Genomic DNA, 144,179 nt, shown 5'->3' with positions numbered 1-144,179 from the left:
CGTTATGTGATATGTTGTCCATGTGAATCCTCATGTTCTTGTGTTTGCTGCTTTTTGCGCATGTGGAATTAATCCCCGGGAAACCAATGTTAATTAATTAATCGTTCATTTAAACGTTTAAATTAATTTAAAGTTTAATTAATGAGCGTCGGTTGTCAGTTAGGAAAAATAACTGAAATGAACATCCCTGTTGGCCACTTCATGATAGAAATATTACAATCACATTTCTTGAACAAGGATATATAGACTTCAAAACATGCAAAGTCAGAGCAATGGTTGAAACTTTTATTTTGAAGTCACAATGAGCATATAATGATGACGCATTCTCCTGTGTTGGTGTGGGTTTATAAATTATTTACTTTGTATATCTAATAGAATGATGCACATTGTTCCCAGATGAATGCTATAAGCAACTCAGAATTTGCAAAGTTGCGACTATGCAAACAGCATATGCAAAGTTGGAGTTTGAGACGGTCCGTGCATGTAAATGATAACTGTTTGTGTGGAGCAGCATTTACTGTGAATGAAGCCACTCTGAGAAGTATGTAACCTGCACGAATATAAAAAAGTGCATATAAGCCAATTTATTTAATTGAATCACAGCATCACAGCCTTTATGTATTTCACAATAGCACTATGTTTTATTAATGTCTTTTGTGGAATCTTGTCTGTGGAACATGCCACTTTATTGGCCGGTTAATTGACATGGACAAAATGCAGTAGAGGATTTTAAAAATAATTGATTACTCAAATTTAATTGAGGAATCGTGACAGTCCTATTATTATTGTGAATGAATTATCCATGCATATGTTTTTTATTTATTTGTTTGCATTAATTATTTTTAATAACTAAGCTTTTGATTATTTATAACATTTTATTAAAGAAGATTTTCACAGAATGATTTTGGCAAAATGGCATCCCTCTATGTGTGGCACCCCTATGCACTGAATATACTGCATACCCCGTTTTTGTACCACTGCTTAGAACTGGTGTTTTTTAAATAGTACTATGCACTTTGTTTGACAGAAATAACAAGAAAAAGCTGTAGGACAGACCAGAGTCATGACTTATAACGAAAAACCTTCTATGGGATTGCTTGAAAGATAAAATGAAAAAATAATTTTCAGTCAGGAAGTTTGTGCGGGGAGCTTTGTCTCCGGTGCTGTAATAATTCTGTTTGAGAATGTGTATGATAAGGAATGAGAAGGGTGTTTTGCAGGTTTGTAATACATGGCTGTAATACTGTAGGCTACTATCAAAAGGACATTTCTATCAGCAGGACGTCTCATTGATGGGGAGATAAGTGAATGTGTCCCCTCACCCCTACTCTCTCTCCTTGTGCAGATGTCTGCCCTTTTTCAGCGGTAGGCATGTGCTGCCTGCCTTCATCTGTCTACAGGAGATTAGATATTGTCTTTCTTCTTTCTTTCATCTGTGTTTAACCTGATTTTCCATCAGAAAATTAAATATAATTGTATGTCAAAACAAATATTGTATATTTCATAATTTAATATTTTCAAAAGTTTAGTATATATATATATATATATATATATATATATATATGTATATATATATATATATATATATATATATATATATGTGTGTGTGTGTGTGTGTGTGTGTGTGTGTGCATGTTTGTAAGGGGTGTGAATTTTTGAATATGCAGAAAAGTTTTTCTATTTGTAGTAGAGTATGTAGAATAGTCCAAGGCATAATTGCATATTCATTCTCATAATCAGAAATTGTTACATGTGTCTAACAGTAAAAAGAGATCATTTAACATTGTGACTTTAGTGATGTGTCACATTTTCCTTAAAGCACCTGAAGGGAATCATGTTTTGAGTTTATTTAACCCCACTATACACACATTGCTTATGTGTTTATTGAAGGTGTGTAATTAGCCTCAGATTGTACAAAGATGAATCAGAATTTATTACCACCAGTGTGAAACCATGTTCACTTATGTGATTGTAATTTGCACGTCATCAGACGGGGCTTGTATTGATTTCAGTGATATTGTCACCCAAGCCCTTGTTTTCCCATCCGGTGAGATGCATCGTTTGGGCCGGATGAGTGCATGTGAGTGTGTCTGTGTGAGTGATTGACCTTCAGGACTGCTGATAGGGCATCCAGACAGGCTGAGACTGCAGCTGCTGGTGTTCTGTGGTCGTGATTAAGAACGGAAGCTGAAACTAGCTTTTGTGGTGCTAATGGCCACCATGCGATTTGCTCAAGTGAGTCGGGGAGAAGACCAAAAGCAAGATAATGGAAGTTAAAGACATCTTGAGAAAAGGCTTGCTAAATGATCACTCTTACCGTAGCTATTGAGACTGGTGTATCATGGAAATAAATCAAGTTTTAGACCCTGTTTTTGTGTGTTGTATGGAAATTTTGAATAACGACAGCTGATACCAGAGCTTTCTTGCTTGTCTGCTTAGATATATGCTGATGATTATTAAGGGACATTATGTTCATTAAAGCATTATAGGAATTAAGAGAAAATGATGCCTTTTGAGCCTTTAGCAGAGAGACCAAAGTGAAGCCTCATTAAAAATATCTCCGTGACATGACATCACTGTTTACCTTCCAATTCAAAGTAAAGGTTTGTCCAATATTTTTATCAAAATGTAATCACCTTTCCTTTTCTGCTGATGAACTTACTGTTTCTGATGGATAAAGTTAAAATACATTTTTCTAAATGATACAATGAATCCATCCATCCAGTTATGTCTGTATCTGTCCATCCAGTTACATCTGTCTGTCAGTCCATCTCACATGTTCTGGTAATACTTCCCACGCTCTTTTCCTCCATTCCTTTCTTTGTTATGAGCATGATGATGCAAATGCAGCTGAGAGCAAAATCAATCACTTTATGTTCAACCTACCACACATAAACTCATGCAGAGAACACCCAGACACTTTTTGTGTTGCACGTTCATGGCAGATGTGCCCATGTGTGTGCGCACAACCATGATTGCAAATCATTTCTCAAATTCCTGCATAAAATTGTGCCATCCGCAGAGGTCTTGGAGATAGACAGGAAGCTTTACAATTCCTCTAAAGGCCCTCTCTCAGTTTAATTTGCCATGTCTAAATGTGCCATCTAATTCTCAGATCACATGTCATCTGATGCTATTATCGCTTTTTCCTGTGCTGCGCACTTCATAATGAGAATTTGAGAGTCTGACACACATCTGAAAGACATCACAGGAAAATGAATGGCAGGGTCTCAAATTTCTACTCCCGAAACATTCTGCCCAATATCATGAAGGAAATCATTTGCTGTCTACAGACTAGTTGCCGACTGAGATTTGCTATTATTAAACATGCTGATTGTGGTTGTGCTTTTTGCTCTGGTTGAAATTAGACATTCATCCTTCCATTCCCAATCATTTAGGACATGTTTCTGGCTTTAACCCCTGCTAATCCAAACAGGCCATTTCATCTGTTCAGAAAGAGGTGAAGGTGACCTGTAATGTTGAATATCTATGCAAATCCCCCACGCAAACAATGGGTGGTTTACAGTATTCAGCGGTTTTACCTTTCTCACCAGAGAAAATCAGATCTCTTGCAAAGTGGACCAACCTGTTCTGTCTCATGTTGAGAAATAAAAAAAACTGGGTTGTTCAGGCTGACAGAATCTGAAATCAAAGGCGTGTCTTCCTCATAGAATATATATATTATATAATATATATAAGTTTTACTGATTTAATCTGAAAAAAAAAAAAATTTCACAGGTGGAACAAGGCACGTTCTATTCAAAAGAAACTATTCAAAAATAAAGTCTCAGCAGTCTTTAGTCTCACATGATCCAGAAATCATTTGCATGTGCTGATTCGTGGCTCAGGATTTTTTTTTTTTACGAATTATCAATAATATTTTACTTTTTATTTTTGGTGGTATTTTTTGTGGAAGCCATGCTACCATTTTCAGGGTTCTTGAATAGAATATAAAATAACAGCATTTACTTGGAACAGAAAACTTTTGTAACATTAAACATGTCTTTACTGTTAATTTTTATTGTTTTTTTTATTGTCTATTTTTATCAGTTTACCATAATGCGTCCTTCATGAATAAACAGTAATTTCTTTAAAAAAATAAAAATAAATTACTGGCCCCAAATTTTACCAACACAAAACTTTTGAACAGTAGAGTAGTTGAAGAAACACTATAAAGACATTTTTTCTTCTTTGGAATAACATGCGCTGATAAAACATTCACAGTAACACCAGGAACATGCGTCAAGTAAGTAGATGGTGGTTGGTTGTGATTTGTTGACACTTGATTTAAAGCATCCAGACAGTCATTTTAAGTCAAGTAGGTACTGTATACCTCAATTTCAAACTAAGGAAAGAAACAACTGGAATGAGATCCTCTAAAAAGCTCAGACGTCTCACTTCCTCAATATAATGCAGGAGAAATCCCGCTAACGCCCTGACTGATGAAGGAGAGATGAGTGAGTGTGATCACAGTCTTCAAAACCACCTCAATCTCATCTACATCAGAGACAGAGATGACACTGTTTGAACCAACGCTGTGCTGTCAGGAGGAAGATGGATGACTTCTTTTTTCCGTCTCCTCAGTTTATGACTGAGGTTGAAATCGCACACAGAAGCAGACTCTGAATCCATCGAGTAGAATGAATGAGTTTTGTGCCTGACTGAAATGGATTTTCAGGGCACAGAAAGAGAAAATGAATATCTTTTGAGCAGTGTGGGCATGTTTTCTCAATTCTGTGTGGATGTTTTATTTATCCTTTGTTCTGACTGATTATGTCATGCTTAAAGCATTTTTTGAAGATCTCTCAAGATTATAGCTTTTGTTTAGAGAGCCCTTTTCGGAATGTCATGTTATTTATATGATTAGTTAGTTTGTCTGAGTGATGCTTTGGATAAACTGAAGTATTTTTATCAGTCACATTAGCAGGCTTTGACAATAAGGACGTTCTGACATTGTGGATTAATTCACATGTGTTTTAGACTTGCAAACACAAACACTGGCTTGCATTGAATGCTGTTGCAGATTCTACAGTAGCTGGTTAATATAGGTGAGGTTAACCAAAATTTATGAAAGAATGTTTTCTAAAAAAGTATTAAGAATTTATATAATGAAGTAACATTACAGCTGGACAATTTCTTTCAGTTTAATAACTTGCACCTTAGAAATAAATTATTTTCCATATCCTTTTGTAAAATGTTTTTAAGTTTAATAAAAAAAATTGAATAATTGTTATGAAATAACATTAAACTAGTTTTAACAACAATTCTATGCTTATTTATATTCTAGCTGATTTGTCAAATGTACTATCAGAATACTGTACAGATTTTTGTCAGAAATAAATGCTAATTTTACAGTATAATGAGGCCATAATGATATTTTAAGCCAGCATGGAACTTCAGTTGTATATTTGCTAATGAACAGAACTATAATATTATTCCTGGGGTATGGGTTTTCCTTCTAGAGTCTTCTTTGTCGCGTCTAAACCTTTGTCTTTTATCTTTTTCCTATTGTTGTGGCTTCTCCCCATCCATCATTATTCTTGATAATAAGTGGATGGCACTAACCGCAGCTATAAATAACATGTTGATCCTGGAAGAATTTTGTAGTGTGAACTAAAGTAAGTCCTTATTTTGTTGATAAGACTGAACCTCATGTTGAACTTGAAATCAAGTTTGCGTTAGACTAGCTCTCAGTCCCTGGTGGCTTTCCTGGGAATAAGACATATCTCAGGTGACTTTTGTTGGTTTTGAACGTTGTATCATTGTTCTTTAACCAGTTTACACAGACATAGCCAATCTCACCATATAACTCACTAATTTCCACTCCGTCCAAAACGGACAAATCCCCGCTGGAGGGATCGTATGTAATTTTGTTTTCATTGATGTGCGGTTGCATAAGTGGTCTGAGTGTGTGTGTCTGTTCCCTATTGCGTAAATGTCATTCCCAGAACAATCTGGCAGACCTCTATGTTTGAGATAGACAAAGGCAAAGCCGGTCGACGCATCACATCCACTGTGGTCAGCATTTGTTGTGGCTTTTAGTTCACTTTTAGTTCAGAAGTCCTGTCTGATAGACTCAGCATTGCTCTCTCTCTCTCTCTCTCTCTCTCTCTTTCTCTCACTCTCACTCTCTCTATGTCTCTTGGCAGAATCACTGGGTTGTTTATCCTTCTCAAGCAGAGAATCTCCTGCTCAACTTGTGAGCAAAACTGCAAACACCAGAAAAATCGCTAGTATTTCATGCTCTGTTTTTAACTGTAGCTAACCTGAAGCACCTGCTCTGGGTGACATATCTGTTTTCAAACAGTCAGCTATGGAAAGGACTACTGCGGGTGTTATTTAGCATCGACAAGCAGCTTGCAGCACGGGATCACAATACAGGTGTCACAATGCAATATTATCCATCGCAATTTTGCAGTGACCTTTTATTATCTATAAAAGTGCATAAAGTCCATGAGCGTAATATCAACATACTGAAAGAACAATAAATCTGCAATATTTTGCCTTTATTTTAAGATTATCACCATTGGCCAACACCTACCCTAGAAATATCCTGTTTCTTTTTTATATCTTATTTGTGAATTTCGTTGACTATTGCAACATTGTATAAAATGAATATATGTATATAAAATATATAATAAATGTATGTATGTCTTTTTTTTTCATGTATTTTTTGTGTATATGTATCATGCATATATATAACAATACTATCTTGTAAAGCTTTATATTTATTTGGTCAGAAATTTCTTGTGCAACCTATGTAAAATCTTTTTTTTTTTTTATTACTATGTAAAGTCATGGCATTTCAGTTCAGTTAAATAATGTAACTTTTTTTTCTTAATCGTGTTAAAAACAAAAAATAATGCTGAAATATGAATATGATATCTTAATGACTTTGTTGTGCTTTATGTGTTTCTCTGGTATGAATCCTGTTTCCACATCTCCACATCAAGCAAATCTTTCCATAACACAGGAGATCCCATCGCTCTCCTGTGGCCTCATGAGTGAGGTGCGTGTTGTTCATGCTCCTAGGAAAGTGTGTTTGTGTGTGATTACATCAAACATTCCCCCTGAAGGGTTGGTTTCAGGGGTCCGGGGTTGCTGGGCTGGGATTGGTGAAAATATTTTGTAGGGATGCAGTAGTAGAATTGCTATTGAGTAGTGTAATAATGTTTGGCATAGCAACTGCTGTCTTCACAGAGAGGGAACCACCTGCCAGGGGGTATAACCAGTGCCAGCGTCATCCTTGCCTGTGAAATCATTCCTCAGCGGATGTTTTCTGCTGGGATTGTTGTTGTTGAAGTTCCTCAGAGGCATCGCTGCATGTCGTATTACATCATATAGTGAAATTCTGTCTGCTCACCAAGGAGATTCGAGCAGACGTATCCCAGCATAACACATATTTCTGCTATTAGAGCTTTTCCTCCTTTCTGCGTATATCTGGAAACATCGAATAAATCAACGTCTGCTTGGCATTCAGCAGGTGAAGATGATATGTCATCGTTATACAAAGATGTGGGAAAGATGGAGTGACTTAATGAAAGATGAGCTGCGGCGAGAGAGGAGGAGACCGATGAAGAAAGACTCTGCCTGCAGGTGATTCAGGTCAGCGCTCTCACAGATGAGCCGCTGCCACGGTTACCATCTCTATGGAAACTAGGAGGTGTTCCATTGCGATAGAACTGCCACCCTGATGTTTCTGATGAACCACTAGCTGCTGAATGCCAGCTCACTGACTGAGTCCATGCAGGAGAAGGACATGCCTTTTCAGTTGCGTCTTCATAAATGGAAAAATATGAAACGACATTTATTTTTACTTCCTAATGTGATGTATTTTAAGTTAACAAGATATTCACAAAAGAAAAAATGCAGGGTTTTATTAGATTTTGCCCATTTGAGAATTGTTTGGTAAAGGCTTGATGATGTCATCTGAAAACGGCAGTTGATTCAAAGGTGGTTTTTTTTTTTAATGAATAAAAATACAATGTCAGACTTTTTTTTTTTTTGTCACAATGTTGTTTAATTTTTATTTTAATCACCAATGTCGATGCAGTGACGTGTAAGGAAAAGGATGAGCTATTGGTAGTGATATAATATAATTAAATAAAATATAATGTATTTCATATAATTAAATTGCTGCCATTAGATGACCACTTATTTAATACAGTATTTCATTAGAAATATATCAAAAAATATTTAAAAATAGAAAATATTCATTGATTATTTGCCAATGTATATCTGTTGAACTTTGCAATAATTTCCTGTTTTCTGACGTATATAAGTCTGCATACGTCCGTTTAAAACTAGAGTGAATTGCCAAAAATGTGTACAGAAATACTGATAACTCGATTACCTCTGGTATTTCCTTCATTTATGGTGCCTTCATAAAATAGCCACATACGGATCCGAGCCTAAATTAGATTTGCAAGTGTATGTCTGCGTGTTCATCCAACCATTACTTGTGCAATTGCATGCATGTGTGTGGGTGTTTGTTGACTTATACTGTTTGCTTAGATAGAGACTTAAGATTGTGTGTGTGTGTTGTGATCTCTGAATGAGTGGTTGGAAGAGCAGGCTTGCTTCTGGCTCTAATCTCATTCTATAAAGTGCTTAGGAGGATCTTTGTTTCCATCTGGCGGTTTTCACTCTGTTACATCACTGCAGCTGGCAGTTTGTGTGTGTGTGTGTGTGTGTATAGTGGGAGGAGCTTAATACTGGATCATCTGATGTCAGAGACTAGTAGCACACGTGCATTGGACATGCACTGCCCCGAGCCCTGTCTCTCTGTTTCATGCCTCCTGCTCTTTAGTTTTTAAATGGGTGACACTCTGGGAAGTAAATGAATATGATAAAGGATGTTTTGTCATTTGTTTTGCTTAAGTACTTGAACAAACAGCATAATTGTGCTGAATGAAATACTGGTGGTTTGCAATCAAAGAAAGGACACAATGAAGGACATGTGAAAAATTCATGACGGAATTTCTCAACCGTCCAATAAATCACCCCATACTGAAACTTTATATAAAGCTATGCCAACTATGCCAAGATTCAGAGAAAACAGAGTGATATTGACATCAAATCAATCAAAATTCCATCAACAAAACTTGGACCAGACAAAACCTTTTTTGTTTTAGACTGTTAACATATACAATAATATACCATGGTAAGAGGGTAGATTATTTCTGATTTTTCCGGCCTGTTTTTTTCACATTAAGTTTATTTTAACCAAAATACTTTATTATTATCATTAGCATTTTTTATTATATAACATTATGTATTTATTTATTTATTTTACAAAAATAGAGATTTTAAATAACATATGGTTTTAATTTAAAAATAACTGCTGGAAGTTCTACAGTTAAGTTATTAGGCTAAATATTATTTAATTATAGAATTATGTTATGGGTGAAAATTCGATTTAAAACTTGCCATTGTAATGTCAGTATGTCCAAAAAAATCACAGTTGTGATGCTCAAAAAAATCTTTCTTGTCATGTTTGTGCGGATACATAATTTAGTATTCTTCTCTTCTAGAGATTTTTTTCAACTGGATATTCAAGCAAATATTAAATTAAAGTTAACCCCTACTTCCTTTTATTTTGCAACGTTTCACATTATTTATGTTTATTTTTTATTATTTTTAACATTTTAATTTTATTTAATCTCATTCTTAATTTCCACTCAATGTAAACAACTCATTTCTTGCGCATTTATTTTGATTTCCAGAATATATTAAAACATGGTAAGTGGAGCTGAGAACTCGTATTGGTGGTTCTTGCTCTATTCTGGGATGAAACTCGGGAATACGTCACCCTAGAGTTAAAATGGGCTGTGAATGCCGTTTCGTGTTGATGTTGAAGTAGTGTGTTGTGGACTGTGACCAAGCTTTTAATGGCTCTATTGTTTGTGTGTGTTTCAGATCAACTTGAGACTCATCTTGGTGAGTGGAAAGACAAAAGAGTTCCTGTTCTCACCAAACGACTCCGCGGCCGACATCGCCAAGCATGTGTACGACAACTGGCCAATGGGTTCGTGATCATTCACATCTGAAAACACACATTTTCTTTTTTAATGTGTCTTATCAGTAGACTGAGACGGTTGACTCATGTGAAGGATTTTCAGGCTATTGTTTCCCAGCATTGAGTAGATTCCTCTTTACATCCTTTTTCTGTGACAAATCTGAGTCTGATTGAGTGGTAATCCTGCGCAGAGCTAGATTCCACTCACTGTATGCTGATCTAAAGTCCAGTGACAGTATTTAAGAGTAAAAACAGAGTGTCTGAGTTTGTGTTTATACATCTGTCTGGCCGTCACGACACATGTGTCTGAGGTCTGTGAAATGGGGTTTCATGAAAATATTCCACAGATACTGTTCTAGCTGAATTTGTAGGTTATTATACACACATACTGCTTTTTAGGGAAGAGCAGATGGTATCCAGACTCCTCTTTCATCTGTTTCTGCACTGTGCCTTGGCAGCCCATCAGAAATGACAAGTGCTTTCAGGGATGTGGCCATAAGCTCAAGTTTAGCATTTTTCCATCTGATTCATCTCTAAAAAATACTGTGGTGGTACAATGGTGCTGAGACAGTATGATACCATAGTATTTTGATATTTACACTATTGGTTAAAAGTTTGGGGCTAGTAGGATTATTTAAATGTTTTGGAAAGTCTCTTTTGCTCACCAGAGCTGCTTTTATTTAATCAAAAACTGTAAAACTGTAAATTACAGTAAATTAAAGTTTTCTATTATGAAGTATTTAGTAGTATTTATAAAATGCAGCATATTACTTTAGTCTTTAGTGTCTCATGATCCCTCAGAAATCATTCTAATATTCTGATTTGGGGCTCAAGAATGATCAATGTTGGAAAACTTGACGTAATATTTCTGTGGAAAATGTAATGCATGTTTTCAGGGTTATTTGATGAATTGAAATTTAAAAAAACAGCATTTATTAGATTTTATATATATATTATATAAATTACCATTGTTTCCTTGTTAAAAAAACATGGTAATATCATCATCGGTGGACTCCCCAAGCCTAGTCAAACTGGTTAGGTGAATCTGTTTTGCAAGCATTAGAAGGGTTTTCTGTGACTTGACCACCTTAACCATCTTAAACCAGTCTTGTTTCTGCAGGAAAGAGTTTTTTTTATTACTGTTTCTTGCTCCATAATTTTTCCTCTTAAGCAATTCAAGGTTATATTTAATAAATAAAGATTTTAATTTTATTTAAATGTTTTGCTTTGAATAGCTAAGCCTTTTTCTTTTCATAAGCCTTTAATTATGTCAAAAAGAATATTGATGAAAAAGCGAGGGAAAAGAAAAGCCGCCTTTGTTTTATAGTTGGGGGTGGTCCGGGATTAAATCAGAGTTTTATTCATAGCTTACAAGCACAGCGGAGCCTTATGAGGACACAGAATGACCCTCACTCGAGTCTTATGACTGATTGAGTCAAGAGTGAGAAAGGGATGGGTGGGTCGTATGAATAAATGAATGAAGAGAAAGAATAGGGCTGGCCGATATATCTAACATTATGTTCATGGGCATCTAGTCAGTAAATCTAGCAGCTGACAAGCTACGCAATATCGCGTTCATTATCGAAGGTGATTCATCTGGGATAATGAACGCGATATTGCGTAGCTTGTCACAGAACCAGATTTACTGACTAGATGCACATGATTATATCGTTAGATATATCGCCCAGCCCTAAGAAAGAATTGAGTGAAAAACTAAGGATCAGTATCATGGAGGTGTGCAGACTAGCGTGTTTTTAGGGGACAGTTCACCCAAAAAGTACAATTCTGTCTTCATTTCCTCACCCTCATATTATTATTATTATTACAAACTGTGTATGACTGAAATACATCCTTTTTACATTCTTTTACATCTTTACATCTCATTCTTTACATCCTTTTACACTCTTTACATCCTTTTTCTGTGACAAATCTGAGTCTGATTGAGTGGTAATCCTGCGCAGAGCTAGATTCCACTCACTGTATGCTGATCTAAAGTCAGTGACAGTATTTAAGAGTAAAAACAGAGTGTCTGAGTTTGTGTTTATACATCTGTCTGGCCGTCACGACACATGTGTCTGAGGTCTGTGAAATGGGGTTTCATGAAAATATTCCACAGATACTGTTCTAGCTGAATTTGTAGGTTATTATACACACATACTGCTTTTTAGGGAAGAGCAGATGGTATCCAGACTCCTCTTTCATCTGTTTCTGCACTGTGCCTTGGCAGCCCATCAGAAATGACAAGTGCTTTCAGGGATGTGGCCATAAGCTCAAGTTTAGCATTTTTCCATCTGATTCATCTCTAAAAAATACTGTGGTGGTACAATGGTGCTGAGACAGTATGATACCATAGTATTTTGATATTTACACTATTGGTTAAAAGTTTGGGGCTAGTAGGATTATTTAAATGTTTTGGAAAGTCTCTTTTGCTCACCAGAGCTGCTTTTATTTAATCAAAAACTGTAAAACTGTAAATTACAGTAAATTAAAGTTTTCTATTATGAAGTATTTAGTAGTATTTATAAAATGCAGCATATTACTTTAGTCTTTAGTGTCTCATGATCCCTCAGAAATCATTCTAATATTCTGATTTGGGGCTCAAGAATGATCAATGTTGGAAAACTTGACGTAATATTTCTGTGGAAAATGTAATGCATGTTTTCAGGGTTATTTGATGAATTGAAATTTAAAAAAACAGCATTTATTAGATTTTATATATATATTATATAAATTACCATTGTTCCTTGTTAAAAAAACATGGTAATATCATCATCGGTGGACTCCCCAAGCCTAGTCAAACTGGTTAGGTGAATCTGTTTTGCAAGCATTAGAAGGGTTTTCTGTGACTTGACCACCTTAACCATCTTAAACCAGTCTTGTTTCTGCAGGAAAGAGTTTTTTTTATTACTGTTTCTTGCTCCATAATTTTTCCTCTTAAGCAATTCAAGGTTATATTTAATAAATAAAGATTTTAATTTTATTTAAATGTTTTGCTTTGAATAGCTAAGCCTTTTTCTTTTCATAAGCCTTTAATTATGTCAAAAAGAATATTGATGAAAAAGCGAGGGAAAAGAAAAGCCGCCTTTGTTTTATAGTTGGGGGTGGTCCGGGATTAAATCAGAGTTTTATTCATAGCTTACAAGCACAGCGGAGCCTTATGAGGACACAGAATGACCCTCACTCGAGTCTTATGACTGATTGAGTCAAGAGTGAGAAAGGGATGGGTGGGTCGTATGAATAAATGAATGAAGAGAAAGAATAGGGCTGGCCGATATATCTAACATTATGTTCATGGGCATCTAGTCAGTAAATCTAGCAGCTGACAAGCTACGCAATATCGCGTTCATTATCGAAGGTGATTCATCTGGGATAATGAACGCGATATTGCGTAGCTTGTCACAGAACCAGATTTACTGACTAGATGCACATGATTATATCGTTAGATATATCGCCCAGCCCTAAGAAAGAATTGAGTGAAAAACTAAGGATCAGTATCATGGAGGTGTGCAGACTAGCGTGTTTTTAGGGGACAGTTCACCCAAAAAGTACAATTCTGTCTTCATTTCCTCACCCTCATATTATTATTATTATTACAAACTGTGTATGACTGAAATTTGGGTCTTTTTCTTGTGCTTTTTATGGAATTTCTCCTTTTATGTTTTTCATGAATTGCACTGCTGAAAATGACACTGTAACCAATCACAGTTTGTATATTTTGTGTACAATTCCTCTAAGTTGTTCTGTCTTTAACAGACTGGGAAGAGGAGCAAGTGAGCAGTCCTAACATCCTGCGCCTCATCTACCAGGGCCGATTCCTACATGGAAATGTGACGCTAGGAGGTGAGCCGCCCTCCCACTCTCCTCATTACCATTCACAAATATCACAACACACATGCTCTGTTTCTGTTGATGATTTATTGAAGGGGACATCGGATGAAATATTCACTTTTTTATTTTTTTTGTTTGCATTTAGTTAGGTTTCTTAAGCATGTTACAGACATTCCATGAAGACCCTAAAGAATCATACCAACTTGTAGTAAATGGACATCTGATGTCGAATGACAATTTTCGAAGACATTTTTTGATACTCGATGGTATGGAGGTAGTTCGGTTGGTTCCTAAATAGAATTGAATTTGATACCCAGCCCTGTTCCTCACAGTCCAGAATCCTGAATAGAGTTTACTGACTTATATTACTGAAATATTCCCAGAATGCGGAAGCAAGGTTTTCATGAAGCTTGGAAGGATAGGAGCAGATTATGAATGTAGGAAAACACTGGCCAGCAGACCTGTCATCAGGAAGAGAAAACAGGGAGGAGAGGAAATTCTTTGGGTGTGAACAGGAAGCACTTTTTTATTTGTTTGGACATTCCTCAAGCAACAATAAAAGATTGAGTGGGCTTGTCAATGTCTGTATAATAAAGTATATGAATATCTGTTTGTCCGTCCGTCTGTTTGTTTTTGGCTAGGACAGACATGCAATATACCCTAAATTGTGATTAGTTAAAACTGTAGAAATATTTTATTGCTTATTTATTTGCCTTATTGTTTTTAACCACTTATAAAATCATGCATGTACACGAAAATGAGGAATGCACCCAAATGTGTGCAACAGATATTCCCGAAGCTGCCTCCTTCTTGATTCAAGAGATCCAAGGCATGGAGACTGAGTGTGTCTGTGGGGCAGAAGGCAGCAGCACTGCTCTCAGAGTCCGTGGCAAAGGCTTAAATACTGCACTCTCATCCAGGGGTTTACATGTCATCCTGGTCCTCAGTCCTATGACTTCATCCCCTTGAAAAGTGACTTTGGTGTCTTAGATGTACAGCTGCATTTGTCTCTAGTGTCCTTTCAGTCCAACACACTTTTTTTTTCTTATGTCTTGCAGCTTTAAAACTGCCTTTCGGAAAAAACCACAGTGATGCATTTAGTTGCCAGAGAGACGCTGCCTGAGCCAAATTCCCAAGGTAACCATTCTGCCCTCTGTCTTTTCTGTCCACTCCTTCACTTTTTCACACGCTCGCTGCCTCGCCGCAGCCTTCACTTTGTTCAAAAATGACCAGTTTACATGAGGAACAGTTCTCACCCTCCAGCAATATTTCAGTTTTGTTTAACCAAAATATAAAAGACCCAGTCACATGACAGTTCGGAGTGAAAATAGGAAGATAAATGTAATGCTTGTTGAGCTTATTCTGCAATATTAGCAGAAATTAAAGGTGTTAACGTTTTGTAAGTTTAAAATGTTTTTATGCAAATTCTGCACTGAAGGCACATTTTCATGAAAATTGAGACAGATGATGCACAATTGATTTATGGTTTCAGTATAGAAAAAAAATGATGTATGTAGACTATGTATTTGTAGTTATTCATTTGATTATGAGGGACACACTGACAGAGAGTAATTAAATAGGAATAGAAATAGAGATTTTATTTAAGGGTTACCCTATATAAACCTTACATTTACACAGTCCCTAGTTAAAATAATAATACAATTTCAGTGTAAAATAAAATATACTAAAATAAAATGAAAGAAACCACACATAAAATAATATTAAAATAATTACAATGGGTTGTTAAGGTTTAATAAGGTAAGGTAAGGTTTAATTCTGAGTAGAGAATATATGCAGAATGACATATGCATCTTAGAAAGAAACATAATTTAGAACTTTAAGAACAGAATTTCTGTGATGCTTTAAAATGCTGTCTAGATAGGCAGTTGGTTTCGGAACAGAACCATTTTTTTGCGCAAAGGTATTAAGCTTCTGTGTTTTTGTTTCAGGTCAGAGGAACCGGGAAAAGACTGGAGAGAGCAACTGTTGTGTGATCCTGTAAATACATCCCTTCATCCCTCTGAACGAGTGTGTCCTGTCACCCTTCGCCCATGCTGCTTAAATACATCTAATCACACCAGACATCCACGAGCAAGAGATTCACTTCACCTGGAAAGGAAAGAATCACCTGAGAGAGAGGGCGAGACACGGATCAGAGAACATTTCGGCTTTGCATAGACTATATTTGAGGCAAAATAAAATACATCACACACACACACACACACACACACACACACATTTCCACCTTTTCTAACACCTTCACACACATCCATCAACTCAGCAGACCTGTAACTCATTCTCACACACACACACACGTTTGTTTTTGTGAAAAGTGGGTTCATCCCATAGGCGTAATGTTTTTTTTACTGCACAAACTGTATATTCTATAGCCCTTCACCAGCCCTACACCTAACCCTAACCCTCAAAGGAAACTTTGTGCATTTTTACTTTCTCAGAAAAACTGTATGATTCTGTATGATTTATAAGTGTTTTGAAAAATGGGGACATGGGTTATGTCCTCATAAGTCACCATCTCCTTGTAATACCTGTTTCATACCCATGTCATTTTACAAAGTTATGTCCTGATATGTCACAAAAACGAGCACACACACACATACCCTGCTACCAGTTTGCACACAGAGGAGGCCCTCGTTTCCCTGTTTTTTTTTATTGCACATAGTAACATGAATGATTCAGAGAGGAAATAAAGACTTGTTCGCCTCAGCCGAGGCGCTTGATTATCCCTCTCAGGAGGGAGATGTGTGAGGGAGGAAATTAATTTACATAGGGTCTGACAAACTTCTCACATTTATGGACTCGCCACACACTCACCTGGCTTGGATCGAATCTGGTGTGGAGGTGAAAAGGCATGCCATTCCCTGATGGATTAACCTCCGCTACAGTCGCACTCCTGGACTGTTTTCATTAAATGCTAATTGCCACACATAATCTGTTGATTTCAGTGCAGGACAACAAGTATTGATGTGCCTGATTAATGTTTATTATATATTTCCGTGCATTTTAAATGCCCCAAAATCTGCTTGGAGATCTAGTGACCTACTTTAACAAGTTCCTGTACCCCAGAAATGCTCAATTTCAGCCTGTTCAGTGGTGTTTGAGTACAGTCGGGACTTTGCAGGTAGATCTCAATAGTTGGTTTGATTCACTCGTGGAAAGTCTATAATTTGCGTAATGAGTAATGGTAACACTTGCGACTGTGTTTTGACAGTCAATCAGTGTTGCTTCTGCCCTCTTTAGATCGATCTAAGCTGTTCTCTTTCAGGAAGGGTAATGAGATTTAGCCCTTTATTTTCTTTGTAGTGGTGTAAATTAATGCTTGCTTTTGGAACCAGAAGATAACTATGAAATGAAGTTTGGCTCGGTTTCTATTTCCCCTTCCTTATTAGATTTAAAAATGTTTGCACAACACAGAAACATGAGCTGTTTCATTTCTAAATCTGTGTAATATTTCTTTCCCCTCCTCCCTTTTAATATTTTTCCAAATGGGAATTGTATTCAAAGGTTACATATGTGTAGAGTATATTTAATATGAATCTTATAGAGAACATAACTATAGATTGTTGATATATATATTGGTGTTTAGTGTATGATAGTCTCAAAACAGTTAGGACATTAGCATTTGGAGCAGTGAGGCGCTGACAGTTTAATATACTTTAACAGCAGCAAATCCATCTCTAATGGCTGAAGAAATTACTGTTCTTTTTTTTTTTTTTTTTTTAAATGTTCATAATTTTTTTTCTTCCTTTTTCTTTTCATGTGGTCTTTGCTTTTTAACACCGCACTAGGTCTGAAAAATATTGGTCCTTATCAGGGTTCAAATACATACTGTACAGAGCTGAAGTTTTTAAAAAGATAATTGTAAATAAACTAATGCTTCGCATTCTCTAAACTACAAGTGGAAATACATCTACAAACTGAATAAAGAATCCAGAATATTGAAGTGAAATACTTGTAGCATCCTGTGTTCACCTTCAGATTGTTTATAGTGAGTTTGAGTCTTGTAATCCAATATAAAAAAGATTTTTTTTAGCATTGTTCTATATTTATATTCTTTATACAACACTTTATAAAACACACTTAAGTAATGTCTATTATTTATATTTCATATATTTCACAGTATAAATGTATAAACTGTTTTACAGAAATTCAGCTAAGATGAACATAAGAGACTTATTTAAAAAGTGATTTAACAGTGAATTTATTACTAAAAGTTGTTTATCAAAAGCTATTTTACTAGTAGTCACCAATGTTGGATTCTTTTCAACAAGGCCTTTCCAAAAACTTGTCATGAGTGTTAAATATATCTTATTGTGATATCTTTGCGCCACCTTGTGGCTAAAATCATATTTACACACAACTTCTAGTCACTAAAAAAGTTTTATGGTTTTACATGTATTTATTCGTTTTTATTATTGCTGATATTGTTCATTTTAATTTTGAGCATACAATTATATATGATAGGAAATATAATGAAGATTTGTCGAAAACAAGTTTTGGTCACATTCGAAACACTTTTAAAGGATTTTATTTTAATTTAACCCCACGAAGAATACAAAACGCACGATTTATAATCATATAAAACGTATGTAATGATGTTTTTAAATGTCTAACGAATAACCATGGGAACCTCAAGAAAGGCTAGGGGATTAATAACGGCCTTCCACACAAAACAACTTCCTGCACGTGCTTCTCAAACTGCACGCGGTGAGGGTGAGAATCAGTTTTTTTTTCTTGTGCATCAGTTAATATTAATATTACATTATTTAAATTGAATTTTTTTTAATTAACCAGTTTGAGAAGATTTTGATAATTTGAATTGCTTTCAGCGAAACAAAACACAATATGTATTTTTAATTTATTAGAAACACACATGAAAACCGGTAAAAACAAACCTAAACCAAATTAACAATATCAATCATAACAGTTTGAACAACACACACACACACACACAATTCATAATAATAATAATATAAAAATCCTGGTGTTCTAGTGCATACTGGAAAATTTACACTCGCTGCCCATGTCACCAAAATAATAACAATATTGATTAATTCCTTTCATTTGAAAACTTTCCTTTATATCAATCAATGGTGGACATGAGGGGATTTATGATTTATTTCTAATTCAAATGTATAATATGCTGCAAATTATACATTTTGCTGGAGGTGTGACAAATTATCTTTTAAAATCAGAAATATTTCATGTAGTCATTTCATTACTGAGGTAAAAAGAAAACCTTTATGCAAAATAAGTATTTAAAATCTAGTTTTACTGTACAAGTAGTATAACTTTTCATAACTTACATATATATTTTTTATTCTTCTGAGCATTTTTTTTTTTGTTGGTTACCATCGAAGGCTTATCACCCACTGTAATTTAGTTTATATGTTGCCTATTGATCCATTTAGTGAGTAATAAATGGCCTTCCATATTTTTTATAATACATATTATTATAATGCAAATTAGAAAAATGACTATTATATTAACAAATATTGTAAATGCACAACAACAGCACATAACTGCATAACAATAACATGCCAGTTTAATGTGATAAGAACATCTAAAAGTCAGATCACCTCATTTAGAAATAGTTAACGACTTACTGATGATCCTGTTTCTGTGGACACAAAATTTGATAAAGAACTGTCTGATTTCTTTGATCCTGATGAAGTAGATGAAGGGGTTCACTACAGGTGGAAGCAGACTGTAGAACATGACCAGGGCGATCTTCTGACTGCTGTTCATCTGAGCGTTTGGGATGTTAGAAGTGGTGTAAACCACAAAACGGGGCACATAATAGATGACAATGATAGTCAGCTGTGTTGCACAGGTAGAAAAGGCTTTCATTCGGCCCTGTGTGTTTGCAATTCGAAGTACAGACACCAGGATACTTAAATAAGAAAAGATGATGAAAGACAATGGCACGAGAAGCACAAACATTGCCACAGCATATGAAATGAGATTTGTGAGGGTGGCATCAGCACAGGCCAGTTGGTTCATAGATAGAGAATCACAGAAACAATGGGTGATCATGTTTGGCCCACAGAATGGGAGCTTCACTGTCTGCAATAAGCTAATGGTTGGAGCAATCATTGCAGTAACCCAGGAAAACCCTATTAGAAGTCTCATAGTGCGGTTCGTCATTAAAGCAAGGTATCTTAGTGGGAAACAGATCGCCAAGTACCGATCAATTGCCATGATCATCATAATAAGAGAGTTCAGGGTACCAAAATAGTGAATCAGCTGCCTTTGAAACAGACAAACGTAGAAGCCAATATAACCGTCATTAAACCAATAGCGAGATATAACTTTTGGCAGAGCAACTGTGCAAAAACCAATATCAGACAAAGACAAGCTCAGCATGATAATATACATGGGCTTTTGGAGGCTGCGCTCAATCACAAACAGGAACACAATGAGGGAGTTTCCAGTGATCACAGCGATGTAGATGCAGAGCAAGAACGCTGCCATCAGGCTGTAGTATTTGGGCTGGAGTCCAGGGAAACCCACGATGAAAAACTCTGTTACAACAGAAGCTGTGGTTTCATTTGCCTGTAACATACTAAAGCATACAGAGAACATCTGTTTACAAAAGTACAAATGGATCTGTATGTTACACTAACATTAAATACTACTCACACTGGTAAAAACGGCTTTGACAGATTTGAATTGCCCAAAGATATTGAAATACATACTTGAATTGAAAATTAAATTATACTTAAAAAAGCTGTATATAAATCATATCAATAATAAAATAAAAATATTAAAACTATACATTTCATGAAATATTAACATGAAGAAATTATACAACAATCACCCAATGAAATAAAGTGTGTTTTTTAATGAAATTTTGACTTGTATTTCGGCGAATACCTTAATTATTCCTCTGTTAAGTTATATGACATCTGCTTAGAATATTTTTCCGGCTCACTGTGTCACGGCTCTCAGTGATCAGTGCTGATGTCAATGTTTGATTATTTTATAGCTGTGGAGTCACTGGTAATGCCTGTATGGCTCGACACGTCATAAGGGGTCATGTTTTGAATCATTTGCTGTTGTAAAACTGGGCTGACCTTTGGGGTTTGGGAAATGTGTTTCGCCAGAGGATCTATAGAATGAAGTTTGGCTTGGTTCCTCTTCAGTGTTAGGTATAAAATGTATTTGCAGAACACAGAAACATATGAGCTAGGCTATTTAATTTTTTAATCTATGTTTTTTTTCCCCTCCAGCATAATTCTAAATCAAATCATCTTGTGTAATTTTAGATCTTATATATATATATATATATATATATATATATATATGTAAAAGTCACTGCATGTCAGAAGCTTTTCTATGAATCATCAATGGTTGGTCTTCTCTTTTTGTTTAATGCATGAATGTGCCGTATTGTGATCTTTTTGCGCCATCTCGTGGGTAAAAAGACACATCGTAAATGCTGTCAAATCTCTTTTTATATATATATATATATATATATATATATATATATATATATATATATATATATATATATATATATTCTATTCAATAGACTGCTGTTATTATTATGTATTGTATTTGTTGAAATATGTCTGAAAAAAAAAGATAAACGTTCACAAAAATGTATAGAACATTTTGAGCCGCCAAGCGTCCCGTAGTGAGAAACTGTTTTGGCGGAAACCATGGAAACCTGACGAACAAGGCCTTCAGACAACGCAGCTGCCGCCAAATGTTTCTATGGGAAGCCAAACACGCCTTAAGTATGGTGGCTGAGAGAGCTCAGTGCGCTGCAACTTAAGAAATTACATGCAAATTGAAAAAACACTAGCAAATGGAGAAAACATCTTCATCAGATTCCTCACAACACATGCAAATTAAAGCGCTGCAAATAGCACTCACTGACCACAATGGAAATGTTTCAAGGGCACCCAAAAAAGTATCAGACCCGGCTGGGATTTGATTATTATGCAGTGGCTACTGGTCAGTGGAGTTGTTGGTGAACTGAAAGGTGAGTTGTTGTTTTTTCTTACACTGATTGCATAATTATTTTGTCTTTTGGATATTATTAGCCTAAATAAGCTAATTAATTACACAATTACCGTATTTTCTGGACTATAAGTCACACTTTTTTTTCATAGTTTGACTGGTCCTGCGACTTATAGTCAGGTGCGACTTATTTATCAAAATTAATTTGACATGAACCGAGAGAAATGAACTAACAGAAAACATTACAGTCTACAGCCGCCAGAGGGCACTCTATGCTGCTCAGTGCTCTTGAAGCAAAGATAGCTTCTATACTCTTTGCTTGTAGTCTACACTGAAAACATAGAGCGCCCTCTCGCGGCTGTAGACGGTAATGTTTTCTTTTGGTTCTTGGTTCTAAATAAATGTGACTTATAGTCCGGTGCGACTTATATATGTTTTTTTCCTCGTCATGGCGTATTTTACTTAATTAAAAGGGTTAACTTAATTTAATATCCTCCACTAAATATAACTTAAGGTTAATGAAAATAAATTTGCAATGCTTCATTGTTTCTTAATTTTGAATGTGTTGTGAGGATTTGCAGCGCGTTTCTTAATTTGCGTGTGTTGTGAAGATTTGCAGAAGTTTCTTAATTTGCATATGTTGTGAGGATTTGCAACACTTGTGTTGTCAAACTAATGATGTTTTTTTTTTTTTTTTTTGCATGTGTTTTCTTAAGTTGCAGCATGTTGAGCTCTCTCAGCCACCATAAAAGTAGGATGAAACAGTGCGGTATTAAAGTGTTTGCGCAGCACTTACCCATCATTGGCACAGCTCAATGAACCGAGCTCGACAGTGCAGAAAGGACGTGTTAACACATAGATTGTATCAAAACATTGATGTAGTGTCCGTGACGTCACCAGTAGACTCTTGAAGAGCATTTTGAAGCTCAAAGTGTGCAGAGCGGGGTGTCACCATCTTGGCAGTGTGTCACAGCGCGACTCTCCTGGACAATCGAAAATGAGCAAAAAGGAGCTGTTTGCTGAAGCCATGCCCACCTAGCTCGACGGCAGTGTCAGCAACGGCAATCCACCTGTCACTCAAGTGGCCACGGCCTTAATTATGCAGAACTTTAAGGCTTAAAGGGTTAGTTCACAGAAAAATTAAAATTATGTCATTAATAACTCACCATCATGTTGTTCCAAACACTTAAGACCTCCGTTCATCTTTGGGACACAGTTTAAGATATTTTAGATTTAGTCTGAGAGCTCTCAGTCCCTCCATTGAAACTGTGTGTACGGTATACTGTCCATATCCTGAAAGGTAGGAAAAACATCATCAAAGTAATCCATGTGACATCAGAGGGTCAGTTAGAATATTTTGAAGCATCGAAAATACATTTTGGTCCAAAAATAGCAAAAAATATGACTTTATTCATCATTGTCTTCTCTTCAGTGTCTGTTGTGAGAGAGTTCAAAACACAACAGTGTAGTGATATCCGGTTCGCGAACGAATCATTCGATGTAACCAGATCTTCTTGAACCAGTTCACCAAATCGAACTGAATCGTTTTAAACGGTTCACGTCTCCAAAAAGCATTAATCCGCAAATGACTTAAGCTGTTAACTTTTTTGTTTTGCTGACACTCCCTCTGAGTTCATTTACTCAAACAGTACACTGACTGAACTGCTGTGAAGAGAGAACTGAAGATGAACACAGAGCCTAGCCAGATAATGAACAAAACATTGACTCGTGATCAGTGGTGATGCCAATGTTCTGCTTGTAGTTTCATTAAATGTATAGCTGTAGGATCAGTGTTAAATCCTGTATTGCCGCGTTTCCACCGAAATTACCCTGAACATTTGTACCAGGAACTTTTTTCCCCCCAGACCTGTTGCTTTCTGCGTGTCCACCGTGGTGTAAAGTACCGGGAAGATTAGGCAAATAGACTGGTGACGTAGGTTTTTGGACGTGCACCCTCGGTAGTTCAGATTTTGCTTATTCGACTCGGGAGTGTGATGTCCTCGACGACGCGAATCCGGTAATACTGCAAACAGCAGCGTACATCATAACTTGTCAGCTCGTCTTGATTACTGCAATTTTCCTCTCTGTATATTTACAATAAAACTAAATAGGATATCAAAAACCACTGCCTCCTTTTGTTTTCATTTTAACATAAGAACAGCTGCAGAAATGTACTTAGTTTAGGGATATGTGTGTATATATATATATATATATATATATATATATACAGCCATTACAATGAAACGAAATATTATATAAATTATATAAATATTATTTTTTATTTTCATTTTAACATATAGATAAATTGAATACAGAATTTAAATAATATTTTATGTTTAATAGGACTGGGACAACGCGTCGAGGTCATCGATGACGTTGACGCAAAAAATACGTCGACGCAAAATATGCACATCGATTCGTCGTTTTTATTTCTCTAAAAAACCTATGCAAAACGTTTACCTTATGTGCGCTGAATATACGGATGACCGGATCAATATTCTGTCCAACGTTATATAACCAATCCAGGGGTTTTTCTCTATTGATCTTTTTTTTTGGCGGCTGTCAAAGCCTTATTTGATCGGTGAGTGATGTAGAATAGAATGACTGCTGCGCCTGACAGGGCGCGTATGAGAGAGAGCCCTGGCTGTCTTCACTCACAGTCTTCAAACAACACGAGCGCTTCTTGCTCTCTCTCTCCCTTGTGCATTTTAATCAAAATCATTAAACACGATCGAAAAAGGCGAAACACCAAAGTTTCACGCGCGCTCGCGCACTCACAGTCTTCAAACTACACGAGCGCTGTCTTGCGCTCTCTCTCTCTCTCTCTCTCGTGCATATTAACCAAAATCATTAGACACTATAGTAAAAGGGCGGAACACCAAGGTTTCACGTGGAGCATTCAGAGATTTTTTTTTCTCCATGACAGGTTGCTGGCTCCCACTGTTAATTTTTTTTTTTTTTTGGAAAAGCACTCTCTGTATTAGCTTAAAGCCCTCAAGTTTACATTGGTTACTGTATTCTTTCAGTTGCTCTAAACAATTATTTTGGGTGACCTTTTTTATTGAATGCTAGACATCAAGTAATTATTCTGTTATTTTCATCTGAAAGAATAACTTTTTTTCAGTAAGCTAGGTCCTATGTGTTCAGTAAGCTTGTTTCAGTAAGCTATGTGTTTTCAAGGCTTCAAGGTTTTATTGAATGCTATCTCTATACAAGTGCAAAGTAATGCATTCTTAGTCAGTCTTTTATTTTGTAATTTTAAGAGCAATAAACATATATTGCAATGTTAAGGAATTCATGTTTTTTTTCATTCAGATATGTAAATCAACATGTATAAATTGTTAGTAGTCAATTAATGGGGAGATCAGCACCAGCCACCAGAAAGAGGATCAGCTCACTTCACCAGGCACCCTACACTTATAAATAAATCCACCCTCCGGGGCATTTAATTCACGCACCCCTTGTCGAGTGATTCTTCACCCCGTGACAAGTGGTGGAGAATGCGGGCAGAACAGTGAAGAATCACAGACAAGATCACCGCCCCAACTCCTAATTTTTTTCCCTCTTTCCCTGTTTGTGTCACCAGCACCACGGAAGGCAGCGTGCGTTTCCCCGCGATGTAGGACGTCTTACAATGCCTTGCTGAAGTAAGCATCCACCAGCAGCAAATAGCGGTACACCTCGCCACTCGCCTGGGCAGGACGGAGGAGGAACACACCTGCCGTCCGGGCTGCCGCAGCCCAGCGCGTTCCGCTACCTGAGCCTCGGGCGCAAGCCACCCGCCTGTTACCAAAAATGACAGCCGATGACGATGTGGAGGCCTTCCTTCAAGTCTTCGAGAACACTGCCCACCGTGAGAGATGGCCCGAGGAGGAATGGGCACGTGCGCTGGCACCCCTCCTCACCGGTGAAGCACAGAGGGCTTTACTTCTTGCTCCCCTTGACGACGGCCGACAACTATGCCGAAGTCAAGCGAGAAATCCTGGCGAGGCTCGGCCTCTCCCCTGTGTGCGCTTCCCAGTAGTTTCACGAATGGGAATACAAAGCCCTGGGTGCCAGCCCGGGCCCAGGCAGCCAAACTCAGTCGCATCGCCCAGCATTGGTTGCTGGAGGAAGACCCCACCCCAACACAGGTAGCGGAACGAGTGGCTCCCACCGACAAGCCGTCGGGATGAGGAACCCAAGTAACGTCCGGGAGCTGGTGGAGGTGATCAAGCTGGCGGATGCTGTCCATCCCAGCGGGGCAGGGGAGACACTCGCCAAGTAACTGCCCTGCTCGTCTCCGACAGTGGGAGAGAAGGTGAGGCCCCCTCCCAATCTACTAATCTTTTCTATGATTTGTACCAACAGGCCGTTAGAGGGGGCTCTTTCGCCAAGGAACAGCGGGATGACGACCGACTCAAGCACTGTTGGAGTTAGGTGCGAGTCGTGGATGGAGAGACGTCCTCCCCCGGCCCCACCCTCTCCCACATTTTGTCATAGAGAATGGCCTGCTGTATTGTGTCACCGAGACCATCCTGGAACTGGCCCATTCCCACCCCATGGCAGGACACTTCACAGCAGCCAACACCACCCAACGCATCCGCGACCGCTTCCACCGGCCGGGCCTGGAGGCTGAAGTAAAGTGGTTCTGCCAAGCCTGCCCGACCTGTTAAGCCACGTCGCCCAGGACTCCTCCCCCTTAGCCCGCTGATCCCGCTGCCTATCATCGAGGTGCCCTTCGAGCAGATTGGAATGGATATAGTGGGGCCATTGCCGAAGTCTGCCCGAGGGCATGAGCACATCCTGGTCATCGTCGACTATGCCACCCGGTACTCAGAAGCAGTCCCCCTGCGGAAGGCCACCGCAAAGTCCATCGCCCAGGATCTGTTTCTGCTGGCCAGCTGAGTCGGCCTCCCCTCGGAGATCTTGACTGACCAGGGAACCCCTTCATGTCCCGGCTAATGGCGGACCTCTGCAGGCTGCTGCGGGTGAAGCAGTTGAGGAGCACCATCTTTCACCCCCAGACCTATGGGCTCGTAGAGAGATTTAACCAAACCCTCAAGCAAATGCTTAGCAGCGTAGCGGCGGAGGACAAGAAGAGGGAACTGATCGACCGAGTGACCGAGTCCGGGAATACCTCACCATGACCCACCAAGCGCAGCAACGTCACTACGACCGGGCAGCTCAACCATGGGCGTTCCAACCGGGAGACCGCGTCATGGTCCTGGTCCCCAGCTCCGCATGCAAATTCCTGGCCTCCTGGAAAGGACCCTACTCGGTGGTGGAGAGGATTGGGCCGGTCACATACCGCCTGAGACAGCCGGGATGACAGCAGGTGGAGCAACTCTATCACATCAACCTCCTGAAGAAATGGGTGGGGACCCGGAACCAAGTAGCTGCCCTGAGCCTCACCGAGCCCGTGGTTGTGGATGTCAACCCCCACCCCCACCTCTCGGCTGCCCAGAAGACAGAGCTGCATCACCTGGTCAGTCAGTTCCAGGATGTGTTCTCCACCCAGCCCGGGCAGACCAACGTGCTTCAGCACCACATCAGGACGCCCCGAGGAGTTGTCATCAGGCAATGGCCCTACCGGGTCCCGGAAGCTCATCGGCAGGCTATTGAGGAAGAGGTCCAACAAATGCTGAAGTTGGGGGTAATAGAACCATCCTGGAGTCCGTGGTCCAGCCCCATTGTGATGGTCCCAAAGCCGGATGGCACCCTCCGCTTTTGTAATGACTTTCGCCACCTGAACGAAGTCTCTGAGTTTGACGGGTACCCCATGCCTCGGGTCGACGAGCTGCTGGACCAGTGTAGGAAGGGCCCGGTACATCAGTACCCTGGACCTCACCAAGGGCTATTGGCAGGTACCGCTCTCCGAGACCGCCAAGTCGAAGACTGCCTTCTCCACCCCCAGTGGCCATTGGCAGTACCTGACCCTTCCCTTCTGCCTACATGGGGCCCCCACGACTTTCCAGCGAATGATGGACATCATCCTGTGGCCCCACCAGGCGTACGCGGTGGCCTACCTGGATGATGTCGTGATCCATTCCAAGGCATGGGTAGAACATCTGGATTGTCTGCTGAGCTCTCAGAGCTCAACGCCAACCCCTCGAAAATGCCACCTAGCCCTCTCTGAGGCCAAGTACCTGGGCTTCCAAGTCGGCCGAGGTCTCATCCGGCCACAGGACAAGAAAGTCGAAGCCATCCACGCCGCCCCAAGACCCTGGACAAAGACCCAGGTATGAGCCTTCTTGGGGTTGGCAGGTTATTACCGATGTTTTATCCTCAACTTCTCCTCTTTAGCCGCCCCCCTGACAGACCTGACCAGGAAGGGGCAGCCGGAGAAAGTATGTTGGACTCCATCGGCGGAAGAGGCCTTCGCCCAGGTCAAAGCGCCTCTCACGTCCTCACCTGTACTCCGCGCCCCGGACTTTAGCTGCCCCTTCCTGCTGCAGGAAGATTATTTACATCAGCAGGAAGCTGTCCCCAGCTGAGAGGAAGTACGTCGCCGTGGAGAGGGAAGCCCTGGCCATCAGGTGGGCAGTCCTGGAGCTCTGGTACTACCTCCTGGGCTGCAAGTTCACCCTGGTAACCGACCACGCGCCCCTACAATGGATGGCCCGCGCCAAGGACACCAACACCAGGGTGACTCGCTGGTTCCTAGCGCTCCAGGACTTCCACTTTGAAGTTCGCCATCGAGCCCGGGCCGCCAACGCGAACACCGATGGCCTCTGCCGAATCTGGAAAGCTTATGCAGGTCTGTCAGGGGTCATTCCCCAGCCTCCCCTAACTTCACCCCTACTGTCTACATATGTTCACAGGACCAGAACGACGCTTGGGTGGGGGGTGGGGGTGTGACGAGCGTTCCCGGAGGAATCAGCGTCGCCCTGGCAACCAACAAAACACCTGAACGTCCTCATCACCGGCTGATCGGTCACAGCTGCTCCCCGTCAGCCTGCACCCTCTTAAGCAGCACACGCGGCACTCAGAAGACGTTCTCGAACCGAATGCAACGCTGGTCTAATCCCTCTCTCATTTCTTCGCAGAAAGCAGCGAGTGACCGACAGCCCACCCACTTTGGAGCACGTCAGGACACCCACTTTCACCTTGATTGGCACCAGAAAGCGGATCAGCTCACTTCAACAGGTACCCTACACTTATAAATAAATCCACCCTCCAGGGCATTTAATTCACGCACCCCTTGTCGAGTGATTCTTCACCCTGTGACAATATATATATATATATATATTCCTCATGTCCCGCATGTCTTCCCTGTTAAAAAGTTACAGGGCAATCAAGAGAGTCATAGGTTTATTAATTTAGTTTAATTGTCATTCATTTTAAGTCTCAGACAAGTATCCACAGACAGCAGCTGTTTTCATTGTAATGCAATATATTATGGCACTTCTGCACCCAAAAACATTTAGGCCTAAATTTAATTATGTATTTGAATGGCACATGAAATTTCTATCCATATGGATTACACAGTCTTAATTTAAATTAATAAAATTATTAAAATGCATATGACTATACACAGAAACCAGGTTTATACATTTATCATGAATAAATCCAGTTTGTTCCTGTCATTTAATCTATGTTTCACAGCTACAGTAGCCATATTTTAACCATGTTCATAGATTTTAATAGTATAAATTCAATTGTTTTCAAAGTTAATGAATTTCTGATGATTTTAAAGGGATTTGTGCAATAAATGCATTTTCAAAATAGTTTTGTTTAAATAAAATAGATTCAAATAATTCATAATACATTATGCCAAGATTTATTATTATTATTATTTTTTTTTGAGGGTCTTACCTGATTCTCACCCGTTTCATTTATGTATGACTGAAAAATATACATCACGTTAATTCTATTAGATTTTGTTAAAAACCTGTAATTCAAATGGGTGGACATACTTCAGATACATACATTTTTAATTTAGGCCTATATATATATATATATATATATATATATATTTTTTTTTTTTTAACATGCTGTACAAACAAAAGGATCTAATATTATAGATGCTGTTGTTCATAACAAAACAGATGTTTTGGTAATCTTTTCTTGGAAAAAAGACTATAGAATAAAGGACTTTGATTGGAACCACCAGATTTCACTGGAATACTTCACAATACAACATTAAAAAACAGTTATAAATCACAAGAATTTATTCAGTTGCTTCACGTACAGTAAATCATTGTAAGGTTGATCCTATTAAAACTCCACAGAAAAATTCTGTTTATAGAGTGATCACATTAATTCTGGACATCTCTCTAAAGGTCTTTTGCCTGCTCACCCACTGGCTCACAATTATCCTGATCTCCTGAGTACGTAAACAATAGATGAAGGGGTTTATCAGTGGTGGAATGAGGCTGTAAAGCAATATAAGAAGTATCCTGAAATCTCTGCTGATTTGGATTTGCAGGAAACTGGCTATATACACGGCACAGCGAGGCACATAAAACAGAGCGATGATGCACAACTGTGTGCTGCAGGTGGCGAAACTTTTCCAGCGACTCTGAGAGCTCGACAGCCTCATTACAGACCCTATGATGTGACAGTAAGAGTAAATGATAAAGGCCAGAGGGAGAAGGAGCACAAGCAGGGCTACGCACAAGGCCACCAATATCTGCTTGCTGTTTTCAGCACAGGCCAGGCTGATAATAGAGATGTGGTCGCAGTAGCATTGAACAATCAGTTTAGGGCCACAGTAAGGAAGCTGTTGAGAGTGCAGGGTGGTTATTGTGGGAGCGATGAAGGCAGTCACCCACACTGTTGCATTTAGGATGTACGTGATGCGGTTAGTCATAACAGTCTGGTATCTCAGAGAATAACAAATAGCCACATAGCGATCGAGAGCCATGATCATCATTATCAGAGAGTTTAATGTCCCAAAATAGTGAATTAGCTCCATTTGGAAGAAGCAAGCATGGAAAGGGGTTGCTCCAGCATTAAACCAGTACCTGGCTATGATTTTAGGTAAGGCAACATTGGAAAAACACATGTCAGACATTGCCAGGTTTGCAAGGATGATGTACATAGGCTTACTGAGTCTTTCCGAAGTGATAAACAGGACCAGGAAAACAGTGTTACCGGCCACTGTGGTCATGTAGACGACAAAAAAAATGGCAGAGACCAGGCCGTAATAGTCTGGATGGAGTCCAGGGAATCCCACAATGATAAACTCAGTGATAGTTGTCCAGTTCTTCGGTAACATTTTGCCAGATCTGCAGAGAGGACACAAGTGATTGAAATGGTCTAATTTTAAAATGTATATAATCTGAAAAGATGTTACAAATACATGAATATTACAACATCATAATATTACACTTAAAATGTCAAATTTAATATTAAATGACATTTTAAAATTCATTGTAAAAATGTGGTATTATAAAAAACAGATAACTCCGTATTTTCTAAAGACATGGAGAGCTTTAAAGACTCTTTCAAGAAAGTAAAACGCCATAAAATGAACTGTACAGTATGTCAATAAATTCATTATTATTAAACAGCAAGACATTCAACATTAAGACAGGGAATTTGCACCTGTTATGTTGACTGTGCTCTAAATTAAGAAAAATACATTATTACTTATCACTTATATAGCATTTGCTGTTATGTACAGTGTGGTTGGGACTTTCTTTTTTTTTTTTTGAGATGATGACAAGGTCAGGGCGGCTTTAGGGACTGGATGTCAATCATAGCTCATGAAGTCACCTTAATCATACAGGTGGAAAAAACAGGCCTCATATCAGGCCTCATCTGCTGCCATAAGCATAATAATGACATGCCTAATGGTAAAAATGACAAGATATTACTATTACAGAAATAAAAAGAGAAGAATTTTCAGTTCTTGTCTCAGACATTAGGACTGTAAATAGGCTGGCCAGAATTTAATTTAATTTGTATTTTAGATTATTTTAATCACCGTAGCTTTGCAGTGCAGTTAAACAGTGCTGAGAGTGCTGAATTATCAATAGACACCAAACCAACTAAAATGTCATTGCTTTATCACAAGTTTTATAAAGCTGCTTATGAAATAAGAAGTATATGGTTAATGATTAAATGTCAGTAAATCTTTTCTCTTACAGTTGGTGTCATTGCAAGTTTTTTTCTGCCTGTCATCGGATCTCATGGGTTTTTGTTGTTTATAAGTGTCAGTATATACATTAACTGGACTCTTATCTACTGGATTCCTTAGTGTAAATAATCTCAGTTCTTTTTTTCCCATCAGTCCACAATCTTCAGGGTCTGTCTAGTGTCTCTTGAAAGCAAATTAAGGGCATGTTGCAAATTTAATAAAAAACAAACAAACAAACGAACATAATTATTTGTTTTTCCATAAAATTTATAATAATAATAATAATAATAATAATAATAATAATAATAATAATAAAAATATTTTATTTGTTAAATTTTTTTTTTTTTTTTAAGTAATTTCATCAGCATATGCAAAGGTCACCATCAGGGGGTGCAAAAAGCGAGGGAAAATCAGATTAATTAAAATTTTTAATACAAATATTAAAAAAATATTATAATATTATAAATATATATATATACATATATCCCTCATGTCTTCCCTGTTAAAAAGTTACAGGGCAATCAAGAGAGTCATAGGTTTATTAATTTAGTTTAATTGTCATTCATTTTAAGTCTCAGACAAGTATCCACAGACAGCAGCAGTTTTCATTGTAATGCAGTATATTATGGCACTTCTGCACTCAAAAACATTTAGGCCTAAATTTAATTATGTATTTGAATGACATGTGAAATTTCTATCCATATGGATTACACAGTCTTAATTTAAACTAAAAAAATTATTAAAATGCATGTGACTTTATACACAGAAACCAGGTTTATACATTTATCATGAATAAATCCAGTTTGTTCCTGTCATTTAATCTATGTTTCACAGCTACAGTAGCCATATTTTAACCATGTTCATACATTTTAATAGTATAAATTCAATTGTTTTCCCAATTAATGAATTTCTGATGATTTTAAAGGATTTGTGCAATAAATGCATTTTGAAAATAGTTTTGTTTAAATAAAATAGATTCAAATAATTAATAATACACTATGCCATGTGTTTTTTTTTTGTTTTTTTTGCGAATCTTACCTGATTCTCACCCGTTTCATTTATGTATGACTGAAAAATATACATCACGTCAAGTCTATTAGATTGTTAAAAACCTGTAATTCAAATGGGTGGACATATTTATATGTACTGATCTGTTTTACATGCTGTACTTACAAAAGGAGCTAATATTATGGATGCTGTTGTTCATAACAAAACAGATGTTTTGGTCATCTTTTCTTGGAACAAAGACTATAGAATAAAGGACTTTGATTGGAACCACCAGATTTAACTGGAATACTTCACAATACATATTTAAATAAAACATTAAAAAACAGTTACAAATCACAAGAATTTATTCAGTTGCTTCACGTACAGTAAATCATTGTAAGGTTGATCCTATTAAAACTCCACAGAAAAATTTTGTTTATAGAGTGATCACATTAATTCTGGACATCTCTCTAAAGGTCTTTTGCCTGCTCACCCACTGGCTCACAATTATCCTGATCTCCTGAGTACGTAAACAATAGATGAAGGGGTTTATCAGTGGTGGAATGAGGCTGTAAAGCAATATAAGAAGTATCCTGAAATCTCTGCTGATTTGGATTTGCAGGAAACTGGCTATATACACGGCGCAGCGAGGCACATAAAACAGAGCGATAATGCACAACTGTGTGCTGCAGGTAGCGAAACTTTTCCAGCGACTCTGAGAGCTCGACAGCCTCATTACAGACCCTATGATGTGACAGTAAGAGTAAATGATAAAGGCCAGAGGGAGAAGGAGCACAAGCAGGGCTACGCACAAGGCCACCAATATCTGCTTGCTGTTTTCAGCACAGGCCAGGCTGGTAATAGAGATGTGGTCACAGTAGCATTGAACAATCAGTTTAGGGCCACAGTAAGGAAGCTGTTGAGAGTGCAGGGTGGCTATTGTGGGAGCGATGAAGGCAGTCACCCACACTGTTGCATTTAGGATGTACGTGATGCGGTTAGTCATAACAGTCTGGTATCTCAGAGAATAACAAATAGCCACATAGCGATCGAGAGCCATGATCATCATTATCAGAGAGTTTAATGTCCCAAAATAGTGAATTAGCTCCATTTGGAAGAAGCAAGCATGGAAAGGGGTTGCTCCAGCATTAAACCAGTACCTGGCTATGATTTTAGGTAAGGCAACAGTGGAAAAACACATGTCAGACATTGCCAGGTTTGCAAGGATGATGTACATAGGCTTCCTGAGTCTTTCCGACGTGATAAACAGGACCAGGAAAACAGTGTTACCGGCCACTGTGGTCATGTAGACGACAAAAAAAATGGCAGAGACCAGGCCGTAATAGTCTGGATGGAGTCCAGGGAATCCCACAATGATAAACTCAGTGATAGTTGTCCAGTTCTTCGGTAACATTTTGCCAGATCTGCAGAGAGGACACAAGTGATTGAAATGGTCTAATATTAATATTTATATAATCTGAATAAATGTTACAAATGCATTAATATTACAATATCATAATATTAATATTCATAATATTACATTTAATATTAAATGACATTTTAAAATTCATCACAAAATGTGGTATTATAAAAAACAGATAACTCCGTATTTTCTAAAGACATGGAGAGCTTTAAAGACTCTTCAAAGAAAGTAAAACGGCATAAAATAAAAAGAAATGTACAGTACGTCAATAAATTCATTATTATTTAATGGCAAGACATTCAACATTAAGACAGGGAATTTGCACCTGTTATGTTGACTGTGCTCTAAATTAAGAAAAATACATTATTACTTATCACTTATATAGCATTTGCTGTTATGTACAGTGTGGTTGGGACTTTCTTTTTTTTTTGAGATGATGACAAGGTCAGGGCGGCTTTAGGGACTGGATGTCAATCATAGCTCATGAAGTCACCTTAATCATACAGGTGGAAAAAACAGGCCTCATATCAGGCCTCATCTGCTGCCATAAGCATAATAATGACATGCTTAATGGTAAAAATGACAAGATATTACTATTACAGAAATAAAAAGAGAAGAATTTTCAATTCTTGTCTCAGACATTAGGACTGTATATAGGCTGGCCAGAATTTTTTTATCTTTATTTTAGATTGTTTTAATCACCGTAGCTTTGCAGTGCAGTTAAGAGAGTGCTGAATTATCAATTGACAGTAAACCAACTAAAATGTCATTGCTTTATCACAAGTTTTATAAAGCTGCTTATGAAATAAGAAGTATATGGTTTATTATCAAATGTCAGTAAATCTTTTCTCTTACAGTTGGTGTCATTGCAAGTTTTTTTCTGCCTGTCATCGGATCTCATGGGTTTTTGTTGTTTATAAGTGTCAGTATATACATTAATTGGACTCTTATCTACTGGATTCCTTAGTGTAAATAATCTCAGTTCTTTTTTTCCCATCAGTCCACAATCTTCAGGGTCTGTCTAGTGTCTCTTGACAGCAAATTAAGGGCATGTTGCAAATATGTTGACTCTTCTGACAAGCAACAGTGTCAGAGTTTACGGCACGTTACATGGAAACCCTAGACATCACATCTGATGTCTCCCTCAGTGAGCAACCCTTCTCTCAAAAACATACAAACATCAAACTGTATCAAATAAGAAAATAATTGATAGAGATACCTGTGAACTATTTTATAGTTCACTATAATCTGCTGTCTCCACTAACATTTATGCACATCAAGCATTTAATAGTATTATATTTTGTAAACAGTAAAACTAAAGTGGGCCTTAATATATTAGCTCATGGTTATGGGATAAATTAGCCTTACATTTAAGAAACTATATAGACAAATCATTGGTAATTATAAGATTTCAAGCTGTTGAAATCATATTCTTTCAGATGAGTGAATTTTTCACATTCACTGAGATATCTCCACTTCAGCAACACTTACATATGCCAGACTTCACAGTTTTATACATGCAGGTTATATTCTGAAGGTTTTTAGAGAGGGATTTTTTCATATATCATTCACCTAATTCATATAATTTTATTCCAAAAATATATCTTGAAAACATTTTCTGATTCATGGAGTGATGAAAAAATATACAAAATGTCAACCAAAATGTCAACCAGGAACCTGGCTTTATCTTGCGCAGATTTCTGGAAATGAATGTATAATGACTGCATATTTAATAAGACAATACCCGATTTGCATATTTAAAAAAAACATAAAAAAAAACTAAATTAACAATTATCTTAATGTACTATTATCAATCTACTAGGATGGTTTACAATATTTACCCTATTTACCAGTGCGTGTTCTGTTAAGCTAAACTCATATACGTAGTTTATTATTGAATCATAATCCTCCTTCAGCCTCAGATGCTTAGTGGTGCCAAGCCTCTAATACATGATATAATTGAATAATATATTACTGACTCTGTTGGGAAAACAGAAAAAATATTTATGTCCTGTTTATTAACACTCCTATATTAATCAATCAATCACCTTTATTTATATAGTGCTTTAAACAAAATACATTGCGTCAAAGCACTGAACAACATTCATTTGGAAAACAGTGTCTCAATAATGCAAAATGATAATTAAGGCAGTTCATCATTGAATTCAGTTATGTCATCTCTGTTCAGTTAAATAGTGTCTGTGCATTTATTTGCAATCAAGTCAATGATATCGCTGTAGATGAAGTGACCCCAACTAAGCAAGCCAGAAATGACAGCGGCAAGGAACCGAAACTCCATCGGTGACAGAATGGAGAAAAAAACCTTGACAGAATGGAGAAAAAAACCTTGGGAGAAACCAGGCTCAGTTGGGGGGCCAGTTCTCCTCTGACCAGATGAAACCAGTAGTTCAATTCCAGGCTGCAACAAAGTCAGATTGTGCAGAAGAATCATCTGTTTCCTGTGGTCTTGTCCCGGTGGTCCTCTGAGACAAGGTCTTTACAGGGGATCTGTATCTGGGGCTCTAGTTGTCCTGGTCTTCGCTGTCTTTCTGGGAAGTAGCGGTCCTTTCTAAGTGCTGATCCACCATCTGCTGGATACGTACTGGATCCGGGCGACTGCAGTGACCCTCTGATCTGGATACAGACTGGATCTGGTGGCCACGGTGACCTCGGAACAAGAGAGAAACAGACAAATATTAGCGTAGATGCCATTCTTCTAATGATGTAGAAAGTACGGTGTTATGTGAAGTGTTTCCGGTTCCGGTTTACCTAATTAATGCAGCATAAAAATCCTTTAACGTCCTATATCCTTTAAAAACTATATTCTAACGAGTCACGCATCAAATTGATGTTATTTCTACAGCATCAGTTCTTATTGTTTTGCTCTGCTATATGCTACATACATGAGGCCCATTTTTAATTTTAATTCATTTGTGAGACTGATACTTTAGTATTAAACTGTCTTAAAGGGGGGTGAAATGCTATTTCATTCATACTGAGTTTTTTACACTGTTAAAGAGTTGGATTCCCATGCTAAACATGGACAAAGTTTAAAAAATTAAGTTGTACGTTTGAAGGAGTATTTTTGTTCCCAAAATATTACTTCCGGTTTGTCACAAGTTTCAGAAAGTTTTTTTCGAGTATGGCTCTGTGTGACGTTAGATGGAGCGGAATTTCCTTATATGTGTCCTGAGAGCACTTTTGCCGGAATAGCGCGCGCTCCCGTAGGGCGAGGCTGAGCAGCACAGACATTTCACTGATCAGAGCGATTGATCAGATCGAGAGAAGTCACAAAAGAAGTGTGTTTTTGGTTGCCAGGGCAAGACAACCCTGCACAGATTACCAAAAAAAACAGCATTAAGGGACCAGTGGATGGAGTTTATTTTTACAGAGCATCAACGGAGTTGTGCAAGTGTTTTTGTTTGTTCCCTGCATTTCGAAGATGCTTGTTTTACAAACAAGGTCCAGTTTGACGACGTATCGTTTATTTCTTAAGGATGATGCAATCCCAACGAAAAAGGGTCACGATCGTGTGTTGGAACCGCAGGCGGTGAGTAAAACTGCTTCAAATATCTCTGCCTCCTTGTTAGTGCGTCCCCTCCCATGCCGGAGACCCGGGTTCGAGCCCCGCTCGGAGCGAGTCGTTGGTGCTGCTGCTCTCGTTCAGTTTCAGCCTCGGGATCTGATTCTGGATCATAAATAAACGGCTGAATCTGACTGTTAGCCATGGTTTGTTTTGGATGATGGTTTTTCCCTCACGGTAATGTCACAGTTTCCACATGCTCTCAACACAAAAGCCTACTGGCGCTCGTGATTCTTTAGCTCCGCCCACACGTCACGCCTCCAGCGGCTCGTGTTTTTCCGGGAAAAATCGGTACAGACTATCTTTCTCTTATGAATATAATAAAACTAAAGACTTTTTGGAGTTATGAAGGATGTAGTACTACATTATAGGTACTCAAGATTAACAGGATATTGAGTGAAAACGAGCATTTCACCCCCCCCCCCTTTAAGTAAAAAAATTGCACCTGCAATTTCCACTGTGAATAAAGGTATGCATGACCTGTGGCAAAGACATACATATAAAAAAATAGAGTCTTATTTATTTATTTCTTAATAATTATAACAATAATGATAGTTATAATAATAATGTTTATTAAGTAGAAAATTAAAAGCCAGAAGTTAATTAATTGTTATACATGTACCTATATTTAAGCAATGTCTATAGTTATTTATCTAGTTTATAGTTTTTAGAGCTTGTCACTGTAAAATGTAAATCTACTTTTTAATTTGAAAATACTTATATTGTATAACAAGTCTGATTGCATTTTAAAAACATGTATAACATGTTACTATGTATATGTTTTTTTTTGTGACTGCAGTTTTCCTGTGAAATGCCCTCTGGGTGGTGCAAAACCATTTTATTTTCAACCAAAAAGTTCCATTCTCTGTACCATATTCGTCCTATTCTTTTTACCATAAATCTACTTCAGTGTTAAATTACATTTTAATTCCAGACTCAGGCCATTATTATGTTTTGACTTTTGTTTTTCTTGAGTGTCATCATCTACATAAATGGGTGTTGTCACTTATTTACTACATCACTCAGTGGTAATTCTCTCAGGTTTAGTTTCCCATCTGTACAATGTTCAGGGTGTCTAGTGTCTCCAGAGAGCAAATTAAGGGCATGTAGCAAGTATGTTGACACTCTTCAGACAAACAACAGTGACAGGGATTTTTGTGCATTGTTACGAGAAAACCCATGACATCAAACCTTTAATGAGTTTCTCCGTAAGCACCCCTTCTGTCAAAACGCAAACCTCAATGTCTGTCAAGTAAGAAAATAACATGTAGACAGTGTAAATAATGTTAGACTATAAGCTGCAGTTTTCATAAACCTAATCAGGAATTTAGAAATATTCTCAAAAACATCCCTTCTTGCTTATGTTTTAGTGATAGCTTTTGGTCCTACATGATATTAACTTTTTAAACAAGGTTTCTAGGCCAAACTAGGTCACAACATTGCTACCTTTTTGTTAGAAATGAGTTTTCAAATGGTTTCTCATATGGAGACCGCACTAAATGATAGATATAGATAGATAGAGATAAGTTTTATCACTATTATATTGTTAAAAGGAGTCTTTAAATCCCCTTTGGGTGACATTGTATGCTCAGGGTCACAGTGGTGCCAAGGGTATAATGCACTGATGATCTAAGTGAATAATAGATTGTCATTAATGTCTCTGTTGGGAAATGACTGAAGGAAAATAGTTAATTTATTGTTTATTAATACAGCAATCATCTTTTCTTCCCTAGTGTATAATCAAGTGAAACGTCTTCTCAAAAACAAAGAAACAACACATTTCAATATCGAGAATTAAAAACCTTGTTAATTTCCTTCATAGGGGAATTAATTCTTATAATTATCATTGGCCTGGCAGTTTTTTTTCTGTGGAAGGTACAGAGAGCTCTAGAAAGTCTGTTGTACATTAGCATCATTAATAAATACTGTCCATTACACAACACAATAAAAGAACATCCATGCATTAGTTTAATTTCTTACATGAGCAAGAGTGTCACAAATTACATTAATAAATGCAACTAATAAATGCAACAACAACATCATTAAAATCAGCTAAATTGACACAATAAACTGTTATGATAAAACCTTTAAATTAATTGGTGCAACGTTTATGTGCAACATGCTTCTGCTAATAATTTTCTGATCTCTTTAGTTCTGGTGCAGTAAAATGTGGGGTTTATTAAGGGAGGTATAAGAGAAGCAACACTTAAAAATGCATTTCTCTCTGTTAAAGTCAGCACAACTCCTATTTGAGTAAACAATCTGGAGACCATTTTTGGTGCATAATAACTAAATAATACAATGAGGTGACTCAAACAAGTGTTGATCATTTTAGTCGCACTATAGGCCAGGACAGTATGTGTGCACTTAATAAAGGGGAACTGCCCACAGAACCACCACTGATTAATCATTGCAGGCAAGAAAAAATAGGTTTCAGGATTAACACAAGCAGCTCTGATCATAGAACAGGCTGACAGTATGGGACGTTGTCTACCACAGATGTCAAAACACCCATTAAAGCGATAGCAATGAGCCAAGTCAGAAAAATGAACAGAAATGTTCTTGAATTTGTTGCAATGCTGTAGTATGTCAATGGAAGCCTGATCGCAATAAGCAGGTATATTGCCATTAATGTCAGAGCCATGCATACTGTGAAATCACCAAGATGATAGAAGAACATCCTTGAGATACAAGAGTAGTATGAAATGGTTTTAATATCAGCCAGCAGCTGAGATCATGGTTATGCTGCAGGTAGAGGAGAACATTGTCAACAACAGATAGATAACAGATTAATATATACATTGGTTTGTGTAAATGCCCATTAGTTGAGATGATACACAGATTAATCCCGTTCCCAAGCAATATGAGCAGTGAGCATTTCACCAAGTACAACATGTTTCTGGATCAACATCCTTATTGATCCTGGTACAACATTCCAATCAACCAATCAGAATTGAGATAACTTTTCACGAAATATCTGTTTTAGGCTTAAAATCAGGGTTAGGAGCTTCTACACCCTTGTATATCAGCTATCATTTCCCACTGATTTTAGGAATAAATTACCAGTAAGATTAGTTTTAGGGGTAGGAATTGGGCTTAGTCTATATTTTTGGACAATAATGTTGATCCAGGATCATCAAAAGATGTTGACCAAGAAAAGATGTTGACCAACATGTCTTATGTGTCTTTATGACCCAATTTGAGCATGTAGGTTAATAAGATGAGGAATGATCTGAGGAGCTTTTGATTCCGCAGGTGATCAAATCCAGTGATTATAAAGCTAAATTGTTCACAGTTTCATTTGCCATTTTCAGTCAACTGCTAAAACAGACACAAGCAAAATACAATATATACACATGATTAGTCAAAATTTATTATATCCTTGATGTACTTATTTATGCACAGAAAAAAAGCTCCTATGAAGGAAAAACGCAGCAGGATGCAGACGATGTTTGTAAAGGACATCAATCTGAGTATCATCTTGATTAAAAGATGTTTACATTAACCAGTGTACATAGTATTCTCTGATGTAGATTGATAACAATGTTTGTGGTTTGGATGTAACACCCCATCCTGAATGGTTAAAATCATTATGCATCAGAAGTTAAGTCTAGTTAGAGGTTAGATTGTTTCTGCCTTTGTATCTGAAGCATGAATCTTCTTAATGTTAGTGATGTTTCATAAACAAGTTTTGGGAGGAGCATGCGCAGATAATTTACATGGCCAATTCATCATCATTTATCACATCCAATAATCAAAGCAATCCTACCTTCGTTATTCTAATCTTTCAGCATTCGGTTTGCTCTATTTGCCACCTTATCACAGACCCAATTTTCCGTCCAATTAAGAGATCTATACCGGGGATTTTTAAAGATCTTCCGCAATTTGCCGGCCCCATGATCACTCATTCTCTGCCAAACACGGCCGCCAAGCACCAAGCATTATCGTGACAGCTACTCTTCTCGACCAGCCACACGCTGTGGCCAATAGACCGTGCAAAGCCCCGAGCTTGCCCCGCTTGACACCACGATTGTCCCGCTTAAGACCCGGCCCTCCTCGAGCGCTGGATCACAGCAGACATTCAGCGAGCCTGGGCCGCACCCCAGATCTCACCGCAGCAAAGCCTCACTTGCTTCCTGCCATGGCTCAGCCTTTCACCATGGCTTTTCCAGTCACAGCGCAGTTTGAGGCTACCTCCACTAGCGGTGCAGACCGTGTGTTATAAATGAATAACTTTTCAGGTGAAGATACTAAATGCAGGTTTCGTGGCTAAAGTTTGTTAAACGATGTTATGACGTAATTATGTTGCAATTTTGCAATTTTTTTAACCATGAAGCCAACAAGGCATTTTTTTCCAGAGTTGTCATCCACACTGAAATGTCTGAAAGCATTACATTTGCCTAACTGTCCATCTCCAAAACCTCACTGAGATGATACCATAGACTGTATAAAAACGTAGACGTAGTGTCCATGACTTTCACCCATAGGTGAAGGAGTAAGTACCGAGCTCAGAGCCCTTTCCCTGGACAGCACGCCAAATATGCATAACCCTTTACTCAGTTTATTATATATAAGTGTGAACTCGTGAATTGAGCATAAAATAATGTCTGCTGGCCCTCAGTCCCAAAAGTGACATCAGTTACTGATTCTATTAAAACAATTGTGTAATGGGATCTCAAACACTACAGGGAACATTATCGGCTCAATCATTAAGAGGGCCCCTGTGTATATTAATGGGGCGGAAGCATCATTGCTATTTTACTAAGATAGTGAAGCAATTGCTTGAGCAGGAGCGAATTATTTATTTTCAGTATTACAAATTATTTATCATTCAGAAATTTAAGCAGACCGCAAGTTAGTTTATTTTAACATCACAAATAAGTGGAACATTAAAGACCACAACCTGGCAAATCGTTAAATCATAAGCAAAAGCTGATGCATTTGAGCCCTAAATGGCTGATTAGATTTGTGGAAATAGTAGTTTATATTCTTACATAATTTATCCATCATTTTATTTTATTTTTAATACAGCTTGATTATTATGTCTTCTGAGAGAAGGTGTGCTCACTGAGGAAGACATTAGAGATCTGATGTCAAGAGTTTTCATGGAACATAGTGCTACAAACAATGTGACCATTTTTTATTCTTTTTTTTGCCTGAAGAGTGTCAACACATTTGCTATGTTAATTTGCTCTCTGGAGACTTACAGATTCTGAAGATTGTACAGATGCGAAACCTAACCTGGGAGTATTATCAATAATGAGCGATGTAAATAAGTGACATTATCGATTAATGTTCACAATGACACACAAACACAATCAAACCAAGCTGCCTGTAACCTTTAACCTTTACCGTAAGTTATTTATCTATCAATAAAGACCCATACAAAATACAAAATAAATACTTACACAACTAAACCACTTATTAAGCATTTGGATATAACATGTAATATGACTTGTGAACAGGGCCGTGCACAGACCTTTTGAGGGGCATGTGCTGAAACTGAAAAGGGCACCCCCCTCCCTTTTTTTATATCAATTATATATATTATCTTTTTTAGCTATTGTGTTTGGTTTTATAAGCTAATTTGTATTATTTGGTTAACATGATTATGAATGACATTGAGAAGAGGGGAAGGTGAGCAATGAGTCAAGTATTTTTGACAAACTTTTTTGAAATATAATTTAAGTAATTATGTCCAACTCAATTCCAGATTATAAGAGACTATAGCCATACCGTTACTATAACATATCCAACATGTATCCGCCTACTTGGCAAAAATTTGATACTGTGGTGGACCAGGGATGTTGGTCTCTTGAAGGTCTCTTATTCACTACACTTTCCCTAAAATAAGCCAGCAATGAAAAAATAAATAAAAATAGTGTGAAATGTACAGTTGCAATGAAAAGCATTTCTGAAGGATCACGTGACACTGAAGAGTACTGAACTGGAGTAATGATGCTGAAAATTCAGCTTTGATCACAAAAATAAATTACATTTTAAAATATATTCATATAGAAAACAGTTATTTAAAATTGTAAAAATATTACACAATATTACTGTTTTTGCTGTATTTTGGATCAAATAAATGAAGCCTTGGAATGAATCATGAATTACATTCTGCGTGATAAAATATAAAGATTTCACAGTGATCTTCTGTAAAAAAAATTTAGTTACTACTAAATTACTGTAGTAAAACCATGTTTTACTACATGTTATACATGTGAGGACGAGCAGAGAGTATACCATAACATGATTAGCCTAAATAATAAATTAAGTCTATCAGCAATCATAAATCAAAGAAGAATTTCTTAGAAATATATGTTATCTAGGTGACGAGGATCACTCGTCGCTTTGTGTAAGTTCCAGTACGAAACAGCGGGGGGCGCTCCTGTTATGATTTTCCGATGGTAAAAACAAATTATATGTTGTTGTATTACTTGTCAATATATAGTTTTTGACCAGCGAATGTGTGCAAATGTGAATTTTTTTGTCCATCATTAAAACCACGACGGCGCCTGCCGCTGCCGGGATCACATTACATTTTCATCTACAGGTTACAAACTAGTTTTTCTAGACGGAGCGCTCAGTTTTTCCTGTGGTAAAATGCATTTGGCCAAAATCGCATTTTATAAAAGATGAAATGCTACTGTATGCACAGGCTATTTAAGTGTTGGCTATATATTGGCTATGACTAGATGGCAAATGCTAGCCCTCTCTCTCACGCGACGTCCCCCCTGTGGAACTTCAGTTGATTCAATGAATATTGAGGGGGCGGAGTTATCAGCTTACTGACAGCTTGAGGATCGAATAAGATTTACAAAAGCTCGTTTTAAGAACTTTCATTTGCTAAATATTTGTAAAACAGACAGACAGATGTAAAGGGTGACCAATAGCATTGATAAAAAAAATAAATAAATAAAAAAACACCACCAAAAAAAGGGCACTTCAAAGTAACGATCGGCCGATCGTGATCGGAGCACCCCTACTTCAAAGTGTAAGGGCAAAAAGGGCATGTGCTCTGCACAGGTTGAGCCCTACCTGTGCACGTGCCTGCTTGTGAACAACATTGGAGTAACAGCGTTTGGTCATAAAATAGGCTTTGTACATTGTAGAATTAAATTCTTATTATTTTCTTACATTCTTTTTTTTTTCACTTTAAAAAAAAAAGAACCGTCTATAACAAGATCAAGTCATCACAACATTATATGTAAGGATGTTGTTTGTTGACTTCAACTCAGCATTTAACACTGTCATTCCCACCAAGCTGACCACAAAACTTGGAGACCGGGAAATTAACACCTCTCTCTGCAACTTGATTATGCACTTTCTGACCAGCAGACCTCAGCATGTTAGGTCAGGACACACCTGCCCCACCACAGGCGGCAAGGAAGTCGACCGGAAGATGAAGTCGGCCGCGTGCCGCCATCTTGTAGCAGAACTTCACTTGCGTTAGCATCCCATTGACCTCCCATTCATTTTGGCATCACTTTGACAGCGAATAACTTTACATCGGAGGCGTTTAAAGACTCCATTATTTATTTCTAAAGATACACGACAATGTATAAAGGGCTCCATTACCTTCTATGTTACATTATGGCCCCGTAGAAACAGTTTTTGTAAAAATAGGCTAACGATTGCGTCATAACCACTCGACTCTCTGTCAGTAAAGAAATTACCGTACAGACAGGAGGAGAAGCTCGCAGGCAATTAACTTAATATGGCGTACTGGCGTTACATTTTAAAATACTACACAAAATAATTAATCAGAATACTTACTCCTGCTCACTCACGACAAAGAACTCCCCGCTCAAGCTCGCCGTCTCTGCAAGATTAACGATGGCAGTTTGCACGCACAGCTACTTGAAGATTTACATCTGTCAGACAGGTTGCTGACGTCATCAAGCTTAGTTTGAGTCTGCGCATCAGAAACGGAAGTGCTAAAAATAGCTAAAAATGGGCTTCACTTGTCTCAATTGTGTTCCAATGGGGTCGCTGTGTCCATTTCTTTTACTGTCTATGCTCCTCCACCATAACAATCAACACCGCCATACCACAGGACTTTGTGCTGAGCCCATTTCTCTATCCCCTCTACACCCACGACTGCAAGCATGGATCTAACTCCATCATCAAGTTTGCAGATGACATCACAGTGATTGACCACATCAGAGACAACAACGAGACTGCCTACAGGGAGGAGGACTTATTAAAATGTAAGATTTAAGATTTAACTAAGTATGCCAATTACAGTACATCCTGAGATTGCTAGAAATACAGCATTTAAAACGAATTCTGCTCATATAGTTAATTATCACGTGCTGACGTGCTGATGGCCAGTTATAGAGATGGTAATCATACTAATGCACCTTAAAGTCAATAATCACACTTTATTCATATAGACGGTGTTCACATTGATAGCTGTGATTAAGTCAAGTCAAGTCACCTTGATTTATATAGCGCCTTAAACAAAATACATTGCGTCAAAGCAACTGAATAACATTCATTAGGAAAACAGTGTCTCAATAATGCAAAATGACAGTTAAAGGCAGTTCATCATTGAATTCAGTGATGTCCTCTCAGTTCAGTTTAAATGGTGTCTGTGCAATCATTTGCAATCAAGTCAATGATATCGCTTTAAATGAAGTGACACCCAGCTAAGCAAACCAGAGATGACAGCGGCAAGGAACCAAGACTCCATCTGTGACAGAATGGAGAAAAAAACCTTGGGAGAAGCCAGGCTCAGTTGGGGGGCCAGTTCTCCTCTGACCAAATGAAACCAGCAGTTAAATTCCAGGCTGCAGCAAAGTCAGATTGTGCAGAAGAATCATCTGTTTTTAATCTGGTCTTGTCCCAGTGGAAGGTCTTTACAGGGGATCTGTATCTGGGGCTCTAGTTGTACTGGTCTCCGCTGTCTTTCAGGGCTGTAGAGGTCCTCTCTATGTGCTGATCCACGATCTGGTCTGGATACATATTGGATCCGGGTGACTGCAGTGACCCTCTGATCTGGATACAGACTGGATCTGGTGGCTACGGTGACCTCGGAATAAGAGAGAAACAGACTAATATTAGCGTAGATGCCATTCTTCTAATGATGTAGCAAGTACATCGGGTTTTATGGGAAGTGTTCCCGGTTCCGGTTTACCTAATTAATGCAGCCTAAAAATCCTTTTACGGATTTGGATATTAGAAGCATATTGGTATGTTATGTGTAAACCAGGTTAAAGAGATGGGTCTTTAATCTAGATTTAATCTAGAATAATGCACTCTCGACATTTGTCAGTATAATAATGCCCTAACCCTAACCCATATTTTATAAAGTCTTTGATAAGTTTACAATACGAAGGTCTAGCAATGTAATTTGCGTGATGTCCCCGCAGGTTGGGGCGGGTAAAGAAATGTAACTTTATGCGCGATGCGGGCCGGGGCAGGCCAAATAATTTCAGAAAAGCAGGACCTGCGGCTTGGAAAAAAATCAGACCCGCGTATCACTAGTACCCAGTAGCCTATTTATACTGAAAATTAATCAAACTAATCAAGCTCATAATGGAATATTAAATTTTTTTGAGATAATGAAATTTTAATTTTCTAAGGTGTAACCACCAGAATTAAAAACTTAAAATATTTCAGTTTGTGTGCAACGAATCTAGAGTACAAGAAAGTTTGATTTAATTAAATTACAAAAAATAAAAGACCTTTTCAATGATTTTTAAAAAAGATGCATCTATATGCAATAATAGCCTAAATGAGACAGCCAATGATCACCAGATTTTATACAGGTGTTATTATAACGATTTTGTAAATGGTGATCAGCAACCAAATAATTGATAATGTGGAAGTTACTGCCTCTTGACTTGGTGTGACTTGTCACGTTTTGCAGACATTGCAAAGGCATTATCTTCAAAATAGGAGTAAATATCAAGTTTGAGTTGTTTGAGTTGAATTTTTTTTACTGTTGGCAATTTAGATTACTAAAATATCTAATTGTTGCTTGGCCATGTGCTCTTCTGTCCACGTGTGTTGTGTTTTGTGGAGCACATGGTTTGTGTTCGACCACGTTGTCCTGTATTGTTGTTGCACGCAGATCATGTTACCAGCTGCGTGCTTTCATATCCTGTTTTGTTGTGTGCTGTGTAGCGCACAGCTTGGTTTTCCCTGGCTGCATGTTGTCTTATCTTGTATGAAAAAGTGAAAAAACTATATGGGGTAGTTTTTGTTGCTCTTTTGTTTAATTTTATCAATAAAAGCCCATTGTCTGCAGCATTGAGTCTTCGCATCAACCCTTCGTCCCCTACCCTGTCAACAGGGGCCCTCAGTATGATTGCTTTGGGGCTTGGTTCACATTGTGTCTTCATTCTGCACTTGGTTTTGGAATGGTGCTGTTGGACGCATTCCCTATATGTGTGTCAGTGCAATTGGTGAAGAAGAAATCACCCACCAAAGGAAGGTTTATGTAGCAGTTTAGCTAACTGATATGAACATATTCAAGATATGTCAAAATTTAACCAATCAGTGTCAACAAAAATTGTACAAATTGGGCTATTTCTCTATCGCACCTATAGGGCCCTATTTTAACGATCTGAAACGCAAGTGTCAAAGCGCGAAGCGCAAGTAAGTTTGTGGGCGGGTCTCGGCGCTGTTGCTATTTTCCCGGCGGGATAAATGGCTCTTGCGCCCGGCGCAAATCTAAAATGGGTTGGTCTGAAGTAGCTTCATTATTCATAGGTGTGGTTTGGGCGTAACGTGAAATAAACCAATCAGAGCGTCATCCAACATTCCCTTTAAAAGCAGGTGCGCAAGTTCCATTATGGATTGCTATTATGGCGTATTTACCAGGCGCACGCCAGGAGCGGTTCACAGCCGAGGAGACTGATGTTCTTGTAAGAGCAGTGAAAGACAGAGAAGTTGTGTTGTATGGCGATGGGAGAAACCCACCCAAAATAGCGTCGGTTAAACAGGCGTGGGAGGAAATAGCCACAATTGTTTCATCGATTTTTTTTTCCTGGTTCTTGACGGACAAACCAATTTGTCAGATGTCCTTATATACATATATGACCTCAAACAGGTCTGATCCTTAATTACTACAATTAGCCTGAATAATTTGTAAGCTAGATTTATGCCTATTTTTTCACATCTTCGTGGCACACCACAATGATTTCCGTCATCTCATGTGTTAATATTTTTTTAGTGTAACAATTTATGATTTGCAAAAATAACTGTTACATCTGTGTAGATTACATGAGCAAAGTGTATGCGCGTTGTGCATGCTATACATTATGGTCAAGCATGCGCCCTTAAAATAGCATAATGAACAACGCGCAACGCGCCACTGACTTTAGACTAGGTTTTTTCTGGTCAGTGGCGCAATTGTTTAATGGAACAGCAAAATAGCACCAGGGATTGTTTGCGCCGGAACACGCCTCCTTTTTTGCGCTGAACCGCCCAGGGAGCGCAAGTTCATTCACTAGTTTAGCGACGTGCTTCTGTGGAGGGAAAAGCGCGCTTTGCGCAGGTGCAAAATAGGAATGACACATGCGTCGGTGTGCAAAGTCAATTGCGCTGGGTGCAAGATAGGGCCCATAGAGTCAGGACTTGTCTGTAAGGCCTTAATAAAGTCTGATATGTCAGCATGTCTGGCGAATGTTGTACACAGGAGTTAGCAAGGGTCAATGGTTATTTTTGTACATATGAGTATCAGTTTATCTTAGAACTTGCAAAAAATAATGAGAATCAAACTTAACCATGAACTTGTTGAAACACATCTTTATTTAAAATGTTTTAAACCTCAATATTTTTCTTAAAATTTGTCTGTTACTGTTAGCATTACTTCATACTGGGATGTTTGCTAAAACTGATGGATGTGACACATCACAGCCCTACCTAGAACATTTTCCACCAGTCACCACTGCTGTAAACATAGCATAAAGTATGAATGTCAATCACCTTGCATCACCAACATCTTCAGAATCACCCATGATATTTAATACCATATTATATAATTTTATCATATAATATTATTATGATACAGCCTTTAAGTGATTTGGTACAATTCTTTTGTGCAAAAATACATCAGCTAATCGTTTCCTGATCTCTTTAGTCCTGGTGCAATAAACAGTGGGGTTTATTAATGAAGGAACAAGAGAGGCTATGATTATTATTGCGTTTCTGTCTGTTAAGCTTAACATGACTCCTATTCGAGTTAGTAAATTAGAAACCAGCTTTGGTGCATAATAACTAAACAAGACAATGAGATGACTGGAGCAGGTGCTGATCATTTGCTTTTTGTTTGAGTTGTTGGAGAGTCTAGTAACGCTGTAAGCCAGGACAGCATAGGTACACAGAATAAAGGGAAACTGCCCACACAGCAACCAAAGATTGATCATTGTAGGCAAGAAAAAATAGGGTTCAGGATTAACACAAGCAGCTCTGATCATAGAAGGATAATCACAGAACACATATCTGATGACAGGCTGACAGTATGGGACGCTATCTACCACTGATATCTCAACACCCATTATAGCAAAACCAATGAGCCAAGTCAGTGAAATAAGCAGAAATGTTCGTGAATTTGTTACAATGCTGTGGTACCTTAACGGAAGCCTGATCGCAATAAGTCGGTCTATTGCCATCAATGTCAAAGCCATGCATGCTGTGATACCACCGAGATGATAAAAGTATGTCCTTGAGATACAAGAGTAATATGAAACAGTTTTAATCTCAGCCAGCAGCACTGAGATCATGGTTGTGCTGCAGGTAGAGGAGAATATTATGTCAACAATGGCTAGATTACAGATTAATATGTACATTGGTTTGTGTAAATGTCGGTTAATCGAGATGACACACAGATTAATTCCATTCCCAAGCAGTATGAGCATGTAGGTTAATAAGATGAGGAATCCGAGGAGCTTTTGATTCTGGAGGTGATCAAATCCAGTGATTATAAAGCTCTGTACATTGTTCACAGAGTAATTTTCAGCTGCCATTTGCATTAACTCACTTCCTAACATTCAGACACAACTATTTCAAAATACAAATATAAAATCAAATTACAACAATTACACCCATGAAGTTCTCATATATACACAGAAAAAAAGCTCCTATGAAGGAAAATGGCAGAAGGATGCAGACAGCGTCTGTTACGGCCAGGTGATGAAAACTGTAAAAGTTGAAATATAGTTTTAACAGAAATATAAAAAGAGTTTTGATCATTTTAAATTCTAAACATGAATAATATGCAAAGCATTTTCCAGTCTTATTCTTCCTTAGAAATGCATTTTTAGATCTTTACAAATATTAGAATTTCTTATACAAGAGCTTCTCAGATGTTGCTCTCATCTATTTCAACAAATGTGTATGTGTGATGTTGTGCCTTTTATTGTGTTAATTTCGTGACACATACAGTGCGTCACAGTTTTTCAGCTGCAGTGATTAATCAATTAAAATATACAAATATGTTTTCTTTGGCAATGGTTTTTCATGTTGGTCTTAAACACACAGTTTAAATGTCAAAAAGAATAGAGTATTTTAAGAAAATTAAAATGCTAATATTGTATTTTTTAAACCTGTTGTGAAGAACTCAGTATAATCATACTGGTAAAAAATTCAGGCAAGAGCTTCCCAAGAGGCGAGTTGAGGTCTTTTGTCTTTGTTGGGCAGTATAGGCGTGGAGGCCATAGGCAGGGAATTACCAGGGAATTACCTAGGGAATTTCTATTGGTGATATATAGGGGTGGGAGAAAAAAATACATTTACCTTACTATCGCAATTCATTATAAATTTTCAATTCGATTGGTTTACCTAAGAATTGATTTTTATTTAATTATTTTACTTTTCCCAAGAGGTGGAGGGGAGAACGTCATGCTTTTTAATTCAAACAGTGGGCGAAATGTGTTTGCTTGAAGCAGCACAGTGCAGATGATCAGCATATGACATCAAAGTACTGCGAAAGCAATTTGAGAAATCAAAACCGTGACAAAAGCAGAGGATCAAACCTCTTCCAGAATTATTTCTGCACTTTCCTGGTTTGAATCCCAAGCCTGGAAACACTTTGTATTTTACACACTGCTGGGAAAACATGACTAAATAGGACTAAAACCTTTTGCAAGGTAACTTTATCTTACTAATTTTGTTGAACATTTGACATTATATTCATGTGCAAGTTCAGGGTTTTGGTACTTGAAAGTTTCATGCTTCAAGGTACTTTTAAATATACACTGTACATACACATGTATACTTCTGAAATAAAAGTTCAGAAAGATGTGATGCATTTTGCCAGCCTGTTTTTCCCCCATGGGGTAGTTTTTGTGGCTTTTTTGTTTATTTTTATCAATAAAAGCCCATTCTCTGCAGAATTGAGTCTTTGCATCATCCCTTCATCCCCTACCCTGTCAACAGGGGCCCTCAGTATGATTGCTTTGGGGCTGGGTTCACATTGTAGGGGACCCTGACAACATGTCACAGTGATGAACAAAGGTTCCAAAAGCAGAGATGACAGGAATAACAGTCTTTATCTGACAAAGAATCTACCAGAGCAAACACCAGATAAAAGGTGAACACTTAGGGCAAAGTAGAAACAGGTTTCAAAGCAAATCAGCTAATTGCAATGACAAACAGGTGCATGAAGAGAGAGAGGTCAGCAGAACAGAGAAAGAGAAAGTGTAATATGATAATGAGCTAAGAAGGTGCGTGTGTGTGTGTGTGTGTATGTAAATGAGTGAGAGATCATGTGAGAGAGAAAAAGGAAGAAACCTGACTCATGACAGTATCCCTCCCTCAACAAGCACCTTAAGGCACTCGAGGAAGGAGCCTGATGGGACCGGTAGAAGTCCTCAATCAGCGAGCGGTCCAGGACATCCCAGGCTGGAATCCACCACTTCTCCTCAGGACCGTACCCCTCCCAGTCAGAGGATGAACGTTGAGTAGTCTTCGCAATTCACATGAAAAACCGAATGAACACGGCGCATCTGACCAGACAGTCTAAGCTTTACAGTGACTGGACTGATGACCTTAACAATGGAAAAGGGTCCAATAAAACGAGGCATGAGCTTGCGAGACATCCCTTTAATAGGCAAATTGCGGGTGGATAACCACACCCTCTGTCCGCAAATATATCTGGCAGATCTCACCCTGCGGCGATTAGCAGCTCGACGAGTACGTTCCCTAGTTTGACATAAGGCAGATCTCACCCTCTTCCAGGTATGCTTACATCTCTGAATAAAAGCCTTGATGGACGGAACCGAAGCCTGAGGCTACTGTGCAGAGAAAACGGGCGGTTGGAAACCAAGGCAATCTTCAAACGTAGATAACCCAGTGGCAGACGATGGGAGAGAATTGTGAGCATATTCGGCCCATGGTAACTGCTCGCACCATGATGAGGGATTCTGAGAGGTGAGACTACGTAGCATGCGACCAAGAATCTGATTGGTCCTTTCGGCTTGCCCATTGGTCTGTGGATGGAATCCTGACGACAGGCTGGGGGAAGCCCCTATCTGGCGACAGAATTCCCTCCAGAACAGAAAGGTGAACTGAGGACCTCTGTCAGACACAATGTCCGAAGTAAGACCATGGATCTTGAGAATACATGATCCACCATAATCTGTGCGGTCTCCTGAGCCGACGGTAACTTAGGGAGCGGAATAAAATGCGCAGCTGTAGAAAAACGGTCCACAATGGTGAGAATGACATATTACCAGACGAAGGGGGAAGCCTGGTAACAAAATCCAATGCAATATGGGACCATGGATACGAAGGAACGGGAAAAGGTCTGAGAAGACCCGCCGGAGGATTGTTACTAGATTTAAAATGAAGAATATCGCGCTCACGAGTGGGCCACCAAAATCTCTGATGGATAGCCGCTAGCATTCGTCTTACTCCGGCGTGCGTGACTAATTTCGAAGAATGACCCCAGCGAAGAACCTTCGAACGAGGAGCCTCGGGTACAAACAAAGTTCCCTCAGGAGTGCGGGCTGGTCTTGTAGTGTGTGGAAGAGCATGCCTGACTGCTTGTTCCACTCCCCAGACGGCTGCCCCGACAACAAAGTGCTGAGGCAAAATCATCTCCTCGGTCGAGGCACCCTCTGCAGGGAAAGGGCGTCAGGTTTGAGGTTCTTGGAACTACGTCTAAATGAAATAAAAAAAATAAAACGATCGAAAAATTAAGCCCAGCAGGCCTGACGAGTGTTAAGACGTTAAGCAGAACAAAAGTACTCTAGATTGCGGTGATCCGTCCAGACAATGAATGGTACACTGGCTCCCTCAAGCCAGTGTCGCCACTCACCAAGCGCCAGACGGATAGCCAAGAGTTCTCAATTACCCACGTCGTAGTTGCGCTCCGCAGGTGAAAGACGGTGGGAGTAAAACATGCAAGGATGAACCTTGTCAACCTTGAAATCGCTGAAGCATGACTCAAGAATCAGGAACAGCCCAATCAAGAACTGCTCGAACCTTGTCAGGGTTCATACTAATCCCCTTCGCTGAAATAACCGAACTGAGCAAAGTAACCAATTGGGCATGAAAGGCACATTTCTCAGCTTTGACGAATAGACGATTCTCTAATAAGCACTGCAGGACGCGGCGAACGTGTAGCTGGAGAGAGGGTGAGAAAATTAAGATGTCATCCAAATAAACAAACACAAAAACATTTAGCATGTCTCTTAAGACATCGTTTAATAATGCTTGAAATACAGTGGGAGCATTGACCAAACCGAAAGGAAGAACCCGGTATTCAAAGTGACTGACAGGCGTGTTGACCGCGGTCTTCCACTCGTCTCCCTCCTTGATATGCACTAAATAGTAGGGGTTGCGCTAGTCTAACTTTGTAAAAATCCTTGCGCCTGGCGGTAGACGAAGAAGGAGTAATGATCCCCGCATCGAGAGACTCTATGAGATATCTCTCCAGAGCCTCTCGTTCGGGTGCCGAAAGACTGTACTCTACCTCGAGGAGGCGTGGTGCCAGGAAGGAGTTCGATAGAGCAGTCGAATGGACGGTGAGGCGGTAAGGAAACCACCCGGGAATGACTGAAAACCGGCCACAGATCATGGTACTCCTCCGGGACACCAGACAAATCATCAGGCTCTTCCCGGAAAAGAGGAACAGAAGGCACGGGTGAGACAGCGGAAACCAGACAAATTACATGGCAAGATAAATTCCATGAATGAATAGACCCCTTAACCCAGTCAATATGAGGATTATGTTGGGTAAACCAGGGATGTCCTAAAACAATAGGGGTAAAGGGAGACTGAAAAACATAAAATGAAATTGTCTCATGATGATTGCTGGAAACAGTGAGACTAACTGGACTGGTGACACGACGAACTGAAGTAAGCTCTCTGCCATCCAGGGAAAAGACAGAAGTGACATCTGTCAAATCAACTAAGGGAATCTTGTTCTCACGAGCCCACATCTCATTGATGAAATTGCCCTCAGCACCCGAGTGCTCACCTTGTTCCAAAAAGTAACTGCGTTAGTAACTGAATTACTCTATAATAAAAGTAACTCGTTACCAGGGAAAGTAACTTATTTGTCTCCCTCTGGGGAGATGCGCATGCTCCCCAGCTGCATGGGTACAGCATCAGGTTGGTTCTGAACTGAGGCAGTGGCAGAAGAAAAGTTATCACATGGTGTAATGTGGAGAACGAACTCGGCGCCTTTGCTCGAAACACTGGTCAAGGTGGATGGCCAGGTCGATAAAGTGTGAAAGTGTAGTGACATTCAGCCAAGTATGGTGACCCATACTCAGAATTTGTGCTCCGAAATGCACACACACAGAGCAGTGAACACACACACACACTGTGAGCACACACCCGGAGCAGTGGGCAGCCATTTATGCTGCGGCGCCCGGGGAGCAGTTGGGGGTTCGATGCCTTGCTCAAGGGCACCTAAGTCGTGGTATTGAAGGTGGAGAGAGAACTGTACATATACTCTCCCCACCCACAATTCCTGCTGGCCCGAGACTAGAACTCACAACCCTTCGATTGGGAGTCCAACCCTCTAACCATTAGGCCACGACTTCCCCTGATAAGCTGATCGAGCTGAGGCGGTAACCCCCGTGCGTAGATCTCATCCTTAAGGTCTACATTCAACCCTTCAAGAAATCATGCTGTTAGTGCAGGATCATTCCACTCACTTGTAGTAGCCAGAGTCCGGAACTCTTTCGTGAAGTCAGCTACAGATCTTCTGCCTTGACGTAGCAAAGCAAGAAGACGTGATGCCTCACTGCAGAAAACGGATCTATCAAAGATCTTTATCATCTCATCCTTAAAAAGAGTGTACTTGCTGCAGCATGCAGACTGTGCCTCCCAAACCGATGTACCCCAATCGCGTGCTCGTCCCGTGAGCAGAGAGAGGACATTAGCAATGCGAGCCCGATCCTCTGCATACGTTTGGGGCTGAAGGGAAAAGACAACCTCACACTGGATGAGAAAAGCTCTGCACTCTCAGGTTCACCGCATAACAGGAAGGATTGTTGATTCGTGGCTGAGAGGGCAGTTGGCAGCTGTGCGACATGGCAGATTCCTGATGCAGGTGAAGTAAACGGGCAGATAGATCAGAGACCTGAGCTGAAACCCTCTTAACAGCCTGATGAGCGGCGGCCAACTCCTGCTCATGTTTAGCATAGCTCCCTGGATCTCGATCGCCGACCGGACAGGCCTCTCATCTACTGGATTCATGATGGGCGGATTATTCTGTCACAGTGATGAACGAAGGATCCAAATGCAGAGATGACAGGAATAACAGAAATAATAAATAACCAAGGTAGTCTGTCATTAAAGTACACGGAACTGGTAAATGGTAACTTGAAAGGAAAGATGCCTGTCTTGGTGAGTAACAGAGGAGGACTCCCTTGAAGCAGACTTGAAGCTCAGGAGTGGATAACTCAGGCAGGGTGAGAGAACCGCAGAGGTTAACATACAGCAGCAACACAGCAAATACTTTGGACTAAACTGTTCCAGGCAAACAAGACAAGAATTAGGTGAGTACTTATCAACACAGACAGGATGAAACTGCTGACGAAACGCATGACATGTAACAATAATCCGACAAAGAATCTACCAGAGCAAACACCAGATAAAGGGTGGACACTTAGGGCAAAGTAGAAACAGGTGTCAAAGCATATCAGCGCGAGTGCTGATTGCAATGACAAATGGGTGCATGAAAAGAGAGAGGTCAGCAGAACAGAAAAAGGAGGTGTGGACCCACCTATTAAGTGGCCTTAACTACTATGTACTTACATTTTAATTAATAATTTAGTTGTGTACATACATGTTTTTACATTGTACTTCTATAAAAAAAAAACTACATGTAATTAGATTTCTGTAATTACATTTATAATTACACTGTTGACCCATACTTTACACCTTAACCCACCCTTAAACTTACCCATACCTCCAACCCTCTCCCTAACCTTACCCCTATCCCACCTCAATAGCAGCAAAAGTGTTTTACAATACAATATGAATACAATAAGTACATTGTACCTATTTTTTATGTAAGTAAATAGTAGTTAAGGCCACCTAATATAAAGTGGGACCGAAGGTGTAATATGATAATGAGCTAATAAGGTGTGTGTGTGTGTGTGTAGGTAAATGTGTGAGAGAACGTGTTACAGATAAAAAGGAAGAAACCTGGTTCATTACACAACAGGGGCCCTTAGTATGATTGCTTTGGGGTTGAGTTCACATTGTGTCTTCATTCTGCATTTGGTTGTGGCATGGTGCTATTGGACGCATTCCCCATATGCGTGTCAATGCAATTGGTGAAGAAGAAATCGCTCACCAAAGGAAGGTATATGTACCAGTTTAGCTAACTGCTATGAACATATTCAAGATCTGTCAAAATTAAATCAATCATTGTCCACAAATATTGTACAAAATGGGCTATTTCTCTATCGCACCTATAGAGTCAGGACTTGTGTGTGAGGCCTCAATAAAGCAAACCAGTATCCCATCATAAAGTTTTGGTGGATGATGATTTTAATCAAGGTAAAGTACAATGCAAGTCTGATATGTCAGCATGTCTGGCGAATGTTGTACAAAGGAGTTAGCAAGGGTCAGTGGTGATTTTTGTACATATGAGTATCAGTTTATCTTAGAAAGAGCTTACAAAAAATAATGAGAATCAAACTTCTTTTTTACCTTTTTTATCTAAAAAAAATCTTTTTTTAAAATGTTTTAAACCTCAATATTTTCCATTTTTTAAACTTTTTTCTTAAACTTTGTATGTTTCTGTTAGCATTACTTCATACTGGGATGTTTGCTAAAACTGATGGATGTGACACATCACAGCCCTACTTAGAACATTTTCCACCAGTCACCACTGCTGTAAACATAGCATAAAATATGAATGTCAATCACCTTGCATCACCAACATCTTCAGAATCACCCATGATATTTAATACAATATTATATAATTTTATCATATAATATTATTTACGATACAGCCTTTAAGTGATTCGGTACAATTCTTTTGTGCAAAAATACATCAGCTAATCGTTTCCTGATCTCTTTAGTCCTGGTGCAATAAACAGTGGGGTTTATTAATGAAGGAACAAGAGAGGCTATGATTGTTACTGCGTTTCTGTCTGTTAAGCTTAGCACGACTCCTATTCGAGTTAGTAAAACAGAGACCAGCTTTGGTGCATAATAACTAAACAAGACAATGAGATGACTGGAGCAGGTGCTGATCATTTGCTTTTTGTTTGAGTTGTTGGAGAGTCTAGTAACGCTGTAAGCCAGGACAGCATAGGTACACAGAATAAAGGGAAACTGCCCACATAGCAACCAAAGACTGATCATTGCAGGCAAGAAAAAATAGGGTTCAGGATTAACACAAGCAGTTCTGATCATAGAAGGATAATCACAGAACACATATCTGATGACAGGCTGACAGTATGGGATGCTATCTATCACTGATATCCCAACACCCATTATAGCAAAACCAATGAGCCAAGTTAGTGAAATAAGCAGAAATGTTCGTGAATTTGTAACAATGCTGTGGTACCTTAATGGAAGCCTGATCGCAATAAGTCGGTCTATTGCCATCAATGTCAGAGCCAAGCATACTGTGATATCACCGAGATGATAAAAGTATGTCCTTGAGATACAAGAGTAATATGAAACAGTTTTAATCTCAGCCAGCAGCACTGAGATCATAGTTGTGCTGCAGGAAGAGGAGAATATTATGTCAACAATGGCTAGATTACAGATTAAAATGTACATTGGTTTGTGTAAATGTCTGTTAATAGAAATGACACAAAGATTAATTCCATTCCCAAGCAGTATGAGCATGTAGGTTAATAAGATGAGGAATCCGAGGAGCTTTTGATTCTGGAGGTGATCAAATCCAGTGATTATAAAGCTCTGTACATTGTTCACAGAGTAATTTTCAGCTGCCATTTCCAGTAAATCACTTCCTAAAATTCAGACACAACTATTTCAAAATACATATATAAAATTATATGACAACAATTACACCCATGAAGTTCTCATATATACACAGAAAAAAAGCTCCTATGAAGGAAAATGGCAGAAGGATGCAGACAGCGTCTGTAATGGCCAGGTGATGAAAACTGTGAAAGTTGAAATATAGTTTTAACAGAATTATAAAAAGAGTTTTGATCATTTTAAATTCTAAATATGAATAATATGCAAAACATTTTCCAGTCTGATTCTTCCTTAGAGATGTATTTTTAGATCTTTACAAATATTAGAATTTCTTATACAAGAGCTTCTCAGATGTTGCTCTCATCCATTTCAACAAATGTGTATGTGTGATGTTGTGCCTTTTATTTTTTTAATTGCGTGACACATAAAGTGCGTCACAGTTTTTCAGCAGCAGTGATTAATCAATTAAAATATACAAATATGTTTTCTTTAGCAATGGTTTTTCATGTTGGTCTTACACAGCTTAAATGTCAAAAAGTATAGAATATTTTAAGAAAATTAAAATGCCAATATCGTATTTTTTGAAACCTGTTGTGAAGAACTCAGTATAGCCATACTGGTAAAAAATTCAGGCAAGGGCCTCCCAAGAGGCGAGTTGAGGTCTTTTGTGTTTGTAGGGCAGTATAGGTGTGGAGGCCATAGGCAGGGAATGACCTCCTGCTGGGCTTGGTCATATTCTATTGGTGATATGTAGGGAGAAAAAAATCTATTCACCTAACTATCGCAATTCTTTTTCAATTTTCCATTCGATTGGTTTTACCTCAGAATCGATTTTTATTTATTTAATTATTTTACTTTTCCTAAGAAGTGGAGGGGAGAACGTTGTGCTTTTTAATTTCAACAGTGGGCGAAATGTAGCCTATAGATGTGTTCGCTTGAAGCAGCACAGTGCAGACGATCAGCATATGACATCAAAGAACTGCAAAAGAAATTTGAAAAATCAAGACCATGACAAAGGCAAAGGATAAAACCTCTTTCAGAATTATTTCTGCACTTTCCTGATTTGAATCCCAAGTGTGGAAACACTTTGTATTTTACACACAGCTGGGAAAACATGACTAAATAGGACTAAAACCGTTTGCAAAGTAACTTTATTTTATTAATTTTGTTGAACATTTGACATTATTTTTCATGTGCAAGTTCAGGGTTTTGGTATTGAAAGTTCCATGGTTCAAGGTACTTTAAATATACACTGTACATACACATGTATAGTCCTGAAATAAAAGTTCAGAAAGATGTGATGCATTTTGCCAGCCTGTTTTTCCCCAATGGGGTAGTTTTTGTTGCTCTTTTGTTTATTTTTTATCAATAATAGCCCATTCTCTGCAGAATTGAGTCTTCGCATCATCCCTTCATCCCCTACCCTGTCAACAGGGGCCCTCAGTATGATTGCTTTGGGGCTGGGTTCACATTGTGTTTTCATTCTGCACTTGGTTGTGGAATGGTGCTGTTGGACGCATTCCCCATATGTGTGTGAATGCAAGGCAAGGCAAGGCAAGGCAAGGCAAGGCAAGTTTATTTATATAGCACATTTCGTACACAATGGTAATTCAAAGTGCTTTACATAAAAGAAAGTAAAATAATCATGAAGAAAAATAATAACAAAAATAAAACAAGCAATTTTAAAACTTTTAAAATGATTAAAACATTTAAAAACAGTTAGAAAATTATTTTACATAAAAAAAACAAAAACAAAAAAAACCAGTGAAAATATAGTGCAATCAGTTCGGACATTGCACAGTGCTCATTCAATAAATGCAAAGCTAAACAGATGCGTTTTGAGTCTAGATTTAAATGTGACTAGTGTTTTAGCACATCTGATCTCTTCTGGAAGCTGATTCCAACTGCGGGCGGCATAGTAACTAAAGGCGGACTCCCCTTGTTTTGTGTGAACCCTTGGTATTTCTAACTGACTTGATCCAAGTGATCTGAGTGCTCTGTTAGGTTTATATTCAGTGAACATATCTGCAATATATTTCGGTCCTAGGTCATTTAGTGACTTATATACGAGTAAAAGTACTTTAAAATCAATCCTAAATGTAACTGGAAGCCAGTGTAAGGACCTGAGAACTGGTGTGATATGCTCAGATTTTCTGGTTCTAGTCAGAATCCTGGCAGCAGCATTCTGGATGAGCTGCAGCTGTCTAATGGTCTTTTTGGGAAGGCCAGTGAGGAGCCCATTACAATAGTCCACCCTGCTGGTGATAAAGGCATGAACAAGTTTCTCCAAGTCTTGACTGGAAACAAAACATCTAATTCTTGCAATGTTTTTTAAATGGTAGTATTGCTGATTTAGTTACTGCTTTGACATGACTACTGAAACTAAGGTCTGTCTCCAGAATCACACCAAGATTCCTGACTTGATTTCTAGTTGTTTGACCCCTAGAGTCAAGGTATGCATTCACCTTTAACACTTCATCTTTGTTTCCAAATGCAATGACTTCAGTTTTTTCCTTGTTTAACTAAAGAAAGTTCTGGCACATCCAACTATTAATTTCATCAATGCGTTGACAGAGGGAGTCAATGGGGCTGTAGTCATTTGGAGATAAGGCTAGGTAAATCTGGGTATCATCAGCATAGCTGTGATAGGCGATTTGGTTCTTTCTCATTACTTGACTTAGTGGAAGCATATACAGGCTAAACAAGAGCGGTGCAAGAATTGACCCTTGTGGGACTCCGCATGTCATGGACGTCCACTTAGACTTATGCTCTCCTATACTCACATAATAGCCTCTCCCTTCTAAGTATGATCTGAATCATTTGAGTACCATCCCAGAAAGCCCGACCCAGTTCTCCAGTCTCTCTAGTAGTATGTTATGATCGACAGTGTCAAACGCAGCACTGAGATCTAGCAATACCAGCACCGATATTTTGCCAGAATCACAATTTAAGCGAAAAATGCAATTGGTGAAAAAGAAATCGCACACCAAAGGAAGGTTTATGTAGCATTTTAGCTAACTGCTATGAACAAATTCAAGGTCTGTCAGAATTTAACCAATCATTGTCCACAAATATTGTACAAAATGGGCTATTTCTATATCGCACCTATGGAGTCAGGACTTGTCTGTAAGGCCACAATAAAGCAAACCAGAATCTCATCATAAAGTTTTGGTGGATGATGATTTTAATCAAGGTAAAGTACAATGCAAGTCTGATATGGTTGCATGTCTGGCGAATGTTGTACACAGGAATTAGCAAGGGTCAGTGGTGATTTTTGTACATATGAGTATCAGTTGTTCTTAGAAAGAGCTTACAAAAAATAATGAGAATCAAACTTCTTTTTTTACCTTTTTTATCTAAAAAAAATCTTTTTTTAAAATGTTTTAAACCTCAATATTTTCCATTTTTAAACTTTTTTCTTAAACTTTGTATGTTTCTGTTAGCATTACTTCATACTGGGATGTTTGCTAAAACTGATGGATGTGACACATCACAGCCCTACTTAGAACATTTTCCACCAGTCACCACTGCTGTAAACATAGCATAAAATATGAATGTCAATCACCTTGCATCACCAACATCTTCAGAATCACCCATGATATTTAATACAATATTATATAATTTTATCATATAATATTATTTACGATACAGCCTTTAAGTGATTCGGTACAATTCTTTTGTGCAAAAATACATCAGCTAATCGTTTCCTGATCTCTTTAGTCCTGGTGCAATAAACAGTGGGGTTTATTAATGAAGGAACAAGAGAGGCTATGATTGTTACTGCGTTTCTGTCTGTTAAGCTTAGCACGACTCCTATTCGAGTTAGTAAAACAGAGACCAGCTTTGGTGCATAATAACTAAACAAGACAATGAGATGACTGGAGCAGGTGCTGATCATTTGCTTTTTGTTTGAGTTGTTGGAGAGTCTAGTAACGCTGTAAGCCAGGACAGCATAGGTACACAGAATAAAGGGAAACTGCCCACACAGCAACCAAAGACTGATCATTGCAGGCAAGAAAAAATAGGGTTCAGGATTAACACAAGCAGCTCTGATCATAGATGGATAATCACAGAACACATATCTGATGACAGGCTGACAGTATGGGACGCTATCTATCACTGATATCACAACACCCATTATAGCAAAACCAATGAGCCAAGTTAGTGAAATAAGCAGAAATGTTCGTGAATTTGTAACAATGCTGTGGTACCTTAATGGAAGCCTGATCGCAATAAGTCGGTCTATTGCCATCAATGTCAGAGCCAAGCATACTGTGATATCACCGAGATGATAAAAGTATGTCCTTGAGATACAAGAGTAATATGAAACAGTTTTAATCTCAGCCAGCAGCACTGAGATCATGGTTGTGCTGCAGGTAGAGGAGAATATTATGTCAACAATGGCTAGATTACAGATTAAAATGTACATTGGTTTGTGTAAATGTCTGTTAATAGAAATGACACACAGATTAATTCCATTCCCAAGCAGTATGAGCATGTAGGTTAATAAGATGAGGAATCCGAGGAGCTTTTGATTCTGGAGGTGATCAAATCCAGTGATTATAAAGCTCTGTACATTGTTCACAGAGTAATTTTCAGCTGCCATTTCCAGTAAATCACTTCCTAAAATTCAGACACAACTATTTCAAAATACATATATAAAATTATATGACAACAATTACACCCATGAAGTTCTCATATATACACAGAAAAAAAGCTCCTATGAAGGAAAATGGCAGAAGGATGCAGACAGCGTCTGTAATGGCCAGGTGATGAAAACTGTGAAAGTTGAAATATAGTTTTAACAGAATTATAAAAAGAGTTTTGATCATTTTAAATTCTAAATATGAATAATATGCAAAACATTTTCCAGTCTGATTCTTCCTTAGAAATTCATTTTTAGATCTTTACAAATATTAGAATTTCTTATACAAGAGCTTCTCAGATGTTGCTCTCATCCATTTCAACAAATGTGTATGTGTTATGTTGTGCCTTTTATTGTTTTAATTCGGTGACACATACTGTGCGTCACAGTTTTTCAGCAGCAGTGATTAATCAATTACAAATAGGTTTTCTATAGCAATGGTTTTTCATGTTGGTCTTAAATACACAGTTGAAAGGTCAAAAAGTATAGAATATTTTAAGAAAATTAAAACGCTAATATCGTATTTTGTAAAGCCTGTTGTGAAGAACTTAGTATAATCATACTGGTAAAAAATTCAAGCAAAGGCCACCCAAGAAGTCAACTGTAGTAGCAATTTTTGAGGGAAATTAGCTCTTTTTAATCTTACTTTTTCACCCATCTCATGGTGTATGCTGAATTGATGTATGAGTTTCTAATGGTTTTGTATTCTTTGCATTGTTCTAAACATTAATATTGTATGTGCAATAGCATGCTCTGGCTCAGTGGCCTTATACCTAATTTTAAATCTTTTTTGTTTGTTTGTTTACATTATGATTTAAATGGTGATGAATGTTTAGAGAATGTCATCTTTTCAACACTTTTCATCATAATAGTTTTTCAGTGTTGTTTTGATGTATTTTAAAGAGTTGGCAGTCAAAATGAAAACGTCTGGATGATAGATATTCTTCATTGTTTATGACAAACAACAAAAGATAATGTGCATTACAGTATGTAATATATATATATATACCGTATTGCTTCAGGCACAAAATTTAATTTATAACGATAGTAGAGCATTTAATTGCTCTTAAACGTCGCCCCAGGGCCATCCACTCAAAGTCCAAGTGCAGCGGGTGAGTACTATCTCCTAATATTTTGTGTGCCATCCTCATCACCTGCTGTTCAATAAGAAGTAAAGCTTCTTAAGGGGACACCCATGATTTTAGAGCACGTGCTAACAATACCTTGCAACCGATTTTGGTTTTTTATAGACAATGAAGAAAACCAACAAATAAAAGAAAAGGACAAAATACTTTCAACAAATGAATTATAAAAAGACTTAAGAACAACTCTCTGTACATTAAAAGAATTCAGTTTTCTCAGCACAAACAATCTTTGATGTGACTTTTTGACGTTTACCTCAGAATTCTGATCAAACTTTAACTTGTTGTCAAAAACCGTACCCAGGTACTTATATTGTTCTACTTCTTCTACATGTGTGCCATTAATGACTATCGGTTGAAGTGCTAATGTCCTCCTGCTAATTAATAATCATCTCTTTAGTTTTTGAGACGTTCAGATTTAGTTTCATATTACTGCACCCAGTGATGAAATTGTACAAAACAGAACCATATTCCTGATCTGAATGTGAAAGCAAGGAGAGCAACACAGTATCATCTGCATATTTTTTACCAAGTAACTATTATCTTGCAAACTCTGACAGTCATTGGTATATAATATAAACAAAATAGGAGAGAGCACACACCCTTGTGGGGTACCTGTGGAGATATTTACAACATCCGATAACACATCATTAATCCTAACCCTTCGTTGTCTGTCTGATAAAAAGTTCATAATCCATAAAACTAATCCATGATTAAAATTAAACTGACTGATAAGTTTTTGCCCCAACGTTACAGGTTGCAAAAGATTAAATGCAGATGAAAAATCTACAAACAAACGCCACGCAAAAGCTCTGCTGTTTTCCAGATGACCACTAAGAGTATTTATCAAGAACAGTTTTGCATCATCTACGCCTCTTCCAGTGCGATATGCAAACTGCAGCGGATCTAAAAGTGGTCCAGCAACTGTCATTATATACCTCTTAATCTCTTTTTCAAAAATCTTCATAACTAAGGAGGTCAAGGCGATTGGATGGTAATCTTTCAAGGAATTTGGTTTAGTTTTTTTAGGTATCGGTACAATAATTGAACTTTTCCACAAATCAGGAACCATGTATGTATTTGAATGTGTATTTGTATATGTATGTTAACATAATACCAGTTTGCAATATTCAGCGACATAACAAACATTTGATCATTTTCCATGTAAGCTGCAAAGTAGTTCTGTCTTTTTTCCCAATAGCTCCTCAATACCAACAGGGACAGAGCCACAATGCTTTCACCTTAAACAATGGTCCTCTTAATGATCCATTATTATCTGAGCAGATACGTGCTTTAAATCCCAGTGCACAAATGTTTTAACAGAATCAATAACTGATATTGCTGGTGCTGAGGGACAACAGACTTAATTTTACATTTATTATGATATTTAATATTATTCATGCTTATGATTCAAGCTCCATATGTAAATATTAAATACATCTACAAACTGTTTTGTTTCACAGGTAGGCTTTTTGTCAATGTATAGAAAGTAATTTTGTTTAACATTTTAAATGTCCACCAATACTGTAATTTAAAAAAATAAACAGAGCTCCAAATATTTTCCCTGTTTTCTTTTACTTTATTGGAAAACAAGCAATTCAACATCAGCATATCTGTGCTTTTGCATTTAGTCTCTAGCATTATTAACAACACATTTTTAAAACAAGCAACATTATCACAATCAGAATTAAGATGATAAAGCTATTGAAACTGACTTGATTTGATTTAATTTGGTACAATTTTTTGTGTGCAAAAATATATCTGCTAATAGTTTCCTGATCTCTTTCGTTCTGGTGCAATAAATAGTGGGGTTTATTAAAGGAGAAACTAGAGAGGCTACAATAAGAACAGCATTCCTTTCTGTTAAATTTAGCTCAACTCCTATTCGAGTTAGTAAAATAGAGACCAGCTTTGGTGCATAATAACTAAACAAGACAATGAGATGACTGGAGCAGGTGCTGATCATTTGCTTTTTGCTTGAGCTGTTGGAGAGTCTAGTAACGCTGTAAGCCAGGACAGCATAGGTACACAGAATAAAGGGAAACTGTCCACATATTGGCCCCAAACTTATAATTGTAGTTATGAAAAAATAAGGTTCAGGATTAACACAAGCAGCTCTGATCAAGGAAGCATAATTACAGAACACATATCTGATGACAGGCTGACAGTATGGTGCACTGTCTGCTTTTGATATCACAAAACCTATAACAGCAAAGCTAGCAAGCCAGGTTAGAAAAATGAAAAGAAATGTTCGTGAATTTGTTACAATGCTGTGGTATCTTAAAGGAAGTCTAATTGCAATAAGTCTGTCTATTGCCATTAATGTCAGAGCCATGCACTCTGTAAAATCACCGAGATGATAAAAGTATGTTCTTGAGATACAAGAATAATATGAAACAGTTTTAATCTCAGCCAGCAGCACTGAGATCATGGTTGTGCTGCAGGTAGAAGAGAACATTATGTCAACAACAGCTAGATTGCAGATTAATATGTACATTGGTTTGTGTAAATGCCCGTTAGTTGAGATGATACACAGATTAATGCCATTCCCAAGCAGTATGAGCATGTAGGTTAATAAGATGAGGAATCCGAGGAGCTTTTGATTCTGGAGGTGATCAAATCCAGTGATTATAAAGCTGTCTACATTTTTTACAGAGTAATTTTCAGCTCCCATTTTCAGTCAGCTACTTCTCAATATCCAAATATTTCAAGATATAGTTAGTACAGGTGATGAGAAATCAATTAGGGTCTCAATGCACTCATATATGCACTGAAAAAAAGCTCCTATAAAGGAAAATGGCAGAAAGATGCAGAAAGTGTCTGTAACTGCAAGGTGATGAAAACTCTGAAAGTTGAAATATAGTTTTATCAGAAGTACAAAAAGTGTTTCATGCATTCTTAAGATTAAAAAAAAGATATAATGTAATATAATTATTGTCCTTTTCTTCTTTAGTTCCTTAATTCCAATCAGAGTAGTAAAATAGCATAACAAATAGCATAAAACTGCCTGAGATGTTCTTCCTATTCAGATAAACACATGTCTGAAATCCTGCCTTTTATATTTTAATATGTTACAGACTGTACATTATGGTTTCCTAGCAACCATGAATGAGTAAACATAGGACTTAAATAACATAGAAATTCTCTGAAGTATTGTACTTTGTGGTTAAAAAAACACACATATATTAAAAAAAATTATATATCCAGTAAAATTATAATGTATTAAAGGGGTCATATGATGCTTTTTTAAAGATCATTATTTTGTGTATTTGGTGTAACAGAATATGATGACATGTTTTAATGTTACATTTTTTTTTTCAATACTGTACATTATTGTAGGTCCTCTATGCCCCGCCTCACTCAAACGCATTGTTTTCTACAAAATCCCTACTTCCGACAAGCGCAGTCTGCTCTGATTGGCCAGCTGACCCAGTGCATTGTGATTGGCTGAACACCGCAAGCACTAGTTGCAAATGACACCCTTTTCCATAATCGGATATGTGTTTGTGGTATACAAGCCATGGACGGTTAAGACAGTTGACTCCACTGTGTGACCATCTTTCTCTCTCTCTCTCACACACACAACTCGCAAAACTCTGAATTTAAAAACATTCAATAGCAAATATTTAAACTAACAAAAAAACATACTTCCAGTAGTTGATTCAGAAGAGCCAGATTGTCGTAGCAAAGTCAGAATAACCTCCTCTCCTAGATTCACGAAACGGTCATCCATAAAATGCATTGCTGTCCTGTTGTAAGTAATCTTAAAGATTCCTAAATGCATCTACTTTTGGAAGGCCAAATAAAAAGTGCATTTGCTTTTACCTAGATACACACAGCATCTCCCTAACATGGCTGTTTTTATGTAACTGTAATTTTATGTAAATACACACAGCATCTCCCTAACATGGCTGTTTTTTTAGTAATTATCTTACTTAGTTACTTTTTATAGAAAGTATTGCGTTATCTTACTTTTGCGGTACTTTTTGAACCTGGGCTAGGCTTGCTTGTTTGCTTATAAAACAAAAAGTTATATTTTTGGCGAATGTAAAAGTCCTTTCACACCAAAAGTCTCAGGCTGAAGGAAATGTAAATTCACATCTGTACAGTAGAATGCGGAGGAAGAAAATTCAACACTCTATAAAACGTTAGTTTATCTTGTGTAATCTTTGCTTGTTAGTTTGGTTGAATTGGATCATCAAAGGTCAGCCGCAAATTATAAAATGAGATTTAAAACATAAAGGATATTTGTATTATTTAACATATTTAATTATTGCAGCATCATAATCTGAGTTGCTTTTTAACTGTTTTTATTAATTTTGATTTGTTTTTTGTTTTTTAGTTGAATTAATTCATGTTTACATTTATCCTAGAACTGAAGTTACATCTTTTCATGATTTCTCTCAGCATGGGGACAGGAGAGCTTTCAATCAATAAATGGAAAAAAGTAACTGGTGTTACTTATTTGAAAAAGTATTTTTAATTTTTTTTTTTGTAAATTAAAAAATAATGCGTTGCACTATGCGTTTACTAGTTAATTGAAAAAAGTAATCTGACTACGTAACTTGCATTAATTGTAATGCGTTACCCCCAACACTGTTAACCAATTTGTAATAATTGAACCAAAAACCAGTGAGTGAGATTACTCATCACAGAGACGTCACTGTGAACCATAATGTATAGGCCAACTTAGTAATGTACATAAAGGCCTTTTTTAATTTAATAGCTGAGCTGATAATGATCCCATTACACAAATGTTTTAATAGAATTAGTAACTTCCGGGTATTTAGTGACAACACATGCTATTTTATGATGACTTCCATTTTTATTTTTTTATACCCTGCAGATATAAGATAAGATTTTTTCTTTTTCGGACCATTCTCTGTAAACCCTAGAGATGGTTGTGCATGGAAAATTCAAATAGATCAGCAGTTTTTGAAATACTCAGACCAGCCCGTCTGGCACCAACAACCATTCCAAGTTCAAAGTCAATTAAATCCACTTTTCCCCATTTTGAGTGAAGTCATCTTCACCACATCTAGATGCCTAAAGCATTGAGTTGCTGCCATGTGATTGGTTGATTAGCAATTTGTGTTACCAAGCAATTGAACAGGTGTATCTAATAAAGTGGCCGGTGAGAGTAAACAATGAATCTACAAATATTTTCTGTTTAACATTAAATAAAAAAGGAAAATAATTAAAATACTGAGATTTAAAAAATACATAAGTATTCATTGTTTTAAAAGTAAATGTCTGCTTTGCCCTTGTCTCTAACATGATTAGGGTTTTATTTTTTATTGTATTTTTTGCCTAATGTTGCAAAACCACTGAGCCATTTCATAGTACCCAGTAAACGAGGGACAATAGACTTATTTTTTTGTTTATAATTATGAAGAATTTTATGCTTCACATACACAAAGATGAAATACACAATACATGTACAAATAGTTCCCTGTCAAGGGAACTTCGAACTGCGTCCTCTGAAGGGACACTATGGGGAACACCTTGTCGTGACCCGTGTCTGAAGCATACTTTGAAAAATGCCAACATGTTGGCCAGCGACAGCCTCTGACGTTGCTACCGCCGCGACTATAAATACGCGCCCGTAGGACCCGTCACTTATCTTCTTCGTCTTCATTGACTGTTTTGTTTGAAGCGTGCAAATCTGAGAAACGACCAAAACGGTAAGAGCGATCTATTATTGTTATACAATGGCATCCATTAGCAAGGCGTTTAGACAGTGTGTGCATCCGTGTCAGCGTTATTTGACACCTGATGACACACACACTCTTTGCGTCTCTTGTTTGGGCGAAGAGAACACGCGCGATGTTCTTGAGGGGGCAATCTGCGCGCACTGCGAGCGTTTTTCTATGAAAAAGCTCCGTTCTCGTTTGTCTCTCTTTTCGAGGAAAGAGGGACAGCCATCTGGATCTCGCGGCTCAGGCCCCGCCGTTGCCGAGGCACGGAGGAGAATGAGCTTGTGGGGATCACAGGTGGATCTCGCTGAGGAGTGTAGAGAGGGACTTTTCCTCTCACACTCTCCTGCGGCAAAAGAGAGCGAACTTCGGGAGGAAGATGTGTTGTCATTAACCCCTTCTGACACTGAAGTTAGTGCTCTGCTGGGTTCTACCCAGAAAGAGCAGGAGATGTCTGAGAGTGGCGAAGGAGCTGAGGCTGAGCCTTCTCAATCCTCCTGCCCTGCGTATGAGGAGCTGTTAGAGGTTATGGATCTCACCACGGCAGAATCAGACTTGCCATGGAAACGTGCCAGAAAGGTAACGTCACGAGGTCGCCTCGATGAGCGTTATTTGTCTGACCATAGTTATGCTAATATCGAGGGCATGCACGAAAACGGCTATGAGAGGATGCCCCCTGTAGAAGAGACGCTGGCTAGCTATCTCTCTGTGGGTGAAACGTCCTCTCTTAAATCTCCCTCTTTGCCATCTAAGCCCCTCCAGGATACATCCTGCTTAAATGGCAAATCATTCGTGGCAGCAGGCCAGGCTGTGGCTTCGTTGCACACGATGGCAGTGCTTCAGGCTTACCAGGCTGACCTGCTGAAGGACCTGGATACAGGCGAGGGCCTTTCACCTGACCAGGTAGCCGAGCTGCGCCGCACCACAGACCTCTCTCTCCGGGCTACCAAGCAGGCCGCCTCTACCATGGGCAGATCTATGGCGGCCATGGTGGTAACGGAGAGACATCTGTGGGTGAACCTGGCAGACATCGGGAGGGAAGAAAGGGGGTTTCTTCTCGATGCTCTGGTCTCGCCTTCTGAGCTTTTCGGTACCTCCGTCGAGACGGTGGTCGAAAAGTTCAGGGAGGCAAGGGCGCACTCCGCTGCCTTTAAATCCTTCATTCCACGAAGGTCCAGGTCCGAGCCCAAACAACAAAGGGGTCCTGGCCCATGTCGATCTGAGGATCGTAGATGGGCACGGAAGGCTAGTGTCGCGGCTCGCGCTCCTCCCCCGCCTAGGGGCAGGGGCAAGAGGAACCGCGGGTCACGGAGAGGTAAGCAGGGTCTGAGGGATGTGATTCAGATGAGGCAGCGTCCTCGCCCCGGATCAGAGCGATATCTAGTAGCTCCGGATGTTTTTTTACCTCTGTTTTAACTTCTGTTTTTATCCTCCCCTGCCTAATTCCCCTGTAGCCACCAGCTCTCCACCTGATGGAGGTTAGGTGGAAAGTTTCTCACATAACAGTCTCCTTTCCTGGACCTATGATGTTTTGGTTGGTTCTATGCTAAGAGCATAGTAACCGCCTTACTGACGGTCCGGACCAGAAGGGGGCGCCCCGCAAGCGGGACTCCAGTACAGGAGGGTGGGTGAGTACATAACCCTTGCTTTACCTGCTTATGGGTGTTATGTTGCTGGTGGTTATATGTCTACTAACAACTCTGTGAGTTTCCTTTACAGAGCTTGGCTGATCATCAGAATTGGCACAGCACTGCAGGGAATTTCATGGATGTCCGGCCAGGTCACCCTGAGGGGCCGCCTGGCCGCTTGGCGCATCCGGGGAGGTAGTTACGGAGTCCTTCTGTATGTGCTGCCTCGGGTGATGCTCCCCTCGCTTGGGGGTTGGAGCTCGCCTCTCCCGTACGATTCAGCGCCTCTGCGATGCTTTTGGTCAGTGTGCACGTGAACACTCTGCGCACTTTCTAAAATCCTGTACGGTAAGGGTTACGCGCTCCGCTTCGTTCCCTTTCTTAAGATGATTAGCCCCGGGGTTCCTTGGGCTTCATCCAACCAGTGTGTATTTGTTATACACCTCAAGCATCGCTTCCCTCAACATGAGGGGCTGTGTGGACTTCCACATATTGTGGTTATCAGGTAGTAGGCTTCACCAGGCCTCTCTGATGGTGAGCTCCCACATACTGTGGTTGCCAGATAGTAGGCCTCACCAGGCCTCCCTGGAGATTTAGCTCCCACATACTGTGCGTTTCCACTAAATAGCATATTGTGGTTTTCAGATAGTAGGCTTCACCAGGTCTCTCTGAAGGCGAGCTCCCACATACTGTGGTTGTCAGGTAGTAGGCCTCACCAGGCCTCCCTGGAGATTTAGCTCCTACATACTGTGTGTTTCCTCAAAAAATACGAGCTCCCACGGTTTGTGGTTGTCAGGTAGTAGGCCTCACCAGGCCTCCCTGGAGTCGAGTTCCATATTACTTTCAGTTTCCACTGAGGTGGTTATCTGGTAACAGGTAGTAGGCCTCTCTAGGCCTCTCTGTAGGTGAACTCCCACATATTGTGGTTATCAGATAGTAGGCTTCACAGGTCTCTCTGAAGGTGAACTCCCACATACTGTGGTTGTCAGGTAACCTTTCAGTACACACGCTAAGCCTGTGTACTTTCTCAAAACCACATGGTTTTGCGCACTGTCTGAAATCCACGTAAGTGGTAAGTGTGCACGCAAGACTCTGCGCACTTTCTGAAATCCTGTATGGTAAGGGTTACGCGCTCCGCTTCATTCCCTTTCTTAAGATGATTAGCCCCGAGGTTCCTTGGGCTTCATTCAACCAGTGTGTATTTGTTATACACCTCAAGCACTGCCCCTCAACATGGGGGGCTGTGTGGGCTATTCTCGTGGTAGTTAGCAGCGCTCCCCTTTTCTGAAAGGGTCGCCTATGAGCATGCTGCTCGGAGCTCGGACTCCTCCTCTCATGGGAGACTGAATTCTCTGTTTTTTCTTCAGAGCGCTCCAGTACTACATACTGTTATGAGACGCACTGTGAAAGCAGACATCCTGCTGAGGCAGGGGCTGAGGCTCGGGAATGGCGCCTTCGCACCAAGGTGTTGAAGCAGAGTTGGGAAGGTTGGCCAGATTTGGGTGGATCGTTTTTTGCGGCTCGAGAGCATCACACTATCCCCTCTGGCTTCCTCTGACTCATCCAGCTCCATTGGGGCTGGACGCCATGGTACAGGTGTGGCCGAGGCTTCATCTGTACGTTCCGTCCTCGAATTGCTCTGCTCCCGGGCCATTCCATTTACGAGCTGCTCTATCAGAGTGCCACGAGAGCCCCTCCTTTGTGACAGGCAAGACTTGGTAATAGACAATGCTAAGTTCTTAGCCGTATCCCTTTAAAGGAATCTTTTGTGATTCCAAGACTTCAGCTCTACCCCGGGCTGAGGCCCCACAGGTAAGTTGGGTATGTAGCTTAGGCCTTTGGCCATGTCACGGACAGCCGTCGAACCGTCCCAGGGGCGACTACAGGTGAAATGGTAGAGTTGGTACTTAGTGTTTGCCATGTTTCTGGCCTGCACTCCCCTCAGCATGGCGGCGTGGGTATACTGTTCCCCATAGTGTCCCTTCAGAGGACGCAGTTCGAAGTTCCCTTGACAGAGTCTCAGGAGATGTCTCAGGTTTCGAATGTAACCATGGTTCCCTGAGAGGGAACGAGACACTGCGTCCTCTAGCTCCCTGCCATGCTTCGGACGCAAGCTTCACGAAGAAGATAAGTGACGGGTCCTACGGGCGCGTATTTATAGTCGCGCCGGTAGCGACGTCAGAGGCTGTCGCTGGCCAACATGTTGGCGTTTTTCAAAGTATGCTTCAGACACGGGTCACGACGAGGTGTTCCCCATAGTGTCCCTTCAGAGGACGCAGTGTCTCGTTCCCTCTCAGGGAACCATGGTTACATTCGTAACCTGAGACGTTTTGTTTAACAAGTAGGCTATTTTTTTCAATACAAAGAAAGTCTATCTGTTTAATGTTTCAAATTTCTGCTAATTCTGTCATTAAAAATATATATATTTAACAAATATTTTACTTATTTAATTTGCTTTATTGCAAAACAGGCAATTCAACATAAGTATGTCTATGCTATGGCTTATAGTTTCTGACATTAGCAGGAGCATCACAAAACACATTATCAAAACAAGAAACATAATCACAATCAGAATTAAGACAATAAAGTTGTTGAAATTAACTTTAAATGATGTGGTACAATTTCTTTGCATGAAAATACATCTGCTAGCCTTGTTCTGATCTGTTTAGTTCTGGTGCAATAAACAGTGGGGTTTATTAAGGGAGGAATTAGAGAGGCTACAATCAAAAGTGCATTTCACTCTGCTGTGGTATCTCAATGGAAGCCTGATCGCAATAAATTGGTCTATTGCCATTAATGTCAGACCCATGCACTCTGTGAAATCACCAAGATGATAGAAGTACATTCTTGAGATGCAAGAGTAATGTGAAATGGTTTAAATCTCACCCAGCAGCACTGAGATCATGGTTGGTCTGCAGGTAGCAGAGAACATTATATCAACAACAGCTAGATTACAGATTAATATGTACATTGGTATGTATAAATGCCTGTTAGTTGAGATAATACACAGATTAATGCCATTCCAAAGAAGTATGAGCATGTAGGTTAATCCATCAATCCGTCTTCTTCCGCTTATCTGGGGCCGGGTCACAGGGGCAACAGTCTAAGCAGAGATGCCCAGACTTCCTTCTCCCTAGAAACTTCCTCCAGATCTTCCGGGGGGATACCGAGGCGTTCCCAGGCCAGCCGGGAGACATAGTCCCTGCAGCGTGTCCTCGGTCTTCCCTGGGGCCTCCTCCCGGTGGGACGTGCCCGAAACACCTTCCCAGGAAGGCGTCTAGGAGGCATCCGGAACAGCTCCTTTTTCACCACGACAGACAGGTACATCAACCGCATCACTGCAGAAGCTGCACCTATCTGCCTGTCAATCTCCCGCTCCATCCTTCCCTCACTCGTGAACAAGACCCCAAGATACTTAAACTCCTCCATTGGAGGCAGGAGCTCACCACCAACCTGAAGGGGGCAGGCGATAACCACCGCAGACATTGAGGAGGGCTAGTCCCCCCAATAATTAGAAATCACTAAACCCTTTTCTCAAACATTGAGAGACAGAGAGAGAGAGAGAGAGAGAGAGAGAGAGAGAGATTGAAGTTGCGCGAATGCGCATCTGTGTGTTTCTCTTTTTAGAGTGAGTCTACTTAAAAACAGCGATTTTATCCTCTCGCTGCTGGAAAATATAATTTAGTGATTCAGTATTTAAACTGCATTTAATAAAAGTCGTGGGGCAGCGTTGACAAGTTTTTCTCCTGGATGTGTGAGCTACGCGATTTCCGATATTCATGTGTGTGTGTCAGTATTCAGTGCATTAATACAGAACAATAATTAAAGGCTCTAATGTACAACTGCACACCAGTATATGTGTATATTGTAGGAGCTAGACGAATGATGATGTGTGATGGCATAGTAGTGGTGTCCCAATTCTTAGGGCAATATTTTCACCCCTACCCCTTGACACTCTGTTTCAAGGGACGAGGGTAAGGGGTAAGTGGAGGGTAGGGTAAGGGGTATAAAATAGATTTGGGATTGGGCATTAATGTACTCACATGTGGATAGAAATAAAGCTTTTGTGAAGGAGAATGGCAAAAAGATGCAGACAGCATCTATAACTGCAAGGTTATGAAAACTCAGAAAGTTTGAATATACAGGTGCATCTTAATAAATTAGAATATCGTGGAAAAGTTCATTTATTTCAGTAATTCAACTTCAAACTTGTGTGTTAAATAAATTCAATGCACACAGACTAAAGATATTTAAGTCTTTGCTTCTTTTAATTGTGATAGTTTTGGCTCACATTCAACAAAAACACCCACCAATTCTTAACAAATTAGAATATTGTGACATGCCAATCAGCTAATCAACTCAAAACACCTGCAAAGGTTTCCTGAGCCTTCAAAATGGTCTCTCGGTTTAGTTCTAGGCTACACAATTATGGGGAAGACTGCTGATCTGACAGTTGTCCAGAAGACAATCATTGACACCCTTCACAAGGAGGGTAAGCCACAAATATTCATTGCCAAAGAAGCTGGCTGTTCACAGAGTGCTGTATCCAAGCATGTTAACAGAGTGTTGAGTGGAAGGAAAATCTTTGGAAGAAAAAGGAGCACAACCAACCGAGAGAACCGCAGGATTGTCAAGCAAAATCAATTCAAGAATTTGAGTGAACTTCATGAGGAATGGACTGAGGCTGGGGTCAAGGCATCAAGAGCCACCACACACAGACCTGTCAAGGAATTTGGCTACAGTTGCTGTATATCTTTTGTTAAGCCACTCCTGAACCACAGACGTCAGAGGCGTCTTAGCTGGGCTAAGGAGAAGAAGAACTGGACTGTTGCCCAGTAGTCCAAAGTCCTCTTTTCAGATGAAAGCAAGTTTTCTATTTCATTTGGAAACCAAGGTCCTAGAGTCTGGAGGAAGGGTGGACAAGCTCTTAGCCCAAGTTGTTGGAAGTCTAGTGTTAAGTTTCCACAGTCTATGACAGTCTTTTTTTATTGTCTGGTTAGGGAGCATGTCGTCAAAATGTTATGTTGTAATTTTATGGAATAACAATTTCTTTGTATATTTATTGAGGCAAGCTGTCAAGTTGTCATGTTTGTTACATTTTGTAGACATTTCCCCAAAATATTTTAATGTTTCTGTAAAATTAAACTGTTTTAGTGTCCCCATTATGATTCTTAACTGGTCATTTTTTCATTCATTTTTTAAAAAATTAATATTATGTTCTATGTGACCTCTGCCCCCTCTGTATCTGTTTTCTTGTGGGTACATTGCATGTCACAGTTCACTTGTTTTTCCCTTGTTTACACTAATGAGCTTCGAGACTGAAATCTCTCAGGCTCTGTATGAACCTCTCCACAGATTTACCTGAGCGCAAACAGTGCTATTTACAGGGTAATTAACATATTTCTCATTATCCTTTGGAAGACACTTCATAATTAGGTGATGCAACACTTGTTGATTACTACAGATTCTCAATGCACACACATTCAATGAATGGCTTTTCCTTAGCTAAAGAAATCATCTTACATACAGACTAATTTAACTTAAGATAACAGAACAGACACAACATATTATGAATAAACAAACTGTTTAATAATAAACAGCTGATGACTGTCATTGGTAATATAAATGTACACAATTTGACATATAGCCACAGAACACTGTATATAATTTACTGCAATAAAACTTAAAAGGTAGGAAACCTGACTTATTTGTAAAATAATATATAATTTCCATACTTTTTGATGGCGAAGGCCATCCTTCACAGTGTCAGTTTCTCCTCTCTATAGATTAGCTGATGAATGTTATGTAGACAGCTAATCATATCATCATGATTGGTCAGTTGACAATTCCAGAGAGGCCTGGCATTCATATCATAATCAGCTGCAAATATAGTTCAGTATGTAACAGGTCAGGGGTCTTTTTACAGGGCTGTGTGCTTGTATAAGCCTGAGCTTTCCAGGGCCCCATTGAGCAGCTCTCCACAATTCTATGGGTATATCATACTGTACGTTAATTGCGTTTTAGCATTCTCTTGAAATCTTGTGTATTATATATAACATTTGCGTTTAATTTTACAATATGAGATTTAGTTTTTTATACCATTGCATTCATGTTAAAATATGTTTTTAGAAATCGAATATGCTTGTAAGTTTGGGCTTTTTGGTTAGGTTCCAATTGAAAATCTTAACTATAATGTAGTAGTTGTTGCTATATTTAATATAAATCAGTTTGTGCTTTTCTTCCCAGACAACATGAATACCGAATCAGTGAATGAAATGTTCATGAATCTTGAATTAACCGAAAACAGGAATATTTCTCTCCCGTCTTATTTCTACATCAGTGGTTTTTCTGGCATTCCTCACATGAGATACTATTATATATTTCTGTTTTTTGTGTACATTATTACTGTGCTTGGAAATTCTTGCCTCATGTTTGTTATCATTATGGATCGAAATCTTCACACTCCTAAGTATTTAGCTGTCTTTAATTTATCTTTGACCGACATTAGTGAGAGTACAGCTGCAATCCCTCAACTACTGGACACGTTTTTGTTTGGGAATCAGTTGATACCATATGGATTGTGCATGTCCAATATGTTCTCTGTTTTGTTATTTCTTGCAATGCAGTCACTTACTCTCACTATTTTGTCTTTTGACAGATTAGTAGCTATTTCATTACCACTGAGGTATCATATGATTGTGACCCACGTATCAATGCTTGTTATAATTGGTGCTTCGTGGACACTAGTACTGTTACTTACAATTATTGGAGTAAATTTCATGAGCCGACTTTCTTTCTGCAAATTTATAGTCACTGTTAACAGTTTCTACTGTGATCATGGGCCTATATATCGTTCTGCCTGTAACAACAATTTCCCGAGTTCTGTGATAGCCAATTTGTTCCCAGCAATCATCCTTGGGTTTCCAGTATTTTTTATTATCTTTTCATATACATGCATAGCTGTGACATTGTTCAAAATCACAACTCCACAAGACCGTCAGAGAGCCACAAAGACATGTTCTGCTCATTTAATATTAGTGGCTATATTTTATGTACCCATCACTCTTACATATGCGTTTTGGCCCTTTATTAACACTAACACAAGGATCATTAATCTTTCTCTAACCACTGCACTTCCTCCAATGCTTAACCCTATAATCTACACATTCATGACAGAGGAGTTCATGGTGTCTGTGAAAAGACTTCTTAAACGACAATTCATATACCCATCTCATAAATAGACCTCTTTTTCCCAATTTAATAACACTGATACTTGTGATTTGATCCAGTATCAGCACTTGGACTGTGCTTATCATGTGTGTTCTAGACATCCAGCATTTCTCCCAGTGTGTGGTCATGGTAAAAAAAAAAAAAATACTAAATTTTTTAAATGCTACTGTTGTTGTGTCACGGAATGTAATTGTATTTTCAGGTGAGAAAGTAGTTGTTTAAACCTCAAATCTGCAGTTTATTTATGATGATAGTGGCTATTTGAAAATTTGCTGTGATGACTGCATAGTGGTTAATCATGAAACATGTGCCTGGACTTCTTATTTTTTTCTCTTCAAGCACTGCATGAGACATAATTAATTTTGGATATTTCTAATAGGCGGTCTTATCTGTCATTTGTTACTGATTAAATCATTTTGTCTGATTGCTTAGTTTCATACATATTTATTTTTATTTAACTTAAATATTGCATTGTTTGCTTGTCTGTTTCTCACTGTGAGAACTTTTTATGATGTATATTGTTCATCGAATATTATTGTTCAGTTAATAATGTTTTATATAACTAATATGGCTTACCTGTTATTAAGGAATGGTCTGTGTGTTAGTAGTGAGTATTTTTCGGTGACTTCAGTGCAGGGTAACATTGTTACACCAGTAGATGTAGGCAAGTGACTATCCTTATAAAGTAAGTGTCTTATGAGTGAGTTAGTAGGCCATTCATTCAGCCATTGCATCAAATGCTGATTCATTAATGATCATATCGAGGAAAGGTTTTAAACAAGGAACTTATTTACACAAATGCATCTTTCCTGTAGCATCCCAAGATATATTAAACTGCCATACTTAAAGTCATTTGTGGTCGTTCCTAAATTCCTTAATTTGATGTAAATCCCTAATTTGAATATTTAAGTCCAGTCATTAAAAGATCTTAATATTTGTGGATTGGAAACAAATGGAAAATTGACAAGCTTTTGCTGCAGTTCTATAGATGTTTTGCCCAACAGGTCTTTGAGACAGTCAAGTGACTGAAAACCATGAATTGTAGCCTCTGAATTTGGTAATGCTCAACACCATTGGTTCGACACGCTGTCAATGCTTTGTAAAGCCTTTTATTTTTACTATGCCAGTAAAAAAACTGGAATCTCAATTTAGCAGTTCCTGATAGAGATGCAGATTTTTTAAAATAGGATACACATCTCAGTAAGAGAATGTCTCTCTGTTCATGGTATGTTTATGCTCAGTTTAATGTTTTAAAATATTGCCTTGGTCACACTGAGCCAGTATTTATTCTGATGACTTTCGTGTGACTGATCACGCTGTAGCTAGTATGGGTAGCCTAACAAAATGCTTTCCCTGTCCAGATTTAATAATAACTGACGCTTCAAATCAATTGGTCTTCAAATAAGAAAACCAGTGCAGTTAATAACCGGCCAGTCACAAAATGTATACAGGCCTATATATATATATATATATATATATATATATATATATATATATATGTATATAATAGGCTTATTGTGAGGATGACTGGCAACAGCTGGTATTAAATTTAGACACTGCACACCAAAGTCAAGTCAAGTCGAATCACCTTTATTTGCTTTAAACAAAATACATTGCGTCAAAGCAACTGAACAACTTTCATTAGGAAAACAGTGACAATAATGCAAATGACAGTTAAAGGCAGTTCATCATTGAATTCAGTTATGTCATCTCTGTTCAGTTTAAATAGTTTCTTTGCATTTATTTGCAATCAAGTCAACGTTATCGCTGTAGATGAAGTGACCCCAACTAAGCAAGCCAGAGGCGACAGAGGCAAGGAACCGAAACTCCATCGGTGACAGAATGGAGAAAAAAACCTTGGGAGAAACCAGGCTCAGTTGTGGGGCCAGTTCTCCTCTGACCAGACGAAACCAGCAGTTAAATTCCAGGCTGCAGCAAAGTCAGATTGTGCAGAAGAATCATCTGTTTCCTGTGGTCTTGTCCCGGTGGTCATCTGAGACAAGGTCTTTACAGGGGATCTGTATCTGGGGCTCTAGTTGTCCTGGTCTCCACTGTCTTTCAGGGATGTAGAGGTCCTTTCTAGGTGCCGATCCACGATCTGGTCTGGATACGTACTGGATCCGGGTGACTGCAGTGACCCTCTGATCTGGATACAGACTGGATCTGGTGGCTACGGTGACCTCGGAACAAGAGAGAAACAGACAAATATTAGCTTAGATGCCATTCTTCTAATGATGTAGCAAGTACATTGGGTGGTATGGGAAGTGTTCCCGTTTCCGGTTTACCTAATTAAAGCAGCCTAAAAATCCTTTAAAGGGGAGGTGAAATGCTATTTCATGCATACTGAGTTTTTTACACTGTTAAAGAGTTGGATTCCCATGCTAAACATGGACAAAGTTTCAAAAATTAAGTTGTACGTTTGAAGGAGTATTTCTGTTCCAAAAATACTCCTTCCGGTTTGTCACAAGTTTCGGAAAGTTTTTTTCGAGTATGGCTCTGTGTGAAGTTAGATGGAGCGGAATTTCCTTATATGGGTCGTACGGGCATGTCTGCCGGAAGAGCGCGCGCTCCCGTATAGCAGAGCAGAGACGAGACATCCACTGACCAGAGCGAGAGCGTCGCGGAATGTCACAAAAGGAGTGTTTTTGGTTGCCAGGGCAAGACAACCCTGCACAGATTACCAAAAGAGAAACAGCATTAAGGGACCAGTGGATGGAGTTTATTTTTACAGAGCATCAACGGAGTTGTGCAAGTGTTTGTGTTTGTTACCCTGCATTTCGAAGATGCTTGTTTTACAAACAGGGCCCAGTTTGACGCCGGATTTGCACATCGTTTATTTCTTAAGGATAATGCAATCCCAACGAAAAAGGGTCACGATCGTGTGTTGGAACAGCAGGCGGTGAGTAAAACTGCTTCAAATATCTCTGTGTTGTTAACTTAACTATCGGTGTGTAAGCACATCAAGTAAACAACATGCGATGTTGTCATCAAACTGCACTTTCCACATGTACAGCTTAAAAAAAAAAAAAAAAAAGACGACAAAGTGGAACTTAGTCATTTTCCAAAACCGCTAAGCAAATATATACAGTTTAAGTACATACCACATAGAGACGTCGTTGCTGAGGCTGCTCTTGTTAAATTTCAGCCTCTGGATCTGATTCTGGATTATAAATATACGCTGAATCTGACTGTTAGCCATGGTTTGTTTTGGTTGTTTTTTTTCCTCAGCTTCCAAACGCTCTCAACGCAAAAGCCTACTGGCGCTCGTGATTCTTTAGCTCCGCCCACACGCCACGCCTCCAGTAGTAGTACTACTCTATAGGTACTCAAGATTAACAGGATATTGAGTGAAAACGAGCATTTCACCCCCCCTTTAATGGATTTGGATATTAAAAGCATTTTAGTATGTTAAGTGTACGACAGGTTAAAGAGATGGGTCTTTAATCTAGATTTAAACTGCAAGAGTGTGTCTGCCTCCCGAACAATGTTAGGTAGGTTATTCCAGAGTTTAGGCGCCAAATAGGAAAAAGGATCTGCAGCCCGCAGTTGATTTTGATATTCTAGGTATAATCAAGTTTTGAGAACGTAGCGGACGTAGAGGATTATAATGTAAAAGGAGCTAACTCAAATACTGAGGTGCTAAACCATTCAGGGCTTTATAAGTAATAAGCAATATTTAACAAACAACAACACTGAACGCTGACCCCGACATGAAAACACTGACTGAGCTCAAATAACAATTATAAACGTGCTGACAGAATGTTTCCTGGCTTCACAGGCTTGTTTCCCACAGTCACAAACAATTTTGTTATAGTTCAATATTTAGCAACTACAGTTCGCTAACAAAGCTTTTGGGAAACACACCTCAGATCTATCCATTTTGTGAACCATTGGTTTCCACACTTGTTTTGTTAAACAAAATAAATGATAATTTTAGAAGATTGACTCAAAAGAATCATCTGTTCACGAGTTCGGATCATGAACTCATGGTACCACACCAAAGATGATCTATTCTCGAACATTTCAAATGAATAAAGACTTCAAATTCATCTGTAAAGCACATAAAGCTAACGTTTAACTTTATAAACTTTTATTTCATGCATGATTCATATGGATCTGTTAACTGAATGCAAATGCATTCACAGTAATTACATTAAAAGTAATCACTTTGATAATCTAAAACACTTTTCAGATGTAAATGTAAACTGTTTACCCCTTATTTAAAATGTAATTATAATGAAATACAGTTACTCCACTGATCTATAATATAGAACTGGATTGCTCATGACGTCATTAAAGTGAAGCTGCCGCGCCGCCATATTGGTAATCCCTAGTGTGCGAAAACGTTTCATTGAATTAATAGGAATTTGTATGATTTTAATGAGAAAACATCACCTAACAAGTCAGCGTTTATAAATATGAAGTATCTCTGTACATTATTACAATGCGAACACCCTAGGCATGTAAACGGTTATATTTTAAATGTCGGGAATTTCCCCTACTTATTAAAAAGCTACGTTCATTACAGTAGTGAGCATCATGAACATGATAAACATCAGATGGACACGACCTCAACAGATATAATAAACTACAAAGTGTTCGTTCTGAAATCTGAATTTATTCAGAGAAATAACTGACTATATATAGTACGGATTTAAGAAATAAATACAAAGCTTTATTTCCCAGATAGTAAATTAACATTATAGAGCAATATTAACAACATAATTGTATTATTCATTGTTATATATTAAAATCCATTTTTGATACTAATATGTTCATATTTAATAATTCCTGAATAATTTTGTTCATAAAGAAATAAGCAATTTGTGTGTTTGATCAGTTACCTGTGTCGTCAGTGCGCAGCAGACACACCCACCTACACGATTTAAATATATCGCTTATCCTGCCCCAAAAGACCGTAAACACTGCAGATAACATCTGAAGTAAACATTACTTCATTAGACATAACATAAAAATGAGTCCCGTTTGACTGACCAGCTTCAAATCGAGTTATTTTAGGACAGCGGTTTGAATGTAACTCAATGGTGCTCTCTGCTGCATATTTTAAACTTTAGTTATTGTGTAATGTTATTGTAAGAGTATAAATAATATCTGTAAAATTCTAAAGCTTCAATGCCAAGCGAGATATTTTATTTAACAGAATTCGCCTGCAAAAAATGACCCATTTGGACTACATCCCTCTATTTCCTGCAGTAATGACGTCACTAAAACAGTTTTTTGACTAACCTCCGCCCACATGAATACACAAACAGGGGGCGTGGTCTTGTTGCACTCTGACAGAGAAGAGGAAGAGCTGCGTTTGTGTTTGTTGCCATGTTGCTGAAACACTGTTATTTTCATCTCGGAGTCCAATCATCTTTGTTTGGCCTTCCCAGGGACGCTGTACTTAGAAATCAATGATTACAATTTATGTTTAACTCGGTTCCCGAAAATTATAATCCACATGTAAAACTATGTGCAGCACATTTTGCTGAGGACAACTTTCTCAATCTCAATCAGTTTAATGCCGGATTCGCACAAAGATTATTTTTGTCATTTGCAGCATGTTTATGTCTCTCGGCCACCGTAGCAGGTCCTGTTGGGGTATGGGTGTGTTTGTTTTGTACTAAAGAATCAGGGCAGATGCAGGCTGAAGCACAATAATAGTGTAACCATTACTTTACCCACATTCTCACATCACTACACACTGTTCTGTTGTCAATAAACACACATGACGATGGTACTTCCACTGACGTTTACATTCTCTGTGTGTGTATTGCTATGACTCCTGACCCCGGGGTCCTATGAAGAGCTGGTAGCTGCCTCAATTGTGCCTGTAGCGGTAACCGTAGTGATCATATACAGGTGCATCTCAAAAAAATGTGAATGTCATGGAAAAGTTCTTTATTTTTTGTCATTTAATTCAAATAAGCAAACTTTCTTATATTCTAGATTCACAGACTGAAAATATTTCTGACTTAAAAATTTCAATAGTTTTTTTGTTTTAATTCTGATGGTGACTTACAATTTAGAAAAATGAAAAGTAGGAAACTTTTTAAGAAAAAGAAAAATTAAAATCCAAAGTATGTTTAATTATGCACTCAATACTTGGTTGGGGCTTCAGTGTGGCGTGGCATGAAGGCGATCAGTCTGTGGCACTGCTGAGGAGTTACTGAAGACCAGGTTGCTTTGATAGAGGAATATATATATTGATACAGCACTCTGTGAACAGCAGCCCTTTCAGCAATGACCTTCTGAGGCTGACGCTCTGTTGATGATCGGCTTATGGACAACTGTCAAGTCAGTAGTCTTTCCCATAATTGTGGTTGCATGTTCTAAACTAGCCCAGGAGGTACACTGTATTTATACTCAAAATTTACCAAACTAATCAACCTCAAAATAGAATATAAAATTTTTTGAGATACTGAATTTTTTTTTATTTTCTTAAGATGTAAGTCGTAACCATGAGAATTAAAACAAAATATTTTTGAAATATTTCAGATTGTGTGCAATTAATCTAGAATATAAGAAAGTTTGCTATTTTGAATTTTTACAAAAAATAAAGACCTCGTCTATGACTGAGCTGATGATTTTTCTGGACTGAAAAAATTTGACTGCTGGACAGCTTGGTCTCCCCCAGTTTTAAAATCCCATCTGCGCCCCTGCAACCGGTGTATTTTAAAGTGTATTTTATTCAACAAATGTCTATAAAGGGGCGCTTCCAGGACTCAAAATGTTAGCTTGAGGTGCACTTTGGATGGGATAATCATAATATAGAACAAATAGGAAACTCCAAGGCACTATCTTTAAGAAAAATTAAAAAGCCTTTATTTTATGGCTTGGTCATCATAAACCTTTAAAAACTCAGTCGCGTTTCAGCATACAAGCCTTGGTCAGGGAGTCAACAGTTTCCAAAACAAGAGTCCTTCTTATAAGTCTTCACACAATAGAACAGGATTTTTGTGGCTACACACCAAGGTTACATACAATACATGCATCACCAAAGTACATGTACGTCACTAGGAGCACTTTGCATAATAATCTCTGCCTACCGTGTTGGGAGAAACGGAACTCTGACCTGCCCCACCCCCCCACACAGATGCTCTGTTTGGTGTGAGAGCATCATGTCGAGGAGACCGTTTGTTTTATTTTCACTGCCAAAGAATGAAGATAAGAAAAACTAATGGCTAAAATTCATTTTCACCACAATACCAGAGCAGTACAACAAATCCCTTTTGTTGTGTTCACAACATTTCAAGCTGCAGTAGGGAACTTTTGACGCTCTAGCTGTCAGGTGCAGGTACAGAAGATCCAAACGCAAAAGGTGGGAGGACTACTCGAGTGGAGAGAAATTCCAGATGGCTCTTCCCGGCTGGGGACAGGAGACAGGGCACACTAAGGCGAACGCTGCTACACAAGACAGGACAAGACAAGGTTATGGTAGACAATCACACAATGGCATAGCTCACACAATAATCCGACCCAGAACAGAGAGAACAAACGCCAGAAATAGACTGGAGTAATTAGACAAGACAAGACACAGGTGAGAGCGCAAAGCAGCGAGAGCGCTGATTGCGATGAGCAACAGGTGAAGACAGAGCGCAAACAGGTGTGCGGGGGAAGCCCCAATCAGCCGGCAGAATTCCCTCCAGAACAAAAAAGGCGAATTGCGGTCCTCTGTCCGACACAACGTCCGAGGGTAGACCGTGAATCTTAAATACATGATCAACCATTATCTGGGCGGTCTCTCGGGCAGACGGTAGTTTAAGAAGCGGAATGAAATGCGCGGCCTTAGAAAAACGATCGACCACAGTAAGAATAACCGTGTTGCCTGCGGATGATGGAAGACCGGTGACGAAATCTAAAGCAATGTGAGACCAGGGGCGCGACGTGATGGGGAGAGGTCGGAGGAGACCTGCAGGTGGGGTGTTGCTAGACTTTGTCTGAGCGCAGACAGGACAAGAAGCTACAAACCGGCGTATGTCCCTCATTCTAGTGGGCCACCAAAATCTCAGAGGAATAGCGGCTAAAGTACCCCTAACCCCGGGATGAGCGACTAACTTAGAGGCGTGACCCCACTGGAGAACGGAAGAGCGTGCTGTCTCGGGGACATATAACCATCCCGTCGGGGCACGAGGGGGCCTGTCTACGAGAGATAGAGCTCTTTTAACAGTCTGTTCCACTCCCCAGACGGCAGCTCCCACCACACAGTGCGGAGGAATAATCGCCTCCCTGGTCGAAGTCTCCTCTGAGGAACCAAACTGCCGTGAGAGGGCATCGGCTTTAAGGTTCTTTATGAGAAAAAAAGGCACAAGGGTGAACCTTGTCATCAAGGGAAGAACGTTGCGAAAGAATAGCCCCAACTCCCACGTCGGAAGCGTCAACCTCGACTATAAATTGTCTTTCAGGGTCCGGGGTGACTAAAATAGGCGCGGAGGTGAATAATCTTTTGAGTCGATCATAAGCCACTTGCGCCACCTCAGACCAAACAAACTGAGATTTAGTCGAGGTGAGGGCTGATAGTGGAGCGGCTACTTGACTAAAGTTGCGTATGAACCGTCTGTAAAAATTAGCAAAACCTAAAAAACGCTGGAGCGCAACTCGGGACTCGGGAATGGGCCAATCGAGAACTGCCCGCACCTTCTCGGGATCCATGCTGATGCCCTCAGCCGAGACCACCGATCCCAGGAAAGTGACCGATCGAGAGTGGAACACGCATTTTTCAGACTTGACAAAAAGACGGTTCTCTAGTAATCGTTGTAAAACCCGATGAACGTGTTGAACATGAACCTCGAGTGAGGGTGAGAAAATGAGGATATCATCCAGATACACGAATACAAAGATGTTTAACATGTCCCGCAGGACGTCATTGACCAAAGCCTGAAATACAGCGGGAGCGTTGATCAGCCCGAACGGGAGAACACGATATTCAAAGTGACCAATGGGGGTGTTAAACGCGGTCTTCCATTCGTCCCCCTGCTTAATGCGGACAAGATGGTAAGCGTTGCGCAAGTCTAATTTAGTGAAGATCTTTGCGCCCTGCAAGATCTCAAAAGCTGCCGACATAAGAGGCAAGGGATAACGGTTCTTGATCGTAATGTCGTTCAACCCTCGATAATCAATACAAGGGCGCAAGGACCTGTCCCTCTTTTTCACAAAGAAAAAACCTGCACCAGCAGGAGAGGAGGAGGGAACAATAATCCCAGAGTCGAGAGATTCGGAGAGGTATCGCTCTAAAGCTTCTCGTTCGGGCGCCGAGAGGGAATACAATCTACCGCGAGGAGGCGTAGTACCGGGAAGGAGGTCTATGCTACAGTCATAAGGCCGGAGAGGTGGGAGGGAAACGGCCCGGGAGCGACTGAAAACCGCCCGCAGATCATGGTACTCCTCCGGGACTCCGGGACTCCTGAAAAACAGAAACAGAGGAAGGGACAGGGATGGCAGACATTAAACAATTAACATGACAAGAAAGACTCCAAGACAAGACTGTTCCCTTGACCCAGTCAATATGAGGATTATGCTGGACTAACCAGGGATGTCCTAACACAATGGGGGTATAGGGGGACTGAAAAATTAAAAAAGATATAGTCTCTTGATGGTTTCCTGAGATAGTGAGACCCACCGGACCGGTGACACGATGAACTCTAGACAGTACACTACCATCAAAGCATCTATCCAGACGAATCGCCAGCTCAATCAATTGGTCGAGTTGAATCGGTGCGCCGCAGGCGTAAAGTTCCTCCCGCAGATCCACATTCAAACCCTGCAGAAAACGTGCGACCAAGGCAGGCTCGTTCCACACACATGTGGTGGAAAGGGTGCGAAACTCTATGGCGAAGTCGGCCACTGTTCTCCTCCCCTGGCGGATAGTGGTGAGAAGGCGTGAAGCTTCGCGTCCAAAAACTGACTGGTCGAAGACCTTAATCATCTCCTCCTTAAATAGTTTGAAGCGGTGGCAACAAGGAGACCCAGCCTCCCAGACGGAGGTCCCCCACTCCCGAGCGTGCCCTGTCAGCAGGGAAATTACATAGGCGATGCTGGCACGGTCCTCCGCATAAGTCTGAGGCTGCAGGGACAAAGCCACCTCGCACTGTGTAAGAAAGGCTCTACATTCGGTCGGCTCACCGGCATAACATGGGGGATTGTTCACACGGGGTAAAGGAAGAGATGAGCGACTCGGAGCGGCTGGTGATACTGGGTGAGTATGAAGAAGGCGAGACGACAGGTCATTAACCTGTGCAGCCAAACTCTCCACTGCGCCCCTGGCAGCAGATAATTCCTCTTCGTGACGACCCAGCATAACTCCCTGGATCTCGACAGCAGAAAAAAACGACTCCCCCTTCGCTGGATCCATTATGGTCGGATTATTCTGTCAGGTGCAGGTACAGAAGATCCAAACGCAAAAGGTAGCCTTCAATAATTACAGTCCTTTATTATAACAAAAACAGCCAAAGGTAGATGGCATAAAAATAGAACAAAAAACACTCTCCTTAAACTCAACTGAAGAGCCTCTGCCAGGCGGGGCAGCGCAGAACAAAAACTCTCTAACAGGACTCGAAAAGGAGGAGGACTACTCGAGTGGAGAGAAACTCCAGATGGCTCTACCCGGCTGGGGACAGGATACAGGGCACACTAAGGCGAACGCTGCTACACAAGACAGGACAAGACAAGGTTATCGTAGACAATCACACAACGGCATAGCTCACACAATAATCCGACCCAGAACAGAGAGAACAAACACCAGAATAGACTGGAGTAATTAGACAAGACAAGACACAGGTGAGAGAGCAAAGCAGCGAGAGCGCTGATTCGCGATGAGCAACAGGTGAAGACAGAGCGCAAACAGGTGTGTGCGCACTGAAGTGAGAGAGAGAGCGAGAGAGCGAGAGAGAACGAGACCCAGATCCTGACACTAGCGGTCAATATACAGAACTGCTTGCGTCTTGCGGAAGAACATTGTAGCCGGAACTACTTCTCTCTGTTTATGTCTATGAAGAATCACAAAGATACTGGGTTACTCCGCCGCGGTACCCCCCGAAGCAATCTAAAATAGTCAGAATATAAACACTTATTATAGGTGTACCCTAGTGATTCAGGACAAGCTAAAAACACATTTTGGAAAATGGATTCATGGTGTACTTGCTTATTATGTTCATTTTTCTACATTTTGAACACAAACAAAGTTGCGGACCGCAGCTCTGATTGGTTGTTTTTTACCGGGAGCGCATGACTTTCTACAAATGGCAATAGGACCACTGGGAGGAGCCAGAGGAGCTTGATTTTTTCACAGATTATCTGTCTCATATTCTACTGTCAGGACATAATATCAGGTTTAACACAAATGTAAAAAATATTTTTTTACAAAAGTTCCCTACAGCACCTTTCACTGATGACTGCTTTTCTAATCTCGGAGAGTACAGCGTGATTTTCAAAGCGTTTGGCCATAAAAGATGGTTCATTACCAATTTTATTTAGAACAACGAGCATCTCCGAATCACAACGCAAAGTATGATTATGAAGTTATGTGTCTGTTTTCTCCCGAGCATCTTATCAGTATGTGTGCTGTCTGCAGCCTTTGTTTGTGCTGATCGTCACGTCATTTAAATGAAGTGTAACTCTGTGAATACTCAACGAAGAGACATGAGAGAGATATCTATAGAAAGCTTGACATGTCTACTTTAAAACTAAACAAGTGCTGCTAACAGATATTCTGTGATAAAGTAATCCATATGAAAACAACGCGATGTCTGTTTTTCATGTCTCCCTTCATTATATCCAATGTGACCATGCCCCCGCGCTGAACCAGCTATTCAAATTCAAACTGAAGCGCGCGGCTTGAATACACCCACACAGAAAAAAAAGCAGCGAGGCTGTTCAACTTTTTATTTTACTGTTTGCTTCGCAATGAGAGTAATAAGACATAATTCACCCCAAACAAATGCTAAGGCATAGTTTACCGTGGAGGTGTGTGCGGAACAACCAATCCAAACTGGTTATGTTAGTTGACCAATCAGAACACAGTATGCTACCGAAAGGTGGGGTTTAAGGAAACTGAATCTTTTGAACAGCTTTGCGCGAACCGTTTGGGGATCTCTGAGAATTTAGGTAATATTTATATTTTGATAAAATGACAATGTTTTTTAACCTTGGATGGATTTAAACCTAATGTACAGGACTTATAAACAGTGATAGGAAGCTTAGAATTTTCATCTTACTGGCTCTTTAATGACAATGGAATATGATCAATTCCACAGATCTGTACAGTCGATGGATCACTATTGTGGTGTTCCCCATAATGTCTCGCCATAGGATAGTTCATGCTGCCCGTGCAAATCGCATATTTATGTTCAGCCAATCTGTCCTGTAAGCGCCTCTTTGTCCTTCCGGAAACTGTTGACTCCCTGACGAAGGCTTGTATGCCGAAACGCATCAGAGTTTTTAAAGGTTTATGATGACCAAGCCATAAAATAAAGGCTTTTTAATTTTTCTTAAAGAGAGTACCTTGGAGTTTCCTATTTGTTCTACAAGTGTATTTTATTATTTAAGTTGGTGCGTTAAAGTTTCTGTAACTTATTACACAATGGGCAATGCTGTTTAGCTTTGTTAACTAGATGTTAGGGCTGTGCCAAAAAAACGCTCCTGTGATTATAAGTACATCTCCAGCACATGCTCCTGCCCACTTGCTTCTCAAAACTAGTCCAATCGCGCATTTCCAGGAGGGCAGCGTGCGCTCAGCTGCTGTCGAATCACAACACAGGAACTGCTGGCACAATCCCAACTCGTTAAGTATTTCTGAAGGAGGGACTTTATAAAACAAGGAAGTCATCAGCCCGTTTTTATGGCAGTGAAAACAGCTGTATACAGATAGGTAAATTGTGGGAAAAATACTGTTTTTTTATATGCAAAACATGAACACATGTTATATTGCACACTGTAAACACAATCAAAGCTTCAAAAAAGTGTGAAAAAACGGGACCTTTAAATGTCTGGAACTTTAAGCATTAAATGGTTGAAAAAACTGAATATGTGTGATAATATGACAAGCGCTCAGCATGTCCAATCTGGCTCTGCACCAGTCAAAGCGCTAAAGCAGGTTTAAATTCAGCAGTTGATGTCGTGACGCACTGAAAGTTCGAATTACACCGGTGTGATCATATGCTTCAGGGACCAGCCAAGACTGATCACACCGGTGTGATCATATGCCTCAAATGGTTAAAAGGACAGGTTAAAAATAGAGGTAAGAACACCAGACAGCTCTGTAGCACATGCCCTGAGCGCCCACACTGGGATAACATCTTGGCCTGTTCCCTTAAGTTCTTGTATCAGCTGTAGAATAAAAAGCTTTCAATCTTCTCCCTGAACTCCCTTTAATGTCCTTCCTCAGTTTGTATTTTGCTGCTGTATATTCTCTTTACTAGATGATCTAAATGTGCTTTTGGCTTGAAATCTTTCTGACTTGTACGGTGGGCACAATGTTGTCAGTGCAAGTGTAACCCTTGATATTTTTGTATTGTTTTTAGTTCTTAGTCATGCTTCTTTAAAACCTGATACTGTCCCTTTAAGGGAGAGAGTGCAGAGCAGTAGCGCGCATGGACAAAATGCAAGGCGAGTGAGTAATTTAGGCTATGCTGATTACAATAAGCCTTTATATTGCGAATTGTCTTTTGAATAACTGATTTATGCTGATGATGCTGCAATATGGAAAAGAGGTAGGAATGTTAAGTTTGTACAGGAAAAGGTTCAAAATGCTGTCAACTTGATAGAAAACTGGGCTAATAAATGGGGCTTTAGGATATCTATGGCAAAAACACAAGTAATTTGTTTTTCAAAAAAGAAGAAGAATCCTATTATAAATATTAAAATGTATAGAGAAACATTGGAGCAGACACTAGTTGTAAGGTTTTTAGGAGTATGGATGGACTCAAAATTAAATTTCAGAGTACATATACAGAAAATAATAGATAAATGTAAAAAAGTGATAAATATAATGAGATGTCTAGCTGGAGCTGAATGGGGAGCATATCGGAAATCGCTCAAAAATATTTATGTGGCACTAATTGGAGCAACTATAGATTATGGTAGCATGGTGTATAGTTCTGCCTCAAAAACCCAACTTGATAAGATTGAGAAAATTCAAAATCAAGCGTTAAGGATATGTTGTGGAGCAATGAGATCATCACCAGTTTCATCACTTAATGTTGAGACGGGAGTAATGCCACTAGGAATGAGAAGGATTAAGTTAAGAATGAGATACTGGGCAAACATAAAAGGTCAATCGGAAAATCATCCAGTTAAAAATGTTTTAAGTGACTGTTGGGAATATAACTATAAAAAATTTACAAGTTTTGGGTGGTTTATTAATGAGGAGGCAAGAGAAATGATTAAGGATGTTAATATTGCCAGCTGTGTGGTTCTGCCAGCAATTCCTCCTTGGTTTTTTCCAATGCCATTTATTGATATCCAGTTACATAAAGACAAACATAATAAGGAGAATGTCCTGGATAGCGTAAAAATACAAGATTATATAGATCATATGTATTTTGGTGCCATCCAGATATATACGGATGGCTCAAAAGATCCGGATTCTGGTATAACATCTGCAGCAGTATTTATACCTCAATTTAAAGTTAACATTTTGAAAAGAACATCAGATCACATTTCAGTATTTACATCAGAATTAATAGCAATTATATTAGCATTACAGTGGGTCGAAGAAGTTCAACCAATCAGTTCAGTTATATGCACAGATTCTCTATCTGCAATTGAAAGTCTAGCAAGTGGTATATCTACAGCTAGACAGGACTTAATTTATGAAATATTGCAAAGTCTTTTTAGAACCAGACAATTGGGAATCATTATTAATTTTCTTTGGATACCGGCTCATATGGGGGTGGCAGGTAATGAGGAGGTGGATAGATTAGTCAAACAGGCCATTAAATTTCAAGAAGTTGATATCAAGATTGCGTTGAGTAAGACTGAGATTAAAAGTATAATAGCTAAGGAAGTTAGAAAGAAATGGCAGAATGAGTGGGACAGTGGAAATAAGGGTCGACATTTATACAACATACAAGGAACAGTTGGTTTTGAAAGAAGAAACATTGGAAATAGGAGGATGGATGTTATAATTTCAAAAATGCGCATAGGCCATTGTCTACTAAATCAAAGTTTGGTCAGGATTGGGAAACACCAGACTGGGTATTGTGAAAAATGTAGTTCGGAAAATATGGAGACAGTAGAACATGTATTATTAAAATGTGAGGCTTATGCAAGAGAAAGATTTAAATTATTTCAAGCATTAAGAGAAATGGAAATGGAAGATTTTTCTATCAAAGCATTATTAGGTAATGGCCCAAAGCAACTCAAAATATATGAAGTAGTATTTAATTTCTTAAAAGACACTCATTTAAGTAACAGGATTTAGGTCACTACTACCATAACGTTATCCACACTCCAATCCAGTAGGTGGCGGGAATGCACCATTTAAGTTTGGTTTGCCAACCGCCATTAAACTTGAAAAGAAGAAGAAGAAGAAGAAGAATAACTGATTTATTGTTTATGTCAGTTGGGAGGTTGAACTTGAAACACTGTGGAAGAGAAGTTGAACACATTGTTTTCAGTGACTGTTTTCTGAGACATTCTGGTGAGTGTATTCTCTTTGTAACGAGATATGTTGTTGTCATGTTGTTTTATTTGAGCAAAACCAGTCAGAATGTATTCATGTCTAAGAAAATGTGGTTAAATCGTGCATGTGATCGGGAGTGAAGATTAGAGCAGCTAAGCATAGCACCATAAAGCTAGTTTTGCTAATCAAGGAGAGCATGAGGTGTGCAATGCTTGCGTTTGTGTTGAGTGAATTTGCAAATGTATACACCTATAACTCTTAAACTGATTTAGGTAAAAGTGTATTGTTAGCGCTCAAAAAAAAAACAAAAAAAACATGTGATCTCTCTCTTACTAGGAATTATCTATGTGTTCTGATATTGTTGATGTTCGGTGATACAATTGGACCTGAATCATCTGAGTGGATTCCTCTGGGACAAATTCTCTTCGTCATACTCCATCAACTCATCAGCTCTTCTTTCCTTCGTACTTGATTAACTGAATATTATTCCTCGTGAAGTGGTAGGACTGAGACATTTCTTCTTATTTTTTCCACACATCACACAGGACTGAGATTTTTTTTTTTGTTGTTGTTTACACACTACATTTGGACTGAAACTTTTTTTTTTCTTTCTTTCCAAACTTGAAATCAGTTTCCTTGGGTTATAATTATATTGTTATCAAGCTCAATTATTTTTTTTTTGGAGAGTGAATATAATCGAATTCTTGTCTGTGGCTTTGTTTTATATTTTCCACGTGATATTTCAGTTGTTCATTTAAATTGAGATTTTGGTTTAAAAGGAAAAAAAATACCCCAAAGCTCCTAGAACGAACTTAGAAAAGTGATATTTTCAATTAGCTCAGAAATCCCTGAAGTACCCCCTGAGTTTTAGGGGGTTACACAAGTACTGATGTACCCATTCGCACATTCTGCATACTCCTTTATGCTGATGGAAGAATCATCCAATATGGTTGTAACTTTATACACCTCCCAGTCTGCCTGAGCAAAATAACCCTGGATTATACACTCAGTTTCCAAAAACCAGAGTCTGACTTGTTTAACAGTTGGGCTATTTGGCTTAAGGCCAAGTGTACATAGTGCGAGTTCTGACACTCGGGAGGTTGTGAGCCATTGTATGCTTTATGAGTCAGTTAAAAGGGGGGTGAAATGCTCGTTTTCACTCAATATCCTGTTCATCTTGAGTACCTATGGAGTAGTACTGCATCCTTCATAACTCCAAAAAGTCTTTAGTCTTATTATATTCATAAGAGAAAGATAGTCTGTACCGATTTTTCCCGGGAAAAACACGACCGACTGGAGGCGTGACGTGTGGGCAGTGCTAAAGAATCACGAGCGCCAGTAGGCTTTTGCGTTGAGAGCGTTTGGAAGCTTTGACATTACCCAGAGCCATTGAAAAACATATTTAACGGCTCTGACATTACCTTGAGGAAAAAACCATCATCCAAAATAAACCATGGCTAACATTCAGATTCAGCCGTTTATTTATGATCCAGAATCAGATCCCGAGGCTGAAACTGAACGAGAGCAGCAGCAGCAACGACTCGCTCCGAGCGGGGCTCGAACCTGGGTCTCCGATGGGAGGCGGACGCACTAACAAGGAGGCAGAGATATTTTAAGCAGTTTTACTCACCGCCTGCAGTTCCAACACACGATCGTGACCCTTTTTCGTTGGGATTGCATCATCCTTAAGAAATAAACGATACGCAAATCCGTCGTCAAACTGGGCCTTGTTTGTAAAACAAGCATCTTCGAAATGCAGGGAACAAACACAAACACTTGCACAACTCCGTTGATGCTCTGTAAAAATAAACTCCATCCACTGGTCCCTTAATGCTGTTTCTCTTTTGGTAATCTGTGCAGGGTTGTCTTGCCCTGGCAACCAAAAACACTCCTTTTGTGACATTTGTGACTAGTCAGGATGCTCTCTATAGTGCCTCTGTAAAAGGTGCATATGATGGGGGCCGGGGCTCTGGCACTTCTCGGTTTACAGAGGAAGTGGAGATGCTGTTGTGCTTTCTTGGGCAGTGCTACGGTGATGTCGGTCCAGGAGAGGTCCTCTGTGATGTGCACACCCAGGAACTTGGTGCTGCTCACTCTCTCCACAGTTGCACCATTGATGGTCAGAGGAACATGTTGAGTGTGCACTCTCCTGAAGTCAACAACAATCTCCTTCATCTTCTCCCAGCTTGTGAATGAGCTGTTGAGGGATGATTGTGTTGAATGCTGAACTGTAGTCTATGAGCAGCATACTGACGTATTAATCCTTTTTTCTCTAGAAAAAATGTGAGTGCTGAGTGGATGGCAATGGCATCATCAGTCGAGTGGTTGGACCGATATGCAAACTGGAAGGGGTCCTGGGAAAGGGGCGGGTAGACCTGATATGGTGCATGACTAGCCGTTCAAAGCACTTCATGAAAATAGAAGTAAGTGCAACTGGACTTTAGTCATTGAAGCTGGATAGAGACAGCAGGACTGGAATGTAGGGCTGGGTATCGATTCAGATGTTCCAGATCGATTCAATTTCGATTCACAAGATCTCAAATCGATTCAATTTCAATTCGATTTTCTATTAGAGCTGTAATCGGGCCTTAAAAGTTAAGCCAACAGATTTCGGCCCGAGTCCGACAAGTAGATTGACAGCTTTTTAAAAGCCCGAACCCATTTACAGCCCGACATTATTTAAATGTAAGCACGCACACAGCTTTTTTGCCTTTTGTCAGGAATGAGTCATATATACATGTTTTAACATAATTTATACAAGACTAACGTAATAGGTCACTTGGAAGTTTGAACAAATAAATAAAATCAGTCCTCTGTAACATCGTAACATCTCAGCACTCTATAAATAGCCCTAGGTATAGGCTCATTTAGTATATAAATAGGCCGACGTACCAATAAAAACAAGTCTAAATTAAGATGCGTATTTGGCAATAACTAAATGAATTAAGATAAAAGCTCGGCTGGATTTGCTTCGCCATAGCAGCTGACATAAAGAATGCCAACATTAGCTTATATAGCCTACTCTGTCTACATTATGCATTTAAGACTCAAATAATATTTAGTTATTATTTGAAAAACATTTACTCACCAAGATTAGGCTAGGTCTACATGTTTTTGTGGAGGAAAATGATTGAATCCACTGTAGATGTCTTCAGCGCGTTCCTGTCCTCACTGATGGTGCGTTGTCATTCTCATTATAAACAGGTCAAAACTTTTCCAAACCTCAGACTTTGCTTTAGATGCTGGTGCTACCAAAATGTAATCATCAGAGGCAAGCCTCCATTTCAACTAATCAGCATACATTTTCGCATCTTTCTCATGCTAATCGAAACCCATTACTTGACCGCTCATTTACCACACAAGCCCGAGCCCGGCCTGATTGGTTCGATTGGCAATGGGCTTCTTCACACTGCCTGAACATGTGCAATTGTGCTTTTGAAGAGTACTGACCACGTGCACCTGTCCGCGCGGTCGTCTGCTCAGAGCCTCGGTACACACTCTCCGATGGCGATGTTTACATCATGCCTGCCTAGCGGTCCATAGCGGACTCGGGGTGGCAGAAAGTATAAGAGGCTTTAAGATGCAGTCTGTAAGACGCGAACGGGAGCATGACCTGACGCACGATATTGCAGAAAATGTGCGTTCACAAATGTTGATCCAAATATGGAAAACACTTTCGAATTTAATAATATGAGGTTCTCTCGTGAGATGTTTTGCCACATTTCTTCAATTAAGGATGATTGCTGCATAGTATATGGTGTTTCCATTTGCTTTAACTTCTTCAAGTGAGTTGCAATAGTTGGGGAGATTGTGCTGTGACAGATCCAAGCTGGGGGATTTTAGTAGTCCATAATTGTTTGTATGTTTGACTGTTTCATCATCAATACACTTCTAGGTGATGTAGGTGGTGACCGTCTCGGTGTACTCTTGGAGATATGTGGTGTTATTGTATGTGGCAGCCTGCTTAAACATATTGCAGTTAGTGCTGTCAAAACAGTCTTGAAGAGCCTCTGATGACCCTTCCGGACACACTTGTATTTGTTTTGAACTGGTTTGTTGACTTTAACGAGCGGTCTGTATGCAGGATTTATCATGACAATGATATGGTCTGAGGCACCAAGGTGGGGGAGAGCCTTGTAAGTTCCTCTCTGTGTGGAGTAAGCGTGTGGAGTGTTGTTACCCCATGTTGTAAAGTCAATTTGTGGGTGTATTTTGGGGAGATCATGGTCGTGGTTTAAATCCCCAACTAAGATGAGAAAAGCATCAGGCTGGGTTGTCTGCTGCTCACTGATGTGCTGGTACAGTTCATTTAGTGCCTTGATCCTGTTCTTGGAGCTGGGAGAGATGAAAAAAAAAAAGGAAGAAAGTAAAGCAATTTGGGGTGCTCCGATCGTTATGCGCATCTCGTCAGTAAAGCCGGTTCTCTAATCAGTGGTTAATTCCATCAGGTGCGTGATTTCACATAGAGCAGCTGTTACTACACTGAGCCGTTGTTAACCGAGAAGATGCGCCAAAAAACGCTGAAAATGAAGTGGATTTGCGCATCTTCTCTAGATGCGCATCGTGATCGGAGCACCCCAAATTGCTTTACTTTCTTCCTTTTTCTTTTTTTTTTTCTCGTATTCGTAGATCCGTCTATGTTCCGCCAAAATAATAAATGCGCAAAAATTAAAGAGCTCTGGAATGTTTAGTCGTGCCTCTGTGAAGTTCTGAAGGCATTGCTCCTGGCAACCGATAGCGTATCCTGCCATAATGGCCGACCGGCTCAGACCCCGCCCAAATCGGCACGTGACTCTTCACTCTCAATAGCTAGTACGATGGTGGGGATAGCTGGCTGGTGTGGGTTAGCCATTAGCCTAGCCCAGATACCTCCCAACGTACCCCTCTTCTGCTTCTCAGCGCCTCCGCTGTGGGTGAGATGCAGTACTGTGGGTCGGTAATGATGTAGGCATCCAGAGCAGACTGAGATCCAACAGCTCTTTCGCATGCATGGAGTTTAACTATAAAAATGTAGAAAAATGCAGAAACTCTGACTGTATAAGCGCTTAAAGCAATTTTGTCTAAGAAAAATTCCAGCTAAAATTGTGCTTGTAAAGATATATATAAATATAAGGGCTGCACGATATTGGGAAAAAATGACATTGCGATTATTTTATTTTTCTGCGATATGAAATACATTTTTTTCTTACAAACAAAAATGCGGTGAGCACACTTACATTCTCATTTTAAATGATTTAAACATCGACACCATCGTGTCAATTGATTAATATGCATGAGGGAGAGAGCGCAGACAGCCCTCGCGTTTGAAGATGGGGAGCGTGTGGCCGGGGCTCGCCCTCTCTCTCTCCCGCGCGCTCTCTCTCTCTCCCGCGCTCTCTCTCCCTCGCTCTCTCTCCCTCACGTGCGCGCGCTCTCTCTGTTTGAACAAACAAAAAGATGTAAAAGAGCCCAATTCAGTACTCGCGGTGTTCTGGTGTTCGGGGCTCACGCAGAGAAAGGTGTCTCACTTGAACATCAAATTTCTTATTTTTGCTCTTGTGCCGACAAATACATACAAAATATGTCAAAAAATCCACCTTGGAAATTATGCTTGAAAAAACTGTCAGTTATTTCTTAAGTGAAAGTAAACAGTTGAGGGGAAAAAATGGGATGTGTATTATATTGGATGCGTTCATCGTCTCTTAAAGTGACCGCGCCTAAATTAGCTACTGGCTGCTGTAATGTTAATCCAAGAAAATGAAAATGAAAATCACTCACTGCTCTTGACTGAATTACTTTGTAGTTTTAACAGTCAAACCAAAAATTATTCAGACACCAGATATATTTTTTTTATATATATAGCAAAACTTTAATAATGTGAGAAATGTTGAAGGTGAATGTAGGTTTGATTGTATATTTCATTTTTACATTGAAGACTATCCAGTGCTATTTTTAATTTAATTATTTGGTTTCCGTACCTTGTCACCTGCAAAACTGAAAAAAACTTAAACATTGGTGTGAAACAGGCGTAAGGTTGTTTGCACCTTGTGCAATGTGGAATTAGTTTACAGCTTTTTCAAACACTTTGTGATGCATTTTGAAAACAAGGAGATGAGCCCCTTTTCTAATGCACCACCTAGTTTGTCAATTTTATTTGGGTAGCACACATATTCCGAATGCCTTCGGCAGAATTTGAATGAGCCATTTTAATCTAGATTAATTTAAATATGACAGTGAGATTAATCTAGATTAAAAAAAATTAATCTATGCCCAACTCTAATATATACATGCAGAGTAAAGTTGTACTGTTTTTAGTGCAGCAGGGAGACAATGTCAAATGAGACAATGTCAAGCTGTTCTGGTTGCGCCAGTCAATGTCAGTTGTTGTCATTACTATCAACTAATATACTATCTACAGTGTTGCCAAGTCCATGATTTTCCCATGAAATTGGGCTAAATTATCCTTGTTGCCGCAGGCAGTTTTTCATGTCTGCATCATGGTTTGATGCCACCCAAATAATGTGCATTTTAGCCCCTCAAAACGCAGTTCGTTTTGACTAGTTTTGAGTAGCAACTGGGTGGGTTTTGTTGTGAACACCTGGCATCTCTTTCCGTTAAGCAGGTAAAGTTATTATTACGAACATAGATGACTCATAGAAAATACATTGGTATCATAAAGAAAAAATAATGACTTTACTGGAGATCCACAATTATTGATATCTCGCTCACAGGTCTTGTGCGTCTGTGTGTAGGTGATGTAAAAAAGAAAAGCAGGCATTTGGACCAAAGCACTGTGAGGCAAGGGAGGGGGAGACTAAAAATCTTTCTAAACTTAAAATGCATTTTGCCCCATTTGTGTTGTTTTATAAAATGTTTACAATATACAGCATGGTTTTTTTTTATAGGGCTGTGCAAAAATACAATGCAGTAAAGGCACTCCTGTGATTAGAAGTATATTTCCAGCATGTGTGTTCAGATCAGGGTTGCCAGGTTTTCAAAACAAATCCTGCCCAGTTGCTTCTCAAAACTACCCCAATCGCGTTTCTAGGAGGTTCCCCGATAAAAATTGTATCCGGAGGTTAAAATGCACCTTTTTTTGCAGGGTTGCCTTGGTAAAATTCACATTTTAGGGGCTAAACATCACATTATTGGTATTGGGGTCACTTCAACCCGAGGACATGAAAAACAACCGCGGACTTGCCAACACTGGTTCAGGTGGGGCTGCATTTACTACACAGAGCCATAGTCCACCGACAAGCTACACAAAATCCCTTTTTAAAATCGACAAAGAATCGCCTGCAATTTTCAAATAGATTTTGTGTTGATTTTCAGTGAACTATGGCTCTGTGTAGTAAAGGCCAACCAGTGTTGCCAAATCTGAGGTTGTTTTTAAATGTGATCCCTCACCACTAAAACAACAGATGCCTCCATACTTTTTGTAGTTTAAGGGCTCCCTCCACAACTGCAGTTTTGGACATCCCTGTGGATTAGTCAGTGTATCTGATTCTGATTTATCCAATTATGCTAGATCTGTGCTATGATTGGTCAACCGACAAGTCTGTAGAGGACTGCCATCTTTACCTGAAGGATATATAGTTCAGGTCTGGGGAAGTCTTATTACAGTGCAGTTTTTGTACTAGCTAGAGCAAAACTTTCTATTGTTGTATCTTTCTTAAAGTGAGTAAACCTTAGCCACTGAATTTGTAGCATCTATTATACAAAATCTTGCATATTTTTATATATATATATATATATATATATATATATATATATATATATATATATATATATATATATATCATTTTGTTTAAGGTGCATGCTAAACTATAAAAGTGCTTTTAGAGCTTAATGTGTTTATGTATATGTTTCTGTGTGTGTATAAAAGTGCGTAATTATTTGACATTATAATGTAGTCTTAATATCTATTCTCAGAGTCTGTAGTTGTAATATTTGTTTTAGAAGAAAATGTAATGAAACCATGTTTAATAATATACTGCTTTTCTACCCAGAGAGGATGAACACAGGATCAGTGAGTGAACTCGCCATGAATCTTGCTTTCACTAAAAACAGCAATATTTCCATTCCATCTTATTTCTACATCAGTGGTTTTTCTGGTATACCTCACATGAGATACTATTATGTATTCTTGTTATTTGTCTACATTATTTCTTTGGTTGGAAACTCCTGCCTCATGTTTGTCATTATTTTAGACCGAACTCTTCACACTCCTAAATATATTGCTGTCTTTAATTTATCACTGACCGACATTTGTGAGAGTACGGCTGTGATCCCTCAACTACTGGATATGTTTTTGTTTGGGAATCAGTTGATCCCGTATGTTTTGTGCTTGATTAACATGTTCTCTGTCTTTGTGTCTACTTCAACACAGTCCTTTACTCTTGCTGTTCTGTCTTTTGACAGATTAGTGGCTATTTGTTTGCCACTGAGATATCATATGATTGTAACTCACAGATCAATGCTTGTTATACTTGGAGTTACTTGGGCAGTGGCACTGCTTATGGTAATTGCTTCTACAATTTTCATCAGCAGACTTTCTTTCTGTAGAGTGATTGTCATCATAAATAGTTTCTACTGTGATCATGGGCCTATATATCGTTCTGCATGTAGCAATAATTTCCCAAGCTATGTGATAGCTGGTTTGTACCCAGTACTAATTCTTGGCTTTCCAGTAATTTTTATCATCTTTTCATATGCATGCATAGCTGTGACATTGTTTAGAATCACTACCCCACAAGACCGTCAAAAAGCCATGAAGACATGTATTGCTCATTTAATAGTAGTGACCACATTTTATGTGCCCATCACTTTTACATATGTTCTTAACACAGTTATAAACACTAATACAAGGATCATTAATCTCTCTTTGACCTCTGCCCTTCCTCCAATGCTTAACCCTATAATCTACACATTAAAGACAGAGGAGTTCAAGGTCTCTTTGAAAAGGCTTCTTAAACGGAGAATCATATTCCCATCTCCAAAATGAACACTATTCCCAAATTTTAAAAACATGGTTAGACATACACTGTTGTTATCTGTATTGACTTATTATTTTTGTTAAATAATATATGCTTCAATGTTACGCATTTCTAAACTTGATTTAATAATACAAGTTCTTTAAAAGCCAGATAACGGGTACCATGACTCCATAAACCCACAACAAATGCTAACACTAACAAACTACTGTAATCCATTAAATACTAATTAAAAATATAATTTTCATTGTTATTAAAACAATAGTGTGTAATAATGTTAGTGTGTAATTCTTTTGGTCCTTACTTAAAGGAGCATTGCGTAGGTTCTGAGATTTCTAACTGTTAGAAGAACTGCAGCCAGTCTCATGCTCGTTCTCAGTGCGCACGCTCGTACGAGCACGACCACATCAACCAGGGTTGCCGCAGAAACCACTGATGCCGGTCGCTCTCTCTTTTTGCCAAACTAGATATGTTTTTTTTTTTTTTATTACTTACAAGGAGTGTCCGTGGGTGTCTGAATTGTGCTGCTGGAGGCTGGTCACTTCTTTCCATCCACAGAGTCCATCTGAAAACACTATTGCTTACTATAATGGCTGGCGTGCCGTACGGTTGTAAGCCCAAGTAGACGAGAACGCCCATGACATCACATTTTGTGAATTTTCGCGCAAATTCGGGCCCGACTCCTCCACACACAATTGAGCCTACAGGCTGATAAAGGCAACCGTGGTGGACAGTCGAGGTGTCATCCTTTTTTTTTTTTTTACATCATGGTTGGCTCATACATGTACTAATGAAAACTCTCTTAAAGATCTTTTTAAGTAAAAACCTCCACATAGCTCCTTTAAAATGAATCACTGCTCCTTTCCATCTGACCTCTATAGGGAAGTATTAAAAGGGGCGCTCCTGGGCCATCCATCAAAAAGAACCAAAACCAGAGATAATTACATTTTACTTTTGTTTAACTAGTCATAGTTATTAAATTGATTTACTTATTTACTTTTAAGCAGTAATTGCAAATAATTACAAATAAATGCATAGTATAGATGAAAATGAACACAGAGTGTCTAAAAGTAATAGCTCTACACAAAATAATAATACATATATCTATTTAATGACCTAAATACATGAACATTCAAGAAAGCCTTTCATTGTCAGGTGCATACCAAGTTTTTAACAATGAACAAAAAAATATACACCTTATTTTGCAATTCACGTTTTTGGGAAACACATAGTGATGTAATGTGCAGGCCAAACAAATGTTTGTAACTTTTCTTGTAGAGCACGTTCTTAAAGGTCACGTTTTTGAAGCTTTGATTGTGTTTACAGTGTGCAATATAACATGTTCATGTTTCGCTTGTAAAAAAAACCCACAGTATTTTTAACACAATTCACCTATCTGTATACCGCTGTTTTCACTGTGTTATAAAAACGGGCTGATGTCTTCCTTGTTCTATAAGTCCCTCCGTCAGAAATGCGTAACAGGTTCTGATTGTGCCACCGGTTGTGGTCCATAAACAACGCCTTCTCCAGACAAAGAGGGAACTTCTCCATCGTTCAAGAATAATCTTTGTGCGAATCCAGCATTACTTTGAGGAAGCTGTCCTCAGCAAAATGTGCTGCACATAGTTTTACATGTGGATTATAATTTTCGGGAACAGAGTTAAAAATAAATTGTAACCATTGATCTCTAAGTACAGCGTCCCTGGGAAGCCCAAACAAAGATGATTGGACTCAGAGATGACAATTACAGCATTTCGACGACAAAAACAAAGTGGTGTCAAACAAAGGCAGCTCCTCCTCTTCTCCGTTGGAGTGCAACAAGACCACGCCCCCTTTTTTGCGTATTCATGTGGGCGGAGGTTAGTCCAAAAACGGTTCTAGTGACGTCATTACTGCAGGAAGTAGAGGGATGTAATCCAAACTGGTCGTTCGATGTAGGTGAATTCTGTTAAATAAAATATCTCGCTTGGCATTGAACTTTGAGCTTTAGAATTTTACTGATATTTTTTATACTCTTAACAACAACATTACACACTAACTAAAGTTTGAAACATGGGATCACAAGGACGGGACCTTTAAGAGCTACGATCCATTTTTAGCTGATCTGTTTTTGTGTGTGTATAAAAGGGCTTTCTTTTGTATGTTCTTTCACATGGCCGTGGCCTCCATCCTCACTATTGGTGCATTTGTCTGTTCACATCTGTTCATTTACTAGAGCCATCTGATAATGAAGTGAATGATTATTAGTGTTGGATTCATGCCGTTAGCTATTAAACAACAATGAAAGGTAAAATCTCTTGGAACAATAAAATAATATGAAGAGGGGGTCACAAAACAATCCAGGACACCGTGGTTTCTTCTGCTGGCTCGGATTGCCAAAACAAGCTTTTGGGATGTTTAGAACGCAGAGATCAAGGGAACATTTCAAGTGCTAATATTAGCAGTGTTTCAAAACTCTATTTTAAAAATATCATTCTGTAAAGGATAATATTTCTGTTTCTTAAGAATTTTGAGACAACTTAGCATAGTCGTTATGTAGCAACAAATAGGCTTCAGTTTCTCCCCTCTTTTGATTAGTACCGGTGCCTGCTCTGTTAGGTGATTGGTCAGCTGACAAGTCCATTGAGGCTTGGAGTTTGTAGTAATCGATCAACTGAGGGATATACAGTTCAATATATAACAGGTCAGGGAAAGTCTTTTTACAGTGCTGTCTGTTTTATACATCAGATCCACTCTTCACTTTTCTGTGAGTACAAGTATTTAATGATGCACAATAACCTTAATGATTACATAAATGTATTATAGTTGCTTTATATAAAACTCATTAGAACATTTTATTTCTCTGCCAACATATATTTCTTGTATTCATATATTTAAATTAAATAAATACTTATTTTCTGCCTAGACAGGATGAATGGAGGATCAGTGAATGAACTTACCATGAATCTTGATTTCACTGAAAACAGGAATATTTCTATTCCATCTTACTTCTACATCACTGGTTTGTCTGGTATACCTCACATGAGATACTATTACATTTTTCTGTTTTTTGTCTATTTTATCTCTTTGCTTGGAAACTCCTGCCTCATGTTTGTTATCATTATGGATCGAAATCTTCACACTCCTAAATATATCTCGGTCTTTAATTTATCGCTGACAGACATTTGTGAGAGTACGGCTGTGATCCCTCAGCTACTGGATACATTTTTGTTTGGGAATCAGTTGATACCATATGGATTGTGCTTGTCCAATATGTTCTCCAATATGTTATTTTTTACAGAGCAGTCACTAACTCTGACTGTTCTTTCTTTTGACAGATTAGTTGCTATTTCATTACCACTGAGGTATCATATGATTGTGACCCATGGATCAATGCTTGCTATAATTGGTGCTTCATGGACAATAGCAATGTTACTAACAATGATTGGAGCAATTTTTATGAGCAGACTTTCTTTCTGCAAATTTATAGTCACTGTTAACAGTTTCTACTGTGATCATGGGCCTATATATCGTTCTGCTTGTAACAATAATTTCCCGAGTTCTGTGATAGCCAGTTTGTTCCCAGCGATCATCCTTGGGTTTCCAGTATTTTTTATTATCTTTTCATATACATGCATAGCTGTGACATTGTTCAAAATCACAACTCCACAAGACCGTCATAGGGCCACAAAGACATGTACTGCTCATTTAATATTAGTGGCTATATTTTATGTGCCCATCACCTTTACATATGCTCTATCATCATTTATAAATGCTAACACAAGGATTTTTAATCTCTCTCTGACCACTGTGCTTCCTCCAATGCTTAACCCTATAATCTACACATTCATGACAGAGGAGTTCATGGTGTCTGTGAAAAGACTTCTGAAAAGACAAATCACATTTAAATAATAGCTCCCCACCCCCAAGTTAAATAACTTTATTTTCAGTGTTCTTTTGTTACTATATCTTCATGATGTTTAGAATAATAGTTTTTTATGTTATATGCTTTGAAGTGCAAAAAGTTAAGTCATATAAATACATAACAGAATAAGTGTGGTGAAAGTCAGTATTTTATTATACTTTACAACATCAACATCCCATATTAAAGTGTGTTATTTCATTAGTAAAGTACATCTTATATCTTTTTCATGTGAGTTTTAAAAAAATATGGATGTTTGACATTTTGTGGGTAGTTCTTGTTTCAGAACGTATTTGCATACATAAGACTCTGGACAAGATTTAAAATGCTAGAGTTATTTTTATTATTTAATGGGTCCCATAAAAACAATGAAGATGTGGCTTGGAAAAACTTTTTCTCCCTTAAACTGTATTGTCTATGGTAAGTTTTTTTTTTTTTTTTTTTTTTTTTTTTTTTTTTTTTTTTCCAGAACCCTCTTTTCACAGCTGAATTATTTTATATTCCCGACACATAAGGCTAGGATGGGCAGTGTTCTTTATGATCATTTTAGTTACACTATTTGAAAATCTCTTCATACCCTGAAAGCCCTAGGCGAGATTTTAGATTTCTGCACCCTGCCACACAACACAACACACAACACAAATACTGATAAGTAGTAAATACATTTTAATGATAAATAAATGGAGATGTTGAATTGCCTTGTAGGTATTTTATGAGTGAATCTGTTAAAATTGCCTATTGACGAGACCAGACATGAGCTACTCTTACAACTATGCCTACAGTGACAAGTAATTATTTCAACAAATAGAAATATGAACAATATGAAATGCCTAAAATAGACTAACAGAAATCAAAGGCAACATTTTGTAATTTAATTGTAGATGTTAGCCAGCTAGCTAGCTTGAAGCTTGAATTTTGGCAGTTTTAGAGAAGGTAGAGTATAAACCATGTGTTTCGTCTATTTTCTGTTAATGATTTTACTAAAATGACTGTACGCTATGTTATTATTAGTTTAATATTTTCACGATTGCTGCCAGAAGGAACATGGAACCGTGGAATACACAAAAAAGTCTTTAATCCAAGACAGGGGTAAATCCAATTCAAGAACAAGGAACGAGAGATTCACGAAACATTCTTAAAATGAAATTTATTTTTCTGGACAGCACCAGACATATTATGTAATTAATTTATTGGGTTATTTCAAATTCATTGTTATATTTAAGCATTACAACAACACATACATATAATACATAGTCGGACTACGGATGTGCACAAGTTTTCTGAAGTGACAGTGATGACTGTTATTGTAAACATGATCGGTCATGATTAGCCTTAGTGTGACGCTGCTTTTGCTTTTTTCAAAACTAAGTAGCAACTCTAAAATTAGTCAGATAGGGAGCCTAAATGAAACACTTTTAATTTAAGCTTATAAATATGGCATAATCTTTGGCAGTGTTCAGCGCATATGAATGCACAGGATGCATTTGCTGTAGAAGCGCGGAGACACACACCGGAAGTGTTCGTTCAAATGAGAGCGCAGAAACACATCACAAAAATTAATAAAAAATTGCTGCAGGTCGAGACGGATATTTTAAAAGTAACTGTTCAAAAACACGGTGCATTAAAAACGTGAAGCTGAGCACCAGTCAAAGTCGTGACAAAGGGGTTGGGAACTTGGGAGGAGGATTTGGAGGAGGACGGGTACTTGTGAGCCTATGGGCTTTTCAGGCTTTTGTTAAACAATCAAAAAAGATGGTCACACGATAAATGTTCGATTACGTTTTTACGTCCTCTTCTGCCAGCCCTCAAAGCCATCCCTTGATGCTGGGCCTGTTCAAGTCTATAGAGAAAAGGGTTGATGAGTGCTTGAACTGAAGTCCCAAGCTCATGATCAAATATAAATATGTCTGGTGTTTGGTAGCATAATGTCATTCTGGCAGCTTTGGGAAAGGTAGAGTATACACAATGAGTTTCCTCTGTTTCTCTCTAATGATTTTACTACAATGACTGTAAACAATTTTATTATTAGTTAAATATGTTTAAAGAACATTAGGAATTTTTATTTATTAATCAGTGTGACTAGAAAATCAAATCACTATGGGAATATTCTGGTATTTTGTGTATTTCTATAACAGTTCTTCATCACAGGTGAAACAAAGGCCAGACAACAGGTATAATGAGCTCCATGCAGTCAAACTCCTCAACAGATTTGGCCTTTGTTCGACCTGCAACATTTTTTTATCAGTGATTTTTCTAATATTCCACATGCAAAACATTACCATGTGTTCTTGTCTTTAGTGTATGTTGTGACTGTTTTAGGGAATTCATTTATCATGTGTATCATGTATTTGGCCCGCAGACTTCACACAGCCAAATACATTGCTGTTTTTCATCTGGCTCTTTCTGATCTGTGTGAAAGCTCAGCTTTGATTCCAAAAATCATTGACATGTTTTTTTGATAAACATGTTTAACAAATATGTTTTTTGTATATCATTTTATGAATCTGCAGTCTTTGACACTACTCGCTTTGGCTTATGACAGACTGGTTGCTATTTGTTTTCCTCTACGGTGTCATGCCATTGTAACCAAATCAGCAATGTTTCTGATCGTAGGGGTGATGTGGATTGTGTCTGCGACAATTTTTTCTTTACTTGTAGGTTCAGTAAATAGAATATCTTTTTGTAGGTCTAATGTACTTAATAGTTATTTTTGTGACTATGCCCCTATCTGTGCACTAGCTTGTAATGATATTTCCATAAATATTTTGATGGGTCATATTTCCTTTGGTCTCCTGATTTGCACACCACTCATACTGATCATTATTTCATATTTCTGCATTGCTCTGGCTCTGCTTAAGATTGCTCACGGTGCTGACCGAATCAAGGCCATAAAAACCTGCACCTCACATCTCATATTGGTGGCAATTTTTTATCTCCCAGTTTTGTGCAATGTCCTTGCATCTGTAACAACACCTTTGCATCCAAATGCCCAGATAATTAACAATTCTCTGACTCAGACAATACCACCAATGCTGAATCCCATCATATACACTCTAAAGACAGAAGAGGTCATGCAGTCCATAAAAGAACTGTACAAACGCAGCAAAGTGAATACAACTGAAGAAAGAAAAATGAAATGCAGTAGGATAAAATAAATTAAATATAGGTTTAATCTCATATCTTCTGATCAGTGTGTGAAACACCAGGAGGTGGATTTTGCCTTGCACAATATTGGTGTTGACTTTCATTACATGCCTGAAAGAAACTCTTTGACTACAGATATATAGTTATTTGTTTCATCAGCTGTGATCATTCAACAAATATCTTATTAAACAGAGTTGATTGATGAAATACTGTATGTAGATGTTGTAACAGTAATGGTGTTATAAATTGAGAAAAAATATTAAAAAATTAAGTGAAGTTTCTGTAATTGCTTCTTTTATTCAAAACAATACAAATAAGTTAAGTCAAGGCTGTAAAAATAAAGCTTTACAAATATTCAAACTTTTATTCAGTGATTTTAATTTTAATAAGTCAAAGGAAGGTACATGTCTAATTCTTTCAATATAACAAATGTTTTAAATATGCTTCTGCATCATGTGTATTGTCCTTATGAACAAACACATTGAATGAAACCTTAGCTGGCATTTGTTCTGCTGTTTTTGGACCTCAGTTTGTGAATTAAATCATGAGACCCCAGATCATGTAATGGAGACCCATGCTTCAGGGAACTGAATCATTATATTAATCTGTGTTTAACTAAAGTAAAACAGTCAATACCTACAAGCAGTTACACACCTCTGCAATGTGTAAGATCTGCAGTTACAAAGCTCAAAGTCTCCCACAAAATGATTTATTCTATCTAAAAGAGAAGGCTGATCCAGACTAAAACACCTCGTTCAAACACACCCTCACATCTCTACGTAACAAGAGGGAGTAACAATGACACTTTTGAGAGAGGCGGGGTATAGAGGACCTACAATATTGTACAGTATTTGAAAAATAATGTTTTTTTTTTTTTTTTTTTTTTACATTAAAGCATATCAGCTTATTCTGTTCAGGGTTAATTTTGACAGGCATTTGGTCTTGGTCTTTATTTTGATAAGAAAATGCTTAAGTCTTTTTTGCTTAATTTTAGTCATTTCAGTTATTTGACTTTAGATTTAGTATAGTTTTAGTCTACGAAAAGTAATTTCATTTTTTCTCAACTTGTCATTAGTTTAGTCAAAGTGCAGTTACCTACATTTACTTCTCTCTTTGGATCAAATCAATTAAGCTTTATCCCAATTTGGATTGAAATTGAATTTTTTTTTTTGATACAGTAATTTTACTTAACGTGTACATTTATTTAACATCTTGGATGAAAGGCATGCATGTAATACTGACACACGTTCAGTTTTTGCCCACCTGTTTACATTCACTCAATCTATAACTGACTATATTTACGCGAGATACTCTACATGATAAACATTTGAACTGAACTGATGTGTGTGTATTTGAGCACTGAGAACGGATCACGCACTGTATATGATAACTAAAGAATTAGAGTATGCGCAAGAGAGAGCACTTCTATCGGCGCTATTTCACCTTTCCCACACTCACTAACTTTAAATTAATCAACAACGTATTGTGACTCCCGGTAAATACGGGACATCTTGTGACCTTATCCCAACCCCTTTGGGTGCTAAGGCCATTGTTTCAGATTGCTAGTTCACATTTTGGTAGCCTATCCATCCACTGCTGCTGCCACACTGAGACTAGATATGTGAACGCTCCTCATCTGATTGAAATACAATGACAGGACACACATTAAGGACAAGACAGTAGATTATAGGATGCATTTTGAAATGTCCGGTAGTCCTCAAATAACATTATAGTCCCATCTCGTCCTGTAAATGAAGACTTGGCAAAAATTTCATTATATTGTAGTTTTAATAATCAGATACAGTACTTTAGGTTTAGCTCATCAACGTCTCGTCTTATTCATAGAAAAAATGTTCATCTTTTCATTTTTCATCTTCATTGACGAAATTAACGAAATAATGATCTTTAAAAGACATTGACATTTAGATGTATGTCTATCAATCTAATGCATCTAACAAAGTTGTTGGATGTAGCCTAGCCACACCTCTACAGATGTCTGCTGAAGGATATGGTAGCTCGGCATCCATTGCAAGGTGCCATATCCTACACTTCCAACAAGGCATTATTTGCTAAATCGAAGGAGGCTGCAACACTCATGGTGGAGTAATCCCTTATTTCTAGTGGGGATGGTATACACTGGGCTTGATAGGCCAACAGAATGGCATCCATGATCCAGTGGTCCATTTTCTGTTTGGAGACAGCCTTCCCCTTCTGCTGTCCTCCAAAGCAGACAAAAAGCTGGCCAGATCTCCTAAAGCTCTGTGTACTGTTCAAGTATATGTACAGGGCTAGTTCTGCCTTGTCATGAGACATCACTTGCAAACCACCAAGGTCAGTTCAAGTCACCTCTATTGATATTGTAAAAAAAATTAAAAAAAAATTGTGTTGTAAAAAATACAGATTGTTAAAGCAGCTCTACAGTGTTAAACAGGAAAAATGTGTGCTGATAATATAAGAGGACAGAAGAAAACAGTCTGTTTATCAGTTAATGTAAGTTCCTTGTTGTGTCCCCAGCTAATCAAGCCAAAGGCAACATTACCAAATAACCAAAACTCCATTTGTGACAGAAATGGAGAAAAAACACCTCCATGGTGTGGTTTATTTTCAGACTGCAACAGGTCAGATTGAGCAGAAGACTCATCTGGTGCTTGTGGTATTGTCCCGGTGGCCATCTAGTTCAGTGGTTCCCAAAGTAGGGGTCGCGACCCCACGGTGGGTCGCGGGACCCCGGCGCAGGGGTCGCGAGATGATTTCGATATAGGCTTTATATATTTTTGTTTCAATTAATTTAACTCTTTCGCATCGCACGTACGATCACACCGGTGTGGTCAGTCTAGGCTAGTCCCTGGAGTGTAACTGTTACGACCACACCGGTCAGTGCATGACGTGAAATTCAAATGTGCTCTCGCGAGTTGGCTGGCGCTGAGCCAGAGACAAGTGCGCTCAGAGCTGTCATCACAACTTTTCAGTGTTTTCAACCACATAATGTTTATTTTAGGTTTCAGACATATAAGTACTAGAAAAAACAATACATTTAGAGTTTGTAAAATACACACTGATGTCAAAGGAAGAGGCAATAATAATCTTTTTCATTATAATTAGACACATTTTATTCATATCAGATACACATTGTGTAAGTAACTTTAAAGTTTACACCATTATTCTCCCAGTTCACCAGCCACTTACTTTTATGTATTTCGGGAGAAGTGGATGAATTCACGTGTTGTAAATCCAACAGATCTGATTCTCTGAACTGCGTCTGCGGCACAAACTAAGATGGCGGCGCCCATCGCGCATACAGCTCAACTAACGCGATCGTTATAAAGGTGTTTAAACAACAAAACACTTCCACTTGCATATATTTGACAATCGGAATATCAGCTATTTCATGCCATATCTAACAAATTTGTTAATATTTTGAATAAAAAAGGAAAAATGACAAAAGCAGATCATTCATTCAGCTCTGTTGTTGCTGCGGTATATCACGTGACAAGCAATGACGCGTCACCATGGAAAGCATAAAGTGACACATCTAGCGGATTAGCATGAGTGTGTGTGTGTGTGTGTGTGTGTGTGTGTGTGTGTGTGTGCGTGCGTGCGCGCGTGTGAGCACGCGTGTGAGCAGCTCAGACTTACTCGACTGGTTCCTGATGGCAGAATAATGAACGAGTTCAACCCAACATAGCTGCACAGTTACTTTCCGAGAGAGAACAGGTGGATATCGAGCAGCTCATGCAGACTTGTAACACTGATTTTGCACGCAGAACAATAAAATATAACTTCGTGTGCTTTGAGACTGGGCATAAAATCAATCTGCTGTACAAATGTTTTTTTTTTTTTGGGGGGGCGGACGCGGGGCAGCAGCGCATTTATCATGGGGTCGCGGGCTAAAAAGTTTGGGAACCCCTGATCTAGTTGACAAGGTCTTCACAGGAGATCTGTCTCTAGAGCTTGTCTAGTTGACATGGTCTCCGCTGACATTTAGGGCTGTAAATCTCATCTCTAAGTGCTGGTCCACCATCTGGACTGTATAAGGACTGAATACAAGGGATCTCAGTGACCACCTTAACTGGGTATGGACTGAATCTGGGTGGCTACAGTGACATTGGTATAAGGATAAAATAGATTAATATTAGCATAGTTGCCATTTTTCTAGTACATTACATCGGGTGTAATGGGAAGTGTTTTCAATTCCAGTTGACCTAATGAACTAACAATCCTTTCATGGATTTGAATTATAGAAAAGTGATTGTGTTATATGTGCATGTCAGGTTAAAAAGATGGGTATTTTTGGTTACTGAACCAACATGACATCTCAGTGGATCTCCGCTTCTGGAAGAACACTGTGCAGCGAAAAGGTGCCACTTTAAGGCATATAGCAACTAGCAGAGGTAACTCTTGCTTGAGAGACTGTATCCCTCTGAATTGCTTCTCGTCTCACCCTGGGGGCCAAACAAGGAGAGTCCGGAGGTCTGGAAGCAGATGCCAAATTGTGCCCTGCCCCTGAGACAGAAGGGGTGCCCCTGCCAGAATACTGTTTCCCCTCGGAACAAGATTTTAACTGAGAGGGACAAAGGAACATGATTTCATCTACCACCCTGAGTGTTAATATACACCAGAATCACACAAGTGTTTGCCCTGGATCAACAGTCCAAACTTCCTCATGGCTAACAGCACAACCAAAAACCCGAGGTAGTTGATATACCAATGCAGTCAGGGCCCCGTGTAGCCCAAGTCGGAAATGGAGAGCTGATGATCCAGGGCAATGGGGAGATGGAGACGGGGAACCAGATGGCCGTGGTTGAGCCGGAGAGACAGAGGACTGAAGAAGAGCCAAAGGTTTGGAGGAACCTGAAGGAGCCAGAGGGACGAGATGCAGCCGTAGGAGTGGAGTCCTGAGGCACAGGATGGTCGACGACAGACCAAGGCTGAGCCGGAGGGATAAGGGAGCCCGGAGGAACCAGTGGACAGAGGGGCAGTGTGGAGAGGAGGGAGCTAGGAGGGAATACAGTCCCATAGAGCTTGCACCGCATGGATGGTGGGGTTAGGGCGAGCATAGGGACTGCTAGACGACCACGAATGAGGAAACAGGAGAGGGTGAGAGGGCAGGAAATTTGTGAGCCTCTGGGCTTTTCAGGCTTTTGTTAAAATAATCAAAAGATGGTCACACGATGAATATTTAGATTTTTTTTCCCTGAGTAGTTTGTTTTTATTAAACCAATTGTGAATATTTAATAAAATCTGGATCTCTTTGTCTGCCATGCAAATCAACTGTTCCTGCTACTCCCCAGACTGGATCTCTTCTCTCTGCTTTCCCTAATTGCATATTCAATCATTAGATCTGTTAGCATTAATATTTTTCTTCTTATATTTTTTTGGGGGGTGATTAAACTGTAACACTGTGTGTTCCAAACAGACGTGAGGCTACACAATTAAAAGTATCTTTTCCATGTAGTTTTTGTCCTAACCACCCGCGACAGCTACACGTGACAATGAGCAACACGAAATTGTATTTTAGAGATGTTTTTTATTTTCTGCAATGTCACGGCAGAAATGACATACGAAATATGGCGTATAAGGATTATGTGTCCGTCAGCGCAGAGAGTGAGGAACTAACTGATCTCTGCTTCATTACAGTTTTCACATATTTTTTTCATCCCTAATGCTGATCTGCCTTCAGAACACCTGGTAAAAAAGTTGCGTGAAAACGTGTGTCATAACTATGACACACCCTTTACGCATTAGTTCTGGCTTTTGTTCACACAGCGCTCGTTCCAGGACTGAACCCGGTAATGTTACTAGGTCCCGACCCGGGATCAAGGATGTTCAGGCAATTTTCCGGTCCAACGTGCAGTGTGAAAGGGGCTTTTGTCTAAAAGCATGATATTTTGCAAATGTAACTGGATTGGGTGCTGATGTACAGTAAGACTACTGAAGATTCTTAGAACACTAATATGTAGCCTACATATCAACATATAAAATACACTCTCATTTAGATCATAAAAATATAAATTCATTATATATTTGGGGGTTGGGGTTCGTGTTCATGTGTTAAAGCCTATTTCGAACCCAGAGTACCCCCCCCCCCCATGTAAATGTTTAAGGACTAAAAGTGTGGAGAAGGGGTGGCGGGGGGATGCTGCAAGACTGTAAATGAATTGTGCTTAGTTGTTGAGACATGGTAGCAGAGCTGAGACCTAAGAAGTTACCAAACTGCTGCAAGACTATCAATGATTTGAGGTGAGACTGCTGTATATATACTGTACATCTAACCATTGATTGAGTCTATCCGAACATGCTCCTCCCGAACTTTGTTAATAAAACCTAATTTAGTATTTACACTGAGTAAAAATAGCATATTTATTTAGTGATAGATGCTATTTAGACTAAGTGAAAATAGCTGTATTTTAAGTAATATGCTATTTACACTGCAAATAGCAAAATTGTATTTATTCTAAAATAGCAGGATATTCTACTAATTACTTATTACAAAAAGTGGCAGTTATCTGCACCTCTGCATTGTAATACATTATGCAATACATTATATGAAATAACAGTATGCCATAATTGCCTATGTACTTATTTAATAAAATTTTTATGTTCTCTTCTCCCAGCACCCCAAAGTCTGCCCTTTATGACGCGCCTGTTCAAGTCTATAGGGAAAAGGGTTGATGCATGAACTAAAGTCCCAAGCTCATGATCAAATATAAATATGTCTGATGATTGTTAGAAAATGTCATTCTGGCAGCTTTGGGAAAGGTAGAGTATACACAATGTGTTTCCTCTGTTTCTCTCTAATATTTTACTACAATGACTGTAAACAATGTATTATTAGTTTAATATTAATGTTAAAGAACATTAAGAATTTTTATTCATTAATCATTGTGATTGGAAATCAAATCATTATGGGAATATTCTGGTATTTTGTGTATTTCTATAACAGTTCTTCATCACAGGTGAAACAAAAGCCAGAGAGCAGTTATCATGAGCTCCATGCAATCAAACTCCTCAACAGATTTGACCTTTGTTCGACCTGCAACATTTTTTATCAGTGATTTTTCTAATATTCCACATGCAAAATACTACTATGTGTTCTTGTCTTTAGTGTATGTTGTAACTGTTTTGGGGAATTCATTTATCATGTGTATCATGTATTTGGCCCGCAGACTTCACACAGCCAAATACATTGCTGTTTTTCATCTGGCACTTTCTGATCTGTGTGGAAGCTCAGCTTTGATTCCAAAAATCATTGACATGTTTTTATTTGATCACCAAGACATTTCTTATGAAGCATGTTTAACAAATATGTTTTTTGTATATCATTTTATGAATCTGCAGTCTTTGACACTACTCGCTTTGGCTTATGACAGACTGGTTGCCATTTGTTTTCCTCTACGGTATCATGCCATTGTAACCAAACCAGCAATGTTTCTGATCGTAGGGGTGATGTGGATTGTGTCTGTGATATTTTTTTCTTTACTTGTAGGTTTGCTGAATAGAATATCTTTTTGTAGGTCTAATGTACTTAATAGTTATTTTTGTGATTATGCCCCTATCTGTGCACTAGCTTGTAATGATATTTCCATAAATATTTTGATGGGTAAAATTTCCTATGGGCTCCTGATTTGCACACCACTCATACTGATCATTATTTCATATTTCTGCATTGCTCTGGCTCTGCTTAAGATTGCTCACGGTGCTGACCGAATCAAGGCCATAAAAACCTGCACCTCACATCTCATATTGGTGACTATTTTTTATCTCCCAGTTTTGTGCAATGTCCTTGCATCTGTAACAACACCTTTGCATCCAAACTTCCAGATAATTAACAATTCCCTTACACAGACAATACCACCAATGCTGAATCCCATCATATACACTCTAAAGACAGAAGAGGTCATGCAGTCCATAAAAGAACTGTACAAACGCAGCAAAGTGAATACAACTAAAGAAAATAAAATGAAATGCAGAAGGATAAAGTTAAAATAAATACAGGTTTCATCTCATATCTTCTGACCAGTGTGTGAAACAGCAGGAGGTGGATTTTGCCTTGCACAATATTGGTGTTGACTTTCATTACATGCCTGAAAGAAACTCTTTGACTGCAGATATTTAGTTTTGTTTCATCAGCTGTGATCATTTAACAAATATCTCATTAAACAGAGTTCCTTGATGAAATACTGTATGTAGATGTTGTACATTTACAAAATATACTGAAACATTTATTGAAGTTCATGTAATTGCTTCTTTTATTCAAAACACTGTACAAGTAATTTAAGTCAAGAGTCTAAAAAAAATAAAGCTTTAAAAATATTCAAAATTTTATTCAGTGATTTAATTTTAACAAGTCAAATGAAAGTACATTTGCCTTACAATTATTTCAATATAACAAATGTTTTAAATTCTGCATCATGTTTTTTAATCCTTATGAATAGATACCTTGAATGAATCATTAGCTGGCATTTGTTCTGCTGATTGTGGCCCTCAGACAGGTTGTGAATTAAATCAGCTTTTAATTTCTTGAGACCTCAGATCATGTAATGTAGGCATGTGCTTCAGGGAACTAAATCATTATATTAATCTGTGTTTAACTGAAGTATAACAATCAATACCTACAAGCAGTTACACTACCCCATCACACACAGACAGTGTAAGTCCATATAATAACATTCTGTATCTATGAACGCACACAGTAAACAACATATGATGGGTTGACAGTATTTAAGTACTGCAACAACTAATTCACAAAACAGATTTAAAGTTTTTTAGATTCAAAAATTTTCTTCAGTGTGTTATGTAACTATTTGTGCATGTGTAAGCTCAAAGTCTCCCACAAAAGGATTCATTCTATATAAAAGAGATGGCTGATCCAGACCGGCTAAACGCCTCGTTCAAACATGCCCACATCTCTAGATCATGCATGGGACCTTTGTGGAAAATGGCGCATTTGAGAGAGGCGGGGCATAGAGGACCTACAATCATGTACAGTATTTGAAAAATAATGTTTTTTTGAATATTATATAAGTATGTCAACATATTCTGTTACACCAAACACACAAAACAATGATCTTTAAAATAGTATCATATGAAACCTTTAAAAATTCTCATGTAAACACAATAAATGTTATTGTCAGTTACCCAGGTCTATGCAATGTGCCTTGAGAAAGTCTGCTAGTGATAGCACTGTTCAAGAAGTACATGTAAGAAGGTATTTGAGTCAAGACGACTGAACGCATGTGACAGTGCGATTGTAGAGAAAAGCCACACATGTGTATCAGTAAATTTGAAGTCACAGAGAGAAATGTTTTAAGAGTTGAAACCTGTGACTTTTTTTCTCTCCCACAAACACAACACAACAGTTACACCTTCTCAAATTCTTCATTGCAGGTGCACAAATCCTATTCTACAAATCACAAATTAAGAAACTTGTATGCTCATATTTTGATACAATTGCTGCAGTGAATATAGTGCAAAATGCATTTACACAACCGCATCAAGAAATTTGAAGTCGTGGAGAAATTTTGCACATCCGCAAACCAGTACGTGAATTCATCCAATGAGAGTTGCACACTTGTAGAATATTTTCTCAGAAATGTCTTGTATATTTTTCTAACACAAACACAAGTACACAACTACAGCTGCTTGAATCTGCTGTGACGAATCTCAAACACTGTTTTTCACTTTCAAGTGACAAGTTTCACGCGTTCTCCCTTTTGCACCGAGATATTTGGTTCAAAAGTGAGTTGTGCAAATGTAGACGTAGTGGGCGGGACTGTGTAGAGATTAGAGAGTTTCAGCCAATCAGAAGAGTTACTTTGGGTCGTTGCTTGGTGCCTGAAGTAACAAGAAGGGGGAAAAACTAACTGCCATCTTCGTGCTCTGCCAGAGTAAAACAGCAATAAACGTAATTTCCATCTTATTATATTTTTCTTCTCTGAAATCACTCACCTTTCTACATTTCTATTGTTTATAGTTTAAATATACGTGCTGATCGGCTACGTTGGTAATCAGTGTTTCTGAGTTCGGTTAGGCTTTCTTGTTTCATGAAAGGTAACTGTTAAGCTAGATGTCCAGTCCTGCACTGTTAACTTTGCTAACCATCCATATTAGTTGATACCCTCATAATTATGTTCTCTTTTGCTTTACCTTTACAGAACAGGGTGGTTCTTTGCAGGTCAGTATCATATCAAGTACCTAATGTAACTAAGATTGACTTTATGAGAATTTAACATGCTTAGAAAACTATGGGTAACAGTTATCATGCTTTTTATTTTTATTTTGGAGGGTAGTAAGTTTTATAAGAATACCATAGTAAAGTAAAGGGATGTCAGATGTCATTGTAATCGTACATTACTTCAAATACAGTAGATGTTTCATATACCTTCATATACGTGGCCTAAGTGGTCAGCAAAATGAGAGAAGTTCCCTGTTCTGAAAAAAGTGTATTGATAACATTGTTAAAATATTATTTTTTAACATTCTAATAAAACTTCCCACCGCAATAGATATGGACTTACATTGCTCAGAAGTTATTGAAAGTGAAAACCCAAACTTTGTTTGATGTCAAGCACCATTATAAATAACCTAAAAAACAGCAGTACCAGCTTCACTTCTTATAAACCAGACTGACTTTATTTCTCTCATGCATTAACAAATGTTCTTATTGAGATTAACAGAGGTTTAGATGTTGAAGGTTCATTGAAAATAATAGTTTGGTTTGACATCACCGTTATGGTGATCAGTAGTTGGGCAGATTGACTCAAACTATTCAATGTTAGTTTTTATTTTTGGCTGTTGTAACTATGACATAGTCTCATTTGGAGAGAGCGAGTGTGACCCGATGGACAGCATGTCGTTAGAGTCTTCAGATGTGGGAGAGCTGTAGGGGCTCATATACGTCGACCCCTCCCCCTTGCCATCTGCACAGCCCAGCACATCGAGCCCAGGCATGGACTATTCGCATCCTGGCGAAGGCTGTAAAAGAGCTGGGTCTGGAATGGTCCCTGCCTGAGGAGCCCACCCACAGCATTGGATGGGTTCTTGCTGGGACGCAGTCAGGCCACCCATTAATGAAATTCACCATTCCTCCTGGAGGTCCATGACAAGATCACCAAGTCTTGCCATGCCCCCTACTTGGCTTGCTCCCGTGCCTCTTCTTCGTCCGCCCTCATGACTGTCAATGGTGCTGAAGAAAAAGGGCATGACAATCTGCCTCCCCTGGATGAGTCTGTGGCAGCGTATCTCTGCCCACCCTCAGCCATCGGTTGAAAGGCAAAGGCTGCCCAACCATGCAAGCTGTGTAGGACTACTTCAGCTCTTGCCGGACAAGCCTACTCATCTGCTGGACAGGCAGCTACAGCGCTCCAGTCCTTGGCAGTCTTACAGGTCTTACAGGCCAAACTCTTCCATTGTATGGACGAGTCCGGCCCAGACTTTCAAAGAACTGCGCAAAGAAACTGACCTGGCCTTTTGCGCCACCAAGATGACAGCAAAGGTAATCGGCAGATCTATGGCCAACCTTGTGGTACTGAAGCAACACTAATGGCTAAACCTCACAAAAATCAAAGACTTTGTAGATCATAAGGTCCCCTTCCTTGACTTCCCAGTTTCCCCTACTAGCCTGTTTGGACCTGCAGTTGAGGGAATCGCTGAACGCTTTACCACCTCACAGAACTCATCCCAGGCAATGTGACACTTCCTGCCAAAGTGCTTCAGCTCAACAGCTGCATCTAGTCACCCCAAAAATGTGTTCCATTCAGGAACTGTCAGTATGTGTTACTGTAGCAGTCAGAATTTTCATTGACACTTCCTCCAGGTAACAAAGTCACACCAGTAGGTAGGTACAAAAGATTAGTTCACTAACACTAAGTAATTTGGGAGTGAACCGCCACATTACATTGTGTTTCTCAAAAACATGCCATTGTTTACTAGCTTCATTCAGAAATGTTTTCGTTGATGGATCAAAACTGGGCCAGGTAACTGGCAATATTGTGCCTAAAATAAGTTAGTCAACATTGCATTCACTGTTCAAATATGATCATAATTCACAATCATGTTGTTGTTTTGAGTATCAGCTTCTTTATTAGGTTGATACATGAACTAAAATCCCAAGGTCAAGAGCATGATCTAATATAAATTTGTCTGATGGCTGGTAGAATGATGAATATTGTTGGAGGTTTGGAGAAGATGAAGTATAAACCATATGTTTCTGTTTCTCTGTAATGGTTTTTCTCCAATGTTTGCTTTTATTTTTATTAGTTCAGTATGATTTTATCAAAGATTATCCAACTGTTTTTGTTCATCAGTGCTCTTTAACTGGAAATTAAACCATTATTTAATATAGTGATGTCTTGAATGACATTTGTTTGAGATCAGGTGATTTTTTTTCTTGAGAGTGATCTCAGATCCTTTATTACAGGTTTGCATTTTTTTGCACGGCTTGGATTTTTTTCTACAATTTTTATTTTCCACAAATGACTACGATTTAAACGATTATTTCGTTTTTATATGTTGTTGTTGTGGTTTATGACTTTTGGATCAGAGAACTTTTGTCCATTGGATCAGAGTGCTGTCAATCACTGCATGATTTGCTTCCTATTGCAGCTTCTAAATTTGATAATGCTCAACACCAAGAGTCACCAAACTTGGAGAGTATACATCCAACTTGTCTGAACACACCTGCCTGGAAGTTTCATATACTGTACCTTGTAATACCTTGATAAGCTGGTTCAGGTGTGTTTGATAAGGGTTGGGGGTAAACTCTGCAGAACACCGGCCCTCCATGATTGAGCATGGTGACCCCTGCTCAACAACACTGGTTCAGAGAGTTGTCAATGTTTACAAACTAGGGCTGCACGTTCTCAAGTTTTTCATTAACCGTTAACCGAGGCCCTTAGCGGTTAATACTCGGTTAACCATAGTGTGCCATAGTAACCATAACCATAGTAATTTCCGGACATTGGCCGAAAAAAAAAGGAATGTCCTACAAAATTTAATCTCTCCGGTCAAATTGTCCTATTAAAACTGCCTAATAATGCCGCCCATTAACACAATCTGAATTTGAGATTAAGCCTAAAATGTATAAGGCAAAAGGTAACAAGCGGACTCCGCGGCCGCCTCGCTAAGGCTATGACTATGACTATGTTTGACACGTACAATATTTGAAAATCGATAATTATTTATTTATTTATTTAAATTACATATAAACATATTTTCCTATTATACTTTGCCTGGAAACGCTTCCAACAAGGCGTCGGTTCTATTTCTAGCATGCACGCGTCGAGCCGCGCCTGAGCCGCGTGTCACGCAGGCAGTCGGCAAGCTCTAACCTGTTAACATGGGAACCGAATTAAAAACAGACACGCCACGCAGCTGAGATGCTTTCGCCACGCATTCAGTGTGTCCTGACCGGCCTAATGATGCCCGGGTGTTGGCTGTTGAGATTACAACAACGAGGTTGTACTTGAAGTATATCTAAGCGCTGTATTGCAATACTTGCATTTTGCCCCGTCACTCGTATTAGCCCGCTTCATATTAGAAAAATGACTTCTTCTTGTGGACATTACAAATGTCTGGGAGCGCTCTGGCGGTCTCTGGTGGTGCAAAAATGTATTACAACTAAATTCAATGCACGCCATTGACGTCACTTAACCGAGCAAAATGTTTCACTCGGTTACACAATTTTTAACGGTTAATCGGTTAACCGGTTAACCATGGACACCCCTATTTACAAAGCCTTTTTACCATGCCACGTTTGGGCAGTTTAATATTTGGATTATGCTTAAAATCAACCACAAAAATACTATAGTAATTTATAGTAAATTCCTTTAATGTTTTTTAACCATACTATAGTAAAGGGTATTATACAGTATATATTATAGACAGGATACTGTACTATACTATAAATTACTATAGTATTTTTTTATGCGAGCAGGCCCACCCTGCAACATCAAGCCGCACCACCCAGATAAAATATGTTCCTGCGTCTATGCAGGGTTGTGCTTAAGTGAAACAACTGATTATATTAGGCCTTGTTTGTTTAACTAAATGAATATAGTGAAATGCTATGACAAACAATTACTCAAACCAAGAACATAATATACACAGCATTCAGTACAATGATCACAACAGATTTCTGATACTATAATCCCATTATAATCCTGTTATACATTCAAAGATGTTATACAAACAGTGAAATGGTTCCAGTGGCAGTACTGGTAGAATATCTCATGACTGGAAAGACCTCTCAGTCTATCCTGTTCTATTCTATTATATAATTGCTGAGATTTTGCTACATTTTCATATGCATGCCCCTTTTACAAGTCTATGGGGAGAAGAAGTGTTGCTCCATCAACTAAAGTCCCAAGCCCAAGCCATGATCTATTATAAATCTGTCTGATGGCTGGTATAGTAATGTCATTCTGGCAGCTTTGGAGAAGGTAAAGTATAAATATTGTTTCTCTCTTATTTTACAGCAATGACAAATTTTATTATTTGTTCAAAATTATTATATCAAATAAATTCTAAGCATTTTGTCTATAAAGCATTGTTACTAGAAATTAAATGATTACTTTAATATTCTGAGTGTATTTCTATAACAGTTCTTCATCGCAGGTGAAACAAAAGCCAGACAGCCGTTATCATGAGCTCCATGCAGTCAAACTCCTCTGCAAATGTGACCTTTGTTCGTCCTGCAACATTCTTTATAAAAGGCTTTTCTAATGTTCCACATGTGAAATACTACTATATGTTCTTGTCTTTAGTGTATGTTGTGACTGTTTTAGGGAATTCATTTATCATGTGTATCATGTATTTGGCCCGCAGACTTCACACAGCCAAATACATTGCTGTTTTCCATTTGGCCTTTTCTGATCTGTGTGGAAGCTCAGCTTTGATTCCAAAAGTCATTGACACATTTTTATTTGAGCATCAGGTTGTTTCATATGATGCATGTTTGGCAAATATGTTTTTTGTATATCACTTCATGAATCTGCAGTCTTTGACACTACTTGTTTTGGCTTATGACAGACTGGTTGCTATTTGTTTTCCTCTCCGCTATCATGCCATTGTAACCAAACCAGCCATGTTTCTGATCATAGGGGTGATTTGGAGTTTTTCTGTTACCTTTTTTTCTGTACTTGTAGGTTTGGTGAATAGACTCTCGTTTTGTAGATCTAATGTGATTGATAGTCATTTTTGTGATCAAGGCCTTATCTATAAACTAGCTTGTAATGATAATTCTATAAATATTTTGATGGGAAAAATTAGCTTTGGTCTCCTCATGTGCACACCACTTATACTGATCATCATTTCATATTTCTGCATTGCTCTGGCTCTGCTTAAGATTGCTCACGGTGCTGACCGGATCAAGGCCATGAAAACCTGCACCTCACATCTCATGTTGGTGGCAATCGGTTATCTACCACTTATAAGCAATAATATTGCAGCCTTAACAACATCTATTGATCCAAACACCCGAATAATTAACAACTCTTTGAGACAGGTAATACCATCTATGTTAAATCCCATAATATACACTCTAAAGACAGAGGAGGTCATGCAGTCCATAAAAGAAATGTACAAACGCAATAAGGTATACACAACTCAAGAAAGAAGAATAAAATGCATTTGTAAAAATTAAGAAATAAAAACAATAATTACAATAACAATGATAATGATAATCGTATTGCTTATCAGCTGTGATCCTTCAAGAAGTATTTAATATAAGAAACTTCACTGATATTGCATTTTTGATGTTGTAACAGACACTGTGTTGCAAACATGCCAAATGTGTTTAGACCACAGGACTGAAACCTAGTAAAGTTGCTTTGTGTTTCCTTTCTTCGTTTTAAAACAATATACAAATATTTTAAGTTCATTTAAGTTCAATATTTTTAAGTTTTTCTTTTAAAAATATTTCAGCAAATAAATCACCTTAGAATATAAATAATTTTAGGTAAATGGTCAAAAAATTGTAACAAATATTTTACAAATGCTTCTGCATCATGTTTATAATCATCATGAACTGAAAAACTTCACACTCCATATATATTGAATGAATCATTAGATGGCATCTGTTTGAGCTCTGCTGACTGACCCTCAATTTGTGAAACAGTGGCTTTAATATGGAGTGAGTTTTGGTTCTTTATTACATGCGAGAAAATAAAAGATCTGAGAGAAAAAAAAAGTTTGAGAGAAAAAGTTATCACACTGATAACAAAAAAACATTTCATGAGAGAAAAAAGAATATTTGAGAGAAAAAGTTTTCATGCCAATAGCAAAAAATAATTATATTTGAGACTAAAAAAGGTTTTGAGAGAAAGTATTTTCTCATAGAACATAAAAAAATATACATTTTAAATTTTAATTATTTCTGAGAAAAATAATCTCTCTCAAAATACTTTGAAAATATTTTCTCAAAAAAAGTGTTTCTCTCGAAATGCTTTTCTTTGCTCTTGATGCAATTTCTTGCTCTCGTGTCAGGATTTTGCTTTCACTGTGAGAATTGTGTCATGGGCGGGGCACCGTTCCTATTGGCCAGTCGGGTGAGCATCGTCTTGTCTTGGGAGTCGAACTGAATCATTACACCATTGTTCGGTTCACCTGCATAGATGCCGCCTCTGCCTTATGGCTAGTTAAGTAGAGCACGGACACTCCAATGTTTGGGCAAGATGATGACACACAGCTGGCAGAGCAAGTTCAGTATCACTGAAGAGTAAACATTAAATAATAACAGACAAGAAACTAGATGATAAACAAAAGATGGATATAACTCACTGGCCTGCCTATATGTGACAACAACACATTCTTGAAGACATTTGTATCCTAAGATAGTTTTTAAAAATAAAATACTCTAAATAGTGTCAGTAAAATTATAATAAATGAACACTTTTTTTAATCAGATTTAATCACCGTGAGAGCTTTCCAATATGCATGCCACTGAGTGATGTATGTACTTCTCGGTCAGAGAGCATCTGTCCATCAAAAGCTCACTATCCAATCAGAGTAGATCACTGTTAAGCCTGCCCCCATGAGAAGTTTGTGTAAAAAGACCAAACGAAAAACTGAATCATAAGAAAAATCTGTGGCAATGCATTCAGAATCCACGATTAGCGAAAACGAATAAGAAAGAAAAATAAGGTTCTATTTGATCAGACCCTGCTGATTTTTTTTTATATCCAAATTTGATAGAACTTTATGAACTTGTGTAGCTAAAATGGGATTTTTTCATGTACCCTTAAATTATCATCGTGGGTTACTTCTGCAGAAATAAAATATCTGCTAAAAGCATGTACAATATTCTCTTTATCTTTAATTAATCTGATTTAATTTAAAATAATCAGGTAGATTGGTAGAGTTTTTTCTTTTTTTGACCAGAAACTGATTTGGTCAGTTTTCAAAAATTAGATCATATCATATGTAAATAATAACACATTTAGAACTTTTAACTAAGTTTTTACAATATGTAATTAATCCAGTCCATATCAGGATGTGCGCTGATAACTGACAAGCTACTCTTGTTCTGTCATTGCATCTTATAAATGAATGTTCTGTATATTAAGAGAGGATTATGGCTCTATGTAACACAAAAGTGATTTTGTTAGTGTCGTAAAAACAAACAAACAAAAATAAATAAATAAACTTCTGCCCCCTTAACCTCAAGTCTATAGGGAAAAAGGGTAGCTCCATTAACCAAAGGTCTGGGCTCGAGAGAATCATATAAATTTGTCTGATGGCTAGTAGAATGATGAGATGAGCTTGTTTGGAAAAGGTGGAGTACAAGCCACATACTGTATCTTACTTTTCTCACTAGTCATTTTACTTGAATAACATTTTTTATTATTAGAATGATTATGTTAATGAACATCTAAATATTTTTGCTTGTTCGTTCAATTTAACTGGAAATGAAAATATTAATTTGAATATTTTCTGTTATTGAGTGCAATTCTACAACATTTCTTTATCACAGGTGACACAAAAATCCAGAGAGCAGTTATCATGAGCTCCATGCAGTCAAACTCCTCTGCAAATGTGACCTTTGTTCGTCCTGCAACTTTTTTTATCAATGGCTTTTTTAATATCCCACATGCAAAACACTACTATGTGTTCTTGTCTTTAGTGTATGTTGTGACTGTTTTAGGGAATTCATTTATCATGTGTATCATTTATTTGGCCCGCAGACTTCACACAGCCAAATACATTGCCGTCTTTCATCTGGCTTTTTCTGATCTGTGTGGAAGCTCAGCTTTGATTCCAAAAGTCATTGACACATTTTTATTCAAGCACCAGGACATTTCATATGATGCATGTTTGGCAAATATGTTTTTTGTACTTCATTTCATGAATCTGCAGTCTTTAACACTACTTGTCTTGTCTTATGACAGACTGGTTGCTATTTGTTTTCCTCTACGGTATCATGCCATTGTAACCAAACCAGCCATGTTTCTGATCATAGGGGTGATGTGGAGCTTTTCTATGATATTTTTTTCTGTATTTGTAGGTTTGGTGAATAGTCTCTCCTTTTGTGGATCTAATGTGCTTGATAGTTATTTTTGTGATTATCGCCCTGTCTATAGTTTAGCCTGTAATGATAATTCTATGAATATTTTGATGGGAAGAATAGGCAGTAGTCTGCTTATTTTCATGCCACTGATATTGATCTTCATTTCATATTTCTGCATTGCTCTGGCTCTGCTTAAGATTGCTCATGGTGTTGACCGGATCAAAGCCATGAAAACCTGCAGCTCACATCTCATATTGGTGGCAATTTTTTATATTCCAATTTTAAGCAATAATATTGCATCCCTAAAAACACCTTTTGATCCTGACACCCGGATAATTAACAATTCCCTGACACAGACAATACCACCAATGCTGAATCCCATCATATACACTCTAAAGACAGAGGAGGTCATGCAGTCCATAAAAGAACTGTACAAACGCAGCAAAGATAACATAACTACAGAAAGAAGAATAAAATGCAGTAGGAGAAATTAAAAATAATTGCAGGTTTAATTTCATCAGCTGTTTGTAGTTGCAACAGATACTGTGTAAACAGACCAAATATGTTTAACACTTTTGTGCTTGAAAGACAATGATAATTTTTTTTCTTGATTCCTTTCTTTGTAAAAAAGAAAAAAAAGAAAAAAACTAACAAAATCTAAATAGCTTTATTTATTTTTTTATGCAGTATTCACATGCATTTAATCGTTTAAGATAAACATTACACCCCTTTTACCCTACATTTGCTTTTAATCAAACAAATGTAAATTTGTTTCTGAATGATTAGTAGTTATATTTGTCAGTACCTTTTTCTTCTTGTACAGATTGAGTATGTGCAATATGTTTATTGTTTTATTCAGTTACTATTTCTTAACATCATATTGTGATTCTAGGCCATGTAATGCCCTGAATGTTCTTCAGTAAAATAAACTCATTAAAAGTAATTATTTTATTTGACCTTGCTTATTTAATAAAATTAATGCAATATATAAATATGATGAACAGCTACATAAAGCTAGCAAAAAATGCTCAGTACAATCCTGTACAACAGTTTTTGCATATAAACCTTATAACACAGTCACATTCCAGATATTATCTACATGCTAGAAATGCAGGATACACCACACAGGCCTATATAGGTATGTAACTTTTATAATGCACAACCAAATTTTAAAAATTATTTTAAACAAAAAACACAAAGTTTTCCACAATAAATAAACACTGTTAAAAATACAGTACACTTTTAGTAACTTTTTACGTTCAATATATACATGCAGTGTGGATTTGTATGTAGGTTTTTAGCTTTGGTCTGTTTTTTGTCTTGACGAAAATCATCTTAAATGCCATCAATGGTTGTTCAATTGGTTATCTCAGTTTAACATAGGTTTTAAGCTGATAAGAGCATTGACTGTTAAGATACTATTAAAAAACAAATGTCACACATTAATCTACACGTTTTTCAAATTTAGTCTGAATGGTTCTGAGTGCGATCAGTCAGAATCAGTAGCAGATCTATTAGAACGTTAGAATAAGGTACTATTTTGAACACTCAGTTCCAACACAAATCTCATGGGAACTCCAAGCTTTTGTATGTTTTGATGATTGAATCGGTGGCAAATTATTGTGTACGATCTCATTCATATGTTTTCAGCAATAGTAATATTTCAAACTGATTGTGGAAAAGCAATACAAAGTTTATAGAAGCTCTGATGCTTGTGTAAGAATATTTACAATGTACAGGAGCCATAAGTACACAATCTAAGAAGTAAAAAGCTTTGTGACTGCTTCGGTATCTGGTTCAATGAAGCACCCCTGCCTGATTTCCCTTACTAATAATACTTAAAGGTCCCGTTTTACGCGTTTTTTTGAAGCTTTGATTGTGTTTACAATGTGCAATATAACATGTGTTCATGTTTCGCGTGTAAAAAAAACAGAGTATTTTTCACACAATTCACCTATCTGTATACTGCTGTTTTCACTGTCACAAAAACGGGCTGATGACTTCCTTGTTCTATGAAGGCTAACCTTCAGAAATACGTAACGAGTTCTGATTGGGCCAGCGGTTCCTGTGCTGTGATTCGACAGCAGCTGAGAGCAGGCTGCCCTCCTGGTAACGTGATTGGGCTAGAACGCACGTGCTGGAGATGTATTTACAGTCACAGGAGCGTTTTTACTGACGAGATCCGCATGAAAATTGCATTTGCTTTTTGTCACAGCCCTAACATCTAGTTAACAAAGCTAAACAGCGTTGCCCTTTGTGTAATAACAACATTACACACTAACTAAAGTTTAAAACATGGAATCACGAAGAAGGGGACCTTTAATAATGTTGTTTGTGGAATTTTTAAAAATATCATCAAAGATGTCTAATCCTGCTCCCTGAGGGCTATTGTCCTGCAGAGTTTATATCCAACCCCAAATAAGATTATTAGGCTTACTAGAAACATCCTGGCAGGTGTGATAGGGCAAGTTGAACCTAAACTCTGCAGCACTTTGTTATTTGAGGAGCAGCTGTCACTCATCTTTGCTCATCGAGATCTCAAAAAGTTCTTCACAGAAGCTCTATGCTACACAATTATTCCCCTATTTATGTCCCCACTTTGTTTGTTATAAAAAGAAGATTAGCAAGCGTGCAGAACTCAGCATTGAACAAAGCTCTGGCATTTTGAGTGATGAGTATGTGAATTAACTTAAACCCCTGACAGCACACATTCATCACAGAGACGTCTGTTTGATGTCTGCAAGACATATTTTCAAGAATGTTTCATCTGCTATACGTCTATAGGATTGTTTCCTATCAAATGTCTTTTTTTTATTATATGACTTCTAGAGAAAAGATGTTTATGATTTAGAATGTATGTAAAACTGACATCTTAAAGACGTGTATCAGAAGTTTGTACACAGCAGATGCTTCATTTGAAAAGCGTCTGCTGTGTACAAACATCTGATAAGCAAACTTTAACAGACATCTTGCAGACATGTGTGCAATAAGGGACAAATCTGATTGGCCATTGCGTTTATGAAACCAACAATCAACCGTATCTGTGATTAACTACATTGCTCAACACTCCAAAGAGACATTGCAAATAAAGACCTGACCTTTTAAGATAATATAAAAAGTCTTGCCTGGTTAATTCATGGTATTTGTTATGTATTTTTGACAGTATGAAAAAAAGGGTCTGTTTCAAACCATGTTTTTGAGACATTTGAGTTTTAAGGAGAAAACACAAGTTGACTGATGAATTATTACATGGGTTATCTTTAAGCATATTGAAAACAGAGATGTAATCAAAGTTAAAATTATATTTATCACCATAGGGGGTCTTTAAACATTCTGACAAATAAGTAACTTGGCAAGTGGTTGTTTTTTTATGAATGAGTCTTCGTTCACTCAACCGACTTGTTAATTCACAGATTTGTTCACTAAAACTACTATCCACAGAGTGGGTGCAGCCAATTGTAAACTTGAATGAGCAAACATAAATGAGAAAATTATGTCATCACTTTGGCTTTGTTCTGAACTATTTTTGGTGATGCCATAAAACTAGACAACGTAACTGTGTCTGGAATGTAAGTTATAGTAATTGTTATTATTATTATTATTTGGCTATTTAATCATTACATGCTGTTGTTCTGATTGTCATAATATATTCAGAGTAATAATGCTCTTGCTATGTTTTACCACCTCATAAATGAGAAGGGTGCATATTTATTCTTTACAAAAATTCATTGTGTTCAATGGGCTTACTCCAATTCACCCATGGTACCTAAGCTACTAACAGTGGCGCTCTGTGGAATATAGCAATGCTGAGTTTTCCATGCCTGTATAAATTTACATTACTCCTGCCCCATTAGCCTTATGTCTGTAGAGAGAAGAAGATGGTTCCTGACTCAGAGGCATGTCTTAGTGATGGCCAGGGGTGGCACCAGACCCCTCTTAAATTTTTCTGGCCCCCAAGGCACCCACCTCCCACCACATGTCTTGCTATAATCTTATTTTTAGTAAAATTCTAAATGCATCTTGCAATGGTGGATCCTGGCATGTGCAGCTGCCTATAGTGCTGCTTTCTTCTCCTCTTTATACTTAATTTTAGGTGGTTTCAATAGCATGATGTATGACAAATATTGAGAGTGCATAATATTACTTGATCCATGTAATGCGCAAGGACGAATTTCTCCACTCGTAAGTGGATTTCCTTCACTCACACAAAACTGGACGTTTGCTTTTAAATAAAAAAAGCTTGTTTTTTTTAATTGGCCCTGCTCTTGCTCTGATATTATGTGAACACGCTCAAACATTGTCTTCGCATCACTGAAGACCAGAAGAGCTTTTTTTCTAATTCAGGTGAGGATTAGGCTTATCTCAATAAATGGAAGCAAGCTGATTATAGTCAGCCTTCTCTAGTTATTTAATTAATAGTCTACTTATTTTAATTAAGTGCTTAAATTATAAATACTGTGTTATATTGTAATAATGTATAACATACATTATTGCCGAAGCTTTGCAATGTGTGTGTGGCCGAAAAACAAAGTCCTACATTTTAATTGGATTATAGACTAGAAAGCTTGCAAAGAGTGTTCATAACCACTAAAAAGCTGTCAATCTTAGTTTAGCCCATCACCCTCCTGCCATTTAAAATGCTCTAGACACACCTCTGTCCAAACTCAAGAGGATAATCTAACTATATATTTGCTGATGTCTGGTAAATTAATGAGATGGTACCAGTTTGGAGAAGGTAGCGTATGTGTTTCCTCTATTTCTCTCTAATGATTTTACTGAAAGGGTTATTTTATTATTCAATCAAAAGATTATATCAAAGAACATCTAAACATGTGATATTAAATAATTATTTGAATATTCTCTTTTACTGAGTGTATTTCTGTAACAGTTCTTCATCACAGGTGAAGGAAAAATCCAGACAGCAGTTATCATGAGCTCCATGCAGTCAAACTCCTCTGCAAATGTGACCTTTGTTCGTCCTGCAAACTTTTTCATAAATGGCTTTTTTAATATCCCACATGCAAAATATTACTATGTGTTCTTGTTTTTAGTGTATGTTGTGACTGTTTTAGGGAATTCATTTATCATGTGTATCATTTATTTGGCCCGAAGACTTCACACAGCCAAATACATTGCTGTTTTTCATCTGGCGTTTTCTGATCTGTGTGGAAGCTCAGCTTTGATTCCAAAAGTCATTGACACATTTTTATTCGAGCACCAGGACATTTCATATGAAGCGTGTTTGGCATATATGTTTTTTGTATATCACTTCATGAACACGCAGTCTTTGACACTACTTGTTTTGTCTTATGACAAACTGGTTGCTATTTGTTTTCCTCTACGGTATCATGCCATTGTAACCAAACCAACCATGTTTCTGATCGTAGGGGTGATGTGGATTTTTTCTGTAACATTTTTTTCTGTACTTGTAGGTTCTGTGAATAGACTCTCTTTTTGTGGATCTAATGTGCTTGATAGTTATTTTTGTGATTATGGGCCTATCTATAGAATAGCTTGTAATGATAATTCTGTAAATATTTTGTTGGGTAAAATTTGCTATAGTCTACTGATTTTTACGCCACTGATATTGATCTTCATCTCATATTTCTGCATTGCTCTGGTTTTGTTTAATATTCCCCATGGTGTTGACCGGATCAAAGCCATAAAAACCTGCACCTCACATTTCATATTGGTGGCAATTTTTTATATCCCAATTTTAAGTAATAACATTGCATCTATAATAACACCTTTACATCCAAATGCCCGGATAATTAACAATTCCCTTACACAAACAATACCACCAATGCTGAATCCCATCATATACACTCTAAAGACAGAAGAGGTCATGCAGTCCATAAAAGATCTGTACAAACGCAGCAAAGTGAACACAACAACAGATAGAAGAATAAAATGCAGTAGAGGTAATTAAAAATGACTAGGTTAATTTCACTGCTTCTCAGTCTCCTTTTGTCTGTAGTTCTAAACAAGCAAATATGTTTAAAACCTAGGAATCTAGTAAAGCTGATTTGTGATTATTTTCAACACTAATTTTCATATTATATATTTTTTATGTAGTATTCACCTTTCTATTTAACATTTCTAGGCTAACAGTAAGTCAAAATGAGAAAATCTTTGGATAATACATTAGTTTTTTTTTTGTTCCATATGGATTGTGTAGGTTTAATAGATTTATTGTTTTATGTAGTCAGTAATTCTTACCATTCTGTGCTGCTGTATGACAAATTAGCCCCCCTCCCATACCATGGATGATCCACAGCCATATAAGCATGTGCTTCAGTGAACTAAACTCAATGCAGAGGAAAACACAGAAGCTTCATTTGAAGTGGCATTTAGATTAAACACTGTTTAATGCAGGGCATGAATTTAACCTGCAGTTACAAATGCAGAAATAATGGTTTGATAAATGACACATTAAATGTTGAATACTTATTTGAAATTGTATATATATTTAAGATACTAAGATACTTTACATGTGACAATGAAAACTGCTGGTAGATGTCAGCAAGTCACGGTTAATAAGTGAGTCATTGCGATTGAATCATTTAAACTGTTGATTCATTCAGGAACGAAAATTCGTCATGTTGCTCAGAGCAGAAAACTGTGCAATGGTGGGTGTGTTTGGATTTATTTTTGTTGTTGAAATAGAGCAAAAACAGGCGATATGGTGTCTAAAATGCAAGTTTGTAAATTAACTTTGTTTTTATTGAACTGTTTGAAAAAAAATCTATACAGTATGTAAAATCATGCTGATTTATGGAGAAAAACAGCACTCTTCCTTTGATATTGATATTATTTGTGATCATTCTAAATGCATTATAATAGACTGAATCACACAGTGAAAAAACACAGTCTTAATGCCCGTGTGCACTAATCTAAACTACTAGACTTCAAAGCACTCTGTAGGAGTGTTTGGTTTGGTTTTTGGCAAAATACTGATAATGTCAAATAGCATATCATTAAAACAACAATTACGATACTAGCACAGACAATATATATCGCACATCCTGCACCACTGTCTTTTTTGCTAATTTTTGCAAACCCTTTGATAAACTGTCAATGTTTAATTTTATAAACTGCTAGTTTTATCTTCCTAGGCAAACACAGCTTACACTGCATAATACAGCTTAAATATGACCAGGGGTTCACTTCACTACTCTCTAATATGAATATACATTTTTTGAGTCTCGCTGGGTGTGGATATATTTAAATGCTCTGTGGAGAGATGATTGTGAGCTTATCTCCCAGGGTCTTTCAGTGACATATATTGTTTTCAGAGTATTAAAACTTGAGACAGCCGTTATGCCACGCCTCACTTAGTTTCTGCTGCCAATGCTTGAAAACATTAGTGGCCATCGTGGGTGCATGCCAAGTATACTGTAGGGCTTCCCCCCTTTGTTAGGGTTTTTCACTTGGATGTCCCGTTACTTTTGGAACAGTTGATTGAGGACAGCTGTATTCCCAGCTTGATTATGGGGAATGTCCCTTCCTTTGTTAAGCTGGATGGTTTTAGGTGTGGGCTGGCTCCCCATGTCTCTGGCTGTTTTCAAGTTGGCGGTCCCTCTTGTTACAACTTCCTAATTTTGATCCAGGGTTAGGAGAGACAACATTGAGATTGTGATTATTTGTACATGCCGATGATGGTAGCAAAAGACAAATGCCGCACAAACCTGCCAATAAACCTAGTTTATTGCGTGACAACAACAGTAAAGATAGTGTATAAGGTAACAAAACAACAAGAAAGAAATTATACAATTTTACACAAATTAAATAATAATAAAGAAAACCGGTATAAATCGGGGAGAGGGACACAAGTGGCACCAAAGAAAAGAAAAGAACTAAACAAAGCCAGTCTAACTCAAATTCAACCTCTAACCTTACTAATAAACAAAAAATAAGAAAAAAAAGAGTCTTCAGTGTGTTTCACACAATAACTTGTCTATTCTACCTAACAAAACAAAAACATACAAAAGTGGCGCTCATTCCTAAATAATGTGTCTATACATTAAAGTCACTGGGTGTTGCAAAATGAACATCACGTGACATACTACCTGTCCCGCTTTCCCCTGGGGCAAAAGTTTGTCAACACAATGCAGAAAATAACTAAATAATAAAGACAAAAATATACATAAAAAATAAACGAAATTTCAGCTCAAAACTAAACAAATTAGGAGTAGTAGTAGTAGTAGCCCTTTATTGTCACAGGTACCCGCGAAATTAGCCATCAACCTGTCCATACATACACAACATACATACAATATGACAAAGGGGTAGACAGGACAGGAAGACAGGGAATTGAGGAAGAAATACAGCATAACATTAGGGAAGTGAGAAGAAGAAAACCAACACCCAGACTATGCTCCTTTTGGGAGCACAGTATGGGAACAGGAAAAACACCTCAGCACAAAAGCACATAATCAATACACCATAAACACACAACTTTGCAACTGGGGACGGAAATTGGGGGGGGTCGAGGTAATCCAGCGCAGGCAAACAGCCATCCGGTCCTGCAGCCATTAACCCTCTATAGTACGCAATATGATATCAATGAGGAAATAATTGTTTGTTATGTTTTTCCTGCTTAAAAATGGACACTATAACAAAAAGCTTTAGCTCTCAATGGAGGCGGTCGCATTTCTTTCCTCTCCTTCCCTGCCTTGCCTGCTTCGCCTGTCTCTTGTCTAGTCTACTTTGAGAGACTCTCTCTGCTCTGCTTTCCTAAACTGAAACATGGATTTGATAAATTGGTCTCTCAACGCAATTGACACCATCTTCTCGACGAGGAGCTTGGGTTCGGGGAAACTGACTGCCATGCTGGAACGTTTGCAGCTGACTACACGATGGATGCGTGGGCGAATTGGCGGGTCATGTGTCTGGCGGCTCTTTCCGTGGAGGACATTGAAGACATCTACCTATTCGGAACCATGATAACAGGTCTTCTGCTGATTGGATTAGGCTTTGCCCTGGGTTATCGGGAAATTCAGAAGACTGGAACAGCAGTCCAAAGCCTCACAAGGCTGCCCGTCATGATTGAAGCAGTGGGCAGTCTGTCAGCATTGAGACTGAGACTTTTAACCACAATATGGATAACATCCCGGTGAAGCTCACGGCTTTGGAAAGGAAATTGGAGGATTTGGAGACCAAAAAAGACAATCATAGTGACCGTTAAATTGGAATGCGGCTACTAGACCAAAACAACTGGGATCTTATCTTCTTTCGGCTCCACTCCCAGCTTGGCCTTGGCTGGAAAACAAATTTTCCCCTTGGAAAGCATGGCAACGAGACGCTCTGCGTTCCTCAACCCATTTCCCACAAGACACCTGCTGATTGTTGTTGACTCTGTCAACTTGCTGTGACGCTGTATAATCTGCGGACTGAGGCATCAAGAGAGAATCGCAACTCTACAGGCCTACAAATACACAAACTCTTACACATATACAGATATGCACTCACCTCCCCACCCCCATCCCTCGCCTTCACTGCTTTGTACCGCCAGTCTGTCAAGACCAGACTTTCTAGCTGCAGGGTAGGATGGCTGCTGCCTGCACTGGATTACCTCGACCCCCCCAATTTCCGTCCCCAGTGGCAAAGTCGTGTGTTTATGGTGTATGTGCTTTTGTTGCTGAGGTGTTTTTTCATATTCCCATACTGTACTCCCAAAAAGAGCATAGTATGCGTGTTGGTTTTTTTTCTCTTCATTTCCCTAATGTTATGCTGTATTTCTTCCTCAATTCCCTGTCTTCCTGTTCTGTCTACCCCATTTTATGTATGTTGTGTATTTATGGACAGGTTGATGGCTAATTTCGCTGGTACTTGTGACTAGTGACAATAAAGGGCTACTACTACATATCAATACACATTATCATTATTTTTTTAGTTAATTAAAAGTTTGTTGCCTCAAGGCAACATTGTACCACTATGGATAAATTGAAACCGTTTTCATGAAGAAAAAAATTATATATTTATTTAAAAAATCAATTTCTTTAATTAAAAACTTGAAAAAAACATATGTATTTATTTATTATTCAGCTGTTGCCCTCTGGCAACATTGTACCACTATGGATAAATTGAAACCGTTTTCATGAAGAAAAAAATTATATATTTATTTAAAAAATCTATTTCTTTAATTAAAAACTTGAAAAAACATATTTATTTATTTATTATTCAGCTGTTGCCCTCTGGCAACATTGTACCATCGTGGAACGCAAGTACTACAAACCATCATATCATCATGTTAATGACCTGTGTAGGGTCGGGGGGCCTAACCCCCCCAGGGGCCTGACAGGAGCCCTCCGATTATCCGAGACCCCCAGAAGTAATGCCGCCTTCATCCTCAGTTTGGCGCCACTCACCTCGTCCCACTAACTCACTATTTGTCCAATTACCCACTATAGTGGCCAAATCTCCTGTCGAACCCCGCTGATCAATCACAAGCCACGCCCCATCCGACAGACCCACTATTTATCCGATTGCCCACTATAGTGGCCAAATGTCCTGTTGACCCCCCTGACCGGTCCGTAGTCATGCCCCTTGTCCCATGAACCCACTATAGTGGCCGAATGTGTTATCATGTGTTTATCCATATTGCATCTGTTTTTTTATTTGTTGAACCGCAATTAAATTATTACTCTTAAATTGGTCTGGACGTTTTTTGTATTTTCTAGTTCGGTGAACAGACACAGTCTCTATAGTCTAATATCTAGGTGAAAGAGTCTCTATGTGCTGAGAATTTACTGACCTCTGTGACATGAGGCAGCTAGCAGACAGTCGGTTAGCCAGTCTGTCTGCTTCCTGAAGGGGAACATCTCGGGTTACACATGTAACCATGGTTCCCTGTGTCCCCCTCGCCATATAAGCATATTCTGCTTGCCTGTTTCAAGTCTCCTTCAGACAACAGTCCTCGATCCCAGAGGAGAACTGGCCCCCTGACTAAACCTGGTATCTACCAAGGTTTTTTCTCCATTCTGTCACCGATGGAGTTTTGGTTCCTTGCTGCTGTCGCCTCTGGCTTGCTTAGCTGGGGACACTTCATTTCCAGCAATATCGTTGACTTGATTGCATAGATACTATTAACTGATCTGAGCTGGATTATGACATCATTGAATTCAATGTTGAACTGGCTTTAACCGAAAAATAAGTGTTCGCATTATTGACACACCGTTTTCCTAATTAATGCTGTACTGTTGCTTTGACAAAATCTGTATTATTAAAAGCGCTATATAAATAAAAGTGACTTAACAGTTGGTGACACATTCAGCAGGTGCTTTTTTATACTACCCATCCGTGATGTCATGGGCTAGGTGGACCAATAGGATTGGAGATTTTCAAACCATTCAAGACAATGGTTCTGCTGGCGGCATTCCCCAATGTCCACAGGGTACTCTGCATCACCAGAGATGTTTGGTTTTTGTGAGGGTCTGTGTTGCCACCTTTTGGAACCATTTATCAGTGCAAAACCAAGACAATGTGATTTCAGATTCTTGAACGAATAGTTTTTTTAAGACGTTTTTTTAGGAGTAATCGATCAAGCCAGTTCACAAATCAAATTGAATCAAATAATAATTTGGGGTTAATAATGCAAGACTCACAGCGGAATATGAGTCTAATTCAACCAACTGTCTAAGGATCCTAACGGGTGAGTTGCAGACATTATGCACATGCATATTGTAATGATAAACTTCCTAATCATCGGGAAGAAGGAGGCGGGAACCGGCGGACAATCAAATAACATTTTAATAATTCAAAATAAACACAAAACAGCGCACCAGCCACTCACAGACGACTGGTGCGCTCAAATAAAAGCCAAAACATAAAATAAGGCCCAGGCCTGGTCCTCTCTCGTCCTTCACGATCGTCTCTCCAGTTTTATATCCTTCCGTCTCCTACGTGGGACTCGAGACAGGTGGTGGGTTGCAGGTGTAGCTCATCTCCAATCACTACACCTGGCTTCACTCCTTGTTCCCTCGTCTCTCGGCCCCGCCCCACTCGTCACACATATCTATCACCAGGGATTTGAATGAGACATGCACAATAAGTTTCTTTTAAGTAAGTTTAAATAAGTTTTATTAAATAGACCAATGTTTCATCATATCCATATTTCAAATTACGTAAATTCAATATTGATTCTCAAAAGCCTTGAATCGATATTTTCCGCTATTTATTTCAGCAAACATTTAAAAGAAGATCAGATTAATGTTAATCTTTTAACTAGTCTTCTCCACTAGATGTCACCCTCTTATTTCCCTTGTGCAATGTTATGTTAGAAAGCCTGTCACTTATTCAGGTCTTATCATGGCGGAGATACTGTTGACAAGAACTAAGAACAAAGTGTAATTTGCAATGCTCAGGTCAAATTCTATAGTAATACCACAAATCTGTGGAAGTTTTTGACATCACGCGTAAAGGCGCCATAATTTACACAATGAATGGTGGATGGTGCAACCACTGTTTTGTTAACACAAGCGCGGATGATGCTCGCCATCAACCTCTGTTGTCTGACTATGATGATATGAATAGCATACACAAATTTCATCCCTAGCTGCTGTGAGAGTCACTTCATTAGCAGTTTATTGTTTGATTTGACAAAACTACCAAAATATCAAATACTGTACAGCAGCTGCAAGTTCCTCACAGCAACCTATCAAAAAAACGTGAAGAAACTGTCAAAAATATATTACTATTTAGCAGTCTTAAGACTCAATGTAACAACAATGCTGCTACTACTACCAATAAATATTAATAAATCTTTATTTCTTTGTATAAATTCACCATTTGTTAACTGATGTTTACTGTAATTTTTTTTGAAACTCGATAGCATTTGTATTAAAATTATATTCACTGAATGTAATTATAAAAATTAAAATAAAAAAATTGAGAAATGAATCGAACTGAGAGCTTGTGAATCTAAATCGAATTGAATCAGGACATCTGAATCGATACCCAGCCCTAAATTTAAGTTGTTAAGCAAAATCAGTTAGTTTATTCTTTCTACAGGCCTATACTTTAGACATGTAGAACATATACATGTTCATGCATAAGCTACTCAATATTGCTCAGTAGTGACTTGTATCTGACATAAAAGGATTTCCTCATGGATATGACTTTTACATTAGGGAAAGCATTGTCAATAGCCAGTGATAAAAGCCTCACAGAAATGCAAATATTGCATAATATATATATTTGTCCTCTCCCGTTTATTTTTCTTAAGGGGGAAAGGGAAACAAAAATTAGAAAAGATTTAAGAACTATTTTAATTGTCTTTATCTTTTAGAAGGAGAATTTTAAATGCTTTTTACTTAAATATTTAAATGGCTTTGTGTGCTACATACAAGTCAGGCCCAATATATTACCTGTATTTTTGAGGGCATAATTTCACAAGTAACTCTTTATACAGCTTAAGAGTAACTAAACAGTTCTATAGCATTATTCCTGCATTTCTTTTCTTCAAATCTGTAGGGAAAACGGTTGATGATGAACTAAAGTCCCATGTGTAAGTGAATGATCTAATATATATTTATCTGATGGCTGGTAAAATAGTAAGATGGGAGCACCTTTGGAGAAGGTCGAGTATAAACCATGTTTCCTCTGCTCTGTTTCTCTGTAATGCTTTTACTGCCTCTTATCAAATTATTTCAAAGAAAATTAATAAATTTTCATTAATGCTCTGTGACTGGATTACTTTACATTAAATGATTACTTGAACATTCTATGTTTTTGAATGGATTGAATCACAGGTGACACAGAAAACCACACAGCAGTTGTCATGAGCTCCATGCAGTCAAACTCCTCTGCAAATGTGACCTTTGTTCGTCCTGCAACGTTTTTCCTCAATGGCTTTTCTAATATTCCACATGCAAAATACTTCTATGTGTTCTTGTCTTTAGTGTATGTTGTGACTGTTTTAGGGAATTCATTTATCATGTGTATCATATATTTGGCCCGCAGACTTCACACAGCCAAATACATTGCCGTTTTCCATCTTGCCTTTTCTGATCTGTGTGGAAGCTCAGCTTTGATTCCAAAAATCATTGACACATTTTTGTTTGGGCACCATGATGTTTCATATGAAGTGTGCTTTGTGAGTATGTTTTTTGTATATCATTTCATGAATCTGCAGTCTTTGACACTACTTGTTTTGTCTTATGACAGACTAATTGCTATTTGTTTTCCCCTACATTATCATGCCATTGTAACCAAACCATCAATGTTTTTAATCATAGGGGTGATGTGGATTTTGTCTATGGCATATTTTTCTGTACATGTAGGTCTGCTCAATAGACTTTCTATTTGTAGTTCTAATGTGGTTAATAGTTATTTTTGTGATTATGGCCCTGTTTGTAGACTAGCTTGTAATGATAATTCCCTAAATTTGCTGATGGGAAAAATTTGCTTTGGTTTCCTGATTTGCTTG

The 144,179-nt window shown here is 38.5% G+C and overlaps 16 protein-coding genes and 2 pseudogenes across 16 annotated transcripts in view; 10 read left to right on the top strand and 8 right to left on the bottom strand.

Annotated features, from left to right (window-relative positions):
• The window catches only part of LOC113054674 (ubiquitin-like protein 3), a 22,380-nt gene extending 5,769 nt beyond the window's left edge, over positions 1 to 16,611 (top strand). The window contains 5 exon segments of the mRNA XM_026220371.1: positions 9,919 to 10,027; positions 13,772 to 13,858; positions 14,905 to 14,924; positions 14,926 to 14,983; positions 15,796 to 16,611. Of these exon segments, the coding sequence (XP_026076156.1) occupies positions 9,919 to 10,027; positions 13,772 to 13,858; positions 14,905 to 14,924; positions 14,926 to 14,983; positions 15,796 to 15,848 (327 nt within the window). The 3' untranslated portion in view covers positions 15,849 to 16,611.
• A 2,833-nt stretch (positions 16,612 to 19,444) lies between these two features.
• On the bottom strand, positions 19,445 to 20,428 carry LOC113054651 (olfactory receptor 2AT4-like). Its single transcript, XM_026220340.1, has one exon. It carries the CDS (start codon positions 20,426 to 20,428, stop codon positions 19,445 to 19,447), a length of 984 nt encoding a protein of 327 aa, XP_026076125.1.
• A 9,628-nt stretch (positions 20,429 to 30,056) lies between these two features.
• LOC113054655 (olfactory receptor 1-like) lies at positions 30,057 to 31,034 on the bottom strand. Its single transcript, XM_026220345.1, has one exon. The coding sequence runs from the start codon at positions 31,032 to 31,034 to the stop codon at positions 30,057 to 30,059; it is 978 nt and encodes a 325-aa protein (XP_026076130.1).
• Positions 31,035 to 33,289: 2,255 nt separating this feature from the next.
• On the bottom strand, positions 33,290 to 34,299 carry LOC113054654 (olfactory receptor 1-like). The gene has a single exon (XM_026220344.1). The coding sequence runs from the start codon at positions 34,297 to 34,299 to the stop codon at positions 33,322 to 33,324; it is 978 nt and encodes a 325-aa protein (XP_026076129.1). The 3' UTR covers positions 33,290 to 33,321.
• Positions 34,300 to 39,999: 5,700 nt separating this feature from the next.
• On the bottom strand, positions 40,000 to 49,863 carry LOC113053939 (olfactory receptor 6N1-like; annotated as a pseudogene).
• On the bottom strand, positions 49,704 to 51,411 carry LOC113054649 (olfactory receptor 6N1-like). Its single transcript, XM_026220338.1, has one exon. It carries the CDS (start codon positions 50,893 to 50,895, stop codon positions 49,906 to 49,908), a length of 990 nt encoding a protein of 329 aa, XP_026076123.1. The 5' UTR covers positions 50,896 to 51,411; the 3' UTR covers positions 49,704 to 49,905.
• Positions 51,412 to 57,428: 6,017 nt separating this feature from the next.
• Positions 57,429 to 59,281, bottom strand: LOC113054656 (olfactory receptor 6N1-like). The gene has a single exon (XM_026220346.1). The coding sequence runs from the start codon at positions 59,279 to 59,281 to the stop codon at positions 58,316 to 58,318; it is 966 nt and encodes a 321-aa protein (XP_026076131.1). The 3' UTR covers positions 57,429 to 58,315.
• Positions 59,282 to 62,790: 3,509 nt separating this feature from the next.
• Positions 62,791 to 63,875, bottom strand: LOC113054657 (olfactory receptor 6N1-like). The gene has a single exon (XM_026220347.1). The coding sequence runs from the start codon at positions 63,873 to 63,875 to the stop codon at positions 62,910 to 62,912; it is 966 nt and encodes a 321-aa protein (XP_026076132.1). The 3' UTR covers positions 62,791 to 62,909.
• Positions 63,876 to 66,743: 2,868 nt separating this feature from the next.
• LOC113054650 (olfactory receptor 6N1-like) lies at positions 66,744 to 67,730 on the bottom strand. Its single transcript, XM_026220339.1, has one exon. It carries the CDS (start codon positions 67,728 to 67,730, stop codon positions 66,744 to 66,746), a length of 987 nt encoding a protein of 328 aa, XP_026076124.1.
• A 10,931-nt stretch (positions 67,731 to 78,661) lies between these two features.
• LOC113054659 (olfactory receptor 19-like) lies at positions 78,662 to 79,621 on the top strand. Its single transcript, XM_026220350.1, has one exon. It carries the CDS (start codon positions 78,662 to 78,664, stop codon positions 79,619 to 79,621), a length of 960 nt encoding a protein of 319 aa, XP_026076135.1.
• A 23,634-nt stretch (positions 79,622 to 103,255) lies between these two features.
• LOC113054658 (olfactory receptor 8-like) lies at positions 103,256 to 104,215 on the top strand. Its single transcript, XM_026220348.1, has one exon. The coding sequence runs from the start codon at positions 103,256 to 103,258 to the stop codon at positions 104,213 to 104,215; it is 960 nt and encodes a 319-aa protein (XP_026076133.1).
• Positions 104,216 to 107,144: 2,929 nt separating this feature from the next.
• Positions 107,145 to 108,180, top strand: LOC113054660 (olfactory receptor 13C2-like). Its single transcript, XM_026220351.1, has one exon. The coding sequence runs from the start codon at positions 107,145 to 107,147 to the stop codon at positions 108,093 to 108,095; it is 951 nt and encodes a 316-aa protein (XP_026076136.1). The 3' UTR covers positions 108,096 to 108,180.
• A 2,101-nt stretch (positions 108,181 to 110,281) lies between these two features.
• On the top strand, positions 110,282 to 111,215 carry LOC113054661 (olfactory receptor 1468-like; annotated as a pseudogene).
• A 7,010-nt stretch (positions 111,216 to 118,225) lies between these two features.
• On the top strand, positions 118,226 to 119,238 carry LOC113054644 (olfactory receptor 1468-like). Its single transcript, XM_026220333.1, has one exon. It carries the CDS (start codon positions 118,234 to 118,236, stop codon positions 119,236 to 119,238), a length of 1,005 nt encoding a protein of 334 aa, XP_026076118.1. The 5' UTR covers positions 118,226 to 118,233.
• A 6,652-nt stretch (positions 119,239 to 125,890) lies between these two features.
• LOC113054646 (olfactory receptor 51E2-like) lies at positions 125,891 to 126,889 on the top strand. Its single transcript, XM_026220335.1, has one exon. The coding sequence runs from the start codon at positions 125,891 to 125,893 to the stop codon at positions 126,887 to 126,889; it is 999 nt and encodes a 332-aa protein (XP_026076120.1).
• Positions 126,890 to 129,246: 2,357 nt separating this feature from the next.
• On the top strand, positions 129,247 to 130,245 carry LOC113054648 (olfactory receptor 1-like). The gene has a single exon (XM_026220337.1). It carries the CDS (start codon positions 129,247 to 129,249, stop codon positions 130,243 to 130,245), a length of 999 nt encoding a protein of 332 aa, XP_026076122.1.
• Positions 130,246 to 134,681: 4,436 nt separating this feature from the next.
• Positions 134,682 to 135,680, top strand: LOC113054645 (olfactory receptor 6N1-like). The gene has a single exon (XM_026220334.1). It carries the CDS (start codon positions 134,682 to 134,684, stop codon positions 135,678 to 135,680), a length of 999 nt encoding a protein of 332 aa, XP_026076119.1.
• Positions 135,681 to 143,531: 7,851 nt separating this feature from the next.
• LOC113054647 (olfactory receptor 1468-like) overlaps positions 143,532 to 144,179 on the top strand; it is a 999-nt gene continuing 351 nt past the window's right edge. Inside the window, exon 1 of the mRNA XM_026220336.1 lies at positions 143,532 to 144,179. This exon is cut by the window's right edge and continues 351 nt beyond it. Coding sequence (XP_026076121.1) covers positions 143,532 to 144,179 — 648 coding nt within the window.

The sequence above is a fragment of the Carassius auratus genome, chromosome 35 (assembly GCF_003368295.1).
Source record: "Carassius auratus strain Wakin chromosome 35, ASM336829v1, whole genome shotgun sequence".
NCBI classification, from domain to species: Eukaryota; Metazoa; Chordata; class Actinopteri; order Cypriniformes; family Cyprinidae; genus Carassius; species Carassius auratus.
Note: the sequence above shows the minus strand (reverse complement) of the source record. Positions and strands in the feature narration are given on the sequence as shown.

Coding starts and splice junctions, on each gene's coding strand:
- LOC113054651 (XM_026220340.1), bottom strand. CDS start 20,428: ATGTTACAGGCAAATGAAACCACAGCTTCTGTTGTAACAGAGTTTTTC.
- LOC113054655 (XM_026220345.1), bottom strand. CDS start 31,034: ATGTTACCGAAGAACTGGACAACTATCACTGAGTTTATCATTGTGGGA.
- LOC113054654 (XM_026220344.1), bottom strand. CDS start 34,299: ATGTTACCGAAGAACTGGACAACTATCACTGAGTTTATCATTGTGGGA.
- LOC113054649 (XM_026220338.1), bottom strand. CDS start 50,895: ATGTTAGGAAGTGAGTTAATGCAAATGGCAGCTGAAAATTACTCTGTG.
- LOC113054656 (XM_026220346.1), bottom strand. CDS start 59,281: ATGGCAGCTGAAAATTACTCTGTGAACAATGTACAGAGCTTTATAATC.
- LOC113054657 (XM_026220347.1), bottom strand. CDS start 63,875: ATGGCAGCTGAAAATTACTCTGTGAACAATGTACAGAGCTTTATAATC.
- LOC113054650 (XM_026220339.1), bottom strand. CDS start 67,730: ATGGGAGCTGAAAATTACTCTGTAAAAAATGTAGACAGCTTTATAATC.
- LOC113054659 (XM_026220350.1), top strand. CDS start 78,662: ATGAATCTTGAATTAACCGAAAACAGGAATATTTCTCTCCCGTCTTAT.
- LOC113054658 (XM_026220348.1), top strand. CDS start 103,256: ATGAATCTTGCTTTCACTAAAAACAGCAATATTTCCATTCCATCTTAT.
- LOC113054660 (XM_026220351.1), top strand. CDS start 107,145: ATGAATCTTGATTTCACTGAAAACAGGAATATTTCTATTCCATCTTAC.
- LOC113054644 (XM_026220333.1), top strand. CDS start 118,234: ATGAGCTCCATGCAATCAAACTCCTCAACAGATTTGACCTTTGTTCGA.
- LOC113054646 (XM_026220335.1), top strand. CDS start 125,891: ATGAGCTCCATGCAGTCAAACTCCTCTGCAAATGTGACCTTTGTTCGT.
- LOC113054648 (XM_026220337.1), top strand. CDS start 129,247: ATGAGCTCCATGCAGTCAAACTCCTCTGCAAATGTGACCTTTGTTCGT.
- LOC113054645 (XM_026220334.1), top strand. CDS start 134,682: ATGAGCTCCATGCAGTCAAACTCCTCTGCAAATGTGACCTTTGTTCGT.